Source organism: Myotis nattereri, assembly GCF_964212035.1.
Source record: "Myotis nattereri genome assembly, chromosome: X".
Classification (NCBI taxonomy): domain Eukaryota; kingdom Metazoa; phylum Chordata; class Mammalia; order Chiroptera; family Vespertilionidae; genus Myotis; species Myotis nattereri.
The window spans coordinates 36,370,923-36,515,101 of NC_138078.1; the positions used below are offsets into that span (position 1 = coordinate 36,370,923).

A 144,179-nucleotide genomic window follows, 5' to 3' on the forward strand; every position below is an offset into this window, starting at 1 on the left:
AGGAAGATCAAATGCACTCAAAAGAAAAAAAAACTACTATATATATGCAAGTATATATTTTATAAACTTAATAGTAACCACACATAAAAAAAAATCACACAAATCAGGACACATAGCATAAAAAAAGAGGAAGCAGAGGAAAGAAGTATGGAATACCACCAAACAAAAATAACAGAAAGAAACAAAGGAGAAGAACCAATGGAGACACAGAGCTACCAGAAAACAAAAGATAAAATGTCAGTAGGAAATCCTCACACATCAATAACTGCCCTATATATAAACGGTCTGAATTCACTAATAAAGAAGCACAGAAATGAGGCAGAGTGGATTAAAAAATAAAACCCAAGTATATACTGTCTACAAGAGACACATCTAAGTTTCAAAGACGAAGGTTGATTCAAAGTAAAAGGGTGGACAATGATTCTCCAAGCAAACAGTATCCACAGAAAAGCAGGTGTAGCCATACTTATATCTGACAAAATAGATTTCAAAATAACAACGGACAAAAATGGACACTTTAAAATGATAAATAGCACGGTATATCAAGAGAACATAACACTTCTTAATATATATGCACCCAATCAGAGAGCACGGAAATACATAAAACAACTACTCACAAAACTAAAGGGAGAAACAGAACAAAACAGTCATATTCACGGACCTTAATACTCCATTGACAGCTCTAAACAGATCAACCAAGCAGAAAATCAATAAAGAAATATCAGTCTTAAATGAAACACTAGACCAAATGGGCATAATTGACATTTAGAGAGCTTTTCATCCCAGAATATCAGATTATACATTCTTGTTCAGTATACACAGAACATTCTCAAGGATAAACCATATGTTGGCTCACAAAACTAGCATCAATAAATTTAAGAACATTGAAATTATTCCAAGCATATGCTGTGATCATGATGCCTTGAAATTGGAAATCAACTGCAAAAAGCAAGTAAAGAAACCCACAACTATGTGGAGATTAAACAACATACTACCACAAAATAACTGGGTCAAAGAGGAAATAAAAATGAGATCAAAAGATATATAGAGATCAATTAGAATGACAATACAACATATAAAAACTTCTGGGATTCAGCAATAGCTGTAATAAAAGGGAAGTTTATACCATTACAGGTTTAACTAAAAAAAAAAAAAAAAAAAGAATCCCAAGTAAAAAACCTAATACCACCAATAATGGAACTAGAAAAAAAAAATATCAAAAGCAACCTAAAATCAGTGGAAGAAAGGAAATAATAAAAAAGTATACTTGAATGAGCTAGGGAACAAAAAGATCTTACAAAAATTGATAAAACAAAGAGTTGGTTCTTTGAAAAGATTAATAAAATTGACAAACCCCTGGCTAGACTCACTAAGAAAAAAAGGTAAAAGACCCATATAAAAAAATCAGAAATGAGAGAGGATAAGTCACCACAGACTTCATAATATATAAAGGATCAATTAGAATATTATGAAAGACTATATGCCACCAAATTCAATAACCAAGAAAAAATGGATGAGTTCCTAGAATTCATAGAATAAATTATGAAGAATTGAAAATCTAAATAGACCAATCAGCAATGAGGAAATTGAAAGTAACATAAAAATCCTCTCAAAAAAACAAAATCCATGACCAGATGGCTTCAACAGTGAATTCTACCATACATTCAAATAAGATTTAAAACCTATCCTTCTCAAACTTCTAAAAAATTGAAGAAGAGGCAATACTTCCTAACACATTCTATGAGGCCAATATAACCCTGATACCAAAATCTGGCAAAGATAGCACACAAAATAAGAAAATTACAGATTGATATCTCAGATGAATACAGCTGCAAAATCCTAAACAAAATACTAGCATATCGAATACAACAGTACATTAAAAAATTAATGCATTAGGATCAAGTGGGGTTCATTCCAGGGGCACAAGGATGGTTCAACATACTCAAATAAATAAATGTAATACAGCACATTAACAAAAGAAATGATAAAAATCATATTATCTTATCAGTAGATGCAGAAAAGCACTTGATATGACACAACATCCATTTATGATTAAAACTTTCAATAATATAGGAATAGAAGGAAAGTACTTCAACATAGTAAAGGTCATCTATGATAAACCCTCAGCTAATATCATACTAAATTGTGAAAAACTGAAAGCTTTTACTCTAAGGTCAGGAACAAGACAAGGATGTCCACTCCCACAACTCTTATTCAACATAGTGCTGAAAGACCTAGCCAGAGCAATAAGACAAGAGAAAGAAATAAAAGGCATCCATATAGGGAAGAAAAAAGTCAAACTGTCACTTTTGGTGCATGACATGTTTCTATATATAGAAAACCCTAAACACTCCACAAAAAACAACAACAAACTATTAGAAACAATACACAAATATAGTCAAGTTGCAGGATACAAAAGCAATGTGCAAAAACCCATTGCCTTCCTGTATACTAACAACAAAACTTCAGAAAAAGAAATGAAAAAAATTCATTTTGCAATTGCAACCAAAAGATTAAAATACCTAGGAATAAAGTTAACAAAGAATGTGCAAAACCTATACATTGAAAATTTCAAAGGATTATTAAAATAGATTGAAATAAACTCAACAAAATGGAAAAATATCCAGAGTTCATGGATTGGAAGAATAGACATAGTTAAAATGGCCATAATACCAAAAGCAATGCACAGATTTAATGAAATCCCCATCCAAATCCCAATGTCATTTTTTTAAATAAATAGAATGAGAAATCATCAGATTTGTATGGAACACAAAAGACCCAAAATAGCCAAAGCAATCCTGAGAAAAAAGAATGAAGCTGGATGTATCATGCTACCTGACTTCAAATTATATTACAGAGCTAGGATAATCAAAACATCATGGTATTTGCAGAGAAACAGCCACAAGTCAATGGAACAGAAAAGAGAGCCCAGCTATAAAACCATGTATATGGACAGATAATTTTCGACAAATGACCCAGAAACATACAATGGAATACAGATAGTCTCTTCAATAAGTTGTGCTGGGATAATTGGAAAGCCACATGCAAACAAATGAAACTGGTTTATAGTTTGTCCACATGTAAAAATTTTAATTTAAAATGGACCAAAGACCTAAATGTAAGACCTGAAATAATAATTTACATAGAAGAAAATATAGGTACCAAACTTATGGACCCTGTTCCTAGAGAACATTTTATGAACTTGACCCCAAAGGCAAGTAAAGTAAAAAATAAATGAATGGCACTACATCAAAGAAAATGCTTCTGCACTGGGAAAGAAACTGACAACAAAACCAAGAGGTGACCATCCAGATTGGAGATGATATTTCTAAATAGTAGGTCAGGCAAAGATTTAATTTCCAAAGTATATAAAGAAGTCATAAAACTTAACAGCAAACAAACAACCCAATCAAAAAGTTGGCAGAGTACCTGAAAATACACCTCTCCCAACAAGACATATGAATAGCCAATAGATATATGAAAAGATGCTCAACCTCACTGGCAATTAGAGAAATGCAAATCAAAACTACAATGAGATACCACCTCATACCTGTTTAGAGTGGCCACTATCAACAATACAAGAAGTGTTGGAGAACTTGTGGGAAAAGGTAACCCTCATCCACTGCTTGTGGGAATATTAACTGGTACAAACACTATGGAAAGCAGTCTGGCAATTTCTCAATTAAGAATATTGCTACCATATGACCCAGCAATCTCCCTCCTTGGTGTACCCCCCAAAAATCTTGAAAACATGTTTTCAAAAATATATAAGTACCCTTATGTTCATTGCAGCATTATTCATGGTTGCCAAAACATGGAAACACAAAATGTGTCCTGCAACAGAGGACTAGATAAAGAAGATGTGGTACATATACACATCGGAATGCTACTCAGGCATAAGAAAGGATGAAATAGTGCCATTTGCAACAACATGGATGGACCTTGAGAATATTATGCTAAGTGAAATAAGTCAGAAAAAAAGCTAAGAACCATATGATTTCACTCATATGTGGGATATAAAACTGAAACTCATGAACACAAACATCAGTATGGTGGTTGCTAGAGGGAAGGGGTAGGAAGAGAAGGGGATCCTAATATGAGGTGACAGGAGAAGATTTGAATTTGGGTGGTGGGCATATGGTGCAATATACATATCTTGTAATATAAAAACCCACACCTGAAACCTACACATTCATGCTGACCAATGTCACCCCAATAAATTTAATAAATAAACATTTTCAAAAGGATAATAAGACTTCCCAAATGGCGACCAGCAGGAAGGTAGGGAGGGAGAGAGTGTGAGAGCGCAAGGAAGTGATAGAGGAGTGTGTGGACGCATGTGGTGTGTGTGTATGAGCTAGGGACAGTTAGATTCTGCAGGACTTCTAAGAGGCTGCTAAACAGGGCAGTCTTAGGCTGCAGAGTCCCACTCCCTACACGGACACTCCTGGGCGGCCAGCACAGGCACGGCGACCACGCCATCTTGGGAAACAGAGCTGCTTGAGACTAGGTTCCTGGCCTCAGCACCACCCAGTCTGATCTCAGACACATACCAGGACCCTGCAGCCACTGGGGACAGAGACCTGTGACCACAGCTACAGACCTGCGGACAGCAAAAGTTCAGAAATCCCCGTGGCAGATCCGTGAGTAACAGAGCCCATCGCCCCTTCCCACAGGTTTGCGGGCAGCGCCAGAGTAACTAACTGATAAACCCACCCCTTGCCAGGGCCTCAGCACTCCAGGAACTTTAGCCTGGAAGTGTGCAAGCACCTTGGAACTGATCCTACGAGCACTGCCAGCTTCTGAGCCCTGCGCTGGAAGCAAACGCGCGAACCCCAGGAACTGAGCCTAGGCTCACTGCAGGCTTCTGAGCGCTGGGCTGGGAGCAATCGTGGGACCACCGGGAATTTGTCCCACATATCACAGACCCAGGGACCCTGATTCTCTGGGCAGGTGGCAGCACCAAGCAGCAGTCCTGAGAGGGAAGTTTATAGCTCTACAGGCCTATCTCAACAAACAAGAAAAAATGGTAGTAAATCATCTAAATCTACAGCTCAAAGAATTAGAAAGAGAGCAACAAGAAAACCCCAGAGTGAGCAGAAGGAAGGAGATAATAAAAATTAGAGCAGAAATAAATGAGATAGAGACCAAAAAAACAATACAGAAAATCAATGAAACAAAGAGCTGGTTCTTTGAAAGGATAAACAAGATTGACAAACCTCTAGCCAGGCTCACCAAGAAGCAAAGAGAAAGGACCCAAATCAACAAAATCAGAAATGAAAGAGGAGAAATAACAACAGATCCCACAGAAATACAAATGATTGTTAAAAAATACTATGGACAACTCTACTTCAACAAACTAGACAACCTGGAGGAAATGGACACATTCCTAGAAAAATACAACATTCCAAAACTTAATCAGGAAGAATCTAAAAATCTCAATAGGCCAATAACTATGGAAGAAATTGAAGCAGTCATCAAAAAGCTTCCAGCAAACAAAAGCCCAGGACCAGATGGCTTCACAGGGGAGTTTTACCAAACATTCAAGGAAGAACTAAAACCTATCCTCCTCAGACTACTACAAAAAATCCAAGAGGAAGGAACACTTCCAAGCTCATTCTATGAAGCCAGCATCACCCTAATACCAAAACCAGGGAAAAACAACACAATGAAAGAGAATTACAGGCCATATCCATCATGAACATAGATGCCAAAATCCTCAACAAAATCTTAGCAAATCGGATCCAGCAGTACATCAGAAAGATTATACACCACGACCAAGTAGGATTTATCCCAGGGATGCAAGGATGGTACAATATCCGCAAATCAATAAACGTGATACATTATATAAACAAATTGAAATAAAAAAACCTCATAGTCATATCAATTGATGCAGAAAAAGCGTTTGACAAAATTCAACACCCATTTTTTATAAAAACTCTCAGCAAGGTGGGAATGGCAGGATCATACCTCAACATAATAAAAGCCATATCAAACCCACAGCCAACATCATACTCAATGGACAAAAACTAAAACCATTTCCCCTAAGAACAGGAACAAGTCAGGGATGCCCACTCTCACCACTCCTGTTCGACATAGTATTGGAAGTATTAGCCATTGCAATTAGACAAGAAGAAGAAATAAAAGGCATCCAAATGGGAAAAGAAGAAGTAAAACTGTCCTTTTTTGCAGATGACATGATATTATACTTAAAAAACCCTAAAGACTCCATCAATAAACTATTAGACTTAATAAAAGAATTCAGCAATGTAGCAGGACACAAAATTAACGCCAAGAAATCTATGGCATTTCTATACACCAATAGTGAACTTTCAGAAACAGAGACTAAAAAAGCAATCCCATTTATCATCACACCAAAAAAATTAAGCTACCTAGGAATAAACTTAACTAAAGAGGTAAAAGACCTCTTCTCAGAAAACTACAGGACGTTAAAAAAAGAGATAGAGGAAGACATAAAGAGATGGAAGAACATACCATGTTCTTGGATTGGTAGAATCAACATCATTAAAATGTCCATACTGCCCAAAGCAATCTATAAATTCAACGCACTTCCCATTAAATTACCAATGGCATATTTCACAGACCTAGAACGTACTCTCCAAAAATTCATCTGAAATAAAAAGCGACCCCGAATAGCTGCAGCGATCCTGAGAAAGAACAAAGTAGGTGGGATCTCAATACCAGATATCAAGCTGCATTACAAAGCCACTGTTCTCAAAACTGCCTGGTACTGTCACAAGAACAGACATATAGATCAATGGAATAGAATAGAGAGCCCAGAAATCAGCCCCAACCAAGACGCTCAATTAATATTTGACAAAGGAGGCAAAAACATACAATGGAGCCAAGATAGTCTCTTTAATAAATGGTGTTGGGAAAATTGGACGGATAAATGCAAGAAAATGAAACTAGAACACCAACTTACACCATACACAAAAATAAACTCAAAATGGATAAAGGATTTAAATATACGACGGGAAACCATACAAATACTAGAAAAATCCAAAGGCAACAAAATCTCAGACATATGCCGAAGCAATTTCTTCACCAATACAGCTCCTAGGGCATTGGAAACTAAAGAGAAAATAAACAAATGGGACTACATCAAAATAAAAAGCTTCTGCACAGCCAAAGAAACCATCAACAAAACAACAAGAAAACCCACTGCGTGGGAAAACATATTTGCCAATGTCATATCTGATAAGGGCCTAATCTCCAAAATTTATAGGGAACTCATACAACTTAACAAAAGGAAGATAAACAATCCAATCAAAAAATGGACAAAGGATCTAAATAGACACCTCTCAAAAGAGGACATTCAGAAAGCCAAGAGACATATGAAAACATGCTCAAAGTCACTAATCATCCGAGAGATGCAAATCAAAACAACAATGAGGTACCATCTCACACCTGTCAGACTGGCTATCATCAACAAATCAACAAACGACAAGTGCTGGAGAGGATGTGGAGAAAAAGGAACACTCATGCACTGCTGGTGGGAATGCAGACTGGTGCAGCCACTGTGGAAGACAGTATGGAGTTTCCTCTAAGAAGTACAAATGGAACTCCCATTTAACCCAATGATCCCATTCTAGGAATATATCCCAGGAAACCAGTAATACCAATCAGAAAGGATATATGCACCCCTATGTTCATACAGCACAATTCACCATAGCTAAGATCTGGAAACAGCCTAAGTGCCCATCTGTAGATGAATGGATTAGAAAACTGTGGTACATCTACACGATGGAATACTATGCTGCTATAAAAAAGAAGGAACTCTTACCATTTGCAACAGCATGAATGGAACTGGAGAGCATTATTCTAAGTGAAATAAGCCAGTCAATGAAGGAAAAATACCACATGATCTCACTCATTTCTGGATAATAAAGACCATTATAAACTTATGAACAAAAATAGATACAGAGGCAGAGCTGCCTCAAACAGACTGTCAAACTACAGCAGGAAGGCCGGCGAGGGTGGGAGGTCAGGAGGGGGGTGGGTAAGAGATCAACCAAAGGACTTGTATGCATACATATAAGCATAACCAATGGACATAAGACACTGGGGGGTAGGGGAGGCCAGGGAATTGTCAAGGGCGGGGGGAGGGGGGAAAGGAGACATATGTAATACTCTTTGTAATACTTTAAGCAATAAAAAAAATTAAAAAATTAAAAAAGGATAATAATACACAAAGAGTATGCTGGAACACCCACCATGAATGGTTCAGTTGATGGAGCCTCATTCTGTGTACCAAAAATTTGCCGGTTTGATTCCCTCTCATGGCACATACCTGCATTTTCATTTTGTCCCTGGTTGGGGCACTTACAGAAGGTAAGTGGTCAATGTTTCTCTCTCACATTGTTGTTTTTCTCTCTCCCTCTCCCTTTCTCTCTCTCTCAAGTCAATAAATAATATATTTTTTAAAAAAGAATACACTATAAGGAATAAAAAGTAGATTGAATGAAACAGAGGATCAAATCCGCCATTTGTAAGATAAGGTAGAAAAAACACACCAAATCAGGACAGAAAAAAGAAAATAGAATTAAAAAGAATGAGGATAGTTTAAGGCAACTTTGACAGAATATGAAACATAACAATATCCCCATCATAGTGGTAACAGGAAGAGAAGAAAATGAGAGAGGAATAAAGAACTTTTTTGAAGAAATAATGGCTGAAAAAGTCCCTAAACTGCTTACGGGAAAGTTCACACAGGTTCAGGAGTCACAGAATCCCAGTAAAGATAAACCCAATGAGAACAACACCAAAGCACATCATAATTATAATATCAAAGTTTAAAGACAAAGAGAGAATCTTAAAGGCAATAAGAGAGAGTCAGTTAGTCACCTAAAAGGGAGTTCCAATAAGGCTGTCAGCTGATTTCTCAAAATAAACACCGCAGACCAGAAGGGATGGGCATGAAGTATTCAAACTGAATAGCAAGGATTTGCAGCTATGACTGTTTTATCCAGCAATGCCATCATTTAGAATTGAAGGCAAAATAAAGAGCTTTTATTCTCATACCCCCAAAAAAGGCTAAAGGGGTTCATTACCACCAAAGCAGCATTACAAGAAATATTAAAGGAACTAATTAAGAAGAAGAAAACTACATATGATGAGAGAGAGAGAGAGAGAGAGAGAGAGAGAGAGAGAGAGAGAGAGAGAAACATAGGTATAATAATGTCAATATGTAAGTACTTATCAATAACATTAAATGTAAATAGGTCAAATGGTCTAATCAAAAGACATAGAGTAGCTGAATGGATAAAAAAAAATATGACTACAATGCTGTCTACTAGAAAGGCCCCTAAGAACAAAAGTTAGACACAGGCTGAAAGTTAAAAGAAGGAAAGGGATATTGAATGCAAATATAAACAAACAAACAAACAAAGGCTGGGGTTGCAATACTTATATATGACAAAATAGACTTCAAATAAAAGCCATTGCAAGAAACAAAGAAGGTCAGTACATACTACTAAAGGGATCGATCCAACAAGAGAATATAATCCTTATAAACACATATGTACCCAATATAGGAGCACATAAATATATAAAAATAACTCTTAGTGGGCTGTAAGGGAGAGATCAACAGCATTACAGTCATAGTAAGGGACTTTAACACAACAAAGTCATCACAGGATAGATCCTCCAAACAAAATATCAACAAGAAAACAGCAACCCTAAACAACACACCAGATCAGATGTATTTAATTGATATTTACAGAACATTTTATCCCAAAGCCACAAAATATATATGCTTCTCAAGTGCACATGGAACAGTCTCAAAGATAGACCAAATCTTAAGACGCAAAATAAGACTTAAAAATTTTAAAAATATTGAAATCATATCAAACATCTGGGATCACAATGGCATGAAATGAGAAATCAATTACAATAAAAAAAAAACTCAAAAAAACTCAAGCACATGGAGGTTAAGCACATGTTCAATAGCATGTTATTGAACATCACTGGGTTAACAATGTGATCAAGGAAGAAATAAAAAAAATTACCTGGACACAAATGAAAATGAACACACAACAAAATAAAATCTATATGAGACCCAGGAAAAGCAGTCCTGACAGGAAAGTTCATAACATTATAAGCCTACCTCTAGAAGCAAGAAAATCTCAAATAAACAAACAAACCACACCAAAAAAAAAAAATTAGAAAAAGAACACCTAGAGTAAGTAGACAGAAGGAAATAATAAATATCAGAATGGAAATAAATGACATAAAAGTGAAGTAAACACCACAAAACATTAATGAATCCAAGAGCTGATTCTTCAAAAAGACAAAAAAAAGTTTTATTCAACTTTAACCAGTCATATCAATAAAAAAAGAAAGAGGACCTAAATAAATATAATCAGAAATTAAAGAGGCAAAGTAACAGCTCACACCACAGAAATACAAAGAATTGTAAAAAAAATAAATATGAATAACTATATGCCAACAAATTGAAAAACCAGGGAGAAAGGGACAAATTCTTAGAAACATACAATCTTCAAAAACTGAATCAGGAAGAATCAGAGAACCTGAATAGACCAATAGCAGCTAAAAAAATGAAGCAGTAATCCCAGCTAACCAAAGTCCTAGATCAGATGGCTTCACAGGTGAATTTTACCAAACATTCAAAAAAGAACTAATACCAACACTCCTAAAAATATTCCAAAAAATTTAAGAGAAAGAAAGACTTCCATGATGTTTTTTCGAGGCCAGCAATATCCTAAATCCAGAATCAGATAAAGACACTAGAAAGAAAGAGAATTACAGGCCAATATCCCTGATGAACATAGATGCTAAAATCCTCAACAAAATATTAGCAAATCAATTCCTATTCATTGAAAAGATCATACAGCATGACTAAATGGGATTTATACCAGGGATGCAAGGTTGGTACAAAATTCTCAAATAAATAAATGTGATACATCACATAAACAAAGGGAGAAATAAAAATCACATGATCATATCAATAGTTGAAGAAAAAGCATTGGATAAAATCCAGCACACATCCTATCTAATAAAAAAGAAACATGGTAATTGGCATACAGCCGCTACCCTTCCCATTGGCTAATCAGTGAGATATGCAAATTAACTGCCAGCCAAGATGGCAGCCAGCAGCCAGGCAGCTTAAAGCAAACATGAATGAGGCTTGCTTGCTTTAGTGACGGCGGTCTCAAACGTTCCCTTCCTGCCTTGTCGGCCTCTGAGCTGGCAGTTTGAAACATTGTAACAAATATAGAAGCTAAACAAAACCCCAGAAACCTGCTTTCAGCGAGCCGGGATCTCAGAGGTGGAGTTGATACAGAGTTTCGATTATAGAACACAAACAAACCAGATACCTGCTTTCAGCAGCAGAGGCCTCAGAGCGGGAGCCAGAGCTAAAGCTGGCCCAGAATAAAAAAATTTAAAAAAAGGAGCAGTTAGGAACATCAGTCACCCGCCAGCCTGAAAACAGCCCTCAGCCCCTCACCCAGACTGGCCAGGCACCCAAGTGGGGACCCCTACCCTGAAGGGGATGTAACCAGCTGCAAACAGCCATCATCCCCTCACCCAGGCTGGCAGTCACCCCAGTGGGGACCCCCACACTGATCCAGGACACCCTTCAGGGCAAACCAGCCAGCCCCCACCTGTGCACCAGCCCTCTATGCTATATAGTAAAAGGGTAATATGCCTCCCAGCACCGGGATCAGCGGAGCCGCGAGGCCTCCCGGCACTGGGATCAGAGTGACAGGGGGCAGAGCCCAAAACTCCTGATGGTCCCTGCTCTGTGTGTGACAGGGTGCGGTGCCCCAATCCCCCCCCTCACGGGCCCTGCTCTGTGTGTGACAGGGGGCGGTGCCCCAACTCCCCTATCGGCCCCACTCTGTGAGTGACGGGGGAGCTCCTCAACCCCCTGATGGGCCCTGCTCTGTGCGTGACAGGGTACCAAGCCCCACCCCCCTGATGGGCCCTGCTCTGTGCATGACAGGGGGCAGCGCCCCAACCCCCTGATTGGCCCTGCTCTGTGCATGACAGGGGGTGGCGCCACAACCTCTCCATCAACCCTGCCTTGAGTGTGACAGGGGGCGGTGCCTGAACCCCCTAATTGGCCCTACCCTGAGCGCGACTGAGGGTGGCATCGCAATCTCCCAATCCGCCCTGCTCTGTGCATGACAGGGGGTGGCTCCCCAACTCCCCAATCGGCCCTGCTCTGAGCCCGACCAGAGGCTGCACCTAGGGATTAGGCCTGCCCTCTGCCACCCGGGAGCAGGCCTAAGCCAGCAGGGCGTTATCTCCCGAGGGGTCCCAGACTGTGAGAGGGCACAGGCCGGGCTGAGGGACCCCCCTTCCTCCCTGAGTGCACAAATTTTTGTGCACCGGGCCTCTAGTCTATATATATAAAAGCCTTTTATATATGACCGAAAGACCAAATGACTGGCAGTCAGACATCCCTCTTGCAATCTGGGATTGCTGACTCTTAACTGCTCACCCGCCTACCTGCCTGATCACCCCTAATCACCTCTGCCTGCCTGATCGCCCCTAACTGCTCCCCTGCTGGCCTGATCGACCCTAACTGCTCCCTTGCTGGTCTGATCATCCCCAACTGCCCCCTTGCAGGCCTGATCCCCCTTAACCACTTCTGCCTCAGCCCCTACACCCAGAACCTGAGCTTCTCTCCCTCTGGCCAGCTGCAGGCACCTGGGACCCAAGACAGCTTCGCCTGGCCGGCCTCAGGTGCCTGGGACCATGGGCAGCTTTGCCCGGGCTGGCCGCAGGCACCCAGGACCACAGGGAGCTTTGTCCAGGCTGACCACAAGTGTCCTGGATCCCAGGTGGCTTCATCCAGCCCCAGCTTTGTCAGAAAGGATGTCCAGAAGGTCATCCAGAAGACATCCAGTCTAATTAGCATATTACCCTTTTATCAGTATAGATAGTACTGGAAGTCATAGCAACAAATTGGAAAAGAAGAACTCAAACTGTCACACTTTGAAGATGACATGATATTGTATATAGAGAACCCTAAAGATTCAAGGAAAAAATTAGTGGATCTAATGAATGAATTTGGCAATGTAGGAGGATACAAAATTAATATCCAGAAATTGGTCACAATTTTATATATCAGTAATGTACAATCAGAAAGAGAATCTAAGAAAACCCATTTACTATTGCAACAACAACAAAAATAAGGTATGTAGGAATAAATTTAACCAAGAAGGTAAAAGACCAGTACTTGGAAAACTATAAGGCATTGAAGAATGAAACTGAGAAGGAAACAAAGAAGAAATGGGAAACAAAGAAAAGAGAAACAACTGTAATAATCTGAACAATAAAGATTTACTTATTTAAAAAAATATATATAAAGAAGAAAATAAAAGTCACCTGCACAAATACAAAAAAAAAAAAAAAAAGAGCTTGGGAGTCTTCTCCCCTCTTGAAACTTTTTGGATTATTTTGAGAAAGATTGGTGTTCATTTTCTATTAATGTTTGGTAAAATTTACCTGTAAAGCCATCATTTCCAGGACTTTTGTTTGTTAGGAGGTTTTTTCTTTTTCTGCTTCAATTTCACTAGCCGTAATCTGTTTATTAGGATTCTCTGACTCTTGTTGATGTAGTTTCAGAAGATTGTATGTTTCTAGGTATTTATCCATTTCTTCCATATTGTCCAATTTGTTGGCATATAGTTATTCATATTTTTCATAATATTTTCTTACAACCTTTTGTATTTCTCTGGTGTTGTCACCTCTCTTCTTTCATTTTTGATTTTATTCATTTGGGTCCTCTCTCTCTTTTTCTTTTTTGTTAATCCTCACCAGAAGATATTTCTCCATGGATTTTTAGAGATTAGAAGGGGAGAAAGAAAGAGAGAAACATCAGTGTGAGAGAGATGCATCAATTAGTTTTCTCCTGCATGGAGATCAAGCCTGTAACTAAGGTACATGCCCTTGACCAGAAATGAACCTGGGACCCTTTATTCCATAGGCGGATGCTCTATCCACTGAGCTAAACTGGCTAGGGCTCTTTTTTTCTTGATGAGTCTCATTAAAGGTTTGTCATTCTTGTTTACCTTTTTAATGAACCAGCTCTTGGTTTCTTTGATCTTTTGTATTTTCATTTACTTATGCTCTGATTTTTATTATTTCCTTTCTTCTCCTGACACTGAATTTGTTTGTCTCATTTTTCTAGTTCTTTTAAGTGTAAAGTTAGAGTGTTCATTTGAGCTTTTTCTTTTTTTTTTTAGTTTTAAATCATATTAATAAAATTATTTTAAGTATTCACAATAAAAAAAATACTTGATATAGTTCATCTTTAAATTTTCTCTAATACCTGTAATTTCTTTTTATTATTTTTTTTATTATTAGTTAAGGTATTACAAATGTGTCCTCATCCCCCCCCTTTAACCCCCAACCTCCCCCCCACACACAAACTCATGCTCCCATCCCCCCGTTGTCCATGTCCATTGGTTTGGCTTATATACATGTATACAAGTCCTTCTGTTGATCTCTTCCCCATACCCCCGCCCTCCCCTACTTTCCTTCTGGGGATTGATAGCCTGATCGCTGTTTCTCAGTCTTTGGGTCTGTCCTTTTAAATCAGTCTATGTTGTTCTCTATAATCCACAAATGAGTGAGATCATGTGGTATTTATCTTTCTCTGACTGGCTTATTTCACTTAGCATAATGCTCTCCAGTTCCATCCATGCTGTTGCAAAAGGCAAGAGTTCCTTTTTTTTAACCGCAGCATAGTATTCCATTGTTTATATGTACCACAGTTTTCTAATCCACTCATCTGCTGATGGGCACTTAGGCTGTTTCCAAATCTTAGCTATGGTGAATTGTGCTGCTATGAACATAGGGGTGCATATATCCTTTCTAATTGGCGTTTCTGGTTTCTTGGGATATATTCCTAGGAGTGGGATCACAGGGTCAAATGGGAGTTCCATTTTTAGTCTTCTGAGGTAGCTCCATACTGTTCTCCACAGTGGCTGCACCAGTCTGCATTCCCACCAGCAGTGCAGAAGGGTTCCTTTTTCTCCACATCCTCTCCAACACTTGTTGTTTGTTGATTTGTTGATGATAGCCATTCTGACAGGTGTGAGATGATAACGCATTGTCGTTTTGATTTGCATCTCTCGTATAATTAGTGACTTTGAGCAGGTTTTCATGTCTTTCTGCCTTCTGTATGTCCTCTTTCGAAAAGTGTCTATCTAGGTCCATTGCCCATTTTTTTATTGGATTGTTTATCTTCCTTTTGTTAAGTTTCATGAGATCCCTGTATATGTTGGAAATTAAACCCTTATAGGTGGTATCATTGGTAAATATGTTCTCCTATGTAGTGGGTCTTCTTGTTGTTTTGTTGATGGTTTCCTTTGCTGTGCAAAAACTTTTTATTTTGATGTAGTCCCATTTGTTTATTTTCTCTTTAGTTTCCATTGCCCTAGGAGCATTATCAGAGAAGAAATTTCTTCGGCATATGTTTGCGATTTCGCTGCCTGTGGATTCCTCTAGTATTTTTATGGTTTCCCGTCTTACGTTTAAGTCTTTTATCCATTTTGAGTTTATTTTTGTGTATGGTGTGAGTTGGTGATCTAGTTTCATCCTTTTGCATGTATCTGTCCAATTTTCCCAACACCATTTATTGAAAAGACTGTCTTGACTCCATTGAATGCTCTTGCCTCCTTTGTCGAATATTAATTGGGCATAGTGGTTTGGGTCGATTTCTGGGGTCTCTATTCTATTCCATTGATCTATATGTCTGTTCTTGTGCCATTACCAAGCTGTTTTAAGAACAGTGGCTTTGTAATACAGTTTGATATCTGGTATTGAGATCCCACCTACTTTGTCTTTCTGCCTTCTGTATGTCCTCTTTCGAGGACATTTTTTCTCAGGATTCCTCTTTTCTCAGGATTGCTGCAGCTATTCGGGGTCTTTTTTTATTCCAGATGAATTTTTGGAACGTTTGTTCTAGATTTGTGAAATATGCCGTTGGTAATTTAATGGGGATTGCATTGAATCTATAAATTGCTTTGGGTAGTATGGACATTTTGATGATGTTGATTCTACCAATCCATGAACACGGTATATTCTTCCATCTGTTTATGTCTTCCTCTATCTCTTTTTTCAGTGCCCTGTAGTTTTCAGCATATAAGTCTTTTACCTCCTTAGTTAAGTTTATTCCTAGGTATTTTAATTTTTTTGGTGCAATGGTAAATGGGATTGCTTCTGTAGTTTCACTTTCTGTAAGTTCACTATTGGTGTAAAGAAATGCCATGGATTTCTTAGCATTAATTTTGTATCCTGCTACATTGCCGAATTCATTTATTAAGTCTAATAATTTTTTGATGGAGTCTTTAGGGTTCTGTATGTACAGTATCATGTCATCTGCAAATAAGGACAGTTTTACTTCTTCTTTTCCAATCTGGATGCATTTTATTTCTTCTTCGTGTCTGATCACAATGGCTAGTACTTCCAATACTATGTTCAACAGGAGTGGTGAGAGGGGGCATCCCTGTCTTGTTCCTGTTTTTAGGGGGAATGGTTTTAGTTTTCGCCCATTGATTATGATGTTGGCTGTGGGTTTGTCATATATGGCTTTTATTATGTTGAGGTATGATCCCTCAATTCCTATCTTGCTGAGAGTTTTTATCAAGAAAGGGTGTTGGATTTTGTCAAATGCTTTTTCCGCATCAATTGATATGACTATGTGGTTTTTTTCTCTCAATTTGTTTATGTGATGTATCACGTTTATTGATTTGCGGATATTGTACCATCCTTGCATCCCTGGGATAAATCCTACTTGGTCATGGTGTATGATCTTTTTGATGTACTGCTGGATCCGATTTGCTAGGATTTTGTTGAGGATTTTGGCATCTATGTTCATGAGGGATATTGGCCTATAATTCTCTTTCATTGTATTTTCTTTACCTGTTTTTGGGATTAGGGTGATGTTGGCTTCATAGAATGAGCTGGGAAGTATTCCTTCCTCTTGGATCTTTCGACATAGTCTGAGGAGGATAGGTTTTAGGTCTTCCTTGAATGTTTGGTAAAACTCCCCTGTGAAGCCATCTGGCCCCGGGCTTTTGTTTGCCGGAAGCTTTTTGATTACTGCTTCGATTTCCTCCATAGTTATTGGCCTATTGAGATTTTTAGATTCTTCCTGGTTAAGTTTTGAAAGGTTGTATTTATCTAGGAATATGTCCATTTCTTCCAGGTTGTCTAGTGTGTTGGAGTAGAGTTGTTCATAGTATTTTCTAACAATCCTTTGTATTTCTATGGGGTCTGTTGTTATTTCTCCTCTTTCATTTCTCATTTTGTTTATTTGGGTCCTCTCTCTTTGTTTCTTGGTGAGCCTGGCTAGAGGTGTATCAATCTTGTTTATCCTTTGAAAGAACCAGCTCTTGGTTTTGTTGATCTTTTGTATTGTTTTTTTGGTCTCTATGTCGTTTATCTCCGCTCTGATCTTTATTATTTCCTTCCTTCTGCTTACAGTGGGCTTTTTTTGTTGCTCTCTTTCTAATTCTTCGAGTTGTAGAGTTAGGTCATTTATTCTCATTGTTTCTTGTTTCTTGCAGTAGGCTTGTAGAGCTATGAACTTCCCTCTCAAGACTGCTTTTGCTGTGTCCCATAGGTTTTGGATTGTTGTGTTTTCATTGTCATTCGTTGCCATGATGTTTTTTATTTCTTCTTTGATCTCACTGGTGACCCAGTCGTTGTTTAATAGCATGCTATTTAGTCTCCATGTGTTTGATTTTTTTGGATTGTTTTTGTTGTAGTTGATTTCCAGTTTTATGCCTTTGTGGTCTGAGAAGATACTTGATATGATTTCAATTTTCTTGAATTTGAAGAGACTTTGTCTGTGACCCAATATATGGTCTATCTTTGAAGATGACAAATGTACACCTGAGGAGAATGTATATTCTGTGGCTTTGGGGTGAAATGTTCTGAAGATGTCAATTCCATCTGATCTAGTGAGTCATTTAGGATTGATGTTTCTTTGCTGAGTTTCTGTTTAGAGGATTTGTCCAGTGGCGATAATGGGGTGTTAAGGTGCCCTACTATGATTGTATTGCTGTCAATCTCTCCCTTGATCTTCTCCAGAAGATTTCTTACGTATTTGGGTGCTCCTATATTGGGTGCATATATATTTACCAGAGTTATTTCTTCTTGTTGGACTGCTCCCTTTAGTATTATGAAGTGGCCTTCTTGATCTCTTTTTATGTCCTTCACTTTGAGATCTAATTTGTCAGATATAAGTATTGCTACCCCGGCTTTTTTTTCACTTCCATTGGCCTGAAAAACCTTTTTCCATCCCTTCACCATCAGTCTGTGTGCATCTTTTTTTCTGAGGTGGGTTTCCTGTAGACAGCAGATATATGGGTCATGTTTTCTTATCCACTCATTTACCCTATGCCTTTTGACTGGGGAATTTAATCCATTTACATTTAAAGTTATTATTGATAGAAACTTGTTAGTCGCCATTTTTGTTCTTTACCGCTGCGTTCCTTCTTTGTTTCCTGTTTTTTCTATTTACAGCAGACCCTTTAGCATTTCTTGCATTGCTGGTTTGGTTGTAATAAACTCCCGTAGACCATTTTTGTCTGTGAAGCTCCTGATTTGACCCTCAATTTTGATTGATAGCCTCGCTGGGTATAGTATTCTTGGATTCAGACCCTTCCTTTGCATGACTTTGTATATTTCATTCCATTCCCTTCTTGCCTGATGTGTTTCTGTTGAGAAATCGGTCGCTAGTCTGATGGGGTATCCTTTGTAGGTAACTTTCTGTCTCTCTCTGGCTGCTTTTAAGATTCTTGCTTTGTCGTTGGTGTTTGCCAATTTAATTATTATGTGCCTTGGTGCCGGTCTTTTTGGGTTCATTTTGTTTGGGACTCTGTGAGCTTCTTGGATTTGTGTGAGTTTTTTCCTCCCTATATCAGGGAAATTTTCTGTTACTATTTTTTCAAACAGGTTTTCTATTCCTTGCTCCGTTTCCTCTCCTTCTGGCACCCCTATTATTCGGATGTTGTTTCGTTTAGCATTGTCCCAGAGTTCTCTTAGGCTCTCTTCCTGCTTTTTAATTTTTTTTTCTAGAAGCTGTTCTGTTTGAGTATTTTTTTTCTACCTTGTCTTCTAGCTCGCTGATACGGTCCTCTGCTTCTTTTAGTCTACTGTTGATGCTTTCTATTGAGTTCTTTATGGCAGTGATGTCGTTTTTCATTTCTTCTTGGTTTCTCTTCATTTCCTCTTGGTTCTTCTTCATTTCCTCTTGGTTCCTACAGATATTGTTGAATTGGTCTTCCATTCTTTTCATCCACCTTATGACCATTACTCTGAATTCTTTCTCTGACAGGTTGCTTGCCTCCATTGCCTCTATTTCGTTTACTTCCTTTTCTGATGATGCCTGTTTTTCTTTCATATTTGGGTTGGTTCTTTGTTTCACAATGATTTCTCTTCTCAAGGTGTTTGGTTATGTAGATCTCTCTCTGTTGCGCTGATTCAAAGGCACAAAATACAACACAACAAGACACAACGTACAAGGCACCGAACTAAATGCATTCACGATATTAATAACCCCAAATAAAGGTGACCCCCCCGAGCGAAGAGAATTAGGAGATAAAGAAGAAAAAAGAGAAAAATATTAGAGAGAAAAATAAAAAACAAAAAGGAGTGCCGAAATGAGATTGGGAAAAGGGAGAGAGAAAAAAAAAACACAAAAAGACCAAAAAAAAAAAAAAACAACAACAACAAAAACAAAAACAAAATAAGAGAATGAAATAGAGGTCTGGAAGAGGCTATTTGTATGGGGAGAGCGAGGGATTGGAAATTAGATATATAAGTAGGGTGAAATTTAGACAGTGGGTAGAAAGAAGGAATAGGTAAAATCCAAAGCAGGAATAGGGTAAGAGAAACAGGACAACAAAAGGGGAAAAGTGAGGAAGAGAGTTTTGGCTTAAGGGTAAATGTGAGATAGAGAGAAATGATGCTAAAGGAACGATGAAAATAGAGTGTAGAACACTAATCCCAAAATAAAATAAAGAAAAATAAAAAAAATAATAAAAAATAAAATGACCCTTGAAAAAATGGTAAAAGGATAGCAGTAATACTGGTTAAAAAATGTAGTAATTAAAAAGGTAAAATCAGGTGATAAAAAAATAAAAAATAAATAAATAAATAAAATAAGTTCTTAATGAAATGGTGAAAAAAGAATTAAAAAAATATGTATATAAAAATATTCGGAAGTGAAGGTGCTTCAGATCTTCCACTCTTCTTTTTGGCACGCCTCAGTCCTGCCAGGCATTCAGGGGAGTGTTGAACTTCCCTGCAATACACTGTCCCTCCGTGCAGTAAACCACAGACCTGAATTTAAGGCAGGTTGTATTTTTTTACCAGACTGCCTTTATTTGTGATCGCAAAAGAGACAGTTCGTGGCTCTGCCTCTGGGTGGCAGTGTGTCTGGGTTTACCTCTGAGGCTCTAAGACCTCTCTATCAGTAGGGTTTTGTCCTCTATGGTATTTGGAACTGATTCGGGAAAGACCACTGCCCAGAGCTGGTTCCTTGCCACTGTCTGCTGTTTCCCAGGCTCCCCAAAAAGAACTTTCCCCTACAGGCTCTGTGAATGACCCCAACTGGGGAATCCCATGCGCTGGGTTTAATAATCAAATGCACGGATCTAAGGGGAACTGTAACAAGAGCCTGATAGTTGTGCGAATTCGCAAGCCTCCACCTTCCAGGTCTGAGCACAGTCTCCGCGAGCAGTCTCCGCGCGCCCACTCGCCCCTGGCACCAAGCAGCCAGCAGATTGGCAAAGTCCAAGGCTGCTCCTTTACATCCAGTCCAGCTATGGGCTCATTTTTCACGTTCCCTTCTGCCAGCAGCCCTGTGGGGCCCCTTCCCCACTCGCGGGTCACGCTGGTCCCAACGGCTGCGGACTCTGTGGGGCGCAGATTCCACCCCGCGCGAGCGAGCTTGGTCCTCCCTCCAACCCGAACTGCAAACCGCACCTTTAGGGGATGTCCAACCTTTCCGTGAGAAGAAGCAGTGCTCGTCTGAGTTCACGCAGTCACGCTGCTTGAGATCCCTTGTTTCCAGGTTAGTAGCTGGTCTCTGGATGCTGGCAACAACCACCCAAGATGGCACAGTCTCCGCTGCTTAGCTGGCGCACCAGGAGAGGTTTCAGCCGCAGTCTCCAACCGTCCTTTTTTTTCCCTGGGGGGTTCTCAGTCTTTCCTAGCTGCAGACAATCTCTCAGCTGAAAATCCTCTACCTATTCGGGCTGAATGTTACCCGTTTCAGCTGCTCACCCTTATCTGCTCCAGGACAAGGCACAGGACACGTCCGCTTATACCTCCGCCATTTTCCCTCCGAGCTTTTTCTTGTTTATTTGTTTTTTGTGATAAGCCTGTAATGCTATGAATCTCTCTTTTAAGACTGCTTTCCTTTGTGTCCCACAGATTTTGGGTTGTTTTGTTCTCATTTTATTTTGTTTTATGCCATCTTTTGATTTCTTCCTTGATCTCGTTGTTAACCCATTCATTGTTTAGTAATATGTTATTTAGCATCTATGTCTTTGTGTGTTTTTCAGTTTTATTCCTGTGGTTGATCTCAAATTTCGTAGCATTTTGGTCAGAGAAGATGCTTTATAGAATTTTCATTTTCTTAAATTTATTGAGAATTTTTTTTGTGCCCTAACATGTGCTCTATTCTAGAAAACATTCCTCTGATGACTTGGGGTGAAATGCTCTGAAGATATCAACTAAATCCTTTTGATATAGTGTGTCACTTAAGGCTGCCATCTCCTTATTTTATCTGGAATATCTATCCATTGATGTAAATGGGGTGTTAAAATCTCCTGTTATAACTGTATTACTGTAAACCTCTCCCTTTATGTCCATCAAGATTTCCTTTACATATTTAGGAGCTCCTATGTTGGGTGCATAAATAGTTACAAGGGTTATATCTCGTTGGATTGATCCCTTTATCATTATGTAGTGTCCTTTGTCTCTTACTATATCCTTGATTTTAAAGTCTATTTTGTCAAATATAAATATTGCGTTTTTCCCTTTCCAGGTGCATGAAATATATTTTTCCATTCTTTTACTTTTATTCTGTATGTATTTTTTGGTCTGAGGTGACACTCTTGAAGATAGCATGTTTTCTTTTCCATTCAGTTATTGCATGCCTTTTAATTGAAGCATTTAAACAATTTACATTTAAAGTGATTATTGATAGGTATGTATTTATTTCCGTTTTATTTTTTAACTATATTTCTCTGTGTTGTTTTTCTTCTTTCACTTCTTTTTTTTAACATATATATATATATATATATATATATATATATATATATATATATTTCACAGAGGAAGGGAGAGGGAGAGAGACATAGAAACATCAATGATGAGAGAGAATCATTGATTGGCTGCCTCATGCATGCCCTACACTGGGGATCAAACCTGCAACCCACACATATGCCCTGACTTAGAATTGAACCGTGGTCTCATGATTCATAGGTTGATACTCAACCACTGAGCCACACTGTCTGGGCTCTTCTTCCACTTCTTAAAGCAAACCCTTCAACATTTCTTGTAATGCTGGTTTGGTGGTAGCAAACTACTTTAGGTTTTTCTTGTCTGGGAAGCTCTTTATTTCTCCTTCAATTTTAAATGATGGCCTTGCAAGTTAATGTAGCCTTGGTTGTAGGTCCTTGCTTTTCTTCACTTTGAATAGTTCATGCCAATCCCTTCCCACTTGAAATGTTTCTGTTGAGATATCACCTGACAGTCTTATGGAAGCTGCCTTGTAGGTCATTTACTGCCTTTCCTTTGCAGCTTTCTAGATTATCTCTTTGTTTTTAGCTTTTGACATTTTAATTATGATGTGTTGTGATGTGGGCCTCTTTGGGTCCATCTTGTTTGTGAGTCTCTGAGCTTCCTGGACTTGTATATCTTTTTCTTTCACCAGGTTAGGAAAGTTTTCAGACATTATTTCTTCAAATAGGTTCTCAACCCCTTGTTTCCTCAGTTCTGTTTCTGGTACCCCTATCACATGGATGTTGTTGTGCTCCTTGTTGTCACAAAGGTCCCTTAAACTATCCTCATTTTGTCTGAGTCTTCTTTCTTTTTGCTTCTCTGATTGGGGATTTTTTCTACATTGTATTCCAAATCACTGATTCAATCCTCTGCTTCATTGAGCCTGCTTTTTTTCCTTTCAGTGTATTCTTAATTTCAGATATGGCATTCTTTGTTTCTGACTGGTCCTTTCTTATGGTTGCTATGTCTTTTTTCATACTGTTGAGCATGCTTATAATCATTACTCTGAGCTCTATAGCTGATAAATTGCTTACCTCTACTTTATTTAGCTCTTCTTCTGGAGAATTATCTTGTTCCTTCATTTGGAACCTGTTTCTTTGTCTCCCCGTTTAGGTTGCCTGTTTGTGTTTGTTTCTATGTATTAGATATATCTGATATGACTCACAGTCTTTGTATGGTGGAGTTATGAAGTAGGTGATCAGTGGGCCCTATTGGCACAGTGTACCTGATCACCAGAACTGGGTTTTCTAAGGATGTCCCTTGTGCATGTTGTGTGGTCCCTCCTGTTGTTATTGAGTCTTGATTGCTATTGGCCTTTTTGTTTGTGGGCTCAACCCTCAGGCTGTCTGACAGTGAGGCCCAACTCCCAACACAGCGTGCAGGCTGCTGTGTAGATGCTAATCACATAAAATGAATCCACCTCAACAGGGTTTGTTGCCTGCCACTATCAGCCTGTGGATATGCTGCTTGTGAAGCTTATTGGATCCTGTTCTGTTGTCTGAAGCTGGCAACTAGGTGTACTGGTCTTAGCCTCTTCAGAGGGTCTCTGGTGCAGACCACTGTCAGACACTGTCTGGGTTTGGCTCTAAGTAACCTGTTTGGAGCTGTCAGCAACCCATAGCTTGTGGCTTCCTCTGCTGGGCCTGTGTGCTTATGGAAAGGACCAAGCTGAGAACTACATTATGCATTTACTAGTCCCAGGCCCAGGAGCAGATCAAGCAAAGACTCAAAGCATACGAAGATCCGCCTCTGCCTGCAGGCTGTCAGTCTTAGTCACTTAATGATCATCTGGCTGTAGTCAGGGCTTAATCTCCACAGGGTGGGATGAGCAGGATCTCAAAGTATGTGGCTACCACTTTCCCCGCAAGCTAATGCTACCTGGATGGTAACTGTCTGCCTAATAATGATGGCTTCTGCAGTATAAGGGAATGGCTCAGCACAGGGATCCAGGAGCCTGTTGTCTCAGGTCTCTCCCCAAGGCCACCAACTCCAGACTCCCCTCACACAGTGGTAGTCCACTCTGCTCTCCCTCTACTGAAGCTCAAGGTGAATGGCTACAAACAAACTTTTCGTTCATTGGCCCTTTAAGAGAGTGCCTGCATTTCTAGCCATCTCTCCCTGGTGGACAGAAACCCCATTTCTTTTCAAAGCCAGATGTTATGTGAGCACTTTTCCCAGTTCTGGTGCTCTGGGCTGTGGAGCCTGGTTTGGAGGATAGACTCCAGACTTCTCAGAGGGAACTCCCACAGCTGAGAATCTTTCCAGAACTTCAGATACTGCCTGTGGGAGCCTGACCAGCTATCTCACACCTCCACACTTCCTACCAGCCTTTATGTGGCCTCCTCTTTAAGTCCTTGGTTATCAGGCTTTCTCCAGCTAGTTTTCAGTTGGTTATTCAGAATGATTTTTCTATATTTTAGTTGTAATTCCAATTTGGTCCCAGTGGAAGGTCAATGTAGCTTTCTCCTAGTCCACCACCCTGTCAGGCTCCCTCACAATATTATTGACTATATTAATCCCTATGCTGTATTTTACATCCCCATGACTATTTTATAACTACCAATTTGTACTTCTTAATCCCTTCACTTCTTTCATCCAGTTATCCAACGTCCTTAGAGCATATTTTGATAAATGAACTGTCAGTAAGAGAAAGACAAAGACCATATTATTTCACTTATATGTAAAATATAAAGAATATATATATATATATATATATATATATATATATATATATATATCTACACTAATAAAAGAGAAACATGGTGATTAAGATGAGAACCAAGATGGCAGCATAGGTTAAAGCCGGAGATTGCTGCCTTGAACAACCAAATCAAAACACACCTAAAAGATGGAATGGACATCATCCAGAACCACAGGAAGGCTGGCAGAGTGGAAACTCTACAACTAGGAGGAAAGAGAATATCATACCCAGACTCAGAGGAGGCGCAGTGCTGAAGTGAAATACTCAGGTACGGAGTGTGCACGGAGCAGGCTGGCGGCGGAGGACGTGGTTGGTGCTTTCAATTGGGAGGGAGTCTCAGATTCTGAGCTCCAGATACAGGCGAGTCTCTAGGGACCCAGACTCAAACGGGAGAAGCGGGACTGTCTGGCTTCTGTCGGAACTTGAAGGCAGCATTCTCTCCAAGGTTAGCAGCGGTTGCTGGGACTCTGTGAGGCAGAGCCCCTAGGGATGGGACTGAGAGCCGCCATAACTGCTCTCTCCGGCCCACCCTGTTGATCCCGAGCCCGAGCGACCCACCTGCCCCGCCCAAGCCCTGCACAGAGCCATTTGCCAGATAGCCTCAGACAAAGGCTAGATTAGCACCTCCCTAGAGGACAGAAGTTTTCCCACTGCAGACACAGCTGATTCTCACAGCCAGCTGGCCTGGAGGTCAAATCCCCCTAGTATTAACTACAACAATCAAGGCTTAACTACAGGAGGACTGCACACAAAGACCACTAGGGGGTGCACCAAGAAAGCATAAAATATGCAGAGACAAAGAAACAGGACAAAACTGTCAATGGAGGATATTCAGTTCAGAACCACACTTTTAAGGTCTCTCAAGAATTGTCTAGAAGCCACTGATAAACTTAATAAGATCCTCAACAAATCTAATGAGACCCTCGATGTTATGATAAAAAACCACCTAGAAATTAAACATACACGGACTGAAATAACGAATATTATACAGAATCCCAACAGCAGACCAGAGTACCACAAAAATCAAGGCAAAGTTTTGAAATGCGAAGAAGCAAAAAACACCCAACTGGAAAAGCAAAATGAAAAAAGAATCCGAAAATACAAAGATAGTGTAAGGAGCCTCTGGGACAGCTTCAAGCGTACCAACATCAGAATTATAGGGGTGCCAGAAGATGAGAGAGAGCAAGATATTGAAAACCTATTTGAAGAAATAATGACAGAAAACTTCCCCTACCTGGTGAAAGAAATAGACTTACAAGTCCAGGAAGCATGGAGAACCCCAAACAAAAGGAATCCAAAGAGGACCACACCAAGACACATCATAATTAAAATGCCAAGAGCAAAAGACAAAGAGAGACTCTTAAGAGCAGCAAGAGAAAGAAACTCAGTTACCTACAAGGGAGTACCCATACGACTGTCAGCTGATTTCTCAACAGAAACTTTGCAGGCCAGAAGGAAATGGCAAGAAATATTCAGTGATGAATACCAAGAACCTACAACCAAGATTACTTTATCCAGCAAAGCTATCATTCAGAACTGAAGGTCAGATAAAGAGCTTCACAGATAAGGAAAAGCTAAAGGAGTTCATCACCACCAAACCAGGATTATATGAAATGCTGAAAGGTATCCTTTAAGAAGAGGAAGAAGAAGAAAAAGGTAAAGATACAAATTATGAACAACAAACATGCATCTATCAACAAGTGAATCTAAGAATCAAGTGAATAAATAATCTGGTGATTATAATAGAATCAGGGACATAGAAAGGGAATGGACTGACTATTCTTGGGGGGGAAAGGGGTGTGGGAGATGCGGGAAGAGACTGGACAAAAATCGTGCACCTATGGATGAGGACAGTGGGTGGGGAGTGAGGGCAGATGGTGGGGCGGGAACTGGGAGGAGGGGAGTTATGGGGGGAAAAAAGAGGAACAAATGTAATAATCTGAACAATAAAGATTTAATTAAGAAAAAAAAATTTTAAATTAAAAAAAAAACATTGTAATTGGCGTACGACCGCTACCTTTCTCATTGGCTAATCAGCGAGATATGCAAATTAACTGTCAGCCAAGATGGCGACCGGCAGCTAGGCAGCTTGAAACTAACATGAGGCTTGCTTGCGTCAGTGACGGAGGAAACCAACGTTCCCGCCTGCGGCTCCAGGCCTCTGACCCTGCAGTTTGAACATTGTAACAAACAGAAGCTAAAAAAGAAAAACCAGCAACCAGCTTTCAGCGAGCTGGGATCTCAGAGCTGGAGTCAGAGCTGGAGTTATACATTGTTTCGAACCGAAACAAACCAGATACCTACTTTCAGCAGTGGAGGCCTAAGAGCTGGAGCCTCAGAGCTAAAGCTGGCCAACAATTTAAAAAAAAGAAATAAGAAAAAAGGAGCGGTTGGGAATTTCCGTCACCCGCCAGCCTGAAAACAGCCCTCAGCCCGTCACCCAGACTGGCCAGGCACCCCAGTAGGGACCCCCACCCTGAAGGGTGTGTGACCAGCTGCAAACAGCTCTCAGCCCCTCACCCAGGCTGTCCAGGCACCCCAGTGGGGACCCGCACCCTTAAGGGTGTGACCAGCTTCAAACAGCCATCATCCCCTCACCCAGGCTGGCCAGGAACCCCAGTGGGGACCCCCACCCTGATCCAGGACACCCTTCAGGGCAAACCAGCCAGCCCCACTCATGCACCAGGCCTCTATCCTATATAGTAAAAGGGTAATATGTCTCTCAGCACCGGGATCAGCGGAGCCGCGAGGCCTCCCAGCACTGGGATCAGCGTGACAGGGGGCAGCGCCCAAACCCCCTGATCACCCTGCAGCTCTGTGTGTGACAGGGGGTGGGGCCACAACCTCCCTATCGGCCCTGCTCTGTTCATGACAGGGGAAGGCACCCCAACCTCCTGATCAGCCCTGCTCTGTGCCTGATACGGGGAGCTCCCCAACCTCTGATTGCCCTGCGGCTCTGTGTGTGACAGGGTGCGGCGCCCCAACCCCCTGATCGGCCCTGCTCTGTGTGGGACAGGGTGGGGTGCCACAACCGCCCCCCTCCCACAGGCCCTGCTCTGTGTGTGATGGGGTAGAGCCATAACCTCCCCATAGGCCCTGCCCTGAGTGTGACAGTGGCGGTGTCCCAACCCCCTGATCGGCCCTGCTCTGTGGGTGATAGAGGGCGGTGCCCCAACCCCCTGATCCGCCCTGCTCTGTGTGTGACAGAGGGCGGTGCCCCAACTCCCCAATCGGCCCTTCTCTGAGCCCGACCAGGTGCTGCACCTAGGGATTGGGCCTGCCCTCTGCCACCCAGGAGCGAGCCTAAGCCAGCAGGGCGTTATCTCCTGAGGGGTCCCAGACTGCGAGAGGGCACAGGCCGGGCTGAGGGACCCCCCCTTCCCCCCGAGTGCACTAATTTTTGTGCACCGGGCCTCTAGTATATATATCAGACTCATAGATACAGAAAACAGATTGATGGTTGCCAGAGGGGAGGTGGATTGAGGTACTAGCTGAAAAAAGGTGAAAAGATTGAGAAGTACAGATTGTTCATTACAAAATAGTCATGAGGATGTAAAGCACAGTATAGGAAATATAGTCAATTATATTGTAATAAGTATATATTGTGCCAGGCAGGTGTTGGAAATATCAGGGAGAACAGTTTATTATTTGTCTAACCACTATGCTCTACACCTGAAATTAATACAACAAAATATTAAATGTAAATTGTAATTGCAAAAATAAATTTAAAAAATATAGAATATAAAAAAAGAAAATAAGACAATCCATGGAATGGGAGAACATCTTTGCAAATCGCATATCTGATAAAACATGTTTTCTGAATATACTGTGTAAAGGACACTTGCAATTTAAGAATGAACATATAACCTAGGAGAACCAAGATGGTGGCATAGGTTAACGCCGGAGTTTGCTGCCTTGAACAACCACTTCAAAAATACAACTAAAAGACAGAATGGCCATCACCCAGAACCACAGGAATGCTGGCTGAGTGGAAGTCCTACAACTAGGAGGAAAGAGAAACGCATACCGAGACTCAGAGGAGGCTCAGTGCTGATGTCAAATACTAAGGTGCAGATTGCATGCAGAGCGGGCTGGTGGCTGAGGGCGCGGTTGGCGTTTTCAATAGGGAGGGAGTCGCAGACTCTGAGCTCCAGATTCGGGCGAGTCTTTAGGGACCCAGACTCAAACGGGAGAAGCGGGACTGTCTGGCTTCTGTCGGAACTCGAAGGCAGCTTTCTCTCCGAGGTTTGCAGCAGTTGCTGGGACTCAGAGAGGCAGAGCCCCTGGGGACGGGACTGAGAGCAGCCATAACTGCTCAATCTGGCCCACCCTGTTGATCCCATGTGACCCGCCCCGCCCAAGCCCTGCACAGAGGCATTTGCCAGATAGCCTCAGGCAAAGGCTAGATTAGCACCTCCCTAGAGGACAGAAGTTCTCTCACTGCAGACACAGCTGATTCTGACAGCCAGTTGGCCTGGAGGTCAAATCCCCGCCAGTATTACCTACAACAATCTAGGCTTAACTACAACGAGACTGCACATAAAGACCACTAGGGGTTGCACCGAGAAAGCATAAAAAATGCGGAGACAAAGAAACAGGACACAGATGTCAGAAATGGAAGATATAGAGCTCAAAACCACACTTTTAAGGTCTTTCAATAATTTCCTAAAAACTGCCGATAAATGTAGTGAGATCCTCAAGAAATCTAATGAGACCCTCGATGTTGTGATAAAGAACCAACTAGAAATTAAGCATACACTGACTGAAATAAAGAATATTATACAGAATCCCAACAGCAGACGAGAGGAGCGCAAGAATCAAGTCAAAGAATTGAAATGCGAAGAAGCAAAAAACACCCAACCGGAAAAGCAAAATGAAAAAAGAATCCGAAAATACAAAGATAGTGTAAGGAGCCTCTGGGACAGCTTCAAGCGTACCAACATCAGAATTATAGGGGTGCCAGAAGATGAGAGAGAGCAAGATATTGAAAACCTATTTGAAGAAATAATGACAGAAAACTTCCCCTACCTGGTGAAAGAAATAGACTTACAAGTCCAGGAAGCACAGAGAACCCCAAACAAAAGGAATCCAAAGAGGACCACACCAAGACACATCATAATTAAAATGCCAAGAGCAAAAGACAAAGAGAGAATCTTAAAAGCAGCAAGAGAAAGAAACTCAGTTACCTACAAGGGAATACCCATAGGACTGTCAGCTGATTTCTCAACAGAAACTATGCAGGCCAGAAGGGAGTGGCAAGAAATATTCAAAGTGATGAATGCCAAGAACCTACAACCAAGATTACTTTATCCAGCAAAGCTATCATTCAGAATTGAAGGTCAGATAAAGAGCTTCACAGATAAGGAAAAGCTAAAGGAGTTCATCACCACCAAAATAGTATTATATGAAATGCTGAAAGATATCCTTTAAGAAGAGGAAGAGGAAGAAAAAGGTAAAGATACAAATTATGAACAATAAATATGCATCTATTAACAAGTGACTCTAAGAATCAAGTGAATAAATAATCTGGTGAACAGAATGAACTGGTGATTATAATAGAATCAGGGACATAGAAAGGGAATGTACTGACTATTCTTGGGGGGGGAAAGGGGTGTGGGGGATGCGGGAAGAGAGTGGACAAAAATCGTGCACCTATGGATGAGGACAGTGGGTGGGGAGTGAGGGCGGAGGGTGGGGCGGGAACTGGGAGGAGGGATTTATGGGGGGGAAAAAGAGGAACAAATGTAATAATCTGAACAATAAAGATTTAATTAAAAAAAAAAGAAAATATTACCTAGTTGAAAATGGATAGTGTATTTGAAAGGATATTTTTATAAAGTGGTTATATAAATAATCATAATCACATGGAAAGATGTTTAAATCACAATTATGATGAGATATAAATTTACAGCCACTAAAATGATTATATTAAAAAAGACAAATAATAACAACTGTCAGGCAGAAAATGAAGAAATTATATCCTCATATACTGCTGGTGAGAATGCAAAATAGTGCAGCAACTTTGGAAAATTTTGGCAGATCCTCAAATTTTTGAACATAGAACTACCACATGACTTATATATACACTCTAAAAAACAAAACAAATTTTGAAAAAAAAATTATATAGGAATATTCATAGCAGAATTATGTATAATAGCCAAAAGTGGAAACAACTTGATGTCTCTCAACTGATTAATGGACAAAGTTGGTTGTATCAATATAATTATGCAGGCAAATTTTGTGAAAATTCTTTATAAAACTCACCTTAATAATCAGAATTTACCTTCCTGTTCTTGTATCTACCAGACATATAGTGTTCAGCTGACAAAATGAAAGATTTCACTTTAGGAAGACTCAATCCAACCTTTTACTTTAAATATACATATCTGTTAATTGTAAGGTACAGTCTAGTAGATACAAACGTCTCAAAAAGGTCATCTATTTTTGAAGACTGTTTTTGATAGTGTTAACTTATTTGATACTAAAATAAAGGAAAATGTCCACACAGATTATTAAAAGTAGCATCATCAGCTTTTAATAAAGCTCAGGAAAAAATATTGACCAATTTTTAAAAACATTTTCCAGAATCTATTACAAAACACCCTGTTTTCTCTAATGTTCTCCAGAGCATATTTTTATACACAAAACAATGGAATATTTTTTTGTTTGACTCTAGTGTGTATTGCAAAATTTAGGGCCCTAAAAATGAAATTTAGAAACTGCATCCCCAAATGTTTTCTTTGTTATTATATCTCAAAAATTTGCACTACTCACCTAAATTTATTATTAAACTATCTAGAACTCCAGGAACTCATCAATTGTATTTCTAACAGTACTGAGTTTATTTTAAAGCATCACATCAAGTTTGAATCTCAGTAAACAAAGCCATGTTTTCATTATATGTTGATTTTTGCAAAGAGCACAGACTTAAACACTTCAAATGACAATGAAAAAGTAATTTTAAAAAGTGTTTTATTAATAAAATAGTGTAGAACTACAGTACAATGTATATTCCTTGTGGGTCGGTGACTCAGGCCATGATGTTTCTTGTCATCTGAGAAGTCTTTGGAATTAACATTTTAAAATTGACCTTTTTATCTGACACTTATACTATTCACTGGAATAGAGGCATAGAAAATATTCCCTGTACTTGGATTAATGTATTCATACACTATGTGGCCATGATGAAATACAAAGATCAAATATCTGAGAGATAGTAGCATTTGTGATCACAATTTATTTTAAAAGGAGGAAACGACTAAGGTACTGCTAGCAAAGACCCCCCCAAACAGAATTAAGCAATTAATGTTGACCTATTTTATAACAGTTAATTAAAAGTCTGAGCTCTTTACAAAAGAATGCCACTTTAAATGTACTTATCATCCCACTTTCATAACATACGTATGCATATTTCACTGGAGCAAGCAACTTCAAAACATGATTACATCATTTTGCTGTGTAGTTAAGCAAAAAATCTGTCAAACAAATGCATTATTTTGTGGGAGGTCATCTCTTCTAATCACTGAAATATGCAATGAAAGGCTACATTTAGGAGCATGGAAAACCTGTACTCCAGTACATATAGGTTTCAACAACAAAATAATGGGAATGTTATAATTACTATTGGAAATTACAATGTCTTCCATATCATCAAAATTACCTGCAACTACTTTTTAGTCACAATAACATCACTAAAAAAGATACACTAAAATTAATGAGGCAATTTGGGAACAAAAGACAGATTCTTTCTCTCCTTTTTAAATTCCTCAATGTAGAGCTACAGATATACTTAAGCTGCAATAATAATACCAACAAAGTACAGAAGTGCTTGCTTTTTAAAATCATTGAAGTACATAAAATGTCTTGGCAGATTACAAAACTATTCCATAACATCTACTTAAAAGTTTATGTTCATTCACATTCTCCTCATCATGACATTCACATTTAATTATGTATTCAGTTTGATTGTTTGCATGCAAAAACACCAACGAATCTATTATTTCAAGACAGCCTATTTCTTTTGAAGCCAAGATAATTCTGCTCTTTTATAAAAATAATGGAGATTCCTTTTCCAGGATGTGTAGGGCAGAATGTTTAAAGTTCATGCTTGCTGCTTTGCCTGTGCTTCTGCTTCCTGAAATGAAAACAAAAACAAAAACAAAAAACAGATTTAAATATCACAAATCAGATATCCATATCCATGTATATTTTGGTTGGACTACATTACTTTAAATTACTAAAAACAGTCAAAAGCAAAAAGTGGCCCTCGGAAAAGACAGTCCTACCCAGGCCATGAATCACCCTTGGTGCAACGTATCTACAATATATATTATACCCACTCAGTAGTCACTTAAGTAGCTGTCCAAACAACTTCCATAGTGCATTCAAATAACCTTTAGTGAACTTAATAATGGCCCCAAAGTGCAAGAGTACTATTGCTGGCAGTTCAAATACACTAAAGAGAAGCCATAAAGTACTTCCTTTAAGTGAACAGGTGAGTATAATACAGTAAGAAAATTTTAGAGAGATAAAGAACACACATAACTTTATTGCAACATATTGTTTAAATTGTTCTATTTTATTATTATTTTTGTTGTGACTCTATTACTGTGCCTAATTTATAAAGTAAACTTTATTATGGGTATGTATGTATAGGAAAAATCAAATATGTACATGCTTCAATACTATCCATTATCCATTGTTGGGACTGACCAGCAGACCCTTAGTGACAGATGAATGATTACTCTGACACATGTTTCTGTGAAAGAGAGGGCTAAGAGACTTCCTGGCTAAAGGAACCAGACAATCCCATTCGCCTGCCTCCTTAGGCTTTTATTATAGCAACAGCTTGAACTAAAATTAACTTCTAGATACAATCAGAAGGGTAAGCATCCTTGAGAAAACACATGTATCTGTAGTGTCTTTAAAACAACGACATTTTGAAGTCTAAACATAAAGATTTCAGTAAAATACCTAGGGGCTCAGACTTGTTTGGAAAAGTCAAGGCTAGGTCTACTGCCTTCGGTAAGAATCCCCTAGAGGCCTCCGATCTTCCAGAGAATCCTCCTTACAGACTTTCCAACCAAGTCCCGTGATTCCCCACAATCCATGGTTCCAGGCATCCACTGCGTGTTGGAATGTATCCCCTGCAAATAAGGGGGAATACTCTACCATCACGTATAGGTATATCCCAATGCAGTGGTTCCTGTTGATGCTTCTGTAAAAATGTCTTAATGTCACTTCAGTATTTTGAAATTCCTAACAGCTCTAATGTCACCTCTTTTGTGAATCTGTCCCCAAATTCCTTCCTAGTGATGTATGATTATTTCTTCTGGACACCTGTAGACCTTATTTAAAATAATTGTATAGAATTTTCTGTAGTATGTCTTTTAAAATGTTTTCATAATATCTCTTAAATTATAATTATTTGTAGACATATATATTATATACATATTTGTATACATGGCCCTCACTAAAAACTTTGAAAGTAGGGACTATGATGTATTTCCTCCATCATCAAGGCTAAGTCAGTGCTTGACATTCAATACATACTTGTTGAATGAACAAATGAATGAATGAATAATTGCTATGTTTAATTGAAGGAGAGTTATTGTCACATAAAACAGACTATCCTCACTTTCATACTTCCTAAAATATGTACTGAAATCAATTACTTAAGTTGCATTTTACTAATTTTTTTAAACAAAAATGCCTTACCTAACATTTCTTGTGATTTAAATTACACAAAGCCTAAAAGAAGCAATTTTAAGAAAGTTTGACAAAGAAACAGAATTTCACAGTAACTCAGATAACAATGCAAGTAAATGCTTTCTAGTGAAAACACAAACAATAACACAGACTCTCAAAATTGGAGGAGATGAATTTCAATGAATCTGTTCAAAATAAAATCAGTTCCTAATAACAAAATGCAAACTGATGGGATAGGGGACATACAGCCTGATCAAGCTAGTCAGTGTGGAGAAGACCTACAATAAAAGGCAAAGGTGTATTTATTTATTTATTGTTATCTCCCATTTTATTTATTTATTTATTTACTTATATCTTTATTGTTGAAAGTATTTAAAGTATTTATAGATGTCCCTTTTGCCCCAATTGTCCCCTACCTCCCCACTCTACCCATTCTCCAGGCTGTAACCACATCATAGGTTATGTATATATGCATATAAATTCTTTGGTTAATCTAATCCCACCCCATCCCTTCCCTCTGAGATTCCTCAATCTGTTGAATGCTTCCATGTCTCTGGATCTATTTTGTTCCTTAGCTTATTTTGTTCATTAGATTCCACATATGAGTAAGACCGTGTGATACTCAACTTTCTCTGACTGCTTTATTTAGCTTAACATAATACTCTCCAGGACCCTCCATGCTGTTTCAAAGGGTATGAGATCCTTCTATTTTATAGCTGCATAGTATTCCATGGTGTAAATGTACCACTGCTTTGTTATCCACTCATCTACTGATGGGAACTTGGGCTGTTTTCAGACCTTAGCTATTGTAAATAGTGCTGCTATGAACATAGGGGTGCGTATGATATATTTGATTGGTGTTTCAGGCTTCTTAAAATATATTTGTATAAGTGGGAGTACTTCTATTTATAAGTTCAATTTTTAATTTTTTGAGAAAGCTACACACAGTTTTCCATAGTGGCTGCACCAGTCTGCATTCCTAACAGCAGTGTACTAGGGTTCTGTCGGAGTTCTTACTCCTTTATGCTGCTCAAGTACACCAACTGTGGGGCCACAGGTCCTCCTCTTCTAGGAACTGGACCTTCACTGATGCCAGGCAGTGGATGAAGATGATATGAGCAGTTTATAGGCATATAGGAGAGTCTTTATTGCAGCCCAAGTAGCCATTGCTAACAAGGAGCCATCAGATAAAACAGTTCTTCAAAGTAGCTTACAAAGTAGTCCAGCAAACATAGGAGCCATTGCACACACAAGGACCCAACCCTACATAAAAGTAGCCTCATACCAGCTGGTCAGCAATATATCTTTATACCAACTTAGACAAAATAGGCTTCTTGCCAAATAGTGACATCAATACTTGGGCTACAGAAAGGCATGCCTATGCATTGCATACAGTCCAATCGCTATGTCCTTGCATTTGCACCTGCAGGTGGCACATTGACCTTGAGCATGCAGTGTACATTGGACAGAGGCCCAGCACTCAAATTGGTCTCAAACGCCCGGTGTACTTTGATTAAGGTTCCCACACTCCACCCCTTACACCAGATGGTCTTCGCAGGGTATCATGGCCTATTTGTCAGCTCCTTGAACACAGAACTTACAATAATAATATAAACTGTAGCATGTTAGGACCAGTACTCAGGCCCTAATAGTAAAACTCACAAATGTCAGTGCTATGTCCTTGACAGTCTATCCTACTAATCTTGGAGGGGTTCATGGGAAAGGGTTTGTATGGCTTGTACTTCACTATCTCTTGCAGGGTACTAGTTATATTGCCAGGGCTGGATCAAGGGGTGTGACTGTAACTTATAGTCATATCCGCTTCCTCAAGGCGATAGGAGGGCCACCAATGGCCCTTCTCCTGTAATGGACCATGGCCAAGTCCACACTCCCTGTTCCCCTCTGCCAAGGGAGAAACCTTGGGTCGCAATAGTTCATCTGTTGCTTTATTTGTACATGCAGTGTCTGAGGATACCTCTGCATACACTTGTCTAGCCTAATCTTTTAGGCTATGTGGATCCAGCCCCAGGTGGAGCTCCCATTTCCTGTCCCCTCATGAGGTTATGGCCTACTAGCCACTGTTGCTTGTGGCATCATGGCAACTACAAAGACATCCCAGCTGTCTATTCTAATGGCCAAAGGGATATTTTGCCCAGTAACTTAATCAAACTACATAGTTCATTAATATGTAAACGGACAGTCACAGCTCTCCATGTAGCAGGATTCCCCCTACTAGACCTGTCCTTATACCACATGGTCTCCGGGAGGCGTGGCATACCCTCTTGAAAAGGACTCGGGAGTACCTCCTCCATATGATTTTTATCCCTTGACAGGATCTTATAAATTACAGTTTCCAACAGGGTCTGTAATTCCTGTAACAGACAGCTGGTACTTACCACTGCCCACTGTTCCAAATAGCCCCCACTGTGCTAAAGTTGGGGTTTTGCCACTCCTGACATGGGCGTGGTCACACAGACCTGTAAGGCAGCACACATGGCTTCTGACTGTCTCTCAACAAGGGAGTATTTGCTCTCAGTTTTCTTCCATAACTGGGACCAAAACCTGATGGGTACCCTTCTCTGCCCACTTTGGAGACTGCCCTCTTGGCAGCTAGGTACCCTCTACTTCTGGGGTTCAACCTCATGTCACCTCCTTCCATGACAATTGACACATGGCCATAACAACTACGCCAAGTGGGGACTGGACACTCACCAATACCCCCTAAAAGACCAACACAGGTCTGTCATAAACTACTGCATCTGCATTCAAATTATTCAAGAGAACCACAGGTTAGTACAACATTACTATCACAATGAAATACTGATACTGTGACAGCCCCAAGTAGCCAAATCCTGTGCCATCAAACCATGACACATGGTAGGGCCATACAAACATCTCCGAGGGAGGGCAACCAAAGTCCACTGTTGACCTTCCTACTTAAAAGCAAACTGTTCCTGACTCTCTGGAGTCCTGTCCATGGAGAAGAAGGCACCAGCAATTCCATCATGTAGGACATTACTCCAATGCCAGAGCAAAGTGATCTATGCAATCTGCTAAGCCAGCACCACAAAGTGTAGTAGGGGAGTCACTCTGGTGCAGGAGAGAGTTGCCTGCTTCACATGGACAGCTCAACTCCTACACCCATCTACATGAGCAACTGGGCCTGCACATCTATTCGGGCCACTACAGAGAAAACTGAAGTTCGCATAAGTGAGTTCAACATGTGGTCTCCAGGCCCCCCAACCAGGTAGGTGCCTTGGCTGTCCCTTAGTCTAGATCAAAGTCCTTCTCTGGTTCAGAGGGAGTGCCTTTCCTCTGCACTCTCCGGGATCACTGCTCCACCCCTGTAGACAGCAGGTATTGTCTTACATCCAGTCACAGGCCTCGCTGCCCCCTTATCTCACCAACCCTTTTCGCACCACCCAACCTTCATGTTGCCAGTGAGCCAAATAATGCTGGGACTGCAGTGAGAGTCAAATCTTCATAAGCATTGCAAAATGGTGGCAGTTTGGGAACCTGGCCTTCTCGCCATCTTTTGCCTGCTCCTGCTTCTCCTGCTTCCATTGCGGGGATTACCAGGGCAGCTGTGGCTTTGCATGCAAAGAGCAGCCTAAGGGTTCCTGAGGCAGCTGCATAATTGTGGCATCATCCGGGCGACGGCTGCTGTTGCAAAGCTCAGCTCAGCCTTTGCCTCTCCCCGGGTCTTGGAAGCTCAGTCTCTCTCAAGCCATAATGCTCCCTACTGCTCTTTGGGGCTCTGGGCCAGAAGGGACCCTAATGTCTTCTCCACTGCCATTGGCATCACTGTGTCCAGTTTCCATTTCATAAGGACCACCACTATTGGATAACACAGTCAGGTCAGAGGCCACATGCCTCCCAATGGGGTAGATAGGACATTTACCCATAAACCCTGCTCACTGTGCCAATTGTTGGAGTCCTTACTCCTTTATCCTACTCAAGTACACCAACCGTGGGGCCACAGGTCCTCCTCTTCTAGGAACTGGACCTTCGTAGATGCCAGGCAGTGGATAAAGATGATAGGAGCAGTTATATTGCAGCCCAAGTAGCCATTGCTAACAAGGAGCCATCAGATAAAACAGTTCTTCAAAGTAGCTTACAAAGTAGTCCAGCAAACATAGGAGCTACTGCATACACAGGAGCCGAGCGCTACATAAAAGCAGCCTTGTACCAGCTGGTTAGTAACATATCCTTATACCAACTCAGATAAAAGAGGCTTCTGGCCAAATAGTGATATCAATAAACTAAAAGTGGAACTACCATTTGACCCAGTGATCACACTTCTAGAAATATATCCCAAGAAACTAGAAACAGCATTCAAAAAGGATATATGCACCCCTAGGTTCATAGCAGCACAATTCACCATAGCTAAGATTTGGAAACAGCCTAAGTGACCATCAGCAGATGAGTAGATTAAAAATGTGTGGTACACTGTTTCAGCCACAGACTCCGAGATTCCTACATCCCTAGCTGCTGGATCCTGAACCCCCTCCTGATTCAGAGAGGGAAATCACTTTGGCCAGAGTCCCTCTGCCTCAACCACAGGCTACAAGACATCAGCCCCCCACCCCATCACAGGCTACAGGCCCCTCGTAGTGAGGTACAGAGTGATGCTAATCCAGCAAGAGTCACACCACACCAGCCAGAGTCACAGTACCTGGGCCTCAGGCCCCAAGACTCCTTCCTCCCAAGCCATGGACTCTGGGCACCCACAGTGAGCACATCCCAGTGAGACTTAAGACAACCATTTCCACAAGAGCCGGAACCATGATCACATCCAAAAATCTTGCACAACAAAGCTTGGGGTGAGGGACATTACTAACCAGTGAGGAGACTTCATCCACGAATAAGAAACTAACATTCAAGATCCAACTACATCAAGAGAGCCCAAATAGCTCAAGTGGAAAGCTCTGCTAGATCACCAAGCCCAGGAGACCTGAGAGACTGCACCACTAGCACCACTCCCAAAAGAACCTGGGTAGCAAAGCAGCTGGATCTCAGACACAGAAACAATTGAAACATTACAGAAAACAATGGAGAGACCAAAAAAAGTAAATTTCCAATGGAAAGAAGAGGAATCACCAGAAAGGGAGTTGAATGAAAAGGAGGCAAGCAACATGTCAGAGAAAGAATTCAGAGTAATGGTTATAAGGATGCTCAAATAGCTGGATGACAAATACACACAACTCAATGAGAATTGTAAGCAGATGAATGAGAATGTCACCAACATGAAAAGGAACCAAGGGGAAATAAAGAATGACAGAACTGCAATAAAGAACACAATGGAAGGCTTAAACAGCAGACTAGAAGATAATGAGGACCGCATCAGTGAATTAGAAAACAAGGTAGGAAAAAACACACAAACACAGCAGCAACTGGAAAGAAATCTTAAAAAGCAGGAGGAGAGCCTAAGGGAGCTTTGGGACAACATGAAACAACACAACATCTGAATAATAGGGGTACCAGAAGGAGAGGAAGCAGAGAAAGGAATAGAAAACCTGTTTGAAGAAATAATGACAGGAAACTTACTGGTGCTGGCAAGAAAATAACCACGCAAGTCCAAGAAGCACATAGAGTCTCAAAAAAGATGTACTCAAAAAGACCAACAAAAAGACACATCATAATTACATTGGCAAACATCAACAACAAAGTAAGAATCTTAAAGGATGCCAGAGAGAGATAGAAAGTTACCTACAAAGGATCTCCCATTAGAATATCAACTGATGTCTCAACAGAAACACACCAGGCCAGAAGGGAATGGAATGAAGTATACAAAGTGATGCAAAGCAAGGAACTGAATACAAGAATACTATACCCAGCAAGGCTATCATTAAAAATTGAAGGTGGAATCAGGAGCTTCACAGACAAAAAAGGGCTAAGAGAGTTTATTACCACAAAGCCAGCAATCTAAGAAATGCTAAAGGGACTACTGTAAAAAGAAAAAAACAGAAAAGCAAGAAGGAACACAAACATAAAGAATAAAAATGAAAAAGGTGAAGTAACAACTATAAAGAATAAAAATGAAAAAAGGTGAAGTAACAACTGACACCACAGATATACAAATTATTGTAAAAAAATACTACGAACAACTCTACTCCTACAAACTGCACAACCTCGAAGAAATGGACATATTCCTAGAAAAATACAAGCTTCCAAAACTCAATCAGGAAGAATCAAAAACCCTGAAGAGGCTGATAACTACTGATGAAATTGAAACAGTAATCAAAAAGCTTCCAGCAAGCAAAATCCCTGGACCAGAAGGCTTCACAGAGGAGTTTTACCAAACATTCAAAGAACTGAAACCAATCCTTCTCAGACTATTCTAAAAAATTCAAGAGGAAGGCACACTTACAAGGTCTTTCCATGAAGCCAGCATTACCCTAATCCCAAAACCAGATAAAGACACCACAAAGAAAAAAAATTACAGGCCAATATCCCTGATGAAATAGATGCTAAAATTCTCAACAAAATTCTAGGAAACCAGATCCAGCATTACATTGGCAAGATCATAAACCATGACCAAGTGGGATTTATTCCAAGGATGCAAGGCTGGTACAATATCTGCAAATCACTAAATGTGATACATCAGCTGAACAAATTGAGAGATAAAAATCATATAATCATATCGATTGATGCAGAAAAGGGATTTGACAAGGTACAACACCCTTTTCTGAAAAAAAACAAAAAAAAACAAAAACGCTCAGCAATGTGGGAAAAAGAGGGATCATACCTCAACACAATAAAAGCTTTATTTGACAAACCTACAGCCAACATCATACTCAAAGGGCAGAAACTAAAACCATTTTCCCAAAGAACAGGAACAAGACAGGGATGCTTGTTTTCACCACTCCTGTTCGACATAGTACTGGAAATGCTAACCACAGTGATCAGACAAGAAGAAAAAATAAAAGGCATCCAAATTGGAAAAGAAGTAAAATCGTCATTATTCGCAGATGACATGATACTATACATAGAAAACCCTAAAGACTCCATCAAAAAATTATTAGACTTAATAAATGAATTTGGCAACGTAGCAAGATACAAAGTTAACAGCAAGAAATCTCTGACAATAGTGAACTAACAGAAAGAGAGGCTAAAAAAAATCCCATTTATCATCACACCAAAAAAAATTAAGACACTTAGGAATAAACTTAACTAAGGAGGTAAAAGACCTGTACTCAGAAAACTACAGGACACTCAAAAAAGAGATAGAAGAAGACATAAACAGATGGAATAACATACCATGTTCATGGATTGGTAGAATCAACATCATTAAAGTGTTTATACTACCCAAAGCAAACTATAGATTCAATGCAATCCCCATTAAAATACCAATGGCATATGTCACAGACCTAGAACAAACTCTCCAAAAATTCATCCGAAATAAATTTAAAAAAGACCCAGAATAGCTGCAGCAATCCTGAGAAAGAGGAACAAAGTAGGATGGATCTCAATACCAGATATAAAGCTGTATTACAAAGCCTCTGTTCTCAAAACTGCCTGGTATTGGCACAAGAACAGACATATAGACCAATGGAATAGAATAGATAACCCAGAAATTGACCCAAAAATCTATGCTTAATTAATATTGACAAAGGAGGCAAGCGCATACAACGGTGTCAAGACAATCTCTTCAATAAATGGTGTTGGGAAAATTGGACAGATACATGCAAGAAAATGAAACTAGACCACCAACTTACACCATACACAAAAATAAACTCAAAATGGATAAGGGACTTAAACGTGAGACAGGAAACCATAAAAATCTTAGAGGAATCCGCAGACAGCAAAATCTCAGACATATGCTAAAGCAATATCTTCACCGACACACCTCCTAAGGCAATGGAAACTAAAGAGAAAATAAACAAATGGGACTACATCAAAATAAAAAGCTTCTGCACAGCAAAAGAAACCATCAGCAAAACAACAAAAAAAGTCAACTGCATGGGAGAACATATTTGCCAATGTTATCGCTGATAACAGTTTAATCTCTAGCATTTACAGGGTACTCATAAAACTTAACAAAAGGAAGATAAACAATCCAATCAAAGGATGGGCAATGGACCTAAATTGATACTTTTCAAAAGAGGACATAAGGAAGATCAAGAGACATATGAAAACATGCTCAAAGTCACTAATCATCTGAGAGATGCAAATCAAAACGACAATGAGGTACCATCTCACACCTGTCAGAATGGCTATCATCAACAAATTAACAAATGAGAAGTGCTGGCGAGGACGTGGAGAAAAGGGAACCCTCATGCACTGCTGGTAGGAATGCAGACTGGTGCAGCCACTGTGGAGAACAGTATGGAGTTTCCTCAAAAAATTAAAAATGGAACTCCCATTTGACCTAGTGATCCCACCTCTAGGAATATATCCCAAGAACCTAGAAAGGATATATGCACCCCTATGTTCATAGCAGCACAATTTACAATAGCTAAGATTTGGAAACAGCCTAAGTGTCCATCAGTAGATGAGTGGATTTAAAAACGGTGGTACATCTATACAGTGGAATACTACACTGTTGTAAAAAAGAAGAACTCTAACGATTTGCAAAAACATGGATGGAGCTGGAGAGCATTATGCTAAGCAAAATAAGTCATTCAGAGAAAGATAAATATTACATGTTCTCACTCAGTTGTGGATTATAATGAACAACATAAACTGATGAACAAAAACAGATCTGGAGACTGAGAAGCACAGATCAGATGTTCAAACCTCAGAGGGAAGGTAGGGGAGGGTCGAGGTAAGGGAGGGGGGAGATCAACCAAAGGGCTTGCATGCATACATATAAGCATAACCAAAGGACACAGACACCAGGGGTTGAGGGCCTGAATGGGAGGGGCAGGCAATGGGGGGATAAGGACACATATGTAATACCTTAATCAATAAAAATAAAATAAAATCCTGTTGCAATAATAATAAAAAACTGTGGTTCATCTACAGAATGGAATACTACACTGCTAAAAAATAAATAAATAAATAAAAAGGAAGTCTTCCCATTTGCAACAGCATGGATGGAACTAGAGAGCATTATGCTAAGCGAAATAAGCCAGTCAGAGAAAGATAAATATCACATGATCTCACTCATTTGTGGAATATAATGAAAAACATAAACTGGTGAACAAAAATTAATCCAGAGAGACAGAAGCATTGAACAGACTGTCAAACCTCAGAGGGGAAGCAGGGGACAGTGGAAGGGGGGGTAAGAGATCAACCAAAGGACTTGCATGCATGCATATAAGCCTAACCAATGGACACAGAGACCAGGGGTGTGAGGGCATGAGTAGGGGGGTGAGGTGGCAATGCGGGGATAAGGACACATATGTAATACATTAATCAATAAATAAAAATAACAACTTGGGCTACAGAAAGGCATGCCTGAGCACTGCATACAGTATAATCACTGTGTCCTTGCCTTAGCACCTGCATATGGCAAATAGGCCTTGAACATCCTGTGTTCTCTGGACAGGGCCCCCACAATCAAATTGGACTTGAACATCCAGTGTATCCTGCACAGGATTCCCACAGGTCCCCTTTTCTCTACATCTTCACCAGCATTTGTTGTTTGTGGATTTACTGTAGCCATTCTGGCAGGTGTGAGGTAATATCTCATTGTGGTTTTAATTTGCATATTTCTCACTACAGGCCTGGTGCACAAAATATGTGCACTTTGGGGGAAGGAGTCCCTCATCCTGGCCTGTGCCCTCTCACAGTCTGAGAGCCCTTGCGGGGGGGGGGGGGGGAGGGAGTCCGACTGACAGCTTAGGTCTGCTCCCCATCAGTTGGACATCCTTAGTGCTGCTAAGGAGGCGAGATACTCTCCTACCACCGCCTCTGCGCTCACCAGCTGTGAGCCCAGCTTCTGGATGAGTGGTGCTCCCACTGTGGGAGCACACTGACCACCAGGGGGCAGCTCCTGCATTGAGCATCTGCCCCCTGGTGGTCAGTGAGCGTCATAGAGACTGGTCATTCCATCGATTTGCATATTAGCCTTTTATTATATAGGATTATATAGGATGATTAGTGACAATGAGCATTTTTCATATATCTCTTTGCCATTTGTATGTCCTCTTTGGAGAATTGTCTATTTAGGTCCTCTGCCCAATTTTTAATTGGATTGCTTGTCTTCATTTGGTTGAGTTGTATGTGTACTATATATATTTTGGAAATTAACCCCTTATCAGATTGTATCATTGGCAAATAGGTTTTCCCATACAGTGGGTTCCATTTTAAGTTTGATGATGGTTTCTTTTGCTGTGCTAAAGCTTCTTATTTTGATGTCCCATTTGCTTATTTTTTCCTTTGTTTCTTTGGTCCTAGGCATTGTATCAGTGAAAATTATGCTATGTGAAATGTCTGATATTTTGCTGCCTATGTTTCATTCTAGGATTTTCATTGTTTTGAGACATACATGTAAGTCTTTTATCCATTTTGACTTTATTCTTGTTTATGTGGTAAATTTGTGGTGTAGTTTCAAATACTTTTGCATGTACTTGTCTAATTTTCCCAACATCATTTATTGAAGATACCATCTAACTCCATTGTATACTCTTGCCTCCTTTAGTAAATATTAATTCAGCATAATATCTTGGGTTAGTTTACGGGTTCTCTGTTCTATTCCACTGATCTATATTCCTATTCTAGTGCAAGTACCATGCTTTTTTGATTATAGTGAATTGGTAGTGTAGCTCGATATCTGCTATTGTGATCCCTCCAACTTTGTTCTTCTTTCTCAAGTTTTCTGTGGTTATTCAGGATCTTTTTTTGGTTCCATATAAATATTTGGGGTGTGTGTTCTAGATCTGTGAAATATGACATTGGTATTTTAATGGAGATTATAATGAATCTATAGATTGCTTTGGGTAGTATTGACATTTTAATGATGTTGATTCTATCAATCCATGAACATGGTATATTCTTTCATTGCTTATATCCTCTCCTATCTCTTTATTCAACATTCTGCAGTTTTTTGAGTACAAGTATTTTACCTCCTTGGTTAAATTTATTCCCAAGTATCTTAATTGTTTTTTTATTGCAATGGTAAATGTGGTTGGGTTTTTTTTAGTTTCTCTTTCTGAGCATTCAATATTAGTATGTAAAAATGCCATCAATTTCTCAGTAATAATTTTGTATCCTGTTATATTGCCAAATATATTTCTTAAATCTGGTAGTTTTTTGGTGGAGTCTTTTTTGGGGGGTGGTCTTTAGAGTTTTCTATGTACAATATTCATGTCATTTGCTAATAATGATAATTTTACCTCCTCCTTTCCAATTTGGATGTCTTTTATTTTTTCTCCTTGCCTAATTGTTGTGGCTAGTACTTCCAGTAGTATGTTTAATAAGAGTGATGAAAGCAGATATCCCTGTCTTGTTTCTGTTCTTACGGAAATGGTTTTAGTTTTTGCCCATTAAATATGGTGTTGGCTATAGGTTTCTCAAATACGGCATTTATAATGTTTAGGTGTGGTCCCTCCATTCCCACTTTGCTGAGTGTATTTATTAAAAATGAGTGTTGTATTTTGTCAAATGCTTTTTCTGCATCAATTGATATGATCATGTGATTTTTGTCTTGCAATTTCTTTATGTGAGGTATCACACCTATTGATTTTCAAATATTGCACCAGCCTTGCATCTCTGGAATCAATCCTACTTGGTCATGGTGTATTATCTTTTTAAAATATTGCTGAATCTGATTTGGAAATATTTTGTTGAGGATTTTAGCACCTATATTCATTAGGGATATTGGCTGGTATTTTCTTTCTTTGTAGTATCTTTATCTGGTTTTAGAATTAGGCTTATGTTGGTCTCATGAAAAGAGCTAGGAAGTGTTTCTTTCTCTTGGATTCTTTTTGAATAGTTTGACTAGGTAGGTGCTAGTTTTGCTTTAAATATTTGGTAAAACACCCCAGTGAAGGCATCCATGCCAGGGCTTTTGTTTGCTGGGAGGTTTTTGATTACTGCTTCAATTTCATCAGTAGTTATAATCCTATTCAAGTTTTCTCATTCTTCCTGGTTGCATTTTGGAATGTTGTATTTTTCTAAGTATTTTTCCATTTTGTCCAGGTTGTCCAGTTTGTTGACATATTGTTTATCATTGTTCATAATATTCTCTTACAATACTTTGTATTTCTGTGGTGTCAATTGTAACTTCACCTTTTCATTTCTGATTTTACATATTTGGTTCCTCTATCTTTGTTTCTTGTTGATACTGGCTGAAGGTTCATCAATCTCATTTATCCTTTCAAAGAATCAGGTCTTGTTTCCATTGAATATATATATATATATATATATATATATATATATATATATATATATATATTAGTATATATGTCATTTATTTCCACTTGGATATTTATTATTTCCTTCCTTATCTGTAATCTGGGCTTTTCTTTTGTTCCCTTTTTAATTCTTTAAATTGTAGGGTTAGATAGTGTGGGGAAATATGGGACTTGTTGGAAAATCTGTAAGGAGGGTTCTCTGAAAGGTCAGAGGCCTCTAGGGGATTCTTGTCAAATGCAGCAGACCCTGCCTTGACTTTTCAAACAAGTCTGAGCCCCTGGGTGTTTTGCTGGAATCTTTATGTTTAGACTTCAAAACGTCCTTGTTTTAAAGACACTACAGATACATGTGTTTTCTCAAGGATACTTACCCTGCTAATAGTATCTAGAGGTTAATTTTAGTTCAAGCTGTTGCTATAATAAAAGCCTAAGGAGGCAGGTGAATGGGACTGTCTGTTTCCTTTAGCCAGACAGTCTCTTAGCCATCTTTTTCACAGAAACATGTGTCAGAGTAATCATTCATCTGTCACTTAGGGTCTGCTGGTCAGCCCCGGCAAGATAGTTTATTAGAAATTTTTCTTGTTTCTTGAGGTAATCCTTAGTGATATGAACTTCCCTTTCAGGACTGCTTTCACTGTGTCCCATAGATTTTGAGTTGTTGTGTGTTCATTTTCATTTGTTACCAGGAAGATTTGATTTCTTCCTTGATCTCATTGATAAACCCTTCATTGTTTAATAACATGCTATATAGCCTCCATGTGTTTGAATGTTTTGGGGGTGTTTTTATTGTAGTTATTCTCTAGTTTCATGCCATTGTGATCAAAGAAGATGCTTGTTATTATTTAAATCCTCTTGAATTTTTAGAAACTTTGTGTCCTAACATGTGGCCTATATATAAGAATGCCCCATGTTCACTTGAGAAGAATGTATATTCTGCAGCTTTGAGGTGAAATGTTCTGTAAATTTCAATTAAATCCATTTAATCAAATGTGTATTTTAGGTTTGCTGTTTCCTTTTTGATTTTTTGTCTAGAACAGCGGTTCTCAACCTGTGGGTTGTGACTCCTTTGGCGGTCAAACGACCCTTTCACAGGGGTCGCCTAAGACTATTCTGCATATCAGATATTTACATTACGATTCATAACAGTAGCAACATTACAGTTATGAAGTAGCAACAAAAAAAATTTTATGGTTGGGTCACAACATGAGGAACTTCATTTAAAGGGCCAGAAGGTTGAGAACCACTGACCGTGGTCGGCAAACTGCAGCTTGTGTGGCTCTTCCTAAGCCTTAGGTGTACCCTAATTAAGTTAATAACAATGTACCTACCCATATAGTTTAAGTTTAAAAAATTTGGCTCTCAAACGAAATTTCAATCGTTGTACTGTTGATATTTGCCTCTGTTGACTAATGAGTTTGCCTACCACTGGAGAAGAACTATCCAATGATGTCAGTGGGTGTTAAAGACCCTACTATGATTGTATTACTGATGATATCTCCCTTAATATCCTCCAGAAATATTTTTATATATTTGGGTGCTCCTATAGTAGATGCATATACATTTACCAGAGTTATATCCTCTTGTTATACTGTTCCTTTTAGTATTATTAAGTGTCCTTCCTTATTTCTTGCTATGGCTTTCACTTTGAAGTATATTTTGTCAGAAATGAATATTGCCACCACAGCTTTTTTTTCTATTTCCTTTCACATGGAAAAAAATTTCCATCCCTTCACTGTCATCCTGTAAGTGAATTTTTTGTTCTGAGGTTGGTCTCTTGTAGACAGCATATATATGGGTCATGTTTTCTTATCCATTCAACTACCCTATGTCTTTTGATTAGAGCATTTAGGCCATTTACATTTAAAGTTATGATTGGTGGGTACTTATTTGTTGTCATTTTTATTCTCTTTGCATGTGTTCTCTCTCCCCTTTCCCTCTCTCTCTCTCTCTCTCTCTCTCTCTCTCTCTCTCTCTCTCTCTTTCTCACTCTCTCTCTCTCCTTCTTACAATAGTACTTAAGCATTTCTTGCAGTACTAGATTGGTGGTAATAAACTCCTTTTGTCATTTTTTTTTGTCTGCAAAGCATTTTATTTCACATTCAGTTTTGAATGATACACTTGCTGGATAGAGTAGTTTTGGATTCAGTCCCTTCATTTTCATTCCTGTGTATACTTCATGCCACTCCCTTCTGGCCTGAAGTGTTTGTATTGAGAAATCAGCTGAGAGTCTAATGGAGGTTCCCTTGTAGGTAACTTTCTGTCTCTCTTGCATCCTTTAAGATTCTTTCTTTGTTTCTAATGTTTTGCCATTTCAATTATGATGTGTCTTTGTGTGGGTTTTTGGGGGCGGTTCATCTTGATTGAGACTCTTTGTTCCCTGGACTTGTGTGACTTTTTCCTTCACCAGGTTAGGGAAGTAAGTTTTATGTCATTTTTTCTTCAAACAGGTTCTATATTCCTCACTCAGATTCTTTCCCTTCTGGTACCCCCATGTTGTTACATTTCATGTTGTCCCAAAGCTCCCTTAAACTTCCCTGGTGTTTTTTTCCCAATTGCTACTCCAAATAGGTGGTTTTCTACTTTGTTTTCTAATTTGTTGATCCAGTCTTCAGCTTCTAATCTACTGTTGATTTCTTCCAGGGTATTCTTTATTGTAGTTATTTCATTTATGCCGTTTTTCATTTCTGTTTGATTCTTATTCATGGTTTCATCCTTCTTTTCATGCTGGTGTAGTTCTCATTAAGTATTTATAGTTACCATTAAGTTCCTTGTAGTTCTCATTGAGTTGTTTGAACACCCGTATAGCCATTACTTTGAATTATTTATCTGAACAATTGCTTTCCTCCATTTCATTTAGTTCATTTTCTGTAAATTCTCCTTTTGTTTCATTTGGAGGTTGTTTCTTTATCTCCCCATTTTAGCAGTCCTGCGGTCTGGGGTGTTGGGTGAGGCCAGCCAGGTCAAGGAGGCAGGCTCGTGTGTCTGAGAGTGTCAGGTCTCAGCTATGGGGCCAGTGCCAACGTGGCCAGGCTGGTTGTCCAGGGTTTCCTTGCCAGGCACAATGATTTTTGATGGCAGGTTCATGTATCTTGGGATGTTTTGTCATGGTGGCAGGTCCAGGAGCACCACTTCAAGTCACTAAGGCCTGTTGTCCAGGGGTTCCAGGTCGGGCATGCCAGAATGGGGAAACAAGTCTGTGCATCCAGGTTGGCTGCATGTCAAGTTGGTGAAGCAGGCCACATGCACTGCATATTAAGGAGTGGGTGCAGGCCACGCATACCATTCCTCAAGATGTGGGGGTGGATAGGGCATTCCAATCATCAAGGGGGCTGAGCAACCAAGTTCATCTCTAGACAAGGGCTAGCCACTCACTTCCTTTATGGGGCAGGGTGGGCAGGGCCCTCTGCTGATGAAAGGGGTGGGTCTGGCTGGACTTGTTGTTCCTCAAGGCCTCCTGGTGAGCAGGGCACTCCTATTTTCAAGGGGGTGGGGTGGCCAGGTGTGCCTTATTTACCTATTTTTATTTTACTTTTTAATCCTCACCCTGCATTGACTTCTCCTTCCCACTGGACCTGACAAAGGTATATTTAAAGTCCAGAGTTCTGAGACATTTCATTATGTAGGCAATTTAATTTTTGATTCTTTTCTTTATATGATCTTCATGGGAATACTGCCACTTGAAATATTAATTTTGTTGCCAGAGGAAAAACTCCAAATTTAGCCAGCAATTTTGTGACCAGTTTTGAAACTCAAATGTCCTCAGTTAATATTAATGGATGACTCTAACATTTGCCTCACACAAAGACAATAGATGCTGCCAAGAAGATTACTATGAACTAAGACACTTTATGTCGATGTAGAACCATGAATGGCAGCTAGAATAATGGAGTCTTTAAAATGCTTACCACTTATTTGCAAATGGGTTAATGAGAAATTTGCTGCATTGATAAGATTGATGAAGAAGCCACTCTACCTACTTCTTACTCACATACTAGTACATATATATTTGATTATGCACATCTGACTACCCTACTAGGGATTAAGTGCATGCAGAGCAGGAACATTTCCTTTCAGTTATGTTGCCTGGCCTCTGGCTTAATCTGAGTACTTAATAAAGGTAGAAATCTTACAATTAAAATATCTCAGCAGCAATAAAGTGGCCTATAAAACAGGAAAATCATACCTTTGAACCTGGTGGGGCTGTCAAGCCTAAAAAGGCATACACTGCATTATTTTCTCTGGCTTCAAAGAAGGCATCATAGTCCTTGGTGGAAAAAAAAAAAGTAAGAAGAATTAGCAATATGCAACCAAAAAATAAATAAATAAAAAGGAAGAAAAAGAGGACATTTATTTAAAATAGCTTGACAAGTGAACCTCCATGGTAGCAGCAGGGTAACTAACTTCCATAATGCTAGAATTATGGAAAAGATAATAAAGAGGCAAGGCTTATTGGATCTCATTTAATGTATATAGAAGATACGCTGTTCTGTTGGGCAAAAACTGCAAAATGGCTTATTCCGCATCACACAGAATTAAAATCTGTCTTTGGGAAAGCAGCTTTCTCCACAGCCCAAAGGAGTTTACCAGTAAGAGGTTATTTATTCTGGCATGAATTTGTTGTTCCAGTTTCCCATTATTTTTGTTCTATTATTTATTAGGTAGAGGTGTCCTCAGAGCCTATGGTAGACCATATATTTGCTAGATATGCCCAAGGCCATAAGAATATTAAATTTGTGCTGTCTTTGGAGGAAGTGAATATGATTTTCATGAAATATGACCAGAAGAGCAAACAAGCTACTAAAAGGTTTCTATCTGGTGAGCCAAGCAAGCGTCATGTGACTGAATTTGGTTGGGCTTTCTTTATACTGTCATCCTCTAAGCCACCAAATATTTTCCAAAAATAACAAGTAAAATACCCTAAATTTTACTATGGAGTTACTAACACACCTATTTTTGAAACAGAGCCACTATCTATACATGGCCTTAGTTTGTTTGATTTAAAATAGAGATAAGCTTAGCATTTAACGGATATAATTAACACTCAATATGCTGGATTCTCTAGAGATTGCCTCACTAACAGATCACAGTGTTATAGGGTTCTTTTCTAGCATGTATAGTTCTTGGTATCTGAAGAATCTGGAGGTATAAAGTTGAGAGCCTCTCAAACCATTGGTGACCCTATATTTGAGCCCCACCCCATGATACATCAGAATTTCTCCCTTATTTAGGGATTAGAGTCAGAATTGTTTAGAGCCCCTAGTATCTCCACAAAGATTGACTCAAATCATCTTTTTGTGTACCCTAGATGTTGACAAAGGAATAAACCCTAAATAACAGGCATATATGAGCCTCCTATACTCTTTGAGTTTACTATTCAAAAGTGAAACTAACTGGATCTTGATACTAGTTCCATAATGAGACACATGATCTATAAGCTACTCAAGGTAAACAAACAATATAGATCATATCTATACTTAATCACTTTGAAATAACCTCAAAATGCTAGTTAAAAGAATCTAACAAGAGATATTTCTTACTGACATCAAAGCAATAAAAAAATTTATCATTCTTTAAAATTATGGGAAAGAAAGCAGGTCTTCAGCTTTATTGAAATCTGATAAAAATGCTATGTAGGGGACTCTTTTGTCTTTCTTTCAAGTGTTTTAGTTTCAAAGTATATTATGATTTTTTGGTCTTGGACTTAGCAAACAAACAGATTTGTAACTCTGAAAGAAAAGAACACTGGTTTCTCAATTAAGCCAGATTAAATAATTTAGTCAGCAAATATATATTGAGCACCTACTATATTCCAATCACTATTCTTGGTGCTAAGAATATAAGAGTAAACAAAACAGACTGTGACATAGTCTGCTTCTTATATAGGAATTCTCTTGAGAAAAAATAAAGATAATTTATTTACATCTCTGAGATTCCAATAACATTAATACAGAATGTATTATACCATATGTTGGTATATTATTATTTATTATTTCATGGAAATGTGTTTTAGTTATCCACATAGAAGCATAGCTCTTTCAGAGCAAAGCTTACTTTATAAATTTTGTAACTTTTATATCAGAGTCTCATGTATATAAATAGGGTAGTTTTTTCAGTCACATTCCAGTCTGGAAATAAGAACCTAAGCTACCATAGTTAAGTGTTTATCACTTAACTAAGGAGGTAATTTTTCCCACAGAGACATCTGGCAAAGTCTGGAGATATGTTTTCACAAATGTAAGAGTGCTACTGGAATTCGAGGATAGAAGCCTGGGTTGCTGCTAAACATTTTACAATGTGCAGAGCAGTTGCTCACAACAAAGAATTGTCCAACCCATAATGTCAGTAGTGCCAAGATTGAGAAACCTTGAGATAGTTAAAACAGGCAATTTAATATGAAGAACTACTTAGAAAAGATAAAAAATCTGAAAGGCAAACAGGTGATGGTGAGACAACCCAGAGATTATCAGACAACAGGAAGCTGCTACCAAATCTAGGGCAAAAGGAAAGAATAAAGAAGGTGATATTACAGGACCCAGGAGCTGGGGTACCTGGTAGAGCTGGTACCATAAAGGAGATTCAGTCACTGTCATGGATCATCCAGATAGAAAGGAGGAGGATAGTTTGGTTTTTCCTCTCCTCCTGCCCTCCATTCTTCAAACTAGTACCTCTTATTATCAGCCAAACCTAATAGGCAGCCAGTTGGCAATGTAGATTAGAAAATTTAATTTGCTGTGGTCAGACCCACCACATAATGGAGCAAGAAAAGAATGAAGATGGAAACTTTCAGAAAGAGCGATTATAAAAACAATCCCGTTTACCATCGCACCAAAAAAATTAAGCTACCTAGGAATAAACTTAACTAAAGAGGTAAAAGACCTCTACTCAGAAAACTACAGGACGTTGAAAAAAGATATAGAGGAAGACATAAACAGATGGAAGAACATACCGTGTTCATGGATTGGTAGAACCAACATCATTAAAATGTCCATACCACCCAAAGCAATCTATAAATTCAACGCACTTCCCATTAAAATACCAATGGCATACTTCAGAGATCTAGAACGAACTCTCCAAAAATTCATCTGGACTAAAAAAAGACCCCGAATAGCTACAGCAATCCTGAAAAAGAACAAAGTAGGTGGGATCTCAATACCAGATATCAAGTTGTATTACAAAGCCACTGTTCTCAAAACTGCCTGGTACTGGCACAAGAATAGGCACATAGATCAATGGAATAGAATAGAGAGCCCAGAAATCGGCCCAAACCAATATGCTCAATTAATATTTGACAAAGGAGGCAAGAACATACAATGGAGCCAAGATAGTCTCTTCAATAAATGGTGTTGGGAAAATTGGACAGATATATGCAAGAAAATGAAACTAGACCACCAACTTACACCATACACAAAAATAAACTCAAAATGGATAAAGGACTTAAATGTACGACAGGAAACCATAAAAATTCTAGAAGAATTCAAAGGCAACAAAATCTCAGACATATGCCGAAGCAATTTCTTCACTGATACAGCTCCTAGGGCACTTGAAACTAAAGAGAAAATGAACAAATGGGACTACATCAAAATAAAAAGCTTCTGCACAGCAAAAGAAACCATCAACAAAACAACGAGAAAACCCACTGTGTGGGAAAACATATTTGCCAATGTCATATCTGATAAGGGCCTAATCTCCAAAATTTATAGGGAACTCATACAACTCAACAAAAGGAAGATAAACAATCCAATAAAAAAATGGGCAAAGGACCTAAATAGACACCTTTCAAAAGAGGACATTCAGAAAGCCAAGAGACATGAAAACATGCTCAAAGTCACTAATCATCCGAGAGATGCAAATCAAAACAACAATGAGGTACCATCTCACACCTGTCAGACTGGCTATCATCAACAAATCAACAAACGACAAGTGCTGGAGAGGATGTGGAGAAAAAGGAACACTTGTGCACTGCTGGTGGGAATGCAGACTGGTGCAGCCACTATGGAAGACAGTATGGAGTTTCCTTAAAAAACTGAAAATGGAACTCCCATTTGACCCTGTGATCCCACTTCTAGGAATATATCCCAAGAAACCAGAAACACCAATCAGAAAGGATATATGCACCCCTATGTTCATAGCAGCACAATTCACCATAGCTAAGATCTGGAAACAGCCTAAGTGCCCATCAGTAGATGAATGGATTAGAAAACTGTGGTACATCTACACGATGGAATACTATGCTGCTCTAAAAAGGAAGGAACTCTTACCATTTGCAACGTCATGGATGGAACTGGAGAGCATTATGCTAAGTGAAATAAGCCAGTCAATGAAGGAAAAATACCTCATGATCTCACTCATTCATGGATAATAGAGACCATTATAAACTTTTGAACAATAATAGATACAGAGGCAGAGCTGCCTCAAACAGATTGTCAAACTGCAGCGGGAAGGCCGGGGAGGGTTGGGGGGCAGGAGGTAGGGGGGTAAGAGATCAACTAAAGGACTTGTATGCATGCATATAAGCATAACCAATGGACATAAGACATTGGGGGATAGGGGAGGCTAGGGGACTGTCTAGGGCGGGGGGATAAAATGGACACATATTTAATACCCTTTGTAATACTTTAAGCAATAATTTTAAAAAAATAAATAAATAAAATAAAATAACATAAAAAAAAGAATGAAGATGGAAACTTTGAATAAACAAGAAAATGAATAATGCTGTGATTTAATAGAAAGTATAAGAGCTTCAAAGTAAGGCATATCTAGATTTAAATCCTAGCTTCATCATTTATTGTGTAATTTAGGAAGTCAGTTAAACACTTCTAGGCCTCAATTTCTTCATCTATAGAATAAGAACAATTACCTATGTCAGGGGATTAGTATGAGAACTGAGATATAATACACACAAAACATGTAGCACAATAGATGACATGCAATATTTTTTGTATGAAAGGTTGCTATATACTCTTCTAAGTGTCTGTATAGGGACAAATCTTCATTCTTATTGTTTTTAAACTCCTAACTCAGTGCCTGGCATCCAGGAAGTACTCATTAGAAGTTGGATTCCTTTTTCACTAAGAAATGTTTATGCATTTGGTTGAGTCTCACCCTCTTGCCCCTTCCTTTCCATCTTCCCATTTCTCAGTGATTCCTGCCCTATTTCCATAACATACCCCATTCTCTTGCAGTGTGGCTTCACAAGGAGAAATAAACCAGGTAAATGTGGTTTCTCAAATGTTACCCTTATAACCCAAAATGTGTTTGTTTTCAAAAGTCAAACAAATTGAAATGTCCGTTTTAAAAAGGAGAGGTTAAGATAATATATGCTGCTTTAGATTGGACTGTATGACCCCTGAGGTCTCTTTCAACCACTCTAATTCACCAATTTTCAGAAATTTCAAATATAGAGGAAGTGAGATTTCAATATCTAAATGGATAGCACACTTGCCTTTTCCTTATCCATAGTTTGGCTATGTTTGCAGAGACAGATGAAATTTTTAGGCCCCCCTCCTCAGAAGTGACTAAAGACAAACATTTCTGTGCCAATAAACTCAAGTTTGTCACACCCATCCCTTATATGATTTGAATTGGTCCATGAAAAGATCCCCACCAAAAAGTGTCTGTTTCACTCCTGTATAAACCTATGAGCTAGAAGATATGGATTGCTGGCTCTAAAAAGATCTGTTCCTCAATAATGCTAATTCTGAGGATATAGCAATGCAAACAGTTCTCTTTTGGAAATTCTTATGGCCCTTACTTATGCTTTCTCTACCATAACTTCATAACTATTCTCTGATTGTTTCAGGTATGTATGATTCTTTCCACACCCCACTCCTAATCAGCTCCTTAAGAGAAGAGTCTGTGTCTTATTTAGATTTCTACTTGCCATTGTGCTGCCTAGAATAGCCATAAACTACAAATTGTACTTGAATATACAATTAATAAAGTATTAAGGAAAATGCTCCATGGTTTCAATGAAGACTAAACAAAATAGCATATTTGAAAGCACCAGTCACAAAGCAAAGAAAAAGAAAAAGAAAAAAGAAAAATATTTTCTCTCATTTCTTACATTAGTTCAATGAGCTGAATTAAAACTTTAACAAAATTCATTAATGATACCAAAATAAAAGTATTTACTAGTTTTAAGCAGGAAATAAGACATTCCTCTTTTTTTTTTTTAATCTAAATAAGTCAAACGGCTGACCTCTTTTCAGAGACTCCTTCATGGACGTACCGGAAACATTAATACAATTGTTCTTGTTGGAATTGAGATGAAGAAATGTAAAGTTATATGTTCAAAATCTGTATTTCTACATTTACAGGTAATTTTGATGGATCACTTCATTTACCTCCTAGTCATCGGCAAAATACCTCAGCTGCCTATGATGGATGCAAAGAATGAACAAGAGAAATGATTGTATGCATATCTAGGCAAGAGAGTGAAATGGATAGGATGGATTTGAGCAAATCCATTTGAAAAACACACACACTAAGTATTTAAATTGATTCCTTACCCCACGGTACTGGCTTTCATTGAAAATTTGAGGTGGTAGGGGGTACCCCGTAGCTGGTCGACTGTTTTCAGGTACATTTTCTCTCATCCACTTCCGATTTTCTTCATTGGCAGCAATATCTTTTTCTTCAAATCCTATTTTGTTAGCTTCTAAAAAACCAAGCACATCTTGCTGTTTCTTCTTAATCTAGGACCCAAAGGACAATAAACTATATTACTGAACAAAAAGCTTCTATTATTTTCAAATTCAACAAAAGTCAGTGTTTGTGAACTAGCATAAATGAACTCAGACATGGATCAAGATTTATGGTTTCGCAGAAGATACATGGTTTTCCCGCTTTATTATTTTGTTGTTAACAATGTCTCACAAGTGCATTGAAGAGCTTTCAGATGACAGATCCTTTTATCAACCTGAATTTTTCTTTTTCTAGAAAATTTCCCACATCTAATGAGCAAAAGTAAGGCTAGATGATGCATATCAATAACCTAAAATGCAGTTAATGCAAAAGTGTGAGTGGTAGGAAGCTTTGTTTTCTGGTTATCTACAAGCCTTTCTTAATTTCAGCCCTTGTTGAAAATCTTCACAAACAATCCAAGTCTACTACCTATCTTAATAAGCATCATGTAATGAACAGAAATAAATATTTCCTTGAGAATGTTACAAGCTTCAGAGTCACTCTATGCTTCAATGTTCATAGTTTACAACAGAAACTGAATGAGAAGATATAACCTAAGTCTCCTTGTATACTAAGTCTGGAATATACTTGTACCACTCATTAGTCATTAACATGTGTTGCTAAGGGGTCTTTCATGTGTATCTGTGCTACTTCTTCAGCTAGGTTAACAGGTAGAGATAATATAATTATTTTGCCTCCTAATCATACCTAAAAGAGAGTTTTAAGATAGTAAAATTAATGCTATTTAGTTAGGCTTCTCCTCTAATATGCATTTATTTTAGAATGTTAATTCACACTTCTATAGTAATTTGTCCAAACTTAAAACTCTTACTTAACATTTCGGAGGTACAGAGCATAATAAAAAAATTATTCATGGAGTCACAGTAAAAAGAAACATGGAGTAGAATAATCAGAAAAAATAAAATCAAAACAAGCAGTCTTCCCAATGGAAATAAAAATACAAAATAATAAAGCTTCCATACAGTCAAGTCCTCTATGGATTTACACCCCCCGACACACACACACATGCATACACAGAGATTTGTATTTTTGTCCTTCTAACTTGCTGTGTGTAAGTAATTTTCTCTCTCATCACATAACTCCAGAGAAAAAAATTCTCAATTTCTCCGAATAAGAACTGAAATTTCCATAGGCTATTTAGATCAGAGTATAGAATGCCCTTCTTTAAAGACCAGTAATTTTTCCAACAGGAATCATATTTCCTTATTAGCTTATAAAATCAAACTTTCAGTCCTAAATATAACATATACTCCCTTTTTAATTTTTATAAAAATCAATGTAAAAGTCAAATAATCAGGAGTGAATGTCTAATGGACTAGACCAGTGACTTTCACATCGTGTGCCACGGAATTTTTAAAACATGGAATACCTGACCATTTAGTCAGGGGCCCTGGCCTTTTTTCCCTTAGATTGTCAGATTGAAAAAAATGACAACAGCCAACACAATTGCCATCTGGTGTTAATGAATCAAAATTATACCCATTTTTGTCAGATTGGCAAAAAAAGAATATATATTTTGGTGTGCCAGATAATTTTAGTAATAAGTATATGTGTCCTGAGATGAAATGTTGAAAATTTCTGGACCAGAAGCTTCATAGAAGGTTCTGTTAAATCAGTGGTTTTTAATCTCCATAATGCAACAGGAAGTGTTCAGTTAGTATAAATTTTATCAAGTAATTTATCTACTATTTGCATATTTACAAATTTAAGTAGGTATAAAGATGCCCCTAAATATAGTACTTTGAGCCACTTGCTATTTGCAACAGTTGGTTTTAAATTAATGAAGAGGTAACATTTAGTTAACATGCTAAAAATTATACATGGCCCTGGGTTAAAGTCATCTGTCATGTTTGTGTGAGAAAAAAGGGCAGACGACCTTTGAGATAAATTACTCTGAAGCCTTCTTACTTTAGTGAATGCTTACTATATTGAGAGCAGTGTTCTTTCTGCTGAGTTAAGATGGTGGCCAGGCTTGTTATCACTGGGCATTGTAGTATAACTTCACTGATATCTTTACCCTCCAGCCATCATCTCTGGACCACAAGTATTCATCCCATGCTCTGGAACTACCTGACAATAAGTACACATACTTCCTATAATGCTCTACACCTACATAAGGCTGAAAAGAATGGACCATAATAACACTTTTTATTAGGTTCTGTCTTGACTAATGTGAAAATTTGTTCAGTTTTGAATCTTTGGGGAATGTTAAAAAAATGTCTCCTAACTTGATCATATTTTTAAGTCCAAAATTTCAAATAGCAAATTTATTCTAACAAAGGATATTTTATATCTAAAGAGTAATTGCTTTTGTTATACACCTACAAGCACATGTTCACTACAACATATCTTGATAAAGGGGCTTCAGGTGGTGCTAATTTCCTAATTTCCCAATGGGACTTAAAATAAAAGGACACAGTAAATATAGGTGACTGAAAATCATAAAATGCAAAAAAAATTAGGAATGGGTATCACAAGGGTTTACTAAGGAATACAACTCACATTTCCTACAGAAAAAAATTAATTTGCACTACCAAGTAGACAATGGCACTGTCGAGAAATTTAAATCAATCTTCTTCAAAGAGCAAATCATACCCTTTACCTCCACTCAATGAATGCCCAGTATTTCTTCTCACATGTCTGGGTTTAAAATTCAAGGTATCCTTCCCTCCAAAGATACAGAACATGGCTACTGAGGAATGTTACCTAGAGGGAAGTTACTTTCCAGCTAGCCTCAGTAAGCTTTTTGTCAGTCATGACAAGGGTAAAATAAATTTCTTTTAAATGAAGGAAACTGACAAGGTGTCTGTATGTGCTTTAAAATGGTCCAGTGTGAATATTCAACTTTCAGTGGATTACTGAAACTTTAATAACCATGCTTCAATAGGGAAAACAAGTAATTTTCAAAGAGTGCCAATCTAGCATAAAATGTTAAATAAATGTGAGGTTTTATCTTGTGTTTTTTTTTAATTTTCTTCCCCTTTATTGATTAAGGTATTACAAATGTGTCCTTATCCCCCATTGCCCCCCACCCCCCAATCCTGCCCTCACCCTCACCCCCTGCTATCTGAGTCCATTGGTTATGCTTATACGCATGCATACAAGTTCTTTGGTTGATCTCTCCCCCTTACCCCACCCTCCCCTACCTTCCCTCTGAGGTTTGAGCATCTGATCAATGATTCACTGTCTCTGGATCTGTTTTTGTTCATCGGTTTATGTTGTTCATTATAATCCACAAATGAGTCACAGCATGTGATATTTATCTTCTGACTGACTTATTTCACTTAGCATAATGTTCTCCAGCTCCATCCATGCTGTTGCAAATGGTAGGAGTTCCTTCCTTTTTACAGCAGCATAGTATTCCATTGTGTAGATGTACCACAGTTTTCTAATCCACTCACCCACTGATAGGCACTTAGGCTGTTTCCAGATCATAGCTATGGGATTGTTTTTATTTTTTTATTTTCTCTTTTGGAGAGTTCATTATTGGTGTATAAAAATGCTATCAATTTCTGGATGTTGATTTTGTATCTTGCTACCTTGCTTAATTCATTTATTATGTATAGAAGTTTACTGGTACAGTTTTTAGGGTTTTTTATGTACAATATTATGTGATCTGCAAATAATGACAGATTTACTTCCACCTTTCCAATTTGGATGCCTTTTGTCTCTTTTACTTGTCTGATTGCTATGGTAAGGAATTCCAGCACTATGTAGAGTAAGAGTGGTGAAAGTGGACATCCTTGTCTTGTTCCTGTTCTTAAGGGAAACATTTTTAGTTGTTGTCAATTGAGTATTATCTTAGCTGTAACTTTGTCATATATGGCCTTTATTATGTTGAGGTATGATCTCTCTATTCCCACTTTCCTGAGAGATTTTATTAAAAAGGGTGATGGATTTTGTCTAATGCTTTTTCTACATTAATTGATATGATGTGATTTTTATCTTTCATTTTGTTTATGTGATGTATCACTTTTATTGATTTGCAATTATTGTACCAGCCTTGCATCACCAGAATAAATCTCACTTGATTATGGTGGATGATCTTTTTAATATATTACTGGATCCAATTTGCTAATATTTTGTTGAGGATTTTAGCATCTGTGTTCATATGGGATATTGGACTGTAATTCCTTTCTTTGTAGTGTCTTTATCTGGTTTTGGAATTAGGATGATGCTGGCTTCATTAAAATAGCTTGGAAATGTTCCTTCCTCTTGAATTTTTTGGGATATTTTGAGGAGGGTAGATGTTAGTTCCTCTTTCAATGTTTGGTAAAATTCTCCTATAAATCCATCTGTTGCAAGATATTTAGTTAGGAGTTTTTTACTGCTTCAATTTTATCAGTTGTTATTGGTCTACTCAGGATATCTGATTCTTCCTGATTGAGTTTTGGAAAATTGTACATTTTGGGGAATTTGTCCATTTTGCCCGGTTTGTCCAATTTATTGGCAAATAGTTGTTTATAGTATTTGCTTACAATCCTTTGTATTTCTATGGTGTCTGTTGTTATAGCACCTCTTTCATTTTTCAATTTTTTTATTTTGGTCCTCTCTCTTTGTTTCTTAATGAGCCTGGCTAGGGGTTCATCAATCTTGTTTTTCTTTTCAAAGAACCAGGTCTTGGATTCATTTATCTTTTGTACTGTTTTATTAATCTCTACTAGAGGCCTGGAGACCTGGCGCCGCCCACTGGCCAGCCCCACCCCCTGGTCACCACGACCAGTCACCTCCCACTGCATTGAGCATCTGCCCCCGGTGGTCAGTGTGCATCATAGCAACCGGTCATTCTGCTGGTCACTCCGCCGTTCTGTAGATTTGTATATTAGGGTTTTATTATATAGGATGTCATTTATTTCTGCTCTGATTTTTTTTTATTTTTATTTTCTCTTATTTCTGCTCTGATTTTTATTATTTCCTTCCTTCTACTTCTTCTGGGCTTTTCTTGCTCTTCTCTTTGTAATTCATTTACTTGTGAGGCTAAATAGTTTATTAGTGCTTTCTCTTGTTTCTTGAGGTAGGCCCTGTAATACTATCAACTTCCCTCTCAGCAGTGCTTTCACCTTGTCCCATAGGTTTTGGGGTTTTGTGTGTTCATTTTTACTTGTTTCTAGGAAGCTTTTAATTTCTTGCTTTATCTAATTAGTAACCCATTCATTTTTTTAATAGCATGCTATTTAGCCTCCATGTTGTTGACTGTTTTTTATTGTACTTGATTTCTAACTTCATGTCATTGTGTTCCAAGAAGATGCTTGGAATTACATACATCTTCTTGCATTTGTACAGACTTTGTGTCCAAACATGTGGTCTATCTCTGAGAATGTTCCATGTGTGCTTGAGAAGAATGTATATTCTGTTGCTTTGGGATGAAATATTCTGTAAGTATCAGTTAGATCCATATGATCTAGTGTGTTATTTAAGGACTCTGTTTCCTTGTTGATTTTTTTTTTTGTGTGAAAGATCTATCCAGTGGTGTCAGTGGGATGTTAAGGTCCCCTACTATGACTGTATTGCTGTTAATCTCTCCCTGAAAGTTCATCAAGAGTTTTTATGGCCCTTGCCAGTTTGGCTCAGTGAATAGACCATCATCCTGCAGACCAAAGGGTCCCAGGTTCGATTACCACCAAGGTCATCTACCTTGGTTGCAGGCTCCTCCCTGGCCTGGGCTCTGGTCTGGGCTCATGCAGGAGGCAATCAATCGATGTGTTTTTCTCACATCTATGTTTCTCTCTGTCTTTCCCTCTCTCTTCTACTCTCCCTAAAAATCAATGGAAAAATATTCTCGGATGAGGATTAACAAAAAACAAACAAAAAGAGTGTGGTTTTTTTTATGAACTTGGGTGTTCCTATATTGGGTTCATATATATTTACAAGGGTTATATTTTCTAGTTGAATCATTCCCTTTAGTATTATATAGCAGCCTTATTTGTCTCTTGGTATGGTTTTTTTTTTTTTAACTCTATTTTGTCTGATTTGACTATTGCTACCCCAGCTTATTTTTCCTTTCCATTTGCATGGAATAAATTTTCCATCCCTGCTCTCTTAGTCTGTATCTTTTGTTCTGATGTGGGTCTCTTGTAGACAGCATATATATGGGTCATGTTTTCTTATCCATTCCATTACCCTATGTCTATTCACTGGAGCATTTAATCCATTTACATTTAAGGTTATTATTAATAAGTATTTATTTATTGTCATTTTATTTTCTTTATGCCTATGATCCTCTTTCTCTCATTTTCTTCTTAAAGCAGTGCTCTTAACATTTCTTGCATTGCTGCTTTGGTGGTAATTTACTCCTTTAACCTTTTTTTTTTAATCTGGAAAGCTTTTTATTTCATCTTCAATTTTAAATGATAGCCTTGCTGAATACAGTAGTCTTAGATTTAGTTCCTTGCTTTTCATCACTTTGAATACTTCATGCCTGAAGTGTTTCTATTGAGAAGTAAGCTGACATTGTAATGGGAACTCCTTTGTAGGTAATTTTCTGTCTCTCTCTTGCTGCCTTTAAGATTCTTTCTTTGTATTTAATGTTTGTCATTTTAATTATGGTGTGTCTAGATGTGGAACTCTTTAGGTTTATCTTGATTAGGACTCTCTGTGCCTCCTGAACTTGTGTGACATTTTCCTTCACCAGGTTGGGGTAGTTGTCTTACATTATTTCTTTAACCATGGTTCTGGTCCTTGCTTACATCCTTCCCCTTTTGGTATTCCTATAATACAGATGTTGTTATGTTTCATGTTGTCTCAGAGCTCTCTTAAGCTATTCCTGCTTTTTAATTACTTTTTTCTATTTGCTGCTCTAATTGGGTATTTATTTCTACCTTGTCTTCCAAATCACTAGTTCGATCTTCTGCTTCATCCAATCTACTTTTAATTCCTTCCAGTGTGTTCTTGATGTCAGAAAATGCATTCTTCATTTCTGTTTTGTTCCTGTTCATGGCCTCTATCACATTGTTTCAATTTGTACTAAGTTCCTTAAGCATTTTTATAACCATTGCTTTGAACTCTATGTCTGATAGGTTGCTTATCTCCCTTTCATTTAGTTCTTTTTCTTGACATTCTGTCTTTTTCCTTCATTGGGAGGTTCTTTGTCTCCCCATTTTATCTGTCTTTTTGTATTTGCTTCTTGGTATTACATAGACCTACTATTGCTCCCAATCTTTGTGGGATGGCCTATGTATGAATTGTCTTGAGAGGTCCAATGCTACAGTCTCTTTGTTCACCTGAGCTAGATGCTCTAGGCATGGCCCTTGTGTGTGTTATTTGGGTTCTCCAGTTAAAATTGGGACTCGATTGTTGATGTCCAATTCATGGAAGTGATCTCCCCTCCGAATTGCTGCCAGTGAAGTTCAACCCTAATGTCATCATACCAGCTAAAGATCTGCAGCCTCTTCAGTCTCCTCAAGTCCACAGTTCAATAAGTCTGAGTCAGGGAAGGCTACATCCATCTCATGGCCTTCAGCACAATTCCTGCCCCTGATTCCTGGTGGTGGAGCCTAACAGCTGGGCTCTAAAGTGGTTGTGGTAACACAGTAGCAGTGCTAGCAGGTGAGTGCACCACAGGGGCAAAAGCTCTGCTGTGTCAGTGGTGGTTGCATGGAGGTGGCACAGTGTCCAGGCTGGGTACCTTCAGGCACACGGGTTCAGGCTGAGAGCATGCCAGGCATGCAGAGGACCCACCAGTGTCGGTTGCAGTCATGCAGGTCTGGGTTGTTACCTCTGTAGGCACGCCAGGTCTGGGGCAGGATGAGTCTGGATGGTGGTGAAGTTTGGTGTCTAGCTGCTGCAGCTCCCCACATCCTCAAGGAGGACCTTGTAAAACCTTCAAGATGGTGCACCCTGACTGGCTTCACTTAGCATAATGCTCTCCAGTTCCATCCACGCTGTTGCAAATGGTAAGAACTCCTTTTTTACCACAGCGCAGTATTCCATTGTGTAGATGTACCACCATTTTCTATCCACTCACCTACTGATGGGCACTTAGGCTGTTTCCAAATCTTAGCTATGGTGAATTGTGCTGCTATGAACATAGGGGTGCATATATCCTTTCTAATTGGTGTTTCTAGTTTCTTGGGATATAGTCCTAGAAGTGGGATCACTGGGTCAAATGGGAGTTCCATTTTTAGTTTTTTGAGGAAACTCCATACTGTTCTCCACAGTGTCTGTACCAGTCTGCATTCCCACCAGCAGTGCACAAGGGTTCCTTTTTCTCCACATCCTCACTAGCACTTATCGTTTGTTGATTTGTTGATGACAGCCATTCTGACAGGTGTGAGATGGTACCGCATTGTCGTTTTGAAGATAAATACCACATGATCTCACTCATTTGTGGAATACAATGAACAACATAAACTGATGAACAAAAACAGATCCAGAGATAGAGAAGCATCGATCAGACTGTCAAACCTCAGAGGGAAGGTAGGGGAGGGTGGGGTAAGGAGGAGAGATCAACCAAAGGACTAATATGCAAGCATATAGGCCTAACCAATGGACACAGACAACAGGGGGGTGAGGGCATGAGTGGGAGGAACAGGGGGTAACGGGAGGATAAGGACACATATGTAATAACTTAATCAATAAAAAAATTTTAAAAACTGGGAAAAAATAAATAGACTGCAAATAAAAAAATAAAAAACAGAAAAAGATGGCATGCTCTCCAAGCTGGAGCTGTGCCCAGGAAATGGCTATGGTGGTAGCAGCAGCTCCTTTTGGTAGTTGAGTGGGGTTCTGCAACTGTGAGTTGCAGGCGCATGGGATCTTGCTGCTGTTCACTTAGGTGTGCGGCCTGGGCATTGTCTGCAGTGGTCTCTGGTGGGCTGGTGTGTGCAGGGTCTTGTTGCTGTTACTGTTCACTTAGGTGCGGGGACCAGCACTGTCTGCGGGGAAGGGGGTGCGCATAGGGTCTGAGTTATGTCCTTGGGGTGTACACGCACAAGGGTTCCAGGGTGGGGTGCCTGTGTGTTCAGACCCCAGCCATGGTTAGTCTGAGTCTGACACTTTTTTTAAAGCTTTTTTAAAAACTTTGTTATTGTTGACACTATTACAGATGTACCATGCCCCCTTTTTCTCACCTCCACCCAGGCCCACCATCCCCTCTTCCCTCTGGCCATCATCATGCTGTTTTCTGTGTCTATGGGTTATGCATATATGTTCTTTGGCTAATCCCTTCTACTTCTTTCATCCAACTCTTTCTCCCCCTCCCCTCTGACAGCTGTCAGTCTGTTCCATGTATCCATGGCCCTGTTTCTATTTTTTTGTCAGTTTATTTTGTTCATTAGATTAATAAACACTGACAGAGGTTCCCACTATAATGCACAAAAATCTAAAATGATTATTCAAAATTATATTTAGTAGCAATTTCAACAGTATGTCTTGGGTGCCTATTACATGTGTAAAAATTTTATTTTAGGTTCTCTTAAATGCCTAAAGAAAAACAGCAGAAATTCTTATGCAGGTTTATAATCTAAAGGGAGGGATTAGACATAGCTATATTAAAAAGTTCAATTACAACATGAAATTTAAATATAAAGCTAAGACAACCATCGATACAAGATAGTTAGGTGAGAAAGGCCTAGTGAATGACAAAGCCAGTGATTGTAAAAAAAAAACTAAGAAAGAACAAATGCTTATTGCTATTATTGATGCCATTTAGATTAAGCTTAATAATAATAGCACAAATTCTATATACTACATCCATGATGCAATTTTTTAGTTTCAGTGAAAGGATGATGTAAAGTTTAATGTAACTAGCCATTTGTGAAAACTGAGCCAACAAAAGAATATTGCACCAGAGCAATGAAGATATGGTATTACAAAATAAACTTGGAAACTTTCTAAATGGATGCCCAAAATTTCTATGACTAAATTCTTACACATAATTAAAGCCTATTAGTGAATAAACAGTTGTATAGTTGTGTATTTTGTCATTTTCAACATGTTATAATGTATTACCTAGTCAACTTCTATAGAGAAATTCAGATATATAGAGTCCCTCCAATTCATTCTATTTATTTCAACAATCTCCTAAGAATAGTCATTCTACTTTATAAAAAATAATAAATCCATCTTTGCCTATCCTGTTGCCTAAGAATTTAACAGTGGGGTGAAAGTAGAGTGAATAAATAGCATTTAAAGCTGCCTTTTCATTTTTTTCAAATCTACTTACAAAACTGACCTAAAAGGAAAATCAAATCTGAATCCCCAGTTAGTCTGTTTGCCACTGCGTAGCCCTTTTGGTAACCAGAGAGATCTCTGTGCATTTTTAAATGAATACTGTCATGAGTCCGTAAGCCACTGAATTCCTATTGCTTAATCTAATGGCATAACCACATCATGAGACAGTTGTTTTCAGCTTGTCTGTTTTGCAATATTTTAAAAAAATGCTTTGATCACAATCAGCAATGTACAACTTGTAATTCAGAGCTCTTCTCCAGCAAGTCTGCAACAAATCTGAGTCAACATGATTATTAACAATTTTCTTGATCTCCCACCTCTACTTACAGCTCCCTGGAGTTATCTCCAGACAGATCCCAAGATGTGGCAGCAAAAGAGCACAATCTAAATTTGCTATTTTACTGCTGCCAAATGAAAAAAAAATGTACTGTTATTATTTCCTTTTTAGTTGCAATTCTAACCATGTCTAAAAATATGTTAAGGCCCAAATAATTTCAAAAGTAGATCCTGGTATGAAAAGAAGAGAAATTCAATATTAATGGCAGTTTTTCAAAAATAGCAATGTCTTAACATGGCCACAGTAAAGAAAATACAGTCATTCCCATTTTCTGGGTTAAAAGGGTTTTTCTTAAACAAATGAAATAGTCTTACATAACCTCATCTATATAGCCTTTTCTTATCTGACACTTATATCTGCCTATACTCTTTTTTCTAGAATCAGAAGGAACTTTAGTCCGTCTCCCATTCCTTCAGAGATGGCTTTCTGTATAGACACAGGAAGCTGTGAAATATATAGTACCCGGAGTACCATCCTACCTCAAAATTCTATCCTCTGATGGCTGAAACCCAACCACTACTGGTTTACTAGTTTGGCTTTCATAGAAGTGCCAGGCAGTGTGTATGTTTGGAATGGAGGTAGGAACTTCCTGGAGAGACACAGGTAAAGAGGACAGTCAATTTCATTTGCTTGCCCTAGAATTGTGCCCATAGTTGTTCATATATAAACTCTAACAGTGAATCACATGAAAAAGCAGCAGGAATGGCTTCCCTGGATAATCCTAAGAGGAAATTTCCAAGCCTTACTATATGTTAGTACTGGGTTAAACTTTGCACAAGATAAAGACCTCTAAGGAGAAAGAGAGATTAACACTTAACTGAGTGCTTACTGAGTATCAAACTCTTTGTGAGGCTATTTACACGTATCCCTTCAAATCCTCACAATTCTGAAAGGTTATAGTATGATTACCCCTACTTTACAACAAAGGAAATTGAAGCTCACATAGGTTAAGGGACCTGCTGAGGAAGACAGATATTTTAATTGTCTACAGTACACCAAGTTATAAATCTAAATCTATCTGACTACAAAGCCTTATTGTTTTTCACTATATGCAGTACATACTATAATTCCCAATCTAGCTGGGGAGATAATACTGGCATATATAAAAGAGTTCCTTATAAACTATATGATATTGATTAGAAAGACAAAAGTTGAGATATGTTCTCTTCTAAATAGTCCTTTTTTTTTTTTAGTTTGAATTCCTAGTTATTATGGTCTCTTTCCCCTGGACCAGTTAAATTGACCCTAATGAATTCCTCAGCCTATCAATTTGTGATGTGGCTTGCACACAGAAGAAAAAAAATTGATGAGGCCTCTGGCTTCTCATTAACTGCATGGAGAACAATGCAACCTATGCCTTCCCTTTGTTAAGCAGTCAGCCACTTAAAGAAAAAGATATCAGTGGGCAAAATTGGTGTAGAGGGTATTAATTTCTGTACTTTAAACTTTATATAAACTTACAAAGAAACATACAAGAAAATTCAAAGGCGTCAGATCCTTCCCATTCTTTATTTTATTTTTAAATGAGCAGTATACTTACCACTTAAAAAGTTCAACAGCCTTTCTAAGGAACAAAATGATCAGAACTGAGTCAGTAACAGACAAAAGGACTAAAGTTCCTTCTGCTTCCGGAAAAGGGTATGAACAGAGCAAGGTTCCAGATAAGGAAGAGCTTATAAATGAGGTTATTCAGAACTGACATATGATTCAATCAAGAAAGCCTTTTAATCCAGAACATAAGCATGCCTGTACTTTTCCCTCTTGCAGGTGAACTTCATCCCTACACAGTCTTAACAAATGTACATGCTGAGAGAGGGGTTAACAGGTTAATAAATGTGAAGACATAGATTTCACCAGGAGCTAAAAGCCACAAAATGAAACATAAACTGGAATACTACTGCTGTTATATTGGATCCCTGTGACTAACTTCAACCCCACCCCAAAGCTTAACTTTCAAGATTCTGCATAAAGGCTCTGAACTAGCTCCCTTTCTATGGATATGCATTCCCCTCCCTCTCCCAGATCAGATCAGGTTGCCTTTACTTTTATCTAAGTCTATTCTACTCAAGACCTCAGGTCTTTTTATTTTTACTTTATTGTTTAAAGTATTACAGATAATAGTACATATGTCTCCTCCCCCCCCCATTGATCTTCCCCTGGCCTCTCTTACCCCCCCTGCACATGCCTTCACGCCCACCCCCCAGTGTCTTGTGTCCATTGGTTATGCTTATATGCATGCATACAAGTCCTTCGGTTTGATCTCTTACCTCCCCCCCTCAACACTCCCCCGGTTTCCCACTGTAATTTGACAGTCTCTTCCATGCTTCTCTGCCTCTGTATCTACCTTTTTGTTCATCGGGTTATAATGTTCTTTATTATCCAGGTCTTTTTTTTTTCTGTTCCCTTCAACTGCAAATCTCTTCTCTCTCCATGGATGCAATTCTAACCACTCATCAAGGTTCACTTCTGCTGTGAAGCTCTTCATTAGCCACTCCAGCCCTCACTTTTTGACTTCCTACTGTCTGTATTACCAAGTTTAGAGCTTAATCAAATACATGTAATACCAATGTTTGCTAATCTCTCCACATGTCAAATCTTCTTCTCTTCAATTAGTTATTTGGCAAGCCATATGAAGAAAGTATGAGCCACACCTTTTGCTTATGTCTCTTGACAGTGCTCACCTTCAGGCTGGACACAAAAGTAGATAATACTGATTAATAAAAATATTATTTTAAATTCAGCACTACCAAAATGTTTTCTTTTTAATTTTTTTATCTTAATAAACTTCAACTTTAGAATAATTTTATATTTATAGAAAATTTGCAGCTATATTCCAGAGAATAGGTGTCACTCTGTTTCCCCTGATATTAACATCTTACTTCACAGTGGAAAATAACATTGGAGAAGCACTATTCATTAAACTTCAGACTATTTGAATTTTTCTAGCTTTTCCACTAAAGTTTTTTTTTGGTTTCAAGATATCTCTCTCAAGATACCACATTACGTTCGGTCATGTCTCCTTAGTCTCTTCTGGTCTATGACAGTTTCTCAAACTTTTCTTGTTTCCCATGATTTTGACAGTTCGGAGGAGCACTGGTCAGGTATTGCATAGAATGTCCCTCAATTCAGGTTTGTCTGATGTTTTTCTTTTTTCCCCCCTAATGACTATATTGGGACTATAGATTTGTGGGAATAACATCACAAAGAAGTGCCTTTCACATAACATTATAACAGAGGGCACATGATATCAACATGACTTATTGATGGTGTTATTAACTTTGATTACTTAATTAAGACAGTCTCTTCCAGCTTTCTCCACTGAAAAGTCACTATTTTCCCCCTTTCCATTCTCTGTGTTTAGGATGCAAGTAAATAAGTCAATTATACATAAATAAAGCTGAAAAAAGTTAAGTCCAGCCATGTAAAGGAAGCAAAGTACTCATTTGAAAACTCTTGCAGCATACTAGAAACCTGACAATACTTTCTGGGAAAGTTTGAGTAAAGTGAGATGGCTATAATCAGCAACCTATGAGAGCTTATTCAAGAGTAATACACATCAGTCTTTGAGGATGACTGGGCTGAATTTCTCATAGATTAGCTGTTACCCAGAAATATGTCTTCAAAGAAATTCCCTGTATTAAACATCTTGTGCATCAAATTAGATGGGTGGGTTCTCCACAATGGATCGGAGATAATTCAATCTATTAGTGAATTTTAGTTATGCTTTATTTTTTTAATTTCTTTATTGATTAAGGTATTACATATGTGTCTTTATCCCCCTATAACACCCCACCCCTCATTCATGCCCTCAACCCCTGTTGTCTGTGTCCATTGCATAGATAGCTTTTACAATATCAGATATTTTTGTCACTCTTAAAGTATTGATGACTGTGGAATTTTCAATACGCCTATATATATTCCATTTACCCAAGATTTGAATGCAGAGAGATATTGCTAAGGATTACTGTTTGCACACAGACTCTTTTCCATCCCCAACTAGCAAAGTAAGTCTTTATTCTCTAAAATAACACTTGAAAATCCTAGAACAAAGTTGATTAGAAGATAGAGCCCTTAGAAATCTCCAAAGCCCAACAGAGCACATCATTACTAGCACATTCCATGGCAAGGACATAGCAGCAGTATTAAGCAAAATATAGATGTATTGAAGTTCAAAAGTTTCACAAGCGTTAGAGTTTTGGGGTTGACAGAAGCTTTGGGTTTGTCCAGGATAGAGAGACACTTTGGGATATCAGAAGGTACTCAATAATTATTCCCAAAATCACAGAAATTTCAAGTTATGGCTGTGTTCAGATGAGATTCAAACAGATACTGTCTTCTTATTACTCATACCAATTATAACTACCATTTATAGAAGGCCAATTAAGTGACTGTAGCTAAAAATAGTCATTTTACATGTTATTTCATTTAATATTTATAATAACCCTCTAAGATAGATATTATTGTTGCTGGGGGATTGGGTTGGTAGGATTCCTCCATCACTAGTGGGAGTGGGGTGGCTTTTGTGATATCTTCAGAAAAGGAATTTTCTAAGACTTGCATGGGAGAATGAATGGTTTTTATTTGTGTGGAATTATATCCCTCGCTTTGTAAAGTCCCATTGTCTCTAAAGCAGTCCTGGCAAAGATACAGCTGGGAGCTCAGCAGGGCCAGAAGCAAAACCAGTGTTCAGAGTTTCCATTCCATGGTGGAGCTAGGTCTGATGTAGCATCAGGACAGATTCAGTCCATTGTGTTGGTACCACATGGCCATGAGCCATGTGGGAGAATGCAGGGGAGCATGCCCCCTGCAATAGGAGTCCTAAGAGAGCATGAGGGCCAAGAATGCAAGGGCACAAGAGAGAGAACTCCCTTTGTTCACAAGCTTAAATATTAAATCTTCCTGCACTTGTAATGGCCATGTCTATTCTGGCCACCAACTTGTCCCCAGGTGTGACTGACAGGTAAGCATCTTCCCATGTCACCCAGACCTTATAGGGCATGTGTCTATTGTCCAGTCCTTTCCCCCAGCGATTTGCAGGGAATAGACTTGGAGAGTCTTAAATTGTAGGTTTCTGGCAAAGCTGTATAAATGGCATGACTATATTATCTAGCCTACCCATTATTTATTTATTTCCTGTTGTTTAATAACCAGGTTATTATAATGGTATCATTATTACCACCATTTTACAGATTAGAATACTGAGGCTCAAACAGGTTATTTATACAAAGTCATAAAGCTAGCGGGGGGCGTGGGGGGGGGAGGCAGGGCCAGCATTCAAACCTGGATGCTCCTAACTCCAAAGCTTAAGTTTGTTCCATTATATTTCCCTGTCCAGCTTCATGATATTTTTTGTATGGATTTTTTCTTAAGAAATTTTTATATAAGGTTGACAAACTCTTATAAAGACTAATACCAGTTTTTATGTGTTCTTAATATATAATTTCATTCTCAATCCTACTCACCAGACTATGCTTTCCCTGCCATTATCACTGAAATGAATATATATGTACACAATTTGATCATTCTCCACATCAATATGAACAAAAAGTGACTGTAATACCCAATTCCAATTCTAAGATTCTCTGCCGCCAGGAAAGGATTAGTCTTGAAACCCTGCTCAGGTAATGTTAGGGGCTACCATTTAATCAAGAATACAATTACTACATACACATTAAGCCTCAAGGCCACTGTTCTTACCTTGACAAAAATAAAAATAAAATAAAATAAAATAAAATAAAATAAGAGGTATTATTTATGGTCTCAAGGAATTTATAAATTAGAATTATAGAATTATAAATTTCATCCTAGCAGATAATTTAAGGGATGGAATCTAGCCAGTTCTTTTTTTTTTATCCTCACCCAATGATATGTTTTTATTGATTTGAGAAAGAGAAGGGAGAGAGTGAGAGAGAGAATCATCGATATAAGAGAGAAACATCCATCGGTTGCCGCCTATATGCGCCTCAAACGGGGATCAAGCCCTGTCTGGGAATCGACAACACTCCAACTGAGCCACCTGCCTGGCGCTAGACAGTTCTTAAAGTCTGGCCTCTTTATGTTGCAGTTAAGTGGGTGGATTAGAGATGGGTTAATAAAGGAAAACAAAGAGACACAGATCCCACTTTAAGGTGTGCTAACAATGGGCTGCAGAATTTTATAGGTAACAGATCCCTCTTTGTATTGCACCAAATGTAATTTCACTTTAAAGTATAATAATAATTGTTTATTAAGTGCTTCCTATAGATCAGACACTACTAAGCCCTTTATTTGCTAATCTTATTTATCACAATAATTTTATGAGGTACCTGTTACTATTTTCATTCCAGTTTCACAGATAAAGAAACAAATGTTCAAATGAATTAGTAACTTTCTCCAAAGCACACACTTGCCCTAGATCTGTCAGAGTAAAAAGCACTTCTTAAACACTACAAAGTAATACACTACCATGCTTATCTCATGCTAATTAGACTGTCAGCTTAATGATGGCTTCTTGACTCTAAATATGGTTCATAATTTTTTTTTCGTATCATTCTTAATTCCAAAGCTTGGCCTAAAGTAAGAGCAAGAAAGCCTGTTGATTATTTTATACACAGGGTAGATTTTCCTAGATGACTCCTTCCATCCTTCCCACTCTGAGGTGCTGTGTTAATTAAACAAAGAAACATGCCAGAAAGCAATAAAAGACTCCTGGGAATTTAAGTCTTGGTAAGAAAAAGTTATAGTGAAGAAGTAATGATTCATAAGAACTCCATTGCCTTTACTAGAAAAAAATGTTGCATCACCATTTAAAACTGTTGTATGTTTGGACAAATAAACTGTGAAGGTAAGGTCATTTTAAAATGCTTCCACAAAAGTGTCAGTGACTTGTCACCATAGGTGGCTACAGGAAATGAGTGCTAATGGATGAGGTACATTAGGCTGTTCTGGTAGTTTGAAGAGAATCCTTAAAGCAAACGTTTTCCTTGAAACAAATCACAGTAACTTTTAGAATCAAATATCAAAACTAAACATTTGTGACAAGTGATAGTCTAACATATGTGGAGTTTATGTTTCAAAAAACTTCATACTAAGGTTCCCCTAAGAATTTAAAATTAAACAACTTCATTCCAGCCTTCACCTCCCTGCACTAATCACTATTATTAACAACTCAATACAATGCATTTCTATACAGATTTTAATTCTCTTTAGAACTCTGTCATAGTAGAAGGAAGGGAATTTGCTTGATATATGAAGAGGTATAAAATGCTGGTGATTTTATCGTCAGCAAAGATGTTCTCCAACTCACTGCTTCTCAATGAAACAAATTCTGGCCGTAAGCAAGCTTAATTTCACAAACCACTGCTTTTGCCGAAAGCCACACTTCTGAAAACACTGCAGGGCTTCTAATTCTGGTCAGACATATTTCCAGGCTGCTTTCCCATGTAAGGATAAGCAAAAACACACAAATCCTCCAGGAGGCTGATGTAAGGTCACAGGGCAGGCATATGAGAACCAAATATGGTAGCTAAATTCTCCAGCTCACAACAGATATTTTTTTAAAGCTGTAACCACCAATTCCCAACTATCAGTTCTTGAATCACAAGAAAATAATACACAATTCATCTGTTCTTATTAGTTACCTGGGTGACAAATATGAGTCAGTCTGCTATGTAAAACATTAGCTCTGCCTTTTTCTAATTGTCCTTTTCCACTGCAGAAAAGGCTACTGAAAAAGCCTGCTAAAGTGGACATACTGAAAAACGGGGTACTGCATCTGAGTAAATAAATTAGTCCCATTTGTGAGTATACATAAGGAAATATTGAATTCCCAAATGTCTCATGTTAACAGCTTCTGCCTCATTATAGGGAGGGCACGGTCCTACACTATGAACAAGAAAAATATCCATATAAGTGACATCATTTTGTACTAAGAAAAAGTCATGAGAGGATCCTTGTCATCACATGAACTCCAGGATAGAACGACACCCTGAGATCTGGTCCATAGCCATAAACAGAAGATAATTTCCTTTACTTCATACTATGAAACCCCCATGATTAAAAGCAAGTAAGGCCCAGCCAGCATGGCTCAGTGGTTTAGTGTTGATCTATGAACCAGGAGGTCACAGGTCTATTCCCAGTGGGGGGTGTGCAGGAGGTAGCCAATCAATGATTGTCTCTCATCATTGATGTTTCTATCTCTCTCTCCCTCTCCCTTCCTCTCTGAAATCAATAAAATATATTTTTTAAAAATCTGATCATGAAAACATTTATGTAAAAAATCAAGTAATTTTATTTCTGGATTCCTAGTTTAAGTAAACCATGTTAGAGGATAAAAACTATGTGCCTGAAGAAATTATGCAATGTTTTGGTATAGTTTTTTTTTTTTGTTCTTGTTAATTTGTTTCTTAGAGGTGGCGGGTTGAAAATTACCTATATATCCAACCATTCAACTTGGCCAAGTAAACAGTGGTGTGGTCATTTGAAAGACTGCAATGAGCATACTGAAATTGACCATTATATTATTATGTAGCAACAAGGAAAATATTATAACATGAGTAAAAAATAAGTTTAGACAATCACGTATTTGCTATGACTCTGTGAAAAGAACTGTGTATGTTTTTAAAAGACTAAACAGGAATTGAAACACAATTATTATGACTGCTTAGAGATAGTAGGAGTGAGTGCTTAGTGCATTGTTCAGGAAGTTAATTGAGCTGTGGTGGGATCATGGGATTATGGGACCCTTCCACCAAACTTCTACAGTGATGCTATATTGCTTTATATAAGTTAAAAATACTTTAAAAATTAATCCATGTATATTGAGCTCTTACTAGAAGCAGCACAGCATAAATGAAAGACCATGGAATCTGTGCTACACACACTCTTATGTTGCCCCCCATGATCCTCACCTCCTGGTGTTCACTACCTTGTGTAATACCCTCCCCAGAGTGTGGACAGAACCTGTTACTTGTTTCTAATCAATAGAATATGGCAAATGTAATGGGATTTCACTCTAGTGATGATGCTGTCATCCAAGGCTTTATCTTTCTAGCTGACTCATGTTAAAGTTTCTACCTCTCTTGTTGTCTATGAAGAAGCAAGATGCCATGAGTATGTAATACAGTCTCAAGAGAATGAATTCTGCAAACAACCACATGCACTTGAAAGTGGATTTTTCTATCGTGGAGCCTCCAGAAGAAAAACCAGTCCTGTTTGACACACTGATTGCAATCTTGTAGAGGACCCAGCTATGCCAGGACTCCTGACCCAAAGACACTCTCCTATATAATAAAAGGTTAATATGCAAATTGTCCCCTTGGGAGTTCAACCAACTGGGAGTTCAACTGACCTGGAGTTCGACCACTTGCTATGACATGCGCTGACCACCAGGGGCTGTGGTGGAATGAAGGAAGGCCCCAGCCAGCAGCTGGCAGCCGGAGGAAAGAAGGCCCTGATTGGCCCTGATTACCGGCCAGGTCTAGGGACCCTACCTGTGCATGAATCTTATGCACTGGACCTCTAGTGATATAATAAATGTGCATTGTTTTAAGCTACTAAATTTATAGTAATTTGTTATACAACATAGAAAACTAATGCAGAACTCAACTAATGGATTTGAATCTCAGAGCCTCCATTCATTATCAGTGTGGCTGAGTTTATTAATCTTCCTGTGTTTCAACTTCCTCACTCATTATGAGACAGGCCAGTAAGATAGGACAAGTGGAATAGGGAAACAGGGAGATAGCTGAACAAAGTGGCAGAGCAATTTACAGCAAATACGGAAGGTCACATCCCTAGAGATAATATCTAGGCCTCAGTTATATTTCAGTTCCAGTCCCAGAAAAGCAGCAAAACCAGTGGGTGACACTAGGACCAGCTGCAATGACTACTGACCCCTTGCCCTGACACTAACCAATCAGTGAAGACCACAACACTGAAAGAGCACACCTAGAAAACTGATGAATTTTCTGCTGAAGCCATTCCCTAAGATTTCCACCTGCAAAAGAGAGATAAAAGCCTCAAGACAAAGAACCCAGCATGTGCCCTCTCCCTCTGGGAAACAGCGCCCCCACCTTTCCCTTTTCATTCTTCTTCCCCCACAGACAGGTATCTCCTAAACTCTAAAGGACCCCATGAGGCTTGCAATCAGGAGAGCAATGGGCAGCAGAAGCTAATCCTCTGAGCCTACCACCAGGGCCTCCTTTTCTCTGACTTCCCAGAGAGTTAAGGCAGCCCAGCCTAGGCTCTCCTGTTGCTTTTTCCATGATAAAACCTTCATTGTTTTACTATCCCTGGCTTTCATAAATGTTTCCCCATAGTCACCTGGACTCCTGCTGTGAAATTTTTTCCTGCACGAAGTCAAGATCCCACATACTATCCTAGGCAGACCCGCTCAGGGCCAGGTTCCCTATCCAGTGACAATTGGTTGAGAACTATACCCACCTCCCAGAACTGCTGCACAGAAAATTATAGGTAATAAAAGAAATGTGCCTCTCATATTGCCTAGATCAGGGGTCCTCAAACTACGGCCTGCGGGCCACATGCAAATACAAATATTGTATTTGTTCCCGTTTTGTTTTGTTACTTCAAAATAAGATATGTGCAGTGTGCATAGGAATTTGTTCATAGTTTTTTTTTTGTTTGTTTTTTTTTTAACTATAGTCCGGCCCTCCAATGGTCTGAGGGACAGTGAACTGGCCCTCTGTTTAAAAAGTTTGAGGACCCCTGGCCTAGACTATAAATTATAAGCGCTCTCATGGCTAGAACCTTGTCTATCCTGCTCATCATTTTATCCAGTGCCTATTATCATATCTGACCCATAGCAAGCGTTCTGTAAATCTGTAGCAAATGAATAAAAAAATAAGAATAAGCTGTCAAGGTATGCTAGTCACTATTTTAAATATGCATAAGGTACTATAATTATATATAATTGAGAAAGAACCCCTAACCTCAAGGTACTAAAAACAATGAATTACACCATGATGTATCATTCATAATATAGGACAGTCCTGGAGCAGTATGATATTGAGGCAATGCAAAGGAAAAGCTACAATTCAATGTAGCCTTTTGATAAGCTGCTATGAATATCAATAGAAACTACTCATGAAATAGATAAATAAGTGTTTAAAGCAGGCAGTGTAGTCCCTAAGTCTTCATTATATGGAAAGTGATTTGTAAAATGCTGGACTGATTCCTGAGCATTCATAAAGTCTAGAGACTTTCTTCACTCACTTCATGGGACTCTGAGAAGCAAGATAGACTGTATTACACACCCAGCAAATATTTAAGAGACCACTTAGACACTGTAAATTTCTCCCTGAGAAACCTTAGAAAGATGCAATTATTTATTGCATTACAGTAAAATTCCAGAAGTGTTGTACTCAAGAAAGCATCAACCAAAGTAAATTATTTTACTCTGATAAAGTAAGAGTCTAACAGAAAGTTTACTGGAAGTTAAATATTGTCAAGCAATACATTTCTTGAACTCTAGAGACAATTTATATTAAAAATATCCTGCCATACAGTAAAATTGCTCTTTTTCTTAGATTAGCTACTTTACCTGGCATCTATTAAACTTCTCCAACTACAAAAGAAATATCATTCCTAACTGTCAGATAAATATGCAGCAGTAGAAAAAATTTCAAAGGCAAGTCAATTTGAACCATTCAAGTCAATTTGAATCAGCTAACGTTCACTGTAAAAATCCACCAATATTGGTTTCCGTGAAAAGGGAAAGACCAAAAATATTGTGAAATAATGAGTAAGGATTTCATTGACTAAATTTCTGAAAGTCCCCCAAATTATTCTATGAATAAGACCAACCAATACTCACATATAGAGATACACATGCACATTCTCAGAAATGCAAATTCTAATGACTCTAGGTTGAAATAAAATTTTTCCACTTCTATTTACTTATTAAAAGGGAAAAGAGTTATTTTGCATACATCTTAATAAACATCTTTTTGCTAGAACCTAATTCTCTCTCAGTACAATAAAATATTTTAAGACAATGGCTTTTTCAAATTCAAGAGTGATATTATGGTGGCAACAGGAAAAAAAAGAGGGACAAAACATAAAGAATGATTCAGGGAGGCTTACCCTACTGCTAAGGGCATCACTCAAGTAGGGAGAGAATCTCAACCTAACACCCACCCGGTAGCAAAGCATCAAACACAGGGAAGAACCAAAATCCTTTCACATTTTGGTAAAAATCATGGAAATGTCACAAATTGCTTCAATTCAACGTAAACTCTGTTTACCCTTAAAAATTACTATTCTATCAAATGCATAATAATAGGAGATATCAAATCTTTGTACACATTATTTAACTGGATAATTTTCACAAGTGATTGTCAGATGTTTAGGTCACTAGGTCAGATTTCCAAACAATGAAAACTTTCTCTGACTAAACGCTTTATTAATGTCAGATGATGAGACAAATAGGCATGGCTTTATTCTTTTTTTACACATTGAAAACAAACCCAGCCACTTAATTTTTAGCCAACCCTCAATTACAATCTATTCAAAATAAAGGACTTAAAGTGGCTTTACACAAACATATGATGACTGCAGTTTTTTTGTTTGTTTGTTTGGTTGGTTGGTTTGGGTTTTTGTTTTGTTTTGTTTTGTTTTTGCTTTTTAAGGAATTTGGAAGACTCTCCAAAAAGTAATGGATATTACTAAATATTGTTTAACAATCTAAAAGTTGTTTATATGCATGATTCTTCAAGGTTGTAAAGGCTCAGTTGGTAGATAATTCTTGATACAAGTTACCTTCACACTCAAAAAGATATATGCATGTCCTGGTCACCTACTCTAGACCCTTTTGGGAAAATAACTGTAACTAGAACCAGGTTATGGCAGGTACATAGTATAATCTTTACACCTAAAGGGCTGCCCACGTCTTCAGAAAATACAAATAAACAAACAAAAAAGACTCTTTTCAGCTACCCGAGCTATAATACTGATTTTATTCCTCTACAGTAGTGAGGTGGTAACATTTCATTACAAAGGAAATTAAACCATTTCCTTTAAAGGAAGCATGGCAACGCAGTAAATTGTGTATCCTGGCCAAACCAAATTCATTTGCCATAGGGAAAATATTCTTAATCTTTAGATGAGCAGTGTGCTCCAGATGAACAATTCAAAAAACACTATGAATGCACTCCCAGATGAGAGCCAGTAAAGCATGTTCTAAACTGTCAAACTGAAATAAACTGTCATGTGCTGCCTAATTAGTTAACTAAGACAAGGACCAAATGGTCCAATAATTTAGCCAACTAATAAACTAAAGTAGCTAAGACAAAAGAGTCATGGATCATGTAGTTCTGTGAGCTCTAGTTCTGTGAACTCTCTGTGCAATCAGTGAGTTTCTGTGCAACTTAATTGTTATTGCTGTTATTTGGACTATGACCATCAAGAACAACAGCATGTCCAGTGATAAGAATGGTGAAAGATCTGATGTTTTTACTTTATTTGCAAACTAACAAGTTTTAAAGATGATGGCAGAAAATATGAAACTTCTGGGTCACAGAAACAGCAGAAGCCAGAGTATCAGCATTTTCTTGAATCTGTTCCTTGATATGCAATTCCTGCAGAGTGACCCCAGAAGCCAGGTTATGGAACCCAAATCTTTTCTACTGGGCACCTTTTCTTGACACAGAGACACTATCTCATCTTTCAATGTTGGTTGTCTCCTTGTAAAGATAATACAGGACAAAGGTAGTCAATGTGTCTGCTTACAAGATGTACACCAATGCAAAAGGCCAATGGAAAACTGTCTGCCAACACCTACCATTATGAATATAGTCAATAATTTATGACCTCTTTCCTCTTTTATTCATCTTTTCAAGCTCTGGGTTCTTAAAATTAGAGACTCCTTTAAACTTCACAAAAGATAAGCGATAGCTTGGTAGTTAGTGGTTTCTCTGGGGCATACCAGATCCCAAATCTTTAAGCTCATAAATACATTGTGTGTGTTTTTGTTAAAGTTAGACATCATCGTTATCATCATCATTATCATTACTACCAGCATCATCGTCCTCAACTTATAGTTTATTGAATGCCCTGTATGTGCTAGGCACAGTGTAAAACGTATCACATTTTCCCTTAAGTTTTATAAGACATCTGTAAGTTTAATATTATTATCTTTATTTGACAGATAAATAGATTCTCTAAGAGGGATAAGTTATGTAATTTACTCAAAAAAAAAAACACACCCATAAATGGTAGTTTAAACCATTACATGGAATTTGAATCCATGAGGAATGAATCCAAAGTCTGTGCTCTTGATTGTGCAACACTACAGTCTGTGAAAACACAGATGTTTCATGATTATTTGGCAACTCATAAATATCTGAAATAACAGCTGGCATGGGTCAAAAACTGCCACAAAAATATTAAGGAAAAGGACCTAGTCCAAAGCCCAGAATTATAATCTTTCATGATAGTAGACCATGCCTGACAAATCTTCATAATCAAACTTATACAGACATAATCATGTATTTTTGTGCCTCAAAGATTCAGAGATGTTTAATTATTTAATGGAAGATTTAATTGGAAAAAAGATGAATAATTCCAGTTAAGTCTCTTCTAAGAATTTTGACATTTCCATAACTTCTATTTGTATGTTAATTATCATATGTCCTGTCACAAAACAAGAAAGTATTTCCATGTTAGTGGAATAAAACTCAATGAAAAACATTTTGCTGTGACATAAATTATAAAACAAAGTAATTAAAAAATCACATGTACTGCCTGTACTTGGATACAAAATAATCAGAACAACACTAAAAGAAAAGAATAATTAAAATCTTTAAAAGGAAAAGTTGCACAGAACTTTTTATACATACACTGTGTAAAATATATCACAGACAACTAAAGAAAAAACCCATTTCTTTATGCACAATGAAGAATTGATTTTACAATGTTTCCTTTATTATTTTTAGAAAATGAGCAAGTTAAGGTATTTCTACTTTGCTGCAAACTATTTGGGATGAGAACCTTCTTCTTCACATGCAATTTGAAAAATTTAGAAAGGGCGATCAAGGGACTACATATGTTTCTGTGACCTGCTTCAGATAGCCTGTGAAAAAATAGATAATTCTGGACCATGGAAAGAGCCTAGGCAGTGGAGTTAAACATTAATATTAAAGTCAATCAAATATTAAATAATGGTGGTCTAGAGACATGAGATTTCTCAACTGGATATTAAAAAACACAGAGATAATTAATATTGGCCTGCTAAATTAGTAAGTACAAAAGCAAACAACTGCTATAATTTCTGTGGGCTCCACAATTACCAGTTCAAATGCATACTCTCTTTATCATCATTAACAGTGGTTTCCTTCTGCCCTTCTCATTAGAATAATGATAATTTAAAAGTCCTAGGTATGAATCCTGACTCTGCAAATTTACTGAGTATAAGCAGTTGGCCCAAAGATGGGTAGAAGACTTATTGGGATGATCATTTTGTAAAGTATATAAATGTCTAAACACAATGTTGTACACCTGAAAGTCATATAGTGTTGTATGTCAAGTATAATTGAAAGTAATTTTAAAAAAAAACTTTAACCAAGTTATTCAAATATTTGAAGATTTGGTTTTGCTATATGTAAAATGGCATTATATGTCTACTTCATAGAGGTAAGGACTAAATGAGAATAGGAATGTAAAGTGCATAGATTTGAGCCAGGCACTCCAAAGGCACTCAATAAATAAAAAGTCTTTCCACGCCCATTTCCTCCTTTTCTCTTACCCATTCTTCGAAATCAGGCAAAAGTTTTAAATTTCCTAAAATATATTTTAGGCACACTGATTTGCCTTGTATCTGAATTTTCATAGAAGTGTTTTTTGATCTGTGCTCCAGAGATCACTATGGGGAAGAAAAATTATTGTAAAGGGCCTACAAAACTCTAAGTACACAAAGAAGTTTCTACAGACTGAAAGAATAAGTCTTGCACTGAAATATACAACTATGTTTTCCAAAATGTATAAATACTGTTTTGTAAATTAAAATGTAATTTTATTTTAAGGTGTTACATAATTAATGGTAGCTTTTTGTTACTATTTATTTTCTTAATCAACAGAGAGTAAAATTCAATTACTATTATGGTAGACTTCCATGTTTATACTCTGAAAAGCTAGATCCCACTATCACAAGTGGCTCTATAGTTGCATGGAGTGCTTCCATTGTTTCAACTGGACTAGGGTGAAGTAAGTGAGGCACTCAACTGAAGTGAAAATTTAAGGGGTACCAAAATGCTTAGTCATCAAGATAAATAAGATTTTAAAGAAAATTTTAAAATAAACATTATTGCAAATATATATGATAACCAAAAATGCCAAATTTCAAATAAAGACATGATATGACAGGGCCAAGATTATGGTGAGGTGAGTCAGATAAGTGCAAGGTCAAACCTTGGTTCATAAACAAATTAAGGATTTGACCCTTCATATCTACAGAAGAAAAAAAATGTTTCTATTTCATAATATGAAAAGTGCTCATTAAAATATTCATCTGGACCTCTGAAAGAGTAGCCAAATCCATGTCATTAGTGCTTTCAGGAAGAAACATCTGCTTTTGAAATGCAAAAAAACAGAGCAAGCATGGGGGAGAGAAAGAGAAGGAATGAGAGAGAGATGGGTATGCATGTTGAAAGCCTGAATTTATAAATAGAAAAAAAAAACCCAGCTCTGTGAGAGTATTAATTAAGCAGCGAAAGTCTTGTTGTTCAGAAAGGCTGACAGCTGCCCTACATTTGTTTTCCAAAAGGTAAGTGTCATCATCTTCTTTAGCATCATTATCATCATCAAATACCATTTGTTGAATATTTACTGTGTACCAAGCACAACACTGAGAGTTTCATCTTATTTATTCATCACAATGATTCCATGTTATATACGTAATTTTATTACCCTCATTTTGTTAACTGAATTTCAGAGGGAATTAAATTGCTTGTATACAGCACTGTACTTAATAAAAGATTTTAGAGACAATATTAAATTATCCAGGTATAATAATAATAACAAAAATAAAAAATATTGAACAGTTCCTGTTTTAAGCACTGTGCTACGCATATTGTCTCACTTAAAGTTTATAACAGCCAAGTAATTTATGTAGGTATTATTATCCTTGTTGCGACTGAGCTTAGAATGGTAGAGAGGAGAGGGAGGGCGGGAGGGAGGGGGAGAGAGAGAGAGATAGAGAGAGAGAGAGAAAGAGAGAGAGAGAGAGAGAGAGAGAGAGAGAGAGAGAGAGAGAGAAAAAATATTTGAAATAACTGTTTAGGCCCAAGATGAAGCAGTTTCTTCCCAAGGTGACATGTCAGCAAAACAAAACTCAGGTAACTTTCATGTCCATGAAAATACTTTACTTGACCAGAAATTCAGTGTATCCAGTCAGCCAATCCCTAAACGCCAAGCCAACTCTGTGCCTTCTCACGCCAACAAGGTTGACTATGTGGTCCCAAACAATTAGATAGTTTTCTATTTTTCTCTTCTTTATCCTTTATTCTTCATCCTATAAAGCTTTCTGCCTTCCATGCCCTTTTTGCATTTCTCTTAATGAAGACCTTTTGTTTTATAAAATGTTAAATAAAATTTGTGTCCCCTAAATTGTCTTCTTTAATAATTTTTATATATAAACACACACATAATATATGAACATATATATTTCACATCAATATGCAAGGTATTATGTTAAGTACCACATACATTATCTCATGTGATTTCATTTTATAGTTCCCAGGGAATAGTGCTACTGTAATTTTGTATCCAAAGTTGGAACTTTTACAACTGGGATTTTCTAACAGCTTGGCATTAGATTTTATCTGACTGGGTTTCATATATACTATAAGACTCTGAATGGTTCTCCTAGAGATATTACAGCTATAACCTATGGAGACTGATTAAGGTTACAAAATCAGAACCAAGGAAGACTCTTAGAATTTAAATGGAAAATGTTTGTATTTTAATCACCAAATTAACCACCATTGTTGGATAGTTATTTTGGCAACAACTATATGTTATTTTTCTACACCAACAATCAATTTTCTGACACCAACTGGGTTTCCAAAAACACATTTCTGACACTACCTTAGTTAGATCAGATTTCACAAATTAGAGGGCTCAGTCTAGCAAGATTGCCCCCAATTCCAATGATAGCCACAAGTGAGGTTTCCAGGTGACCCACCCTTCTGCCTGGCCAATTATAAATTCAAGGGTTCCCACAACCCTCCCTTCAGGATATTTTACTGGAACAATTCATGGAATTCAAGAATGTACTCTCTTTGCTATTACAGTTTATTATAAAGGATACAAATGAGCAACCGATGAATAGGTACATAGGGTGAGGTTTGGAAGGATCCCAATTGCAGGAGCCTCTGTTCCTGTGGAGTTAGGGTGTACCACGCTCCTGGAACATGGACATATTCACCAACTTAGAAGCTCCCTAAACACTTTTGGGGGTTTTATGGAAGTTTCACTTTGTAGGCATGATTAATTAAATCAATGGCCCCTAGTGATTGAACTTAATCTCCGGCCCCACTCTCTCCAGAGTGAAAAGTTCCAACCCTCCAATATTTTGATTGGTTCCCTTGGAGACCATCCCATATCCTGAAGCTACCTAAAGGCCCTAACCTGCCAAGAGCCATCTCATGAGCATAAACTCATACTGGGTTGAAAGGGGCTCATTATGGATAACAAAAGGCAGTGGTATCATTCAGAAAACTCCACTGGGTTTTAGAGGTTCTGTGCCAGGAGCCAGAGACAAAGACCAAATACATATGTGTGTATTATACTACAATGGTATTCTAAAAATTAAAATAAGTCATTTTGAAAATTAACACATTAATTTTGCACAAATTGAATATTCTGTTTTGAACTTAACTATACTTAATTTTTCAGCAAAAAATTTACTAGTTCTCTCCAGCACAGAAGTTCTCCCACCATAGACACAGCTGATTCTCACAGCCAATTGGCCTGTAGGTCAATTCCTCCCAGTGATACCAACAACAATCAAGGCTTAACTACAACAAGATTTTGCACACAGCCCACAAAGGGGTGCACTAAGAGTGTCCACCTTAGGTAATTGGGGAGGCTGAGCTATTGGGCCTTGTAGGACACCTAGCACAGAAAGCCACTCTATCAACACAGAGAAGCAGCCAAAATGTGGAGACAAAGAAACAGTTCACAACTGACAGAAATGGAGGAAAGCAAACTACTGGATATACAGTTCAAAACCACGGTTATAAGGTTTTTCAAGAATTTTCTAGAAACCACCGATAAATTTAGTGAGACCCTCAATAAGTCTAGTGAGACCCTCGAAGATATGAAAAAGGACCAACTATAAATTAAGCATACACTGACTGAAATAAAAAATATTATACAGAGACCCAACAGCAGACTAGAGGATCCCAAGAATCAAGTCAAAGATTTGAAGTATGAAGAAGTAAAAAACAACCAACCGGAAAAGCAAAAAGAAAAAAGAATCCAAAAATATGAAGATAGTGTAAGGAGCCTCTGGGACAACTTCAAGCGAACCAACATCCGAATTATGGGGGTGCCAGAAGAAGAGAGAGAGCAAGATATTGAAAACCTATTTGAAGAAATAATGACAGAAAATTTCCCTATCTAGTGAAAGAAATAGACTTACAAGTCCAAGAAGCATGGAGAACACCAAACAAAAGGAATTCAAAGAGGACCACACCAAGACACATCATAATTAAAATGCCAAGAGCAAAAGACAAAGAGAGAATCTTAAAAGCAGCAAGAGAAAAAAAGTCAGTTACCTACAAGGGAGTACCCATACGACTGTCAGCTGATTTCTCAACAGAAACTATGCAGGCCAGAAGGGACTGGCAAGAAATATTCAAAGTGATGAATACCAAGAACCTACAACCAAGATTACTTTACCCAGCAAAGCTATCATTCAGAATTGAAGGTCAGATAAAGAGCTTCACAGGTAAGAAAAAGCTAAAGGAGTTCATCACCACCAAACCAGTATTATATGAAATGCTGAAAGGTATCCTTTAAGAAGAGGAAGAAGAAGAAAAAGGTAAAGATAAAAATAATGAACAACAAATACATATCTGTCAACAAGTGAATCTAAAAATCAAGTGAATAAAAAATCTGATGAACAGAATAAACTGGTGAATATAATAGAATCAGGGGCATAAAAAGGGAGTGGACTGACAATTATCAGGGGGAAAGGGGTGTAGGGGATGCGGGAAGAGACTGGACAAAAATCATACACCTATGGATAAGGACAGTGTGGGGGGGGGCGGTAAGGGCAGAGGATGGGGTCGGCACTGGGTGGAGGGGAGCTATGGGGGGGGAAAGAGGAACAACTGTAATAATCTGAACAATAAAGATTAAAAAAATAATTATGCATAACAGGATATTGTAAAAATTAAGTTAGAAATTTTTTATTAAAACATTTTTTATAAAAAAATCAATGGAAAAAAAGAATGTACTCATTACATACTTCTTAAGTATTGCACTGTGTTCCATATAGTCTTAGAATACAACAGATATACCAGTAAATATAACAAAATCCCTGCACCCAAGAAGCTCACAGCCTAGTAGGGATGGCAGGTATAAACAGAAAATTACAATACAATATTCAATAAAAATATGCACAAGGATTTACTGGATTATAAAAATATACTTAGACTGAAGGTGTTTATGGAGAATATTAAAGAATATTTATGAAAGTTAATATAAAATTCTGGGTGGAAAGAATTTCTAAGAGACAATTGAGAGAATGTTGATTTTTTTTCTCCCAATGAATGAAAAAGTATTAATTTAATTCAGCTGGGATTTAACCTGTAGTTCTCAGAAATGTATACATTATCAAATGGATTCTGAGATTCCTAAGTCATCCCTCCTATTTATGAAGTTTATCAACATAACCCATTCATTATATAAAAAAAAAACTTTCATAGGATCAAAAGTTCAGCTAATGTTTACAAATCCATATGCTTCACCAAATAATATCCAAGAGAACCTTGAACTGAATGTAGGTGTCTAAAAATCTGACAAAGGCCTAACTCTAAAAACAAATTTCATTTTTTAAAAATAAAAAATAATTTACTGCCTACATTTAAGTTAAGGTACAGCATTCTCTTTCTGAGGCTTTGACTTTATTTACATATAATTGGTAGTAAGTCAACTAGGATCATAGTGTTTCCTTGCTCTTAATTATATAAAATTAATAGAATTGGTTTTGAGGGTGGCAGAACTTCCGTCAGGTTTGAAAGCCTTTAAAAAATGCCCAGGTGTTGAGTGAGGAAGCCAGATTTACTTAGCTCTGCATATCATTCATCAGGTCAGTATCTGAGCCATTATCTTCTTCAAAAAAGACTGAAGTTGAGTCAGCTTTATATCAGCAATCTCTAAGCAGAATCTACATTAGCATTCCTCTTATGGCTTCTCTAATTATATTTTTAGATCCATGTTCCCAACCCAGAGTTGAGAAAACAAAAAAGGTAAAGAGACTGTTGACAAAACTGACTAAACAAAGAATGTCAGTGGTCCTATCAAGAAAATGAAGTTTAAGGAAATGCAATGGAATCGTAAGGGACACTAAAAATAAGCTTTATGTATAAATGAAGTTAGTAAATACAAACCATCTTAATCTCACAGATTAATTATGACCTGAAATAATACTTTCTAATAGCTATTCTTGATTCATTCTCAGTCTTGCCTCCAACTATGAGGTTTTGTGTTAAGTACACAAACTGTGCATCAGCTTGTCTTTCTAATTCATAAATTGTACTTATAAGTAGTCAAATTTGGGGTATATGCAGTAGGGTTTCATTAAATTTGTTTATAATTTAGCATGGTCTTGAGACTGGAACTTACTGCAAATTTGCCTGAAAGACCTGAAAAATATCCAAAGAGAGTAGATTTTTAATATTTTGCAAATAATTTTAAGAGTTATTTAGTAATAGATTCAAAAGAAATTGGGGTGGGGAGGAAATGATTTAAAGAGAAAGATTATCAATGAAATGAATGTGATCATTTTCAATAGCATAGGATTCTCTTTCCAGAACACAATAATAAATATATAAAATTCTTTATATGTGACAATTTTTTTGGAAATATGAATGTCACAAGCAGCATTATTAGCCAGAGTTCACAATCCTGTATAAGTTTTTAATATCTTTTTTCTTGCTTAAAATATATCTCCTTTGGGACATACCTCTATTATTAAACATCACACTCAACTAACTGCAAATCACTGTGCATTTCTTCAAAGGCATAGAAAAGAACCAGAGAAAGGAAGGGGGGGAAAGATGGGGAGGGAGGAAGGGAGGAAGAGGAGAAGGAAGAGAGGGAGATGGAGATGGAGATGGAGATGGAGATGGAGATGGAGATGGAGGTGGAGGTGGAGGTGGAGGTGGAGGTGGAGATGAGAGAGAGAGAGAGAGAGAGAGAGAGAGAGAGAGAGAGAGAGAGAGAGAGAGAATATGAATACAAACATAAGAGCCGACAGTATTTCTCTTTAAAAGAAGAATTTATTTTTAATGGAAAAGGAATATTTGGTAGGGACAATATTAAGATTTCAAAACAAAACAAGAAACAGGTTCTCTTGAAACCTAATCTTGGACTTCTAAAAACAAACACAAAATCCCAATTTAAACAAAAACAGAAAACCCATTTTACCTTTACAGTTTTAACAATTTATTTTAGGCTTGTAATGAAAAAGATTTTTTTTTCAAAGGAACTCAAAATACTTGCTATTAATCACATTTTTTGCTATTAATCATATTTTTAAAAATCTAAGTAACATTCTTTGGAAGTAGGGATAAGGTCATTCTGTTTTACAGAAGGAAAAACAAAAAACAAAAAACAGAGAGACTAACCTATTATCCTAAGGTCTTTGCTCCCCAATCCAGGTTGATTAGTACACTAATTATGAGAAAGAGTCCAAACAAATTATTATTAAACAACATTAAAATGCCACAGCTTTCAATTCAGAGTTTTAAAACAGCTATGTTTTTTCTACAGCAGCAAGCAGTATTATTCATAATTTTACAACAAAATATTTTCTGAAAATTGAAACTTTTAAAGGCATTACATTAACCATATTATATGATTTACATAATTAATTACACCATTATATATCATAAATGAACACTGCCAAATATTTGGACTTTAGGGAATTATTGATTTAAAAATGTTAAAAATGCTGATTTCAAGATTAAATTCAATAAATTACAAGTCTCACAAAATAACCAATATATGATAATATTCCCTTATGGCATGATCTTAGAGTGTACTGATCTATAAGCAGAACAATATCTACCATGCTTCCTCAGAAAAGAAAAGGGGTAGAAGAGAAGAGAAAAATATCACCAGACCTATTTCAAGCCTTCCAAACCAAGGTAGGTTGTAAGCTCTTTCAGGACAAATACCTTGTCCTATGTTGAACATTTCATCAGCAGATGTTTAGGAAACATATTTTAAATTGATAACTGGTAGATCTCTATGTATTGTATAGTGCTTTGCCCCCTTTGCTTTAATGTTTTAAAAAATCTGGTGTTCCTCTTCACACAAAAAGAGGTAAAAAATATATCCTTCATTGGTCACCCTGATTTCTACAATCGTAGTCTCAGAGTCTAGGACAACAAGTAATAGAAAGTAGTACTGCAGCATATTACCAAGGGAGGTTGTATATTTCCTTCTTTGGAGAGTTTACTAAAAGAAAATTGATTACAATCTTTCTGGGACAGTTCACAGGCAGTCCTTATGTGGATGGACTAGATGACCTCCTATGATCCGTTCTATCCAGATGCTTCTGATATTTTATTTTCAGTATGTTTGATGCTGATAAAAATAAAACAGAACAAAAGCCATTTTTTTACAATGGAAAGGGAATTTGTGTTATACTCTATATTCTTAATAATAAGTGGCATTAATCACAATAAAGATTAATGTTTCCCATACCCTCTATATGGATATAGTTGTTTTAGTCTACTAAAGCACCATTATAAAAATTTGAAAGCAACAATCCTATTTTAAGAAGAATGATCTGGTACTAGGAAAAGTTATACACCAGAACAATAAGACTCAACTAGATTATGATGCTTATTAACTCTTGGAGATGAGGCAACCAGTGTTGACAGAGTTTAAATGTTTGTGGTTGGGAATGGACAATGGGGGGAAAGGGGGACATATGTAATACTTGAAAAAATAAAGAATTAAAAATAAATAAATAAACAAACACACCTAAGACTTTTGTAAGGCATAATTGTTTACACAAAAGATCAAAGCCAGGGTGATCCCAAGGTGAAGGAATTACAGAGACGTCTAAAGGCATTTTTCACACAAAGAAAAAGGGCCTTTGGATGCTTCATTCCAGAATCTAAAGATAACTGGTAGAAATAGGCAATGAAACCACAATCTTTAACTTGGTATCATCACTGCTACATTTGGCTTTAATCAGAACTGTATAATAGTCATCACTGTGCAACATGTTCAAATATAAAAAGAAAGGGCAAATTGTGCTTACAATCTACTTTCCACACCTTTCTCTAGGGAAATGGCAGGAAAACTGAGTAAACGTTGAATTGAACTGATAAACAATTCCTGTTTCAAGAATAGTTATTCAAGGAGGAAATCATTATCAGGATGACTGGAAGGGGTAGAGAAAGTACTTTGGGAAATTTGTTGTGGGGCAGTAGATTGATTCCTGTGAGACAATGTACCAGTGTGCATGCAAGTAGTCCCTAAAGTATTTCTGCTTCTCAGCCCATCATATATGCTTCCTTTTTGCAGACATTATACTTTAGTACTCCAAAGTGACACATCCATACTTCCTTTCTTATTCTGGATCAGGGAAAAGGCTGAGAAATCTTTAATCCTGATCTCTTTTCGCACTGAAGGACCTTAGTCCAGAGTCTAGCTCAATGGATAGAAAAAAAAAAAAAAAAGAAAAAAAAAAGAAAAAAAATTCTGAATAAATGAATTTATGGTAAAAGGAAGAGAATCCTCAGCACAGCCTATAGATCCAGACTTGGCAGGGCCTGTCTACATAATTTATTTAAATTGTCTACCCCATGTAAAGCTGTGTTTTGACACATCTCTGCCAAGTTTATATGGTATGTATGTGTACATATATTATTATGTTTGCTCAATTAGAAATATTACACTCTCTGATTTAGAATTTAATAATTTTAAATTATGTGGAATCCCAAATATCCAATTTCTTTCCATTTATCTTTCACTGTTGTTGTTTTTCTTGAATTGCATTCACTAGATCCCAAGTCAGTCCAGAAATCTTAAGTGAGCTATCTGCCTACTGACCTGCCAATCCTATACTTGTTCTATCTAGCCTCTTGGAAACCAGAATAGGATTGGAGGAGGGGAACTAGATAGAAAAGACTAAATTAAAAAAAAAACAACACAGATTGGTGTACTTTCTTGTGAATAAAATAATCCATTTCATAGCATGAAGTTAGAACAATAGTTTCTAAAGAGTTAAACTGGTCTTTATTTAAATTTGGCAAGTATGGTAATAGAAATTGTTCAGCTGTACTTCGTAATTTCTATAAGAAATTCAACTTTCCTGCTTATTCTCTTTACAAGGTTAACAAATTTACCACTAAAAATAAAGACGTGTTTCCACATGGTCAACACAGACTTTATAAGACTTTATTTCTAACTAAAATTAGCAAAGGCTCTTATACTTTAAAGACAATGTTGTCTAAAATAATTTGGATTTGCCTTGATGAAATATTCACTGGAAATTTTCAGGTATAAATCATAAAGATGGTCATTTGGTTTCATTGTTTTCTAATCATATATATTCATCTTCTCTTTCTGTCATAATTTATAAAATATTAATTTTTGGATATTTCAGCCACTAGTCATTGAGTTAGTTTAAAGTTGATTCTACACTGAAATTTTTTTAAAAAATCAACAATGTTCTAATAAATATAGGCTGGGGAAACTGACAAATAGGTTTTTTTGAGGCGAAATTCTAGTTCACTTAGTGTTGTTCTTTTTTAATAGCTCTAGAATAATTTTATTTTCTTTTCAACTACCTTCCTTCTCCTTTCCTTTCATCTAGCTACTCAAATATTAGTCTATATGCTTACCTCTCCCTCATTATATACTGCATTTCTTAATACTTTCCTATTAGGCTGTTTCCTCTTATTTCACTGAAACTCCTATTTCAAAGGTCACTAATAATTTCCTTATTTTGGATTCAATGACCTTTTGAAGTTAGTTTTTATTATTTCTGTATAGCACCAGCAACAATGTTCTTCACCCTCCTTGAAAACTCTTCCCTACCCATTTCTATTAAGAACACTACTCTGATGTCTCAGTGAATCCTCTTGTTTCCTTACCCACCTGCTTCCTTTCACGTCATCCTAAATGTAAGCATTCACTAGGGTCCTGTCCTTGTTCTCAGCCATCTTTTCATCTCACTTTATAATTACTCCCTCCAAGTGAGCTCATTCTTTCCTTTGGTTTCAAGCGCCTCTTTGTGAATGACTCCGAAAGAGTAGTCTCCAGCCACCACCTTTCCCAAGTTCTAGTTACACATTTCCTATTAGCAACTGCACATCTCTATTTGGATGACTTATTTCCACTTGAATTTAAACATGACATCCATTAATATCACAAATATTATTTAGAAGCTTACCATGTATAAGCATATGATGGGCAGTAAGAATCTAATGGTCTGATGGAGAAGGTAGATAAGTTGTTGTTGATATCTCTGTTGAATTTTGAAGTAGTACTATTCCAAAGTAGATCTCTACAAAGTATCATCAATTTTTACAGACCCATTAATATAAGAGGAATAAGGCTAGGACAGTGATGGCAAACCTATGACACGCGTGTCAGAGGTGACACGCGAACTCACTTTTTTGGTTGATTTTTCTTTGTTAAATGGCATTTAAATATCCTATCTAATAAAAGAGAAACATGGTAATTGGCGTACGACCGCTACCCTTCCCATTGGTTAATCAGGGCGATATGCAAATTAACTGCCAGCCAAGATGGCGGCCAGCAGCCAGGCAGCTTGAAACTAACATGAGGCTTGCTTGCTTCAGTGACGGAGGACTCCAACATTCCCCGCCTGCCACTGCAGGCCTCTGAGCTGGCAGTTTGAAACACAGTTACAAAAATAGAAGCTAAACAAAAACCCAGAAACCAGCTTTCAGCTAGCCAGGATCTCAGACCTGGAGTTGATACAGAGTTTCAATTGTAGAACGCAAACAAACCAGATACCTGCTTTCAGGAGTGGAGGCCTAAGAGCTGGAGCCTCAGAGCTAAAGCTGGCTCAGAATAAAAAATAAATAAATAAAAAAAGGAGCAGTTAGGAGCTTCAGTCCCAGCCTGAAAACAGCCCTCAGCCCCTCACCGAGACTGGCCAGGCACCCCAGTGGGGACCCCCACCCTGAAGGGTGTGTGACCAGCTGCAAACAGCCATCATCCCCTCATCCAGGCTGGCCAGGCACCCCAGTGGGGACCCCCACCCTGATCCGGAACACCCTTCAGGGCAAACCAGCCAGCCCCCACCCATGCACCAGGCCTCTATTCTATATAGTAAAAGGGTAATATGCCTCCCAGCACCGGGATCAGTGGAGCCGCGAGGTCTCCCGGAACCGGGATCAGCATGACAGGGGGCAGCGCCCAAACCCCCTGATCGCCCTGCGGCTCTGTGTGTGACGGGGGCGGGACCACAACATCCCTATCTGCCCTGCTCTGTTCCTGACAGGGGAAGGTGCCCCAACCCCCTGATCGGCCCTGCTCTGTGCCTGATAGGGGGGAGCTCCCCAACCCCCTGATCGCCCTGCGGCTCTGTGTGTGACAGGGTGTGGCGCCCCAACCCCCCCACCTCACGGGCCCTGCTCTGTGTGTGACGGGGTAGAGCCATAATCTCCCCATCGGCCCTGCCCTGAATGTGAGAGTGGCGGCACCCCAAACCTCTGATCAGCCCTGATCTGTGGGTGATAGAGGGCGGCGCTCCAACCACCTGATGGGCCCTGCTCTGTGCGTGACAGGGGGGAGCTCCCCAACCCCCTGATCGGCCCTGCTCTGTGTGTGACAGGGGGGAGCTCCACAACCCCCTGATGGGCCCTGCTCTGTGCGTGACATGGGGAAGCGCCCCAACCCCCTGATCGGCCCTGCTCTGTGCCTGATAGGGGGTAGCACCCCAACCTCCTGATCACCCTGTGGCTCTGTGTGTGACAGGGTGCGGTGCCCCAACCCCCCCACCTCACGGGCCCTGCTCTGTGTGTGACGGGGTAGAGCCATAACCTCCCCATCGGCCCTGCCCTGAGTGTGAGAGTGGCGGCATCCCAACCCCCTGATCAGCCCTGCTCTGTGGGTAATAGAGGGCGGCGCCCCAATCCCCTGATGGGCCCTGCTCTGTGCGTAACAGGGTACAGAGCCCCAATCCCCCTGATGGGCCCCTGCTCTGTGTGTGACGGGGGGAGCTCCCCAACCCCCTGATGGGCCCTGCTCTGTGCGTGACATGGGGCAGCGCCCCAACCCCCTGATTGGCCCTGCTCTGTGCATGACATGGGGCAGCACCCCAAACCCCTGATTGGCCCTGATCTGTGCATGACAGGGGGTGACGCCGCAACCTCCCCATCGACCCTGCCTTGAGTGTGACAGGGGGTGGTGCCCCAACCCCCCAATCGGCCCTACCCTGAGTGTGACTGAGGGTGGCATCACAACCTCCCAATCAACCCTGCTCTGTGCATGACAGGGGGCGGCGCCCCAATTCCCCAGTAGGCCCTGCTCTGAGCCTGACCAGGGGCTGCACCTAGGGATTAGGCCTGCCCTCTGCCACCCAAGAGCAGGCCTAAGCCAGCAGGTCGTTATCTCCTGAGGGGTCCCAGACTGTGAGAGGGCACAGGCCGGGCTGAGGGACACCCCCTCCCTGCCGAGTGCACAAATTTTTGTGCACCGGGCCTCTAGTATAAAATAAGTATCAAAAATATAAGTCTTTGTTTTACTATGGTTGCAAATATCAAAAAATTTCTACATGTGACACGGCACCAGAGTTAAGTTAGGGTTTTTCAAAATGCTGACACATCGAGCTCAAAAGGTTCGCCATCACTGGGCTAGGACATTAACCATAAAAACATTGACTTGGCCTCAAAATCTGTTTTCTTTTTGTATATGACTTAAAATAATTACTGTGATATAGACAATATCCATAGATTAAGAAAATATTTAGAAGGAAAGTTAAATGCTATTATATATAACATGTCTTTTATCATTTTATCATATTCTTTTGCATAGAATAAGTGCTCATCTCTAGTCATATGAAATGAAAATTGCTAGACATTTTACTAAAACAAAGTATGTCCACCATTCCAACCTCAAATATTTTCAAAACAGCTTATAAGGACATAGAATGGCTGCAAGAGGGGGGGCGTACAGAATTAGGTCATAATTATCTCAATCACTGGGAGATAATCCAATTTTCCTTATAATTGTTGGAGTAATCCAAGTTTTGATAACCCGAGGGTTCAGATTTTGGGTTTTTTCTTCCCCAGAATCTATTAAAATGAGCTGTTGCACAACATGGTATCTAGTTGTACCATTATCACCTTTTTGTTTTTAATACTTTTATGCACTGTTTCCCTAGTTTTATATCTACTCTAATAAAGGAGAAACATGCAAATTGACCATACCTCCGCTACACCCACAAGCCATGTCCACCAGGCAATCAGGAGTGAATATGCAAATTAACCCAACAAAGATAGTGGCAGCCGGGAGGCTTGGGTTGCCCCCAGCAATGGAGGAAGCCAAGCTTCCTGCCTGCCCTGAAGGCCCTGAGCTCCACTCAAGGCTACAAAGTTTCAATTATAGAAGATAAATAAATCCCAGATATCTGCTTCCAGCCCAAGGCTGTGGCCAGCCTGAAAATGGCCATCAGCCCCTCATCCAGGCTGGCCAAACCCCCATGGGGTGAGGGTCCCCACTGGGGGGCATGACCAGCCTACAAACAGCCACTAGCCCCTCACCCAGGCTGACCAGGCACCCCAGTGGGGACCCCCGCCCTGAAGGGGTTGTGGCCAGCCTGAAAATAGCCCTCAGCCCCTTCCCCAGGCTGGCCAGGCACCCCAGTGGGACTCCTCCACCCTGAATGGGTTGTGGCCAGCCTGAAAACGGCCCTCAGCCCCTCACCCAGGTTGTCCAAGCACCCCAGCAGGACCCCTACCCTGATCCTGGACACCCTACAGGGCAAACCAGCCAGCCCCCACCCATGCACCAGGCCTCTATCCTATATAATAAAAGGGTAATATGCAAATTGACCCTAACAGCAGAACAACTGGGAATGACTGGTCACTATGACACACACTGACTACCAGGGGGCAGATGCTCAATGCAGGAGCTGCCCCCTGGTGGTCAGTGTGCTCCCACAGGGGGAGCTCTGTTCAGCCAAGCTGATGGCTGCCAGCACAGTGGTGGTGGCAGGAGCCTCTCCCGCCTCCTCAGCAGTGCTAAGGATATCTGACTGCAGCTTAGGCCTGCTCTCCGCTAGCAAGTGGACATCTCCCAAGGGCTCCCGGGCTGCAAGAGGGATGTCTGACTGCCAGCTTAGGCCCGATCGGTTGGGGAGCGGGCCTAAGCCAGCAGGTAGAAATCCCCCGAGAGGTCCCAGACTGTGAGAGGGCACAAGTCAGGCTGAGGGACCCCCCTGAGTACACAATTTTTTGTGCACCGGGCCTCTAGTATTAACATAAAAGTACCAGTCTAATATATCTCTGTCCAACCATATTTTACAGTGAAAAAATCAAATCCATTTCTATAAATTAGTGATTTTCAAAAAGTAATTAGATATTGATTTACAGTACATTAACTTGGGAATCTAAACATAAATTATTTAGATAAGATTGTGATAGATGCTTTGTGTTTTTGTTTTTTTTTGTTTTGTTTTGTTTTTTATTGCTTAAAGTATTACAAAGGGTATTACATATGTGTCCATTTTATCCCCCCGCCCTAGACAGTCCCCTAGCCTCCCCTATCCCCCAGTGTCTTATGTCCATTGGTTATGCTTATATGCATGCATACAAGTCCTTTAGTTGATCTCTTACCCCCCTACCTCCTGCCCCCCAACCCTCCCCGGCATTCCCGCTGCAGTTTGACAATCTGTTTGAGGCAGCTCTGCCTCTGTATCTATTATTGTTCAAAAGTTTATAATGGTCTCTATTATCCATGAATGAGTGGGATCATGTGGTATTTTTCCTTCATTGACTGGCTTATTTCACTTAGCATAATGCTCTCCAGTTCCATCCATGACGTTGCAAATGGTAAGAGTTCCTTCCTTTTTAGAGCAGCATAGTATTCCATCGTGTAGATGTACCACAGTTTTCTAATCCATTCATCTACTGATGGGCACTTAGGCTGTTTCCAGATCTTAGCTATGGTGAATTGTGCTGCTATGAACATAGGGGTGCATATATCCTTTCTGATTGGTGTTTCTGGTTTCTTGGGATATATTCCTAGAAGTGGGATCACAGGGTCAAATGGGAGTTCCATTTGTAGTTTTTTGAGGAAACTCCATTCTGTCTTCCATAGTGGCTGCACCAGTCTGCATTCCCACCAGCAGTGCACAAGTGTTCCTTTTTCTCCACATCCTCTCCAGCACTTGTTGTTTGTTGATTTGTTGATGATAGCCAGTCTGACAGGTGTGAGATGGTACCTCATTGTTGTTTTGATTTGCATCTCTCGGATGATTAGTGACTTTGGATGCTTTGTGTTTTAAGACATCACCTGGTACATCACTTTTCATAAAATATAAATGTAGTCACTGACTTTTGAAGGTACATACAATGCCCTGTGGCTGGTGGGACATCTCCCAAACAGTCTCTAACATTTGGGAAGTGTAAGAATCCCCTGTGATGTACAGTTTTAGTTCTCAAAGTCAACTTTCTAGTGTAGCCAGACTCATTTCCAAGTGATATTTTGCCGGGAGCCCGTCCATGCCTGCTGTTTCAAGGGACCTGGCATATATGGCATACTGTTCTTAATATGTTTGCTCACCTTCTTGGCACTATGTGTTTTAACCAAGGTCTCTGAGAAAGGTTGTTTCCCAGGTGGGGATTTTCCCCTGAAGTTAGGGAGGGAATAAAACCTCTTAACTAAGTGCCAGGTGGGTAAATAATCACTTTAACTACGAACAATCATGCTTAAGCTACATAATCTTTACTCCCTGGAATGGAGATAAGAAACGCCCTAACCTTTGAAATAGAGATTGATAGGATTGGAATCAACTGGTATAAATACAGTTGTAACAAGACAGCAAGACAGAACTGAGAGACAGAACCTAGGCACAGAACCTACACAGAATGTTCTCTAGAGACAGAAGAACTTCGCTGGAGAGAACATGGCAAAAGATCCTGGACTGAACCTGACTACAGAAATTGGCAAGAGAACCTGACCAGAACCTGGCTACAGAACCTGGCTGGAGAACCTGGAGAACCTAGCAAGAGAACATGGACACAGAACCTGGCTGGAGATCCTAACCAGAACTTTGCTGGAGATCCAGAGCAGAACCTCTCTGGAGATCCAGACCAGAACTTGGCTGGAGACCCTGACAAGAGAACCCGGCTATGATGATCACCTGAATGCTGCCTCTGTGTCATTCCTTCTTCGCCGACTCCGTCCACACCTTTGGGGAACCCCTGGACCTGCTGGGGTTGGACGCCGGCAATATATACTCTTTTCTTAAGCCTATTGTGCAGAGCCTGATCATAACCATACAATTTCTAAGGTGATACACTCGCCAGTCAAAAATCATTCTTTGAGTTCAACTTCAAAATGTAATCCAAGTCTTTTTTTTTCCAAGTCTTAATGTAACTGAGGAATAAGTAAATGTTTAGTCACATTTTCCTGACAATATTTTTATTTCCCTTTTAACAACCTCTTTTTAATAATCAGATAAATTCCAAGTCTAGTGGAATTGGCCTTATTCTGGATTTTGTCACATTTCCTATGTATTCTGATTAAAACTCACTAGGTGTTTGTCTTGTCACCTGGGTAATTCTCTATATCACTACCACTGCCCCTGATTGCCCTGTCAACATTTATCAGAAGATTCAAATTTTAACACCTCTCATTTTTAAGTAGAAATTCACTGAAAAAGTTTTACCACAACTACTGCCTCTTCTGAGTTCAAAATATTTAATTGATACATAAGACAATTTATGTTTCAGTTTCTGATGTAACAGACCAATTAACTAAGAAGTACTTTTTATAATTTTCCAAGTACATCAGAAAAGCAATTTTGCAATGACTTTTAAATCAGTTTCAGAATCATATTCAAGTGAGTAATTAATATATATCAATCAGTAGTCAGAAATAGCATAAGGGTTAGGATCATGGACTCCAGAATCAGATAGACCAGGGGTGCTTTGTTAACTCTCTGAAATTGTTAGCTCTTTGTTCTTCAAAATGGGCATAATAAGAGTACTGAATTCACTGAGTTACCACAAAAATTAAATGGTACAGCCCTAACCGGTTTGGCTCAGTGGATAGAGCGTCGGCCTGCAGACGGAAAGGTCCCAGGTTCGATTCCAGTCAAGGGCATGTACGTTGGTTGCTGGCGCATCCCCAGTGGGGGGTGTGCAGGAGGCAGCTGATCGATGTTTCTAACTCTCTATCCCTCTCCCTTCCTCTCTGTAAAAAATCAATAAAATATATTTAAAAAAAAAGAATTAAATGGTACAATACATGTAAAGTTCTTAGCACTATGCCTGGTACATTTTAACTGCACAATGAATGATAGTTCTTATTAACAACTAAAGCTGACAAATTACTTGCATGAGAAATTAAAGGGGTGATGTACCATATTTTAACCTATTAAATAATTATGCTCATCCTCCTTCTAAGTTAATTTTCAAATATCACACTGGATAGAATAGTTTCTGATTCCACATTGCTACTATTAAATATATATTTACTGTTACAATTTTAATATTGAAAAAATGTCGTTCAAAAAACTTTTAAAAATGGAACTCCCATTTGACCCCGTGACCCCACCTCTAGGAATATATCCCAAGAAAACAGAAACACCAATCAGAAAGGATATATTCACCCCTATGTTCATACAGCACAATTCACCCTAGCTAAGATCTGGAAACAGCCTAAGTGCCCATCAGTAGATGAATGGATTAGAAAACTGTGGTACATCTACACAATGGAATACTATGCTGCTCTAAAAAGTAAGGAACTCTTACCATTTGCAACGTCATGGATGGAACTGGAGAGCATTATGCTAAGTGAAATAAGCCAGTCAATGAAGGAAAAATACCACATGATCTCACTCATTCATGGATAATAGAGACCATTATAAACTTTTGAACAATAATAGATACAGAGGCAGAGCTGCCTCAAACAGATTGTCAAACTGCAGCGGGAAGGCCGGGGAGGGTTGGGGGGCAGGAGGAGGGGGTAAGAGATCAACCAAAGGACTTGTATGCATGCATATAAGCATAACCAATGGACATAAGACACTGGGGGGGTAGGGGAGGCCAGGGGATTGTCAAGGGCGGGAAACAAAGGAGACATATGTAATACTCTTTGTAATACTTTAAGCAATAAAACAATTTAAAAAATAAAATAGACCACAGGAAAAAAAATGTACTTTGGTGAAACAATTTGCTGAGTGGTAGTTGTAAAACAGACAAAATTTTCTTATATTAGAATTGTTAACTGAGATGAATATTCTCCAGTGTTTAAAAGGTGAAGTTATCCTCATCTTGACACTGTTGGAAATAACTTAAGCAAAAATGTTTGCCTTCACTCCAACTCTTTGATCAGGTCTCATTTCAAGAAAGAACTAAGCCAAAGGGACAGAACTCAGACTAAAGTGGCAGTGCCTTCCTGATAAATTTAGGATATTTACAGAATCATAAAAAGCGACCTTTACTGCCTATGGTTCCTTCTAGGATTTTATGGTTTCTAGCACTGTTGATGGGAATGCAGATTGGTACAGTCACTGTGGAGAGTAGAATGGAATTACCTCAAAATATTGAAAATAAGGAGTCCTGCATTTGGTCACACCCTCCAAACTGAAATGGCCATCTAACCATTCTCAGTAGCCACAGGGCAGGAAAAGAAAAAAACCCCGCCCGAGGTGATACAGCCCCGCCCCACCCTCAGGAGTCTTGTATGCCACAGCCTGCATTTGGACCTTTTCAGAGGAAACAAAAGCAGATGCCAAGCTTACAGGTTTGAATAGTCTCAGAGCTTCAGTGACTGGACTGGGGAAGGAGCCATATGCCCCACTATCCTGGGAACCTGACTGCTACTGTCCCCATATGAGAAAGCTGATAAAAACTTCCTGTTTCCAGCCAATCTCACTGTACTGCATACTAGAATTTCTGCCCAGCCAAGGGCAGAGTAATATTTTGGGTCACGTGCAGAGTAGTAGCTCTGTGAGAGGGAAACACATCCATCACATTCTGTAAAATATGAACAGCACCTCCCCTCCCTAAAGCTCTTTCAGAAACAGACTTTTAAGTGATTAAGATTGACAGCTGGCTAGCAGGCCAAGGTGGGCAGAGGCCGAGCCCAGGGAACCAGGGAAATTTTGCTGACCAGCCCTGGGCCCCATACTACTAACAAACCTACTTTAGAGGGCAGATTGGCCCCTCCTACTTGTAGATAAGTCTTAGGGAGATAGACACAAACACTACATCACTTGGAGCTTCAAGCTGGTTGCTGAAAGCAAAAGGACAATTTCTGACAGTGGCGAGCACCTAAGTACCTCACAGGAAGCCCAGAATTGGCAGACAGAATAGTCAGCCTCAGTCATCAGAAGAGCAAGATCCAAATGGAGCTCCCATGAGGCACTAAAGTCTGCTGAACCAAAAGTCATTTCACTTTTTTTCTCTCTTTCCTTTTTCTTTTCTTCTCTTTTTTATTTGTTCCTCTTTACTTTATTTTTCCCTTTTTTAATTTATCTTCTTTACCTGTGTTTTATTTGTTATTATTCTAGTCTCTATTGTTTTGTTTACATATCTAATTTTCCTCGTCCTTTTTCCTATTCAATATTTTCCTTTTTTAACTAATCATTTTTTTTCTTTTCTTTCTCTTTTCTCTTTCTCCTGCTTTCTCATATTTTATCCTTTTCTTATTTTAGCTCTATGTGCTTTCTCCTCATTTTCAATATTTTTCTTTTCTTTCCTTCTGCCTTTATTTTAAACAATTTTCCTTCTTCTGTTCCCTTAAATTTTTATTCTTATTTTTCTTTATCAGTTCTGGGTCTACCCCTCACCCCCTTTATTTTTTTGTTTGTGCTTTTTTGGTTGGTTTGTTTTGTTTTCTCATATTTATTTATTTATTTTCTGTCATTTTTGCTCTATTTTCTCTTTCTTAATTCTATCTTCTCTGGTGGTTGCTTTCATTGGTGCTGTAGGGGCCTTGTGTATGCTTTTGTTTTGTTCCTTTTGTTTCATGTCTTGTGATTTATTTTGTTTTGTTCCATCAGCACCTCCACAACAGCTCACTTGACATGGACAGAGGTGAGTCACATAGTCGACCAGCCTGAGAGGACACTCCATCCACAAAAGGGACAATAACATTCAAGACCCAACTACAACAGGAGAACCTGAGTAATACAAACAAAAGGCTTTCCTAGAGCACCAATTTCAGGAGATGTAAGAGAATGCACAACTGGGTCCTATAAAACACCTATTACATAAGACCAACCCACAAAGTTTGGGAGGCATAGCAGTTTGATCTAATACATAGAAATGAAATCAAGGGGACAAAGAAATAAACCCCAAATTATAGAAAAGGAGGAATCACCAAGAAAGGAACTAAACCAAATGAAGGCAAGCAATTTGTCAAATAATGAATTTACAGTAACTATAATAAGGGTACTCAAAAAACTCAGTGAGAACTGCAAATAACTTACTGAGTATTATAAGGGACTTAATGAGAATTACACCAACATGAAAAGATAGGTTGAAAAATAAGTAAGAATGAATTGAAAATGAGTAATGACATACCTGAAATAAAGAAGATTCTGGAAGGATTCAACAGTAAACTAGAAGAAGCTGAGGACTGAATCAATAAATTAAAAGACAAAGTAGAAAAAAAACCATTCAGAGCAGCAAATGAAAAAAAATTTTTAAAGCAGGCAAGGCTAAGGAAGCTTTGAGATAACATGAAACATAACATTTGCATCATAGAGGTACCAGAAGGAGGAGAATCTGAGAAAGGAATAGAGAGCCTGTTTGAACAAATAATGACAGAAAAATTCCCTAACCTGGTGAAGGAAAAAATCACGCAAGTTCAGGAAACACAGAGTCCCAATCAAGATGAACTCCTAAAGACCCACACCTAGGCACATAATAATTAAAATGGCAAACATTAGGGACAAAGAAAGAATCTTAAAGGAAGCAAGAGAGAGACAGAAAGTTACCTAAAAGGGAGCTCCCATTAGATTGTCACCTGATGTATCAACAAAAATACTTCAGACCAAAAAGGAGTGGCATGAACTATACAAAGTTATGAAAACCAAGGGAATGAATCCAAAACTACTCTATCCAGCAAGGCTATCATTCAAAATTGAAGGTGAATTAAAGAACTTCACAGACAAAAAAAAAGGCTAAGAGTTTATTATCACCAAACCAGCACTGAAAGAAATGCTAAAGGGGCTATTGTAAGAAGAAGAAATAGAGAAAAAGGGAACACAGGCATAAAGAATAAGAAAGGCAACAAATAAATACCTATAAATAATAACCTTAAATGCAAATTGCTTAAATGCTCCAATCAAAAGACATATGGTAACTGAATAGATAAGAAAACATGAATATATATATATATATATATATATATATAATTTCTACAAGAGACCCACCACAGAACAAAGGTCTCACACAAAATGAAAATGAATGGATAGAAAATATTTCCCAGACAAATGGAAATTAAAAAAGCTGGGGTAACAATACTCATATCTGACAAAATAGATTTCGAAGTGAAAGCTATAGTAAGAACTAATAAAGTCTACTTCATAATACTAAAGGGACCCATACAACAAGAGGATATATCTCTGGTAAGCTTATATGCACCCAATAGAGGAGTACCCAAATATGTAAAATAACTTCTGGAGAATTTTAAGGAAGAGATCAACAGCAATACAGTCATAGTAGGGGATTTAAACACCTCACTGACATCAATGCATATATCTTCTAGACAAAAAGTCAACATGGAAACTGCAAACCTAAACAACACACTGGATCAGATGGAATTAATTGACATTTTTAGAACATTTTACCCCAAAGCTATAGAATATACATTCTTTTCAAGTGCACATGAGATATTTTCAAAGATAGACCAAATGTTAGCACATAAATTACTTCTCTTCAAGTTCAAGACTGAAATCATATCAAGCATCTTCTCAGATCACAATGGCATGAAACTATAAATCAACTATAATAAAAACACTCAAAAACAATCAAACACAAAAAGGCTAAACAGCATGCTATTAAACAATGAATGGGTTACCAAAGAAATAAAAGAATAAATAAAACACATCCTAGAGAAAAATGAAAATTAAAACTCAACAGTCCTAAATCTATTAGAAACAGTGAAAGCAGTCCAGAGAAGGAAGTTCACAGCTTCACAGGCCCACCTAAGATGAGAGGAAGAAAGAAGAAAGAAAGAAAGAAAGAGAGGGAGGGAGGGAGAGAAGGAAGAAAGAAAGAAAGAAAGAAAGAAAGAAAGAAAGAAAGAAAGAAAGAAAAAAACTAATAAGTTGCCTAACCCTACAGCTTAAAGAATCAGAAAGAGAACAACAAGAAAAGCCCAGAGTAAGTAGAAGGAATGAAATAATAAAGATCAGAACAGAAATAAATAATATAGAGAAAAAAATTAAAAAACAGTCTTATTCAACATAGTATTGGAAGTCCCAGCCACAGTGATGAGACAAGAAAACATGAAAGGCATCCAAATTGGAAAGGAGGAAGTAAAATCCTCCTTATTTGCAGATGACATGATATTGTACATAGCAAACCCTAAAGACTCCACACACACAAAAAATACTAGGTTTAATAAATGAATTCAGCAATGTAGCAGGATTAAAAAATTAATACCCAGAAATCTATGGCATTTGTATATACAAATAATGAACTCTCAGAAAGAGAAACTAAAAAAAAAAAAAAAAAATCCCATTTATTACTGCAACAAAAAAAATTAAGGTACTTAGGAATAAACTTAACCAAGGAGGTAAAAGAACTATACTGGGAAAACTAGAGGACATTGAAAAAAGAGATAGCAGAAGATATAAACAAGTGGAAGAATATACCATGTTCATGGATTGGTAGAATCAACATCATTAAAATGTCCATACTACCCAAAGCAATCTATAGATTCAATGCAACCCCTATTAAAATACCAATGCCATATTTCACAGATATAGAAAAAAACACTCCAAAAATTTATATGGAACCCAAAAAGACCCCAAATAGTTGCAGCAACCTTGAAAAAGAAGAACAAAGTTGGAGGGATCAGAATACCAGATGTCAAGTTATACTGCAAAGCCACTGTACTCAAAACAGCCTGGTACTGGCACAAAACAGACATATAGATCAATGGAACAGAACAGAGAGCCCAGAAGTATATCCAGGCCATTATGCTCAATTAATATTTGAGAAAGGAGGCAAGAGCATACAGCCGAGACAAGATAGTCTCTTCATTAAGTGCTACTGTGAAAATTGGACAGGTGAATGCAAAAAAAAAAAAAAATGAAACTGGATCACCAATTTACACCATACACGAGGATAAACTCAAAATGGATAAAAGACTTAAATGTAAGTTGTGAAACTATAAAAATAGAATAAGAAACCATATGCAGCAAAATTTCACACCTCTCTCAACCTCTCTCATAGCAATACATTTACCAATACATCTCCTAGGGCAGTGATGGCGAACCTTTTGAGCTCACGTGTCAGCATTTGAAAAACCCTAACTTAACTCTGGCACCGTGTCACATATAGAAATTTTTTTATATTTGCAACCATAGTAAAACAAAGACTTATATTTTTGATATTTATTTTATATATTTAAATGCCATTTAACAAAGAAAAATCAACCAAAAAAATGAGTTCGCGTGTCACCTCTGACACGCATGTCATAGGTTCGCCATCACTGTCGTAGAGCAAAGGAAACTTAGGAGAAAATAACAACTGGGACTACATCAAAATAAAAATCTCCTGCACAGCAAAAGAAACCATTAACAAAATTAAAAGAGAGCCAGCTGCACAGGTGAACATATTTGTCAATGATACATCTGATAAGAGGTTAATTTTCAAACTATATAAGGAACTCATACAACCTAACAAAAGGAAGACAAGCAAAAATAGGCAAAGGACCTAAATAGACACTTATCCAAAGTGGACATACAGAAGGCCAAGAGACATATGAAAAAATGCTCAAAGTCACTAATTATCTGAGAGATACAAGTTAAAACGGCAATGGGGTACCACCTCACACCTGTCAGAATGGCTATCATCAACAAACCACAAGTGTTGGTGAGGATGCAGAGAAAAAGGAACCCTAGTACACTGCTGATGAGAATGCAGACTGGTGCAGCCACTGTGGAAAACAGTATGGCGTTTCCTCAAAAAATTAAAAATGGAACTCCCATTTGACCCAATGATCCCGTTTCTAGGAATATATCTTAAGAATCCCCAAATACCAATCAGAAAGAATATATGCACTCCTGTGTTCATAGTAGTTAAATTTACAATAGCTAAGATTTGGAAGCAGCCCACGTGCCCATCAGCATATGAGTGGATAAAAAATCTATTGTTCATCTTTTCAAAATGGAATACTATATGGCTGTAAAAAGGAAGGAACTTTTCCCATTTTCAATGGTATGGATGGACCTGGATAGTTTTATGCTAAGCAAAATAAGCCAGTCAGAGACAGATAAGTATCACATGATCTCACTCATATGTGGAATCTAATGAACAAAATAAATTGATGAACACAATAGATCCAGAGACATAGAAGCATGGAACAGACTGATGAATTTCAAAGGGAAGGTGGAGGTTGGGGGTTGGTGGGGAGGGATTATCCGGGGAACTTATATGCATATAGGCAGAGCCCATGGACCCAGACAATAGTGTGGTGAAGGCCTGGGACGTGGGGGTGCAGGCTTGCATCGGTCAATGGGAAAAATAAGCAAATGGGACATCTGTAATACTTTCAACAATAAAGATACATTTTTAAAAATTGTAAATAGAATTGCCTTGCCCTGGCCAGTGTCATTCAGTGGTTAGAGTGTCCACCCATGCACCAAAGGATTTCAGGTTCAATTGCTGCTCAGGAGCATGTGCCTGGGTTGCAAGTTTGATCCCTAGCCCCAGTCAGGGAGCATGTGGAAGCAACCAATAAATGTGTCTCTCTCACATCGATGTTTCTCTCTCTCCCCCTCTCTCCTTCCCTTCCACTCTCTCTCAAAATTAACAGGAAAAATATCCTCATGTGAGGATTATAAATAAGAGTTCAGTATGTAAATCTGCAATCCCACTTCTGGTAATTTATCCAAAGAAACCCGAAACACTAATTTGAAAGAACATATCGCCCTATGTTCATTGCAGCATTATTTACAATAACCAACATTTGGCTCAGTGTCAATCAATAGGTGAGTGAACAAAAAAGTGGAGGTACATTTACACAATGGGATACTACTTGGCTGTAAAAAAAAAAAAAAAAAGGAAATCTTACCCTTTGCAACAGCAGGGATGAACCTGGAGATTATTATTCTAAATGAAGTAAGCCAGTCATAGAAAGACAAGTACCATATGATTTCATTCATGTGGAATCTACTAAACAAAATGAACTGACAAACAGAGAGCAGACTGACAGCTGGGGTGGAGCTGGGGCTGGAGGGGTGGAGGAATTGAGCAAAAAAAGAAAAAAAAAACCAGAAAAGTAATGGACAAAGACAACAGTGTGGTGATTGCAGGGGGAGAGGCATAGGGGAGAGGGAAGAGAGTATAGGGGGGATAAATGGGGTTTTTTTTATTAAATCTTTATTGTTCAGATTATTACATTTGTTCCTCTTTTTTTCCCCCATAACTCCCCTCCACCCAGTTCCCACCCCACCCTCCTCCCTCACTCCCCATCCACTGTCCTCATCCATAGGTGCACGATTTTTGTCCAGTCTCTTGCCGCATAAGGGGGTATAAATGTTGATGGACAGAGACTTGACTTGGAGTGTTGGACACATAATACAATGAACAGCTGATGTATTGTAGAATTGTGCACCCGAAACCTGCATGATTTTGTTAACCAGTGTCACCCCAATAAATTCAATAAAATATTTTAAGCCACCTTGTTATTATGTTGGTCTATAGCAGGGGTGGGCAAACTTTTTGACTTGAGGGCCACAATGGGTTCTTAAACTGGACCGGAGGGCCGGAACAAAAGCATGGATGGAGTGTTTGTGTGAACTAATATAAATTCAAAGTAAATATCATTACATAATTACATAAAAGGGTACGGTCTTTTTTTTTTTTTTTTTTAGTTTTATTCATTTCAAACGGGCCGGATCCGGCCCGCGGGCCGTAGTTTGCCCACGGCTGGAGCCATGCAGACAATTTTCAGGGAGAGAAATTAATACCTAATAGTTCAATATGTAGCACAAATGTTACTTTAAAATGTGCCTTTGGTTAGGTGGCTCAGTTGCTTGGAGCATTGTTCCATACAACAAAAGGTTCAATTCCCAGTCAGGGCACATTGCAGGTTTGATCCCGTCAGGGCATATACAAAAGGCAACCGATCAATGTTTCTCCCTCACATGGATGTTCTCTCTCTATCTTTCCCCCCCTTCCTCTCTCCCTAAAATCAACAAAAACATATCCTCCCGTGAGTAAAATAAATAAATAAACATGAGACAAATAAATAAATGTACATGAGAATGGCATTACTAACCTCCCTACCTCCCCCCCTCTCATGCAGATTATGGATACAGACACATTTGCTTGGTTGTTAGGTAGGCATCCTCCAGCCTTTTTCTTTATTTTCAGAAAGCATCCCATCTTAAATGGCAATTATAGATTCCTAATCATATTACAAGATTTTAATGTACTATTGATGTATCTCTGTTCAATACCTATACACTAAGTGGATGTGTAAACAACACAGTATTTAGGAGTGGCTTCTTATGTCAGTTCTGCCATTTGCAGCTCTTGATCTTAAGTACATTGATCTTAAGCAGTGTACCTTATGTTTCTTGGTCTTAGAGATACCCCCTCTGATTACATGACATGGATCTAATAATAGCACTTAACTCACAATGTTACTTTAAGAATAAAATTAATTGAGATAATTATGTAAAGCACAAGGCACAATGCCTGACATATATGATGATTAAATAAATATTAGTCTTTACTATCACAAAAGGCAAATCTTTATTAATCATGTTAATGAAAGGGTAATGAAACATAAAAAAATCTAGCGGCACTGACTCTGAATAGTTTTAAATATACAACCTTTGAAATTGTCATTATATTTTAAAACTCTTTTTAAATTTTGCCTCAATTCTGGCATCTACAGCGCTTTGAAACAACTAATAAAACCAAAATGTGAGAGAGTGGACTAGAAAATAATTCCTTTGCTTGGAATTCTTAACTACTGTCCAAATGTGAAAAGTCAGCTTTTCCTCTCATATTACTAAAAACCATGAGCTTAAATCAGTTTTCCCTTCTCTCTTAATGTACAGTTGTTTAATCTTGGTCTGGATTGAGAAGTAATTAAGTGTCATGTTTAAAAGGCCTCCTGGTAGATCTGAAAGAAAACAGATGGTCAGATAGTCACCAACAGATTCTCAATCTGTTTATCTTTATCAGTAAGTAATGAAATATAACATTCACCAATTATAATTCAGTTAAATCAGAAAATATTCCTGTAAAAGATATATGTTTGATTGCACAGTATATATTTTAGAAAATAATTTAAAGATTAACTACAGAGAATTTGAACATTTGACCCGATTGTGTGTGGGGCATCAATTTATTTCATTTTTTGAGGCTAACCCAGGGGAAGGACTGACTTTAAGGTTTATTGATCAAAACCCTTCCTCAATAGTGTAACTAGTCTTAGAGCTAGAGATAAATGCATTTTATTCTTCTTATTCTTCTCTCCTACCAGATTATGAATCTTTTACTAAATTCCATAATATATTCTTCCCTACAACTATTTGACTTTTAAGTATCTATTTTAAAAATATGTATGTTTTTATTGCTTTTAGAGAGAGAGGACAGGAGAGGGAGAGAGAGAGAGAGAAACATCAATGGTAAGAGAGAATCATAAATCAGCTGCCTCCTACACGAACCTACTGGGGATGCAGCCTGCAACCAGGGTATGTGCCCTGACTGGGAATTGAACCAGGAACCTCTTGGTTCATGGGTTGATGCTCAACCACTGTGCCACACTGGCTGGGTGTAAGTACCTTTTTAAATACTCAAGAATCATCACCATTGATAACAGTATTTTCCAAGCCATTTTAAGTTGGACCAAATTACTCCAAATATTCCATCATTGCTGTGAAATTTAGGAAGTCAGTCATCAAATAGAGGGCACCCAGCTGAAGGCACTGATCTTGAGTTCCTACATTTGCCATGTAAAAACTGCCCAGTTTCCACTGTTAAAGACATCCAAAATGCATGTCCAGTCATCTGATGAACAGTTTCTGACTTTGCTCCTTTAAGTAGTTTATAAATACCTTTAAAAAGAATTCAATCAAACCTTAGAAGCTATGCAAAGACCACTGCATACATCAAATCAATATTTGATTTATAAATACAGAGACAGAGAGGCAACAAAGTTGTCACCGAAGATGCAATTAATTGAGAATTATATAGATGAAGAACTGTGGCTTATTGTTCTATGTCCTTATCTGAATGAAGAAAATACTGTGACTAGTGACTCATGCACTGGCTATCATGAGTGTTCATTTTACTCACTTGTTTTTATAACATGTACACTGAATACTGCCATACAGACAATGTATGCATATTTCATTTGCTATATGGATAACCAAGTAGCTTATGCTTTAGCAGTCATAAAAGAAATCATTTTACAATAGTTATCCCATAAATAAAACTCACAGAAATCATCTATCTACCACAACTTTAAAATTTCTACATAAATCATACCTAGAATGCATAGAGGTCACAAAATGGAGATCATTATAGATCTAAGGGAAAGAAGTATGGAAGGAAAACTCCTAAACCAGTTTAAACCAACCTATTATCACTCTAATAATTCCAACCAAAGGCCAATGTTGATTTTTGTTAAAAGCTATTGAAATTTAGTAAGCTATATAAGCTCTGTGCTTACTATTCCTTTTCTATTAAAAGTAAATTTATGGGTTATTACAATCTCAAGAAAATCATACTGTACATTACTGTTATAGTGAATCAAGATATGCATGAACAGTTATTAACATGCAGAAATCACTTCCTATAGACTGACAGTTTGGGAGTTGCATTCCTTCTAAATGGTTTCCATAAAACAGAATAGTATTAAGACCTGAATTTCATACCTTAACCTATAAAAAATCAGTTCCAAATGTGCATGTCTTCCCAATCTCCCTGATCTTGAATGAATAGTCATCTATTCCACTTACTGGCATTCACCTTTAAACATACTATCCCTCCTTCACACTAGCCCCCCTTTTTTCCCTATTCCCCTATATGTATATGCCCAGGCAATTGTTCCACTTAGAAGACTTACTTCTTTCCATACCTCTCACCTTATGTTAACATTTATCTCCTTATTCCTCCTAGCTGTCAAGCATCAATGGGAAGATATATATCTTGTTGTTTAAACACATAACTTGGGTTCAGACAACTTGTATGTGATTCAAGCTCTGTGATTTACTAGTTATGTGACCTTGAGAAACCAGTTTAACCTCTCTGAACCTGTATTTCCTTATCTTAAAAATAGAGATAATCATAGTGTCTAATTTATAGGACTACAGTTGTCAAGAAAAAATGAGATAGTATCTGACACACTTTAAGTGTTTCTAGCATTATTATAGTTACTATCAAGAAATCCATTGCAAAAACCAACATACTTGCTTTAATTTCTAAACTTGAAAAGCAAGTGTTACTCTTCCATATTGGGACAGAATTGAGTACTAGTTTGAAAACTTTTTTTAAAAATCAGGCTATGAGGTAGGCTTTGAGGTAAAGGGCAACTTGAGAAAAAGAAAGAATGTTAATAGATCCTATGCTGCCTGATAAAACATCTAATATTTGTTATTTTTATGACAACAATTAAGAGGAGTCAGAAAACCATCAGAGATTACCAATACAAAACCAATAGCTATATTTTAAATGTCCTTCAGAGAACTACACTTAGTCACTTAATATGAATACCTTTGTGCAATTGTTGGGTTCCCATTATGATGTTTGTTGCAAATTTTCTAAATTGTATCTTAAAACAACATTGCATCAGTCTTTGAGGAAAACCCTTAGTATTGTAAACTGAAGTGTCCCCATTTATTGTATAAAGGATCTCTTCCTGAAGTACACTCAATTTGTACTGTTTTAGTATTATTTGAAAGTGCTGTAAGATTATAATAAAACAAGGATTTATTTTGGTAATATGCAGTAGAACATTGGTAACAGGTGCATCAGAAGTATTGCTGCAACAACAGACAAATCTCTAATTATCCATAAGAAAACAAAATTGAAACAAAACACAAGAGCATAAATATTTACTTGCATAGTCTTCAACAATGGAGGCTAAAAATGGACATAATAGGAGAGAGCAGTCATTTTTCAGGCTCTTAGAAACTTATCTAAACAAAGAGAGAGGTACAATTGCTCTTACATGAACAGAAATTCTGAAAGGAGTTTCTTCTTGACTCTGCTTCCAAGGAAGAATAAATAGCAATATTGAAACTGCTTTATCACCCAAAGTGAAACTAATTTCTTGATCTGTTCAATCTAAGTAAAGGTTTAACTAAAGGTATTAAGCTGGTCTTTAAAATTTTACAATCATTGTATTGTACTTGAGACTCTGAACAACTCACATATTACTTTGAAATATAAAAATTAATATACATGAAAAATAATAAGGCAAGGAGCTCATAAGGTTCAAAGGCAATATAAAACATTTTCTTTTGTTCACCCTAACTTTGCTGAAAAAATGTAAGGTTAGGTATTCTATTTCAAAACTGTCTAAGCAACCCGCACATGGTGGCCAAAAAGACAAAGTTAAAGATTCAATCAGGGTTCTTGTGATTTCACACAACCTTCAGTTCTACTCCAAAATCTCTTTGGTGGTAAATAAACAAACCAAAAACATGGGAAAGCTGGTGTTCTGAAGCTCAGAAGAGGGAGGGGGTTCCTACATCCTGCATCTGAACCCACACATCCGCTCTGTTGGCTTTTCTCTTGAGGTGTAAACACTTTCACTTATCATGTATATGCACTAAGCCTTCACCCTTTTGCTACCCATAGCTACTGAAAATTGTTTATCCTTTTGCTACCCACAGCTGTTGAAAATTATTATAAATTAAGAGCATGTGAATGGGGGAGGGGGTTATCCTATCATTTGAAGAAACAGCAACTTTAATCTTCCACTGCATAAGCTAGTCCTTAGTTCTCTTTCAATTTTTCAATGCATTTGAAGCAGTTAGGAACTGTTAGAAGTAAAATCTTTTGAAAGAAAAGAAAAAAAAAAAGAAAAGTCAAAATAAGGGACAATATGGGAGGGGAAAAAACAAATCCCTCATCCTTAATTTTTTTTTAAACCTACAACTTTGTTTCCTTGTTCCCAACTTCCCCTCTCATTCTGCCTAGTTCTAACAATCTTTAGACTTAAGTTAAACACCCTCTCCTATATACTAGCAAAATAACTCTCTGAAAATAAACAGAATGCCTCAGTGGGCCTTCACTCAGTCATTATCAGAGCATGATTAACATCCTTTACAGATGTGCACTTCTGCCCTGTACCTCAGTAACTAGAGCACATATGTCAAATGTCCCACTTTTGAAACTCACCAGTATGTGATTTTTTCCATGACTTCTTCACCTAACCTTAAAGACTCTCTAGCACCAACTCTCATCTACTAAAACTCGGTAGCTTTCTTTTTCCTTCAAAGAAGAAACGTGGCCCTGACGTCACTTCACAAGGCAAACAAAGCTAAATTCTATGAAAAATGAAATCGATGCAACAAAGGGAAGAAAGGAAAAAAGGAGGGGGTGGGGTGGGAATGTCTTTCAAAAGAAAAGCTGCCAGAATTTCTGCAATTTAATGATTCTCCGCAGCAGAAGACTGCTGTGTAGAAAAACAAAAAAGGTGGGCTCCCCACCCTTCTTACCGCCGTAGAGCCTGAGGAAGATGCAATATACACACGGATCACCATCCTGGGAACAGTGGTTGAGGTTGTTTGGGTCCTGCAAATGGCTTGAGAGCAGCTGCAGCAACGGCTGGAATTGAGCTAGGAGTCGAGCAGAGGTTGGAAGAGAAGGGTGGGGGAAAGGGGAAGGCTGATCTCGCCAGAACCCCGCCTTCTCCCTTGGCTGCTCTCACTGTGCTGGGAACTCTGTAGTCCCTGCCCCAAATCCCGGAAGGCACAGACTTGTTTGCATCATTTCTTTCTTTTTTTTTTTTTTAAATAGAGATTCTCGAATAGCACCGCGAGATCTGTTGAAACATTACTTTTTGACGATAGCCGCCCCGAGAAGAGGAATAGAAGAAGCAGAAAAAAAGAAAAAAAGAAAGAAAAAAGGAGCTTTTAATTAAATTAGACTAGAATGAAGAACATTTTCCCGTGGAGACTAAAAGTTCTGCATATAACTTTCTGCTCAGAAATGTATGCAAAAAAGAAGACAGATATTCCTTGAAAGAGGAAGCTGTATGTTGAAACCAGACACTAGTAAGAAAGCCCAGACTTTCAGAACCTTGTACATTTTAATACTCCTATTAATTATGTACTGATTGTTCTGATGTTGTATGGCAGCAGGAATTGGGCACTGAAGGACTGAGCGATGCCACAGAAGGTTTTAAAAAGTTTCAGGTTTCCCTAAGCCCAGAAAAGGCAGAATTGGGTTTCCTTGTGAGCTTTGCTTTTTGTTAAGTTAGGGGATCCTGCTTCTGTGAGAATACTCAGGAAGACTGATTGACTGGCAAACTCAAGAATGGAGAAAGAAATTGAAAACCAATAAAAATTGAAAGTGCGGTGTTAGAAAGTAAATGAGTTTTTGTTTTGTTTTGTATTGTTTGCTTAATAACTGACTGAGGAAAGGGTGTTTGGATCCTATGTTGTAGGAGATGTTGAAATGGTAAGCAGAAAAAGAGAGCAAAAGGCTATTTATAGCTCTAGGGAAATTAGCAAACAAAAATGTCCAGAGAGGGACCATATACCTTAGACTGTAATTTCAAATTTCCAAATTATGTCAAATGAACAGAATTAAAGAACTTGCAAATTGAGTGGATAGAAGGAGTCAGTCACCTGTGTCCTACTTCCTTACTTTTCCTTTTCAGTTTGTTTCCCTCTATATTCAAGTGGTTTTATCACTGTTCAATAATTGTAGTAGCTTCCTAACTCTTTCCTGTTCACAGGTTTTCCCTTTTCCAATGTATGTGATCTATAGAACAACCTTGAGAGGTGGATATTATTGCATCAGTTTTACAGAAGAAACGGAGACTCAAGAAAATAAGTAATTTCCCCAAAGTCATATAGCTAGTAAATTCCAGAGTCAGGACTAGAACTCAAGTCTAACCAACTCCAAAGGCCACCCTCTTAACCATAATTGTAATATACTGCCTGGGACAGGGAAAGTACTCAATAATTGTTAAGTTTTTTCCCCCTAAAACATCACTTTTATATGGCACTAAAGACAATGTAATCTGAAATACTTAACATAGTTCTCCATTAATTATCAATCCAAACCTACATTATGTTTCTAAGGAGCTCCCATCATAATCTGTCCCTACACTCTTCATACAATCTTCATTGCTTTCATAAATTATCTTCCCTGTATAATCATTGTTGACTCCCCACTGCAATCATAGTACTTACTCATTTTCATGTCTTTCTTTGTCCTATCCCTTTATTCATCTTTCCAACATCCTCATACTCTTGCCCCCCCTCATCTGTCCAACTCTTTTTATTTTATTTTTTTCTTTATTGATTAAGGCATGACATGTGTCCTTATCCCCCAATAGTCCCCCCACCCCTCCACTTATGCTCTCACCCCTCTGATGTTTGTGTCCATTGGTTAGGCTTATGTGCATGCATACAAGTCCTTTGGTTGATCCCCCCCCTACTCCCCCCCCACTTACCTTCCCTCTGAGGTTTGACTGTCTGATTGATGCTTCAGAGAAATATAAATATCACATGATCTCACTCATTCATGGAATATAATGAACAACATAAAGTGATGAACAAAAACAGATCCAGCCCTAACTGGTTTTGCTCAGTGGATAGAGCGTTGGCCTGCAGACTGAAGGGTCCCAGGTTTGATTCCGGTCAGGGGCATGTACCTTGGTTGTGGGCACATCCCTAGTAGGGGGTGTACAGGAGGCAGCTGATCGATGTTTCTCTCTCATTGATGTTTCTAACTCTCTATCCTTCTCCCTTCCTCTCTGTAAAAAATCAATAAAATATATTTTAAAAAAACATCCATTTGTCCAGCTCTTGCCCTGTTTAGTGAGAGAGGTCAATGGTGGAAAAGGGGATATATGTAATACTTTCAACAATAAATATTTTTTAAACTTAAAAATAGAGCTGCCTTTTGACCAAGTGATCTGACCTCTGAGAATATATACTAAGAATCCTGAAACACCATCCAGCATTACATTAGAAAGATCATACACAATGACCAAGTGGGATTTATTCTGGGGATGTAAGGATGGTATAATATCCGCAAATCAATAAAAGTGATACATCACATAAACAAATTGAGAGACAAAAATTACATAATCATATCAATTGATTCACAAAACGCTTTTGACAAAATCCAACACCCTTTCTTGATAAAAACACTCAGCAAAGTAGGAATAGAGGGATCACACCTCAACATAATAAAAGCCTTATTTGACAAACCTATAGCCAACATCATACTTAATGAGCAAAGACTAAAAGTTCCCCTAAGAACAGGAAGAAGACAGGGATGCCCACTTTCACCACTCTTATTCAACATAGTACTGGAAGTACTAGCCATAGCAATCAGACAAGAAAAAGAAATAAAAGACATCCAAAATAGGAAAAGAAGCAAAACTGATATTATTCGCAGATGGCATGATATTATATATAGAAAACCCTAAAGGCGCCAAAAAACACTACTAGACTTTATAAAGGAATTCAGCAATGTAGCAGGATACAAAATTAACACCCAGAAATCTATGGTCTTTTTATACCCCAATAATGAACTCACAGAAAGAGAAACTAAAAAAATAACCCAGCCCCAGGTGGTTTGGCTCAGTGGATAGAGCATAGGCCTGTGGACTAAAGAGCCAAAGGTTCGATCCTAATCAAGGGCACATGCCTGGGTTGAGGGCTCAATCCCCAGTGGGGGGGGGGGGAAGCAGGAGGAAGCCAATCAATGATTCTCTCTCATCATTGATGTGTCTATCTCTCCCTCTCTTTCCCTCTCACTTCCTCTCTGAAATCAATAAAAAGATATTTTTTTAAAATCCAATGTTCCATTGCAACAAAAAGAATCAAGATACCTAGGAATAAACTTAACTAAGGAGGTAAAAGACCTGTACTCTAAAAACTACAGAACATTGAGAAAAAAAGAGAAGACATAAATAAATGGAAGACTATACCATGTTCTTGGTTTAGTAGAATCAACATCATTAAAATGTTCATACTACCCAAAGCAATCTATAGATTCAAAACAATTACCATTAAAATAAAAACAGCATATTTCACAGACCTAGAACAAAATCTCCAAAAATTCATATGGAATGAAAAAAGACCCCAAATAGCAACAGCAATTCTGAGAAAGAACAAAGTTGGAGGGAGCACAATACCAGATATCAAGCTGTATTACAAAGCCACTGTTCTCAAAACTGCCGGGTACTGACATAAGAACAGACATATACACCAATGGAACAGAACAGAGAACCCCAAAATCACTCCAAGCCATTACGCTCAATTAATATTTGACAAAGGAGGCAAGAGCATACAGTGGAGTCAAGGCAGTCTAATCAATAAATGGTGTTGGGAAAATTGGACAGATACATGCAAAAAAATGAAACTAGACCACCAACTTACACCATACCCAAAACTAAACTCAAAATGGATAAAGGACTTAAACGTAAGACAGGAAACCATAAAAATCTTAAAAGAATCCACAGGGAGCAAAATATCAGACATATGTCATAACAATATCTTTATAGATACAGCTCCTAGGGCAATAGAAACTAAGGAGAAAATAAGCAAATGGAACTACATCAAAATAAAAAGCTTCTGCACAGCAAAAGAAACCATCAACAAAACAACAAGAAAGCCCACTGCATGGGAGAACATATTTGCCAATGTTATCTCCGATGAGGGTTTAATCTCCAAAATTTACAAGGAACTCATACAACTTAACAAAAGGAAGATAAACAATCCAATAAAAAAAAAATGGGCCAAGGACCTAAATAGATACTTTTTGAAGGAGGACATACAGAAGGCCAAGAGGCACATGAAAAAATGCTCAAAGTCACTAATCATCTGAGAGATGCAAATCAAAACAACAATGAGGTACCATCTCACACCTGTCAGAATGGTTATCATCAACAAATCAACAAACTATAAGTGCTGGAATGGATGGGGAGAAAAAGGAACACTTGTGCACTGCTGGTGGGAATGCAGACTGGTGCAGCCACTCTGAAAAACAGTATGGAGTTTCCTCAAAAAATTAAAAATGGAACTCCCATTTGACCCAGTAATTCCACTTCTAGGAATATATCCCAAAAAATGAGAAACACCAGTCATAAAGGATATATGTACCCCTATGTTCATAGCAGCACAATTCACCATAGCTACGATTTGGAAACAGCCTAAGTGCCCATCAGAAGATGAGTGGATTAAAAACCATGGTACATCTACACAATGGAATATTATGCTGCGGTAAAAAAGAATGAACTTTTACCATTTGCAACATCATGGATGGACCTGGAGAGAATTATGCTAAGCAAAATAAGTCAGTCATATATAGATAAATATTACATGACCTCACTCACTTGTGGACTATAGTGAACAACATAAACTGATGAACAAAAATAGATCCAGAGACATAGAAGCATCAAACAGACTGTCCAACCTCAGAGGGAAGGCAGGGGAGGTGGGGGTGTAAGAGATCAACCAAAGTACTTGTATGCATGCGTATAAGCACAATCCATGAACACAGATATTAGGGTTTGAGAGCATTTGCTGGGGGATGGGAACGGCTGGGGAGAGGTCAATGGGGGGAAAAGGAGACAGATGTAATACTTTAAGCAGTAAAGAATTTTTTAAAAAATGAATCCCAAAACACCAGTCAGAAAGAACATGTGCACCCCTTTGTTCACAGGAGCATTATCTACAATAGTTCTTATGTTTAAGGTGTATAAATATATCAGTCATTTCTTTTATGGCTTTATGTTTAGCTTTATGTCAGTTGTTTAAGAAATCTTTCCAGAAGATATTCTGTTATATTCATGTATAAAAGCTTTATTGTGGTGCTTTTTAGTTATATTTTTAAATCATGTTTTATTTTTCAATTCCAGTTGACATACAGTATTATATTACTTTCAGGTGTACACCCCAGTGATTAGACAATACATAACTTACTAAGTGATCATCTCAATAAATCTCGCACCAATCTGACACCATATATAGTTATTAAAATACTAGAGGCCTGGTGCATGGATCTGTGCACAGGTGGGGTCCCTCAGCCTGGCCTGTGCCTTCTAGCAATCTGGGATCCCTCAGGGGATGTCAAACTGCAGGTTTCGACCTGATCCCTGTAGTAGTGCACCAGGGAGGAGCCATGCCACTCTTGCTCATTCTGGCCTCACTGAACCTGCCGCTGTCGCCTTTTGTTAGCACTGCCGTGGAGGCTGAAGAACCTCGGACTGCCACAGCCGCACTCACCAGTCGTGAGCCCGGCTTCTGGCACCTGTTTGTCAGCTGAGTGGTGCTCCCACTTTAGGAGAGCACTGACCACCAGGGGAAGCTCCTACGTTGAGCATCTGCCCCCTGATTGTCAGTGAGCATCATAGCAACCAGTCATTCAGTTGTTTGGTTGTTCGGTCACTTAGGCTTGTAGATAGATAGATAGATGATACATAAATAGATGATTGATAGATAGATAGATAAATAGATAGATAGATAGATAGATAGATAGATGATAGATAGTTTATTGACTGTATTTCCAATGCCGTAATTTAAGTCCCCATGATGGTCCTATAACTACCAATTTGTATTTCTTTTTTTCTTTTTCTTTTTTTGTTCTTCCTCTCCCTTCCGCTCTGAAATAAAGAGAGAGAGAGAAAGAAAGTTTACTTAGAAAATCAGTAAGGTGTCCTGATCATTTGGGCTCAGTGGATAGAGCGTTGGGCTGTGAACTGAAAGGTCCCGGGTTCGATTCTATTCAAGGGCATGTTCCTTGGTTGTGGGCACGTCCCCAGTAGGGGGCATGCAAGAGGCAGCTGATCAATGTTTCTCTCTAATTGATTTCTAACTCTATCCCTCTCTCTTCCTCTCTGTAAAAAATCAATAAAATATATTTTAAAAAGAAAACAAGAAAACCAGTAAGGCAGTCCTGGCAGGTATATCTCAGTGGTTAGAGTGTTGTCGTAAACACCAAAGGGTTGAGGGTTTGACTCCTGGCCAGTTTGTGGGTTTGATGGTACAGAAAGCAACAGGACAGTTTCTTCCTCCATTAATGTTTTTTTTCTCTCTCTCCCCCCCTTCCTCTCGCTCTAGAATCAATAAAGATTTTAATTTTTTTATATATTTTTTAATTTCAGAGAGGAAGGGAGGAGAGATGGAAACTTCAATGATGAGAGAGACACATTCATCGACTGCCTCCTGCACGACCCCCACTGGGGATCAAGCCTGCAACCGGGGCTTGAACTGTGATCTCCTGTTTCATAGGCCGATGCTCAACCACTGAGCTGCACAGGCCAAGCATGGATGCTTTATTTGTATGTATTTTGGCATCGATGATTTAAAAGAAAAAGAAAAGAAAACCACAGAGGTGATAAAGTTGCACCTGGGCGAAGGGGTGGGGGTGAAGCAGGTCGGTGAGCCAGGACGAGTGGAAAGAATGGGAAACTGAGACTGAGAGCTGAACAAACTCAGAACAATTTACAGGCAACACAGAAGGTCACCTCCTTGGAAATAACATCGAGGCCTCTGCTGCATTTCAGCTCCAGGCCCAGAAAAGCAGCCAAACCAGGTGGGCGACACCAGGACCAGCTGTGATGACTGACAGCTCCCTCCCCTGCCACTGGCCAATCCTAGGAGACCCTGGCCCTGAAGCAGCACCTTTAAAACACTGACACATTGAAACCCTCCCCCGAGACCACCCCTAGGATTTCCACATTCCAGATACAAGACTCAGGACAAAGGACCCAGGGTGTGCCTTCCCTATAGCCCAGCCACTCCCTGTCCCCTCTTCTTCCTCCATTTCTTCCCCCACAGCCTTGCGTTTCCCGAACTCTAAAGGATCGCATGAGACTTGCAACCAGGGGAGTCCTGGATACCAGCAGCTCATCCCAGGCTCACCCCTGAACCTGATCCCCAAGCCCCCTTCTCTCTGACTTCCCTGAGAGCTAGGGCAGCCCAGCTTAGCTCTCCTGTTGATTCTTTCTCGTCTGATTGTCCCGGCTTTAATAAATGTTCCCTCACAGTTATCTGGAGTCCTGTTGTGAATTTTTTCCTGCACAAAGTCAAGAACCCCCACACTACTGACCAACCCTAGGCAGACCTGGACCAGGGGCCAGGCCCCCTTTCCGTAACAGGGCAGCGAGGAGGCTTAAATGTGTTCCTTAGAGACAGCTGCCTGGGGCACAGGTTTAGTGAGCCAGGGAGGGGCTGGTGTGGCCTAAAGGACTGAAAATTCCAGGCCTGTCAAAATCTTCGAGGCAGTCAGGGTGAGAAGGGGCTGGGGACAAGGCTGGCTGGCCAGGGAAGAGCTGGAGAAGTCCCAAGGATCACAGACTCACAGAAAAGAGCATTAGAGGTGAACTCAGCAGCTGAGGCAGGGCCCCTCCCTCCCCTCAGGTTTCAGCCTGGGCTCCCAGCTCAGTCTGGGCCTCCGACCTCCCTGCACCATCCGCTGCCCTGAGGCGGGCAGGCTTCCCAGCCAGGGTCCCCTCTAGGCACCCACTGCCTGTGGCTGCAGCCCAGCCCTCAGCCACTGAGTCTCCAAGCCCTCTGGCTGTGCCAGGTGTGGGATGCGGGTTCCACTACTCAGACACACACCTCAGTAGGCTAGGAGCCTCCCTTGAGACAATGAGCATGTCCCCAGGCAAACGCATGTTGGGCCCAGACTGTGTGGCCATAAGAGGTCATGGTTGGAGTCCTGGTCAAGGCACAGGCCCGGGTTGCTGGCTTGATCCCCAGTAGGGGGCATGCAGGAGGCAGCCGATCCAATTTGTATTTCTTAATCCCTTCACCTTTTTCAGCCATCCCCCCAAATCTCCTACCAACTGGCAACTGTCAAAATGTTCTCTGTGTCTATGAGTCTGTTTCTGGTCTGCTTGTTTATTTATCTTGTTTTACAGATTCAACTAGAGGCCCGGTGCATGAAATTCATGCACAGGTAGTGTCACTAGGCCTGACCAGCACTCAGGGCCAATTGAGGCCTTCCTTCCCTCAGCTGCCGGCTGCTGGCTAGGGCCTTCCTTCATTCTAAACTGCCCCTAGTGGTCAGTGCATGTCATAGCGAGCAGTTGAACTCCCGAGGGGACAATTTGCATATTAGCCTTTTATTATATAGGATTGTTAATAGAAATGTATTTGTTGCCATTTTATTGTTCATATTTTTATTCTTTTATTTTTCATTTTAAAAGAAGATCCTTTAACATTTCATATAACACTGGTTTGGTCGTGATGAAATGCTTTAGCTTTTTCTTGTCTGGGAAGCTGTCCTTTGATTCTAAATGATAGCATTACTGGTTAAAGTAATCTTAGTTGTATGTCTTTGCTTTTCATCACTTTGATTATTTCTATCTGCCTTGCAATGTTTCTGTTGAGAAACCCCATCTTGCCTGCAATGTTTCTGTTGAGAAATCAGATAACAGTGTAATGGGAGTTCCCTGGTAGGTAACTAACTTTTTCTCTTGCTGCTTTTAAGATTCCCTCTATGTCTTCAAACTTAGGCATTTTAAGTATGATGTATCTTGGTGTGGATCTCTTTGGGTTCATCTTGTTTGGGAGTCTCTATGCTTCCTGGACATGTATGTTTATTTCCTTTGCCAGGTTAGGAAAGCTTTCTGTAATTATTTTTCAAATAAGTTTTCAATTTCTTTCTCTCTCTCTTCTCCTTCCAGAACCCCATGATGCAAGTGTTGGTACACTTGAAGTTGTTCCAGAGGTTCCTTATACTATACTCATTTTTTTTTGGGGGGGGGGTATTCTTTTTTCTTTTGCTGTTCATATTTGGTGTTTTTTTCCTTCCTATATTACAAATCATTAATTTGATTCTCAGCTTCATCTACTCTACTGTTGATTCTCTGTAAATTATTCTTCATTTCAGTTAGTATGTCTTTCATTTTTATGCTGTTGAAGTTCTCACTAAGTTCATTGAGCATCCTTATAACCAATGTTTTGAACTCTGCACCTACTAGATGGCTGTTTCCATTTTGTTTAGTTCTTTTTCTGAAGTTTTGCTCTGTTCTTTCATTTGGGACATGTTTGTCTCCTCATTTTGGCAGCCTCCCTCTATTTGTTTCTATGTATTAGGTAGAGCTGCTGCATCTCCTAGGCTTGGTAGAGTGGCCTTGTGTAGTAAGTGTTCTATAGGTTCCAGTGGTACAACCTCACCAATCACTTAAGGTATGTTCCCTATATAGCTTCCTTTTATACTTGAACTTTGATTGCTGTTGGCACATCAATGGAGGAGTTTACTCCCAGGCCGACTACCTGCGAGGAGTGGCTGTGACCACCAATGTCCAACCACCATGGAGGATAAGCTGAGTAGGGACCCACCCCATAGAGCAGGACTTCCTTCAGAGGGTTTCTGGTACCTGCTGAGTCTGGCCCTTGAGTGTGTCACTTATGGAGGTGGTTGAGTGGTGATGCTTCAACGTGGTCTTAAGCTTTTCACTGGCTCTGGGGCCTCCCAGGAGGTGCAGGTAATGGTCAGCTGCCATCTCTGTTCTGCCTAGGGCCACCTGGTATGGGCTACAAAGCTATCCGCAGATGGCTGGACTTGGAAATGCCCAGGTGAGTCCAAGCTTGGAACCAAGGCCAGCTGCTGCCATGCCAGGGCTGGGTTCACTTAGAGAGAGGTATGGGGAACATTGAAGCCAGATACTGCTTGTTTAAGAGATTTTAGGAAAAACTCTGTGATATATTTTATTTTTAAAGCTACAATACACGTGGAGTTTAATTGTATGTAAGGTTTTAAATATGGATCACATTTACATTTTTTAAGTAGACATTCAAGTATTCTAGTACTAGAAACTGGTGGTAGGGGGCAACAATCTTTTTCCAATGCTTTACAATGCACTATTGCCAAAGATCAAGTGATCATACATGCATGAGTATTTGTTTCTGTTACCTTTTTTTTCATCTATACATGTCCATCCATACATTCTTTTCTTTTTTTAGTTGAATTTATTGGGATGGCATTGTTAATAAAACCATACAGGTCTCCAGTGTACAACTCTATAATACATCCTCTGCATACTGCATCATGTGCGCACCACCCAAAGTAGAGTCTCTTTCTGCCACCATTTATCCCCCTTTGCTCTCGTCCACATCCCCCCACCCTCTTTCCCTCTGGTAATTACCATAATGTTGTCTGTGTCTATAAGGGATTTTTTTTTTTGCTTAATCCCTTCCCCCCTTTTCATCTTGCCCCCCCCCAACTCCTCCCTTCTGATAACAGTCAGTCTGTTCTCTATCTATGGGTCTGTTTCTGTTTTGTTTATTAGTTTATTTTGTTTGTTAGATTCCAAATATGAGTGAAATCACATGATATTTGTCTTTTTTCAACTGGCTTATTTTACTTACCATAATTCTCTCCAGGTCCATCCATGCTGTTGCAAAAGATAATATTTCCTTCTTTTTTCTGACTGGATAGTATTTCATTTAGTAAATTTACCACCATTTTTTATCCACTCATCTACTGATGGGCACATGGGCTGCTTCCAAATCTTGACTATAGTAAATTATGTTGCAATGAATATATGGGTGTGAAGCCGCAACCAGCATGGCTAGGGTTCAGGATCTGAAGAAGGGGTCATGCACAAATGAAAACACTAGACAAGAAATATGAATTTAGAAGGCATGGGGGGCCAGGTGGAAACTTCCCTTTAGTGGAGAAGCTCCCTGAAGCCCCAGACCTGTTAGCTTTTATTCAATTCAAAGATACACATCTTTGCCCTCAGTTAAGCATGGCAAACTGGTAGCAGACAGACTGTCTCAAAGGTCAGTAAAAAGATCAGTAAAGATTTACTTTGAGGCTATGAGGTCAGGAAATTGCTTCGAGCCATCAGTATCTCAACAAAACAATTGGTGCATGCTATTAGCCCTGCTAATTGTCCAAGGTCCATCGGCCTTCCAAGTTCCTTGTTGCACTTTCATGATAATGTTGACAATGGATGGCTTCCTGCATATGGGTACATATATTCTTTCAAAATGGAGTTTCAGGTTTCTTGGGATATATTCCCAGAAATGAAATAGTTAGGTCATAAGGCAGTTCCATTTTTAATTTGTTGAGATTAACTCCATACTGCTTTCCACAGAGGCTGCACCAATCTGCATTCCCACTAACAGTGCATGAGGGTTCCTTTTTCTCCACATCCTTACGAGTACTTATGATTTATGGACTTATTGCTGATAACCATTATGACATGTGTGAGGTGATATCTCATTGCTGTTTTTATTTGCATTTATCTGATGATTATTGATGTCAAAAATCTTTTCATATGTGTATAAATGCATTAAATGCAATAAAGCTAAATAAAACAGAAAGCCAGGAAACAATGAACACAGGATTAAGAATAGCTGACTCGGTAATGGAATGGTGTGAGAAAAATATATGGTTGAATATCAAGTTAATTTTAAGACCTACCTTTCTTTATGTGTGTTGGGCTTGTGCATTCTTATTACATTATATAAAATGATTTACTGAATAAATGGCTCAAAGTAGTCCATGTATGAGACCAATGAAAAAAATAGGTCATAGAAAATGTTTATAATGAAGGCAATTGCGTGCTGCTGAGATCCAAATTTTTATTTAATTTTAATTTTTTTTTTCTTTATTGATTAAGGTATTTACATATGTGTCCTTATTGCCCCATTTCCCCCACCCTATCCCCCCACTCAGGCCCTCACCCCCCTGTTGTCTGTGTTCATTGGATAGGATTATATGCATGCATACAAGTCCTTAGGTTGATCTCTCCCCTTTACCCCCACCCTCCCCGACCTTCCCTCTGAGGCTTGACAGTCTGATCAATGCTTCTCTTTCTCTGGATCTGTTTTTGTTCATCAGTTTATGTTGTTCATTATAGTCCATAAATGAGTAAGACCATGTGATAGTTATCTTTCTCTGACTGACTTATTTCGCTTAGCATAATGGTTTCCAGTTCCATAAATGATGTTGCAAATGGTAAGAATTTCTTCTTTTTGACTGCAGCATAGTATTCCATTGTGTAGATGTACCACACTTTTTTTTAAATCCACTAATTTGCTGATGGGCATTTAGGCTGTTTCCAAATCTTAGCTATGGTGAATTGTGCTGTATGAACATAGGGGTGCATATATCCTTCCTGATTGGTGTTTCTAGTTTCTTGGGATATATTCCTAGAAGTAGGATCACTGGGTCAAATGGGAGTTCCATTTTTAGTTTTTTGAGGAAATGCCATACTGTTCTCCACAGTGGCTGCACCAGTCAGCGTTCCCACCAGCAGTGCACAAGGGTTCCTTTTTCTCTGCATTCTCTCCAGCATTTGTCATTTGTTGATTTGTTGATGATAGCCATTCTGACAGGTGTGAGATGGTTCCGCATTGTCATTTTAATTTGCATCCCTCCGATGATTAGTGACTTTGAGCATGTTTTCATATGTCTCTTGGCCTTCCTTATGTCTTCTTTTGAAAAGTATCTATTTAGGTCCATTGCCCAGTTTTTGATTGGGTAGTTTATATTTCTTTTGTTCAGTTGTATGAGTTCCTAGTAAATTTTGGAGATTAAACCCTTATCAGAGATAACATTGGCAAATATGTTCTCCCATGCAGTGGGCTTTCTTGTTGTTTTGTTGATGGTGGTGTTGTTGTTGTTGTTGTGCATAAAGCTTTTTATTTTGATGTAGTCCCATTTGTTTATTTTCTCTTTAGTTTCCATTGCCCTAGGAGCTGTATCAGTGAAGAAATTGCTTTGGCATATGTCTGAGATTTTGCTGCCCGTGAATTCCTCTAGTATTTTTATGGTTTCCAAACTTATGTTTAAGTCCTTTATCCATTTTGAGGTTATTTTTGTGTATGGTGTAAGTTGGTGGTCTAGTTTCATTTTCTTGCATGTATCTGTCCAATTTTCCCAACACCATTTATTGAAGAGACTGTCTTGACTCCATTGTATGGTCTTGCCTCCTTTGTCAAATATTAATTGAGCATAGTGGTTTGGGTCAATTTCTGGGGTATCTACTCTATTCCATTGATCTATATGTCTGTTCTTGTGCCAGTACCAGGCAGTTTAGAGAACAGTGGCTTTGTAATACAGCTTGATATCTGGTATTGAGATCCCATCTACTTTGTTTTTCTTTCTCAGGATTGCTGTAGCTATTCGGGGTCTTTTTTTATTCCAGATGAATTTTTGGAGATTTCACTCTAGGTCTGTGAAATATGCTATTGGTATTTTAATAGAGATTGCATTGAATCTATAAATTGCTTTGGGTATTATGGACATTTTAACGATGTTGGTTCTAGCAATCCATGAACATGGTATGTTCTTCCATCTGTTTATGTCTTCCTCTATCTCTTTTTTCAGTGTCCTGTAGTTTTCTGAGTACAGGTCTTTTACATCCTTAGTTAAGTTAATTCCTAGGTATCTTAAATTTTTTGGTGTGCTGGTAAATGGGATTGTTTTTTTGTTTGTTTGTTTTGGTTTTTTTGGGTTTTTTTACCAATTGTTTTAATAATTTAAAATCAGGGTGAAAAAATGTTTGGTGTTAACTTAAAAATGTATGAGAGTATAGAAAATTCTTTTAAAGGTTATACAAGCAAAATTTTTAAAGATGACTGATCTAGAAAACATTTTTCCACCTCAGATTAATAAAATGAGTTGTTTCAAATGACATAAACGTTAAAATATAATATGTCTCCTTATTTTCATTTCTACTACTCTATTATTCTATAAAGAAACGTAAACTAGCTCTCTTCCTCCCACCCAATAATCTGAAAGGAAGGAAAACTAAGGGGAAAGAGGTGCCCTGTTGTCATGAAGAAGCAGGAGGTCAAGAAGGTAGTAAATCTCCTGTTTGAGAAAAAGCCCAAGAATTTTGGCATTGGAAAGGACGTTCAGCCTAAAAAGGATCTCACCTGCTTTGTCAAATGACCCTACTACATTTGGTGGTAGTGGCAAAAGGCAATTCTTTATAAATGTCTGTAAGGGCCTCCTTCCATTAACCAGTTCACCCTGTCCTTGAACCACCAAACAGCTATTCAACTGGTTAAGCTGGCACACAAGTACAGAGCAGAGACAGAGCAAGAAAAGAAGCAGAGATTGTTGGCCTGGGCTGAGAAGAAAGCTGCTGGCAAGAGTGATGTACCCACCAAGAGGCCACCTGCCCTTTGAGCAAGGGTTAACACTGTCATCACCTTGGTGGAGAACAAGAAGGCCCATCTGGTAGTGATTGCACATGATGTGGATTCCACTGAGGTGGCTGTCCTCCTGCCTGCCCTGTGCCGTAAGATGGGGGTTCTCTACTGCATTATCAAGGGGAAGGCCAGTCTGGGACATCTAGTCCACAAGAAGACCTGCACCACTCTCGCCTTCACACAGGCTAACTTGGAAGACAATAGAGCTCTGGCTAAGCTGGTGGCAGTCATCGGGACCAATTACAACAACAGATATGATGAGATCTGCTGCCACTGAGGAGGCAATGTCAGTGGCTCGTATTGCCAAGTTGGAAAAGTCAAAGACTAGACTACCGGCCAGCAAACTGGGCTAAGTGTATATTGTTGAGTTTCCTGTACATAAAAGTAATAAAAATTATCATTCAAATAAACAAAACAAAAAAGAAACCTAAACTAGAACCATATTTTCAAAACTATATTTTATAAAACATTAGTTTGGAGTACTGTTGATAAGTAATGCACGGGCACACACGCAAATATACACAATCTCCATAATATAGGGTGGGGCAAAAGTACATTTGCAGTTGCAAGCACGCAAAACAGACTTTGTCCTTGTATTATTATTTATTAATCATTGTATTCTTCATATGAACAACTGTAAACATACTTTTGTCTGACCTTGTAGTTATGCTGACATTTGGAAAGACTACATACTATGTTTACCTATTGAAAATATGTAATACAATATAGTGTATTAAAACTCTGAAAAGTCCTACAGTGACCTTTTAAAGTGAGCACATGTGGAGACATATTTTTAACTTTGCTTAATTTCATGTGTCTTAGACTTATTTAGTCATAGAAAATATATATAATTTTGGCAGCAGTATCCTATTAGCATTCACTGTTCTGAAGGACACCAGTTTAGGTAACACTGGTCTAATGGTGTAGCATAGTATATTAGTGAACCCATACTGACATTTAGTAGTCTTCATTTTCTTTTCAAAATACTTTTAAATACATTTAGAACAGTGGTTCCCAAACTTATTTGGCCTACCGCCCCCTTTCCAGAAAAAATATTACTCAGCGCCCCCTGGAAATTAATTTTTTTAAAATTTTAATAGCAATTAAACAGAAAGATATATGTATTAATGTTTCTACCTTTTTCGTAAAATATAGTAAAGAAAGGTGTAAATTAGAAACATTGAAGTTTGAAATTATGAAACTATTTATTGAACTCAGAATAGAAAGGTAATACAAAAAAAGTTAAAACAAATGCACCTGCAGCGCCCACCAGGGGGCGGTAGCTCCCACTTTGGGAATCACTGATTTAGAATCTTTGTTAGAATTCCCTTGTATCATTCAAATAAATAACATGTGTTCTCCCATCATCAGTTTTCTTTTATTCTTCTTATTAAGAGTACTAATAATTATCAATTTTATTTAATAATATCCTCACTACTTTAAGAAGTTGTTCTCTCATGCCTCATAGAGCCTGAGAATTAGGATAAAAGTAAGTATTTAGAATGGGGTCACATTCTACAATAAAGCATATGAGTACTACTCTTATAAAAAGGAAGACTGCATAAAAGAACAATTCTATTTTTAGGCAATAAGAATGCAAATAACACTTTTGGAGTGGTTATTATATGCCAAGCATATGTACAATCTATATGCACATTATTTCATCTAAATCTTAATAACAAGCCTGTGAAATAGCTATCATTGCCCTATTTGACAGAAGATAAAATTAAGGCACAGTGTTTAAGTAATTTGCTCATGGTCATGTAGAGAAGTGATATTTCAAAAGTAGGTTTATTTAATTATATTCTTAACCATTATGCTATACTGCCTCCCTGAGGACAAAGACCATATTTTACTTATATCTTAATACTTCAGAATGCCTAGCATAGCAGTTGCTCAAAAAATATTTGCTGAATGAATGAATGAATGAATGAATAATAAATAAATAAATTTCTGCTAGGAACTTTCATGCATTCAAAGAATCTACCTGTTGCTCTAGGAAAATATTTCCATCAACCTTGGAACTTCAAGTCTCATTTAGTAATGTTGTTCTACCCCACTGGTATATAGCAGTCTGTCTAAATATCATTAATGCCTTTCAAAATTAATTATTAAAATTATAGAAACTAAGCCAAAAGGAGATTTTAAAAACAGCTTAATAGATGTTTGCATACGCTTATGTGTGGGGACTTCATAAATAAGTGCATCAGTATAATGAACAAAAGATATTTTTAAAGGTCTGTTTCTTATTTTTCACTAAGGAGACTCCATTATTTTATTAGAGAGTGATCATTTTACATATTTTTAAGTATTGTGATAGTGTTTGCATAATTTAACTTATAAATTATATAGCAATTATTTATAAATTTTCTAGGCCTCTCAGTTCATTATTTTAGTTGAATACCTAATAAATCATCAGGGATTCACCATCTGATAAAAGCAAACAAAACTAAGCAAATAATTCTAATATGAGATAGTGATAAAATTCAATAAAGAGAACAAAAGTAAGATGCTACAGGAAAATATTAATTAAGACAATGTAGACCTGAAAAGGTTATATTTAATGGGCAAATATCACATGTGAGGCATGGTGCACATTATGAAAGAGACAGAAATGCATTAACACAAGACTCCTACACTTAAGAAGTTCGTAGATTTGTAGGAATGACTGATAAAGAAAAATTATGGAAGTGACTAAGAAGTATTATAGAAAACTGCATTTTAAATAGTGTGGGAACACAGTAAAAAAAACAACAAATAAATCTGCTTGGCTAAAATGTGCAAGGCTTGTGGAGCAATTACCTTTTTTTCTTTTAAAATACTTCTTATTTGCCGAAACTGGTTTGTCTCAGTGGATAGAGCGTCGGTCTGCGGACTGAAAGGTCCCAGGTTCGATTCCGGTCAGGGGCATGTACCTGGATTGTGGGCACATCCCCAGTGGGGGATGTGCAGGAGGCAGCTGATGGATGTTTCTCTCTCATTGATGTTTCTGACTCTCTACCTCTCTCTCTTCCTCTCTGTAAAAAAATCAATAAAATATATTTTTAAAAAATAAAAATAAAAATACTTCTTATTTATATTGTTTTAGTAACATAGTATACTCAAATGGTTCAAAATTAAAGCAATAACCAAGGTTTACATTCAGAAGTTCCATTCATATCCCTTCCCCATCTGCACCTCTCTCCCCTATACCCTGCATACAATGCTTTTATTTATTCTTGTGGATACTTCCAGTGTTTTTTAAGTAAATACAAGAAAATTATGATATATGCCATTATCACTTTCATCCTTTATTCAAAAGGTATTACACTACAGATACTCTTCTTTTTCTAACTCTCTTTCACTTATTTTTTTTAATTTAAATCTTTATTGTTCAGATTATTATCTTTCACTTATTTATATATCCCGGAGATCTTCCCATATCAGTATATACAGAGAGGTTCCCCATTGTTTTATATTTTTATATTATTTTTTTGTTAATCCTCACCTGAAAATATTTTTCCATTGATTTTTAGGGAGAGTGGAATAGAGAGAGAAACATCAATGTGAGGGAAACACATCAACTGGTTGCCCCCTGCACAAGCCCTGACAAGGGCCAGGGCCAGGGCCAGGGCCAGGGAGGAGCCTGCAGTCAAGGTATGTGTCTTTGACTGGAATCAAACCCAGGACCCTTTGGTCCATAGGCCGATGCTTTATCTATCTATTGATCCAAACTGGTTAGGGCCTCATTGTTTTTTTAAACAGATGCTTAGTACTCCATTGTATGGGTTTATCACCACTTACTTAACAAGTTCTCTAGTGATGTACTTTTGGATTATTTCCAATCTTTTATTATTACAAATAATACACCAATATATATCTTTGTATAAGTATGAAGGTATATTTGTAGACATAAATTCTTATTAGTATTACTGAATCAAAAGATAAAATTCATTTGTATTTTTTATAAATATTACCAAATTACACTCCATAGGGATTGCTCTACTAAAATATATGAGAATGTTTATTTCCCAAAGCTGATTGGTAGAAATTATCTTCCATTGTAGTTTAATGCATGTTTTCTTATTATGAGTGAGATGGAGCATTTTTATATGTTTGGGGAATTTGTATTTATTTTTCTCTGAACTGTCCATTAATGTCTTTTTCTAATTTTTCCATTAGATTGCTTGTCTTTTTCATATCAATTTCTAGGACCTCTTAATAAACTGGGAAGATTAGTTCTCATCTGTGATACTAAGTGGAAAATATTTTCCCATATTTTTATTATTTTAAAAAAATATGATTTTTTGGCTATGCAGAAGTGTCTTTTTATAAAAAGTAGTTGACATTATTGATTTTTGTTTTTTTTCTTCTGAATCTTGAACCATAGTTTAAAAAGCCTTTTGTTTTTGTCAATTATAAAAATAAAATTCACCTGTGTTTTCTTCTAGTCCTTTTGTAGCTTTTCTTTTTTATTTTTTACCAGTATTTAAAAGCTGCAAGAAATATACACCTACAAGAAATAGCCATTCACAAAAGCAACAAAAAATATAAAATACTGATGGGAATTCCAACAAAGTATATCCAAAATTTAAATATTTAGTGATTACATAATATAGTTCAGGGTGGGACGAAAGTAGGTTTACAGTTGTTCATATGAAAACTAATACAATAATCTTATATAATAAAAGGCTAATATGCAAATAGACTGGTTGGCAGAACAACCAAACAACCGAACAACCGGTCTCTGTGACATGCGCTGACCACCAGGGGGCAAGCGTGGAACATGGCAGGCATTGGCTGTGGCAGGATGGTGGAGCAGGTGAGCAGAGGCAACAGACCAAGACAGGGTCCCGATTGCTGTCATTGGGGAGAACCTCTGGTGGTTACTGAAAGTTCTTTACTCCGGTGTGCTGCTGTCGATCCCGCCTGGTGTGCACACCTGCTGCTTTCACTGGCCCTGCTCACACCTGCTGCTGGCGCCAGAACCGCCGCTCACACCCACTGCTAGTGCTGGCCCCACTCGCACCCACAGCTGGCACTGGAGCTGCCACTCACACCACTGCTGGCACCTAGCGCCAGTCCCAATTGCTCAGCATTGTCAGTGGGTGCGAGTGGTGGCTACTGCCCCAATCGCCCTTCAGGAGCAGGGGGAGGTAGAGAAGCCCTCAGGGGCAATTGGGGCCAGCAGCCACTGCTCACACTGCTGATGGCGCCAAGCGATCGGGACCAGTGCCGGGTGCTGGCAGTGGGTGCAAGTGGTGGCTCTGCCACTGGCTGCAGGTACGAGCAGGGCTGGCACTGTCAGTGCATGGGAGCAGTGGCAGCAGGAGTGGGGTTGCCGGCAGGGAGGGGACCGAGCGCCACGTCAGGAGGGGCTGGGCAGGGGCACAGAGAGTGGGTGGAGACCCACCCTTGTGCCCACTGCAGTCTCACAGCCCACAGTTCCTTTCAAGGTGCATGAATTCATGCACTGGGCCCCTAGTCTATAATAATAAAAGTGTAATATGCTGCTAGTAATTAGACCAGATAGCCGAATGACCTCCAGACATCATTCCGGATGTCCTTCTGGATGAAGCCACAATGGCAGGGGCCAAGGCAGAGGAGGTTTGGGGCTATCAGGCAGGCAGGTTAGGGGCGATCGGGTAGGCAGGCAGGCCAGCAGTTAGGAGCCAGCAGTCCCAGATTGCAAGAGGAATGTCTGACTGCCTGCAGGATCGGGCCTAAATTGGCAGTCAGATATCACCCAAGGAGTCCTGGATTGCGAGAGGGTGCAGGCTGAGCTGAGGAACCCTCCTGTTCACAAATTTTGTGCACTGGGCCAATAGTCTATATATATAAAAGCCTAAGTGACTGAACAATCAAACGACCGAACGACTGGTCGACCAGTCACTATGACACACAATGGTCACCAGCGTGCAGTAAAACTTGGACAGATAAAAAGAGGAACAGGCAATTGAGCCTATGAAAGATCGCAAGCAGTGGGGCTGAGCTGCAGTTCCCATTGGGAGGCTGGGCCATCTGCCCATATTCCGCCCCTCCTCAGGCATTACTCTGGAGGTGTGGTGCCCCCCAAACCCTGTCAACCCCTCAAACCGCATCCTCCCTGGGAAGCTGGGACTGAGGGACAGAGGGAGGGAAAAAAGAGACTATGAACTCCGTCCCTAGTGCCTGCCTCCTTCTATCAGACTGCAGCCATCCCAGGACTTGCAGGAAGGTGCTTGAAGTGGGCATCCTCACCACACAGCTACTGTGACTCTCTGGTCCACCCCACGTGCCCCTTGGGCTCTCACTCCACTCCTCCAAACCTCAGTCTGCACCTCTAGCGAGGCCACGGGAGCTCTGCCCTAGGGACCCACTTCTCTGCAGCTGGGTGTGGCAGACCAGGAGATGTGAGGGGTGGCAGTGAAAGATGGGGAGGCAGATGCTCAGCTAACTGGGATGAGCAGGGGCCGGGATGAGTGGGAACGGCTCCTCCCCAGCCACCTGCTGCTTCTCACACTTCTACATCCCTCGGGTGATGTTGGATGCCAGGTTGCAGCTCGATCCTCACAGGCCATGCCATGGGTCCCCACCGGTGCACAAATCTATGCACTGGGACTCTAGTTAACAAATAATAATACAAGAATAAACTCTGTGTTTCATGTACTCACAATTGTAAATGTACTTTTAAAAAAATTTCTTTATTGTTTAAAGTATTACATATAGTATTACATATGTCTCCTTTCCCCCCAATGACCTCTCTCTGGCTACCCCCACCCCTGAGCACATGCCCTCACCTCCATAGTATCGGTGTCCATTGGTTATGCTTATAGGCATACATACAAGTCTTTTGGTTGATCTCTTCCCCCAGTCCCCTGCCTTCCCTCTGAAGTTTGATGGTCTGTTCGATGCTTCTCTGTCTCTGGGAATATTTTTGTTCATCAGTTTATGTTTTTCTTTAACATTAGGAGTTTACTGTCTCATTTAACTAGGATGTTCAGTGTACACTATGACAATTTTTTGCATCTATTTCTTCATTTGATTTTTGCTGGCATATTTTAAAGCATTTCTGATTTATAGGGCTTATTTTTTCTATATTAACTATCATGCTATTATTATACCTAACAAAATTAACAGTAACTCCTTAACACCATCCAATACCCAGGCTACATTAATTTTTTCCTGATTACCTTCAAGGTGTATTTTATCACCATACAAATAAGATCCATGTGTTACATTTGATTGTTATATCTCTTGTTTGTTTTATTCTATATCCTTCTTTCTTCCCTCTATTATGTATATGCATTTAATGTGTAGACAGAGGAGAACCAGAAGAGTGCAGTGTCGCTCTTTAAAACTAGCTTTAGAGCTTCCTCAAAATTTTTCAAGAAAGAAATAAGATTTAAGCAAATAACATTTAGTTTGCCCAGCATATTTAGTTTTATCAAGACATGTGATTCATAAAAAGTAACTTGCTTTTGATAAATCTAAACTTTACTACATTAATCTAGAATTCTTCAAATAGTCCCTTGTGAGCATACTTATCAGTTCTCATTTTATATACTTATTGTAATATTTGAAATAATTTCAGTAATGTATCATAATTTGGGAACAGAATGTACATTGGCCTTGGAGCAGTGTGACCAGACTGTAATGAGCAAGGGTATGAGTGACTTGAGATGAGGTGCAGAGAAAGAGGTTGATGCCAAACAATGCAGGGCTTTCTAGGGCCATAAGGATTTTGGTTTTTATCCCGAGAATAATAGAAAGTCATTGAGAAGTTTTAAAGTTTTATACCTTCAACTCAGGAATGTTCTGAATACTTCTATGTTGAAGTATTTATTTCACATTAAAATACACGAGGAAATGCAAGCTGTTTGGTTCTCATCTACCAACACAAAAGTCAAAACTGAGTAAATTATTTTGTCAGGCTTGGAAACATGCCATTACATTTCAGTTAACATTTCCACCAATTCCTGAAGTTTATGCAGAACTAGAACTGACATTCTACATAACATATAAGAATTTAAGGTTCAAAAGTTTATACTTGTAAAGAAAATAAATTATATTTGTGTAAAAAATTACCTTTTCAGATATTACTTTATTGCCATTGATTTTCCTTTCCATTTGCCTAAATGTACAGGGTTTTTTTCTCTCTCTGTAATGAAAGCTGCAATTTCATCACTATTGGTTGGCCATATATAAAATCCTATTTTCTTTTTTCATTTTTTGTTGATAGCTTCTTTTACTGTGCAGAAGCTTTTCAGCTTGCTGTAGTCCCATTTGTTTATTTTCTCCTTTGTTTCCATTGTCCTAGGAGATACATTGATAAACTTACCTGTCCTGTGGCTACTGGGAGCAGCTAGCTCCTCTCAAGAAAAATAGACATTTTGGTTTGGGCACTTATAAAAAACCAAATACTCCTGGCTTCTGCTTTTCCACGTCTCCCTACAATGCTTCCCACCACAGCCTCTCCTTAAGCACCTCAAATCCAGGCCTCTCTGTCCCAAAGCCTCAGGTGAATAGCTGCAAATGAAAACTCCTGCGTTCTGGTTTTAGAATTAAAAAAGGAAGGAAGGAAGGAAGGAAGGAAGGAAGGAAGGAAGGAAGGAAGGAAGGAAGGAAGGAAGAAAACTGCAGATTTCTCTCCAACCAACTCCGGTCTATAGGATCCAGCCTCCACTGCGGCCAGCAGTCCTGCTGCCTTTCACTGCTGGATGTTACATAGGCCACTGGTCTTGGCTCTGGTGCTCCAGGTTGTGGGTACTAGCCTGGGTTCTGGGCCTCTATCTTCTGATGGAACAGGCCCTCATCTCTCAGCCTGCTGTCCCTCGGCCCTTGAAGCTGGGTCAGCTCCTCTTAAGACCTCCCCCTTCCAACAAATATCCAGGTGTTTCCTCCTTCCTTTATATAAGTTTCCTCCTCAGTTGGACTTCAGTTGTTAATTCCAGGTGAATATTCTTCAATTTATTTGTATTTCCAATCTGGCCCTGGGATGAGGTGCAAGACAGGTCTGCCTATTTGGCTGCCATTTACTTCTCCTGTTGATGGTTTCCTTGTTTTGCAAAAGCTTTTCATTTTTATGTAGTCCCATTTGTTTATTTTCTTTTTTAAGATCATTAAAATGTCCAAACTACCCAAAGCAATCTATAGATTCAATGCAATCTCTATTGAAATACTAACAGCATATTTCACAGATCTGAAACAAATACTCCAAAAATTTATATGGAACCAAAAATACTCTGAATAGCTGCAGCAATCTTGAGAAAGAAGAACAAAGTTGGAGGGATCAAAATACCAGATATAAAATTATACTATAAAGTCACTGTAATCAAAACACCCTATTATTGTCACAAGAACAGGCATATAGATCAATGGAATAGAACAGAGATCCCAGAAATCGCCCCAAGCCATTACACTCAATTAATATTTGACAAAGAAGGCAGGAGCATACAATGGAGTCAAAACAGTCTCTTTAATAAATGGTGTTGGGAAATTTGGACAGGTACTTGCAAAAAAAATGAAACAAGACCACCAAATTACACCATACATAAGCATAAACTCAAGATGGATAAAAGACTTAAATGTAAGCCATCCTATATAATAAAAGGGTAATATGCAAATTGACCTTGATGGCAGAATGACCAGGAATGACCAGTTGCTATGACGCACACTGATCATCAGAGGGCAGATGCTCAATGCAGGAGCTGCCCCCTGGTGGTCAGTGTGCTTCCACAGGGAGAGCACAGCTCAGCCAGAAACCAGCTCATGGTGGGAGCCTCTCCTGCCTCCATGGTGGTGCTAAGGATGTCCGACTAACGGCTTAGGCCTGCTCCCTTTAGTTGGACATCCCCTGAGGGCTCCCTAGCTGCCAGAGGGATGTCTGACTGCCAGCTTATGCCCCATCCCCCGGGGAGCAGGCCTAAGCCATCAGTTGGACATCCACCAAGGGGTCCCAGACTGCGAGAGGGTGCAGGCTGGGCTGAGGGATCCCCCCCCCCCACAGGTGCACAAATTTTCGTGCACCGGGCCTCTAGTGACACTATAAAAAACCTAGAAGAAACCATAGGCTGCAAAATTTTAGACATCTCTCGTAGCAATGTGTTTGCTGATATATCTCTTAGGACAAGGGAAACAAGGAAAAAATAATATTTAATACACTCAATGATAAATTTTGGCTATTTGAGATTTATTAGCTTTTCTCAGTATATATTATCAGTTAGCTGATAGTCTCTCATTCATAACTAATGCATTTAATCAGTGATATCTCATTGATAATCACTTCTTAATTTTTGAAATATAATTTAATTCATTATTTATGCCTGTATTGCATCCATGTATAAATTAGGCCATTAACATTACTAGACAAACTGATTTTACCTATTTTTGCTTTATTTTCTTAATATACAGGATTGGGCAAAAGTAGGTTTACAATTGTTTGTGTGGAAAATAATACAATAATTAATAAATAATACTACAAGAATAAACTCTGACATAATCAATCACAACTGTGAACCTACTTTTGTCCCACCCTGTACTCAGTTTTTCTGTTATACCTTTATTTTCTTACTAGAAATCTATAATAATAAAAGTGTAATATGCTAATTAGACAGAACAGCCGAACAACCTTCCGTATGTCCTTCCCTACAACCTTCCGGATGAAGCCGGGGCTGTGAGGGCTGGGCCCCTTGCATGAATTTCATGCATCGGGCCTCTAGTGTAATATAATCATAAATGACTTTTGTTTCTCAAGCCACATTATCATGGATGTAAAATAGATTTATTCTAACAAATAGTTTCTATGACTCTGGATTTACTTATTTTAAACAATGTAGTGCTTTCTCTACCTCACCTTACTCATGGCCCTAGTGAAACAAATAGTTTTGAGTCTTTAGGGTACATCTCTCAGATGCTGTGTGAATCAGTCAGTCCTTTGGAGGCTACTTAGTGCCTACCATTTTCTTACTCTTTGCTGTGGTAATGCCTCATCCTTGTCCATTAAAAAAAAGCTATGAAATCCGTTGTCTCTTAAGATACCACTCATTACTAATGGCTTTTGAAGGTTCTTGTTGCTGATGGTACTCTTGGAAATTTTTGCACTCAGGTTGCTGATACCTACTGCCTTTGCCTAAGAGGGATATGTGGATTGAAATTGCCATCTCCCATCTAATGTTGCTCATATTAATGCTCCTGATACCTCAATGTAAGGATTAAAAAATGTGTCATGAAAAATAGGACAGCTATAGTAAAACAGTTGTGTAATTCTGTGTAATAGGTGAAACAGCTTGTGACATTCTTCATTCTTTTTCTGTTTGGGTACCTCTCTAGAACTGAAATGTGAATGCCTGTGAGTGAGCTAGGCCAGTTACTAATCCAACTGAGTGACATATACATGTGTTGTAATTAAAATCAATGTTTCTAATAGGGCTGACACATTGAACTCATCTTGAGTTCTGTCACTTTTTGTTCCCTGAGGATAAGTTATTTTCCAAAAAGTTCTTTGGTCCCTCAGGTAACTAGGATCTTGGCACTGCTTTTCCACAAGTTCTCCAAGTATGTGTAGACATGTCAAAAACCTAAATGGAACAAAACTTGGGTGCATACTGAGACTCCCTACAACAAGCATGTCAAACTCAAAGGCTAACATGGGCCAAATAAACAAGGTTTAAGTTTACGTGGGCTGCAAAAAAACAAAAGCTTCAATTTTCATAGAAACATAGGTTTATTTCTATAGAGACATGCTGAATACAAAAGGCTGAAATAAATGAGTAATTGTTAACATAAAATAATAGAACATTTTAATAAAAATTAATAATTTCTCTTGAACATTAATTTACCAGACACTGAATAACTAACTGCACAAATTAATAAGCACAAAGCAAATAAACCTATTTTTCTTGTTCTCTGAAAGCGAAATATTTCTTGTTGCATATACCAAACAAATCAGTACAAGACTAATGACGTGGCAATCAGCTACTAAAATAATCATTGCTAGTATTAGTGGAGAGAAATGGTACGCCTACACATAAGGTACGTAAGGGAAATGAATGCAACATGATTATAGTACCGTAATCAGTCATTAGCGAACGTTGTAGCTTGTTATTAATAATTACGTATAACAGGATATTGTAAAAATTAAGTTATGAAATTTTTATTAAAACGTTTCATACATACCATTATATTGGCTGGGCCACAAAAATATTTGTTGTGGGCCGCAAGTTTGACATGCTTGCCCTATAACTTCCTCTTCCTAGTCAAAGCTTGGTAGTACAAGATACAGTGTGAATCTTTATGCAATAATTAATTATCAAATCTTGCAAAAAAAATGGGAAACTAAGCAATCTGTTATCTTGGCACTCTAAGATTGATTCACAGGCCCAGGCTTTCACATACCAAACAACCTTGGACTTCTTTGTAACATCCCCCTCTGGCACAACCAGGGTGATAGAATAAAGCTGGCTTATAATCCAGATTTCAAATTACCTCTGCTATGAATTAATACTCTTTTTCAAGATGAGTATTTTCCTTTCTGACTCTGATTCCTTTTCCCCTAGAGAAGTAAGCCCCTAGGCCCTTTGTGTTTTCTGGAACTTCCTGAGGCCTCTCTGGAGGAGCCAATATGTTAAAAACAAACAAACAAACAAAAAACAAAACAAACAAAAAAACACCGTCCATGAGAAAGCCTATGGGTATGGATAGGCAGACTCTTTAGTTTATGATGACAATCACTCCAGACTCATCTTCTCATTCACTCTCTATCTCTCTTTCCCATGGAAATCACACACAGTGAACTATAAACTTTTCTTAAGCCAAGGACAGATGATTCATCCTTCTGCCTTGGTTCCCAAGTGCTGGGCATACAGATGTAGGAAAAGTATATTTCCCTAATTCATCTCCAGGCAATTGATAATGTTTATAGATCCCCCTTATTAGATCCACCCCATTTCATGCCAGCTCTTTTTACACAGGCCTAAAAATTTAATCCCACTAGATTGGGTATAATGTTCACCTGTCATTCAATTTATA

General features: G+C 38.5%; 1 protein-coding gene and 1 pseudogene across 2 annotated transcripts; one reads left to right on the plus strand and one right to left on the minus strand.

Moving 5' to 3' along the window:
* Positions 1–31,958: 31,958 nt before the first annotated feature.
* Positions 31,959–116,812, minus strand: SH3BGRL (SH3 domain binding glutamate rich protein like). Its single transcript, XM_081081825.1, has 4 exons — positions 116,541–116,812; positions 57,522–57,707; positions 51,197–51,277; positions 31,959–33,137 (listed from the first exon to the last, which is right to left on the minus strand). The coding sequence occupies exons 1-4, from the start codon at positions 116,583–116,585 to the stop codon at positions 33,105–33,107; spliced, it is 345 nt and encodes a 114-aa protein (XP_080937951.1). The 5' UTR covers positions 116,586–116,812; the 3' UTR covers positions 31,959–33,104.
* Positions 116,813–126,572: 9,760 nt separating this feature from the next.
* LOC308511652 (large ribosomal subunit protein eL8-like) lies at positions 126,573–131,545 on the plus strand (annotated as a pseudogene). The gene is made up of 2 exons: positions 126,573–126,596; positions 130,734–131,545. The product of its transcript is annotated as a large ribosomal subunit protein eL8-like (transcript).
* Positions 131,546–144,179: the final 12,634 nt, after the last annotated feature.

Excerpts from the sequence above, each read along its gene's own strand:
- SH3BGRL (XM_081081825.1), bottom strand. The coding sequence starts at position 116,585 with ATGGTGATCCGTGTGTATATTGCATCTTCCTCAGGCTCTACGGCG. Across the intron at positions 57,708-116,540 it reads CTTCCTCAGGCTCTACGGCG|ATTAAGAAGAAACAGCAAGA; the intron begins GTAAGAAGGGTG and ends TTTGGGTCCTAG. Across the intron at positions 51,278-57,521 it reads ATGAAAGCCAGTACCGTGGG|GACTATGATGCCTTCTTTGA; the intron begins GTAAGGAATCAA and ends TTTTCCACCAAG.